The 107,175-nt window shown below is 41.7% G+C and overlaps 1 protein-coding gene across 4 annotated transcripts; it reads right to left on the minus strand.

The window, feature by feature from the left end:
* Positions 1–12,624: 12,624 nt before the first annotated feature.
* On the minus strand, positions 12,625–81,971 carry Ppa2 (inorganic pyrophosphatase 2). Of its 4 annotated transcripts, XM_075981295.1 has the most exons (13): positions 81,777–81,971; positions 80,602–80,676; positions 70,358–70,422; positions 68,423–68,467; positions 64,036–64,089; positions 60,033–60,152; positions 53,379–53,465; positions 45,877–46,003; positions 26,425–26,552; positions 23,581–23,666; positions 18,559–18,628; positions 14,066–14,105; positions 12,625–12,825 (listed from the first exon to the last, which is right to left on the minus strand). In XM_075981295.1, the coding sequence occupies exons 1-13, from the start codon at positions 81,916–81,918 to the stop codon at positions 12,800–12,802; spliced, it is 1,065 nt and encodes a 354-aa protein (XP_075837410.1). In that variant the 5' UTR covers positions 81,919–81,971; the 3' UTR covers positions 12,625–12,799. The 4 variants fall into 4 exon arrangements, with proteins under 4 accessions (XP_075837410.1, XP_075837411.1, XP_075837412.1 ...); XM_075981296.1 differs by lacking the exon at positions 68,423–68,467; XM_075981297.1 differs by lacking the exon at positions 80,602–80,676 and having other exon boundaries at positions 81,777–81,970.
* Positions 81,972–107,175: the final 25,204 nt, after the last annotated feature.

Here is a 107,175-nt window from a genome sequence, read left to right on the forward strand (position 1 = left end):
TGTCCACCATGACTTCACAGCAGGAATGAAAGAGGACTTGGCCTCATTAAGGCAAATTTGGGCAATTTCATAAAGTCAATAGCAGAGCTGATGGAATCCAGGGCAGATGAATACAGACCCTCGACACTATGCTAAGTGAGGCTGAAGACTAGAATTTCCCAGTCCCAGTTCTGAAACCTAGTAGTACAGGTTCTCAGTCAACTCCCCAAAATGCAAGCACACTCCTTTCTTCTCATAATGTCCCAAGCAGGGCTTTTTCTGTGAGACACTGTCCAGCCACAGCTTGAGTCTGCTTACTGTTAAAGCAAATACTGATAAGTAGAGTGGGAATTTGGATTGGTATTTTTTTAAGTAATAAAAAAAAAACCCAAAATTTTCTTATCCACATTTGTATGGACAAGGAAATAATAGAGAATCTATACAAGCAGGAAATAGAGACTCTATACAAGCAGGAAATAATAGAGAATCCATATAAGCAGGAAATAGAATCTATACAAGCAGGAAATAGAGAATCTATACAAGCAGTGTAAGGCAAATTAAAACTCATGTCTCTATGACTGGTAGTTTGTGCTTTTCAACTACCTGAATGATTTAAATCCAAACTTTTCAAAACATGATGTCTGCTAAAGCCATCCCAGTCCCGCACGCTACAAACTTTGTGATTTTTCAGAAGTTATTACTATCTTCTTAGTTAGAATTAAGATCCCAAACAATTGCTCCCTGGCAAGGGGCATCAAGCATCTGTATTTGCTGTCTGAGACATGAAGCTTCCTGCTCTCCAGCTGAGTTGGCATAATTTCAAAAACTCCGAGTCTAATGGCTTCTACAGATCTGATCCATGTCTAGCTAGTTGGATTCATCTCTTTCCCAAGGACAAATTTTGAGTTTTCCAGTCAATTTTTTATGCATAATTTATCATCACCAGACCATCCCTATTGTTTATCTTCCTGGACTTTTCCCCAGAAAAAAAAAAAGATGTGTGTCTTCTCTTCCTATGTAGTCACAGGCCCAGAATAGCTAATGCAAATCCCTAATCGCTCAGTTGGAGAGTTCAGCTTTCAGCCTTCCTTATGGAGGAAACAAGTTGACTAATGTGATCCAACTCTCACGGGTAAGCTCTCCTGGCTTTTGTCTTGGGATGTGAAGCCTTACCACTGTATCCCACTATCTAACATGACTCACATGAATCTGGATTTGGGCCAGTCTATTACGTACACAGCTTAGCTAAAATGTTTTCATTGTAACCCAAGAAGAGAACTACCACTCTTTCCATAAAGCACATCAATGTTAGTGAATTTAGATATATTCATAACAATATATTATCAACAATAATTTATAAAACAACAACAAAAACAAACTAGCTCCCAAAACATAACCAGCTGCTCTTTTACTGAGAGGGATTCAACATGTATCCATCTTTCCCGGCAGAAATTTAAGCAGAAGATATGGGGAGTTTCATGAATAGCATCCAAAGCAACAGAAAACTCTGCTGGGAATCACTGATGAAGCCTATCATACTGGGAACAATGCAGGCCACCAAGGGCATGCAGTACAAGTTGAAGCTAGCATTGTATCTGGCTGCTCAAAACTGTATGTCTCCATGTTTTCACCAAATAGGCCCCAAACATCTTCCAGAGGAATCTATTAGGCACTCTTTTCCTTTTTCTGACATCAGCTAAGACTCGGGAGTACTTTCAGGTCTTTGTGGTCCCAGGCATCTTATAGTTCTCTCAGCTAATCCTTGGTACTTCTGGACCCAGGCATCTCTTGATAGCAATTTAAGCCCTGAGAAACGTAAATCTGGGCAACCAAAAATCTACTTCTTATTCTTAGAACACATATACTTTTTGACACAGATGTTTGTTTTCTTATAAAATGCAAATACATTTTCTTATAAAAGTCAAATGCAAATACACCGCCCTTCAGAAAAACAAGACTAGCTAGCAGAAGGTGTTGGGTGGGGGTGGATGAGGGGACAAGAGGTACCCAGGGTTTCTTATTGTGTTCTTCATCCTTCGGCCTTAAATTTCTATATCAAGTTCTAGTGCATAAAAGCCTTGCCATCCCCTACTTTGTTACTGATCTTTCTAAAGCCACGGCACACCCTGTCCACATGTTCAGAATAGTTCTTGACTCGAAAAAAGACCACTTCTGATGGAATGTCTTCTTGGGGCTTACTTCGTTCTGAGTTGGGCCCCCTCTCTGTGCGAAGTCCTTCCTGTAGCAGCACAAAGGCATTCTTGCTTTTTAGCATGACCACAATCAATTGTTGCTCAGGTATCTGGCTGAGATCCAGGGGCTAATAGTCACAATGATGTCACGCTCAACTGTTTCTATGCCATTTCCTATGCTCAAGACTAAGTGAATGATTCAGAGTTAGTCACTTTGCCATTAAGAGATTAGAGTATTTTTGAACCATAACTACCATAAATTTAACACAGCTGACACCTTTACCCAGCTTGTAAAAATTGAGTATGGGCACAGAAAACACTTGAGCAGCAAACATTTACTAGGAAGGGGACTTGGTGCCAAGCTTCAGTGAAGCATTACAGATGGCAGTATAATTAGTCTATTGAGGACGGAATACGTCTTTAAAGCCCCCCTTCCAATAACTCAAGTCACCTGATCTCAGCAAGGAAGCTCTCTCTCTTTGCCCCGCCCCACTCCTGACACCCATACTTCCCATACCTCTCACAATGCCAGCCTGTTCTCTTCACAGCTGCCACTGTCTCCTGCTTCCACAGGGCAGTCACAACACCCAAGTGTGAGTGCTACAGCCCTGAGGGGAGAGACTTCTCCATGCAAGAGTTATAGCTATGAAGGAAAAGTATGCTGGCCGTCAGGAGCCACAGGGTTTCACAAAGTCACACCGCACAACAGTCCTCACACCAGTTAGTGGGAAAGACACAGGAGGGTGACTGCCTCTGCTCAGGCAAGAAGCAGCAATGACCTGAGCAGGAGACACGTTAGATGGGGTTTCTTGGGGGAAGAGTTTTCAGGAGGTGGAGATTTCCATGGTGAGAATTGGTGGGATTTTTAAATCAAGCCCAGGGACTGGCAGAATTTCAAACTCCAGGACTGGTGGGTTTTGTAAGGTTTTCAAACCTGGATGTGGGCTCAGACCTTTTGCCCCACACCAGGCACCTACAAACCGCTATATGTGTCTTCTTGGTATTTCTTGGGAATACAAGTGATGGGAAATTAAGCTGAAGTTGGATGACTTCTAGGACATTTAAAGATAGAAGGCAAGGCTGAACCTGTTCTTCAGATACACCCATACAGCACTCAAAACATGAGGGTTCTGCAACGTCTTTTTTCTGCACATTGCATTTTCTTTTCTGTATACTTTGTTTTCCTTTGAATCGGCCCTCTTAAGTTTTTGTCTTTTGTTTTCTTGATACCGTGAGATTTCAAACACTAGGCTTTTTACTGTGCAGGGCAAGTGCCACATCTTGAGCCCTGAATTCTAGGTTATTATCCGAGGACAGTGACCAGCTCAGCTAACATTCAGTCTTGGATACATCAGTCTTTCAGAGTGCTGGAATTATAGACATTTGGCACCACATTCTACTGTGTTCAGACTTTTTCCTAAAAAAAGCAGGTGCAGTTCTAAATCACTCATTCCTGTCTATCTTATGCATATCTCATAACTCGAATGAAACCTACAAAATTTCATGATTTAGATGACATAACTCCTTACCAGATACCTTAACTACTCATAATTGTTCTGTGTTTTGGATGTAGCATATTTCCCCTTGATTAGACAATCTTTACCTTAAGAATAGTCAGAGAAAAGAATTCCCTTTAATGTATCTCAGTTTTGACTGGTGAATTCCATGAATTTTTATCATGGTAACTGACCTCTCTCCAAATACAACCTTCGGTAGACCCACATGAATTCCCTTTGGAACAGGAACCTTACAGTGGTGCCCAGAGCCCCTTGCCTTCTCTCTTCCAACCTTGTATAATCTCTTCCCTAGACTGTAGGCTAAACCTAGTGTTTTGTTTTTAAACAACAGACTACAAAGCAAAACTGATAGGAGATCGTGCCCACAATTGGGATCCAAGGGCTGCATTTGCTCCCTTGCTGGGAGACTCTACCTTTCTTGGTTTCTACACTTTTGGAAAGCAAGCTGTTCCACGGTGGAGAGGACAGTGTGACAAGGAAATGAGCAACAAAGAAGAATTCTCTCAATGGCTACCATGTAAGCCTGGGAGCCAAGGCCTTTGCCAGTCAAGCCTTGGTAAAGCCTATAAAATATGGAAATCCATTAAGCTCAGCCTAGATTTGAGAGGAGTATTGCTTAGAGTTCTCACATTTTGTCTTAGTTTGTTACTCATCACTTGACAATATGATGACAAAAATTTAAAGGTAAAGTTAATGCAATTTTTATTAGAAAATTATTCTATTTTTATATGAGTCAGACTATTTGTGTCAATCTTGGAAGCAGTCCCAGTTGCAAACTTCTAGTGTCCCGTGCTAGGAAGGGAAAACAGGCCAATTCAAACAGGGGAATATTTTTCCTTTTATAAAACTTTTTTTTCCTTTTCTTTCTTTCTTTTTTTTATTTGTTTTTTTTGTTTTGTTTTTGTTTTTTTGAGACAGAGTTTCTCTGTAGATTTGGGGCCTGTCCTGGAACTACCTCTGTAGACCAGGCTGCCCTCAAACTCACAAAAATCTGCCTGCCTCTGCCTCCCAAGTGCTGGGATTAAAGGCATGCACCACCAATGCCTGGTGATATAAAACTTTTTAAAAAAACGTGTATGAAGTGTTTTGTCTGCATGTATATCTTTTAACCATATGTACCTAGAGCCCAAGGAGGCCAAAAGAGGGCTTCAAATCAATCTCTCATTCTCTTCAAAAATAGTAAGCACCCTTAACCAATGAGTCATCTCTCCACCTAGTTTTCATTCTTAAACTTGTTACTTTTGTATTTTGGAAACTTCCTTTATTCATACAGCATATCTTGGCCACATCAACTCCCACTTCTTTCTCCCAGTAATGCTTCCCCAACATATTTCCCATCTCCCCCTCTACTTCAAGCCCTGTGTTTGTTGTTTATAATACACTGAAGACCAACTCCAGACACCTGACAGGCTCTTAGTAATAAATTGCAAAAAGCTTTCGTGGGATGGACAAGAGGTCAGAGTGGATGAATCTACCACAGAGTATTTGGCTAACCCAGTTCAGCTCCCACATCCCTGCTTTCTCTGGAGCTCGGTCAGAAATCTTTCTTTCAATGTGCTCTAGGAAGAAAGCACTAAGGAGCGGCAGGGTAATCTGTTGCACTTCTGGTTGTACACCATGGAAAAATCCGCACACAAACAGATGTTAAAATACTGAAATTTAATGTTCCTCCATCTGCTTAAAGTACCAACACACTATTAAAATGGCAACTCAGGGTCAACACCCACTTTCATTGTCCAGTTAGAGGAAAGAGAGACACAGGTTGGCATACATCAATTTCCTTTTGCAGCATAGGCCGTGGGGGCCATGGTAAGCAATCTTCAGATGGGCAGAGGGACCACCAGACTAAGACAAAGAAACTAATGAATCCCCTTCCCATAAGTTGCTGAACCATTCACAATTAGTATCTCCCTTTGAAAATGTTAAGCCACACACAATATCCTTGGCTTTACATCAATCCTTAAACTCATAATCACAATGACAGGAAATAGCACCAAATTGGTTCATATTAAAAACTAAATGTTGGATGAGAGCCTACAAAGAAATTCTCGTTACAGAAAGGACTTTCCAGATGAAGAATATCACTTGATCCTAAGACAATCAGAGTTCTAAGTAGATTTCAGAGGGCCGAAACTATTAACAAGGAAAAGAGAATGATACATGATGTGGGGCCAAGCAGGCCTTGAGCTTATCATCTTCCTGTCTTAGGCTCTGCAGTAGCTGTGAACACAGATCAGTGCCACCATGCCTGGCTAAAAGACTAAGGAGTACCAGTTGGTCTGGAACTTGTTGTGTATACAAGCTTATGGTGGTTCCCTTATCTCTGCCTCTGAAATGCTAGAATTATATGCATGTACTACCACACTCAGATTTATTTTTTAAAAAAATTAAATCTCAATGTATTGCCCATGCTAGCTATCAAGGTATCCTTCTGCCTCAGCTCTCTGAACAGTTTCTGGATAGGAACTATAGGTACATAATACTGCATCTGGCCACCACACAATGCTGTTCACACACAACACAAGGGGGAGGAAGAATCAGATAATAAGCCAAGATTGGGATCAGAATGCGATGCTTCAAGCCAGTTCCGTCACTGGATGCATGACTCTAAGCAACCAACTTTTGTGCATCCAATATTCCTCTGCACACAAGCAAAATCCCTAACTGTTTAAAAAGGTTCTGTATCCCAAATCCTCTTTCAGATGTAGAAAAGCAGCCATAAGAGATGGGCCTAGTGGCACATGCCTATAATAGCAGCATTTAAGTGGAGGTCCGACGATCAAAGAATTCAAGGTTGTACTCAGTCACTTAGTGAATTCAAAACCAGCCCGAGCTACATGATAGCCTGTCTTGAAAAACCAAGCAGAAAAGGCAACTTACAGTCCACAGCTCCTGGGCCTGTGCATGTATGTGCATGAGCACCCGTTCACGTGTGAGTGTGCTTCTCTGTAGTACGGAGAATTTCTAACACCACAAACGTTTATGTTTAAACGCATTCTAGAGATAATACTAATATATTATTATAACTTTCATGGATAGGAGACTATTCTGAAAGGTGGAGGGTTGTAAGGACTGAAAAATGAATCTGCAGTTTGAGAGCCAAGCACTCTGAACTATTCCTGGGTAGAATTTTTAAGTATTTCTGTAAACGGAACAAAGATACCAGAGAAATGACATTTGATAGAGTGGGAAAGTGATTTTTCTGTGAGAAAGTGACTTTTCTGTGAAACAGAGTAGCTTGGAATAAGTAGCTCTAAGTGGAGCAGATGTCCTTTAAAACTATTTTTATGGGAATCTATCAATTGAGCTATTTCTATTAGATCCACATGGATTATGTTCTTTCTTTCTTTTTTTTTTTTTACTGTGAATTGTTCTTAGTGCTGTACCAGTCACTCTCTTTGGTTACTCATAGCCTCCTATGAGCACACTGTTTATGTTATTTCTGATCTGGAAATCTCCTTCAAGGTCAGGAGGTCACATTTTAAACATGGAAGTAATTATTGGCAATTATACCCAAACTCATGAAGAAAGCCATTCTAGAAGAGGAATGTTGGCCTTTGAGCCCGAACCTATTTTTATTTGTCAAGCCTTGTGTGTGTATTTTTGTCCCGTATACAAAAGAGAGCAGTAAGCACGCGATGATCAGGCTTGGACATTAGCTTTGTTCCCAGGGGCGTCCCAGGAATCTTGTGTGTAGACTCTCAGAATGCCTTGACTGCAAGACAAATTCCTCCAGAGTCAAACCCCAGTGGGTGGCACGAACTGACCACCATGCACACAGCATAGGTTCTAGACTGCATTAAGAAGGTCCAAGGGATATGTCAAAGATGGAGGGGCTATCTTGGCATCAGGCAGGTGTTTATCACATTCCCCTGGGCTCCCCAGCAAAGGAGGTCATCTAGAAAGGGCTTTAAACCAGTGAATCAGATTTTCGATGGGACTAAGGAAACTTGGGGGGGGGGGGAAGAAATACAATATTTAGCACTGCATCTTGAGATTAATGAGCTCCTTGAGTCTAGGGATGGAATCCATGCACATTAAAATAAAACAGGCTAACTTGAAGCAACTGGTACAGGGCTGGCAAGATGGCTCAGCATGTAAAAATGCTTGCCACCACGCCTGACAACCAGCATTTGATAACCCATCACACACACACGGGGACACACACACACACAAATAAATACAACTGAAAACCCCGGCCAACTTAGACAGTTAATGCATTTTGAATGCATTATTCTTTTTCAAAATTCTAACATGGGCTTTTGGAATGGAGAGATTCTTCTCGATGCTTTAAATAGGTGCCAAGGTACCAAGGGCCTGTGATTTCCAGCACTCCGCTTACCCGTTAGAAACTTAATATGATAAGTCAAACAGAAAAAGTATCCATCTTTCTCACAGGGCACCATGTCAATGCAATTCAACAAATATTAACTGCTAATGTATAAATCAAATGCTCCGTGACTTTATAATTCAGTAGGAGATGATATGAACAGTTCTTAAACGAGCCACAAGACCTAAATACTATTCACCAATTATAGAGCAGAAGAGAACTGCTCTCCCCCAACAGAGCTGAGGAAAAGGTCTCAGAAGAGGCCACATTTTAGTTGAGTTTAAGGATCAGAACCAGCTCAAGCAGCAACATGGAGACACCACTGTAGGCGGAGTTTTTGCTGCCACAGTCACTCTCAAATAATGACAGAAGCTAATTATGAATTATAAGTGCTTGGCCAATAGCTCAGGCTAGTTACTAGCTAACTCTTATCTTTAAATTAACCCATTTCTATTAATCTCTGTATTGCCATGTGGCTTGTGGCTTTACCTGTCCTCTAGCATGTCTTGCTTTCTGGATGGCTGACTGGTATTGTCTGACTCTGCCCTCCTTCTTCCTATCATTCTCAGTTTGGCTTTCCCACCTAACTTCCTGCCAGATACTGGCCTATGAGCTTTTAATTAACCAATGAGAGTAATAGATATTCGAAGTGTAGAAAATGATTGTTCCACAGCAGATGGTCTCCATGTCTGCAAGCCAGAGCTCTGTTCCATGCCATCACTAGGGATCCTCTTACACGGAGAGGCAGGAGGCAGTTTCTGCACTGCACAGAGCAGTGTGGATCTGACTGCAAGGGGCAGCATGCTCAGTTGACTTGCTGGCTCCCCAGTGCACTTGGTTGGTTTTGTCCTCTTGGAGATGGAGATACATAGATGCCGATGCATGAGGTTGGAATTTGACTCCCAGTTCTACGCTTTGCTCTACAGCTGTGAACTCCTGGGACAGGACGGTGACCCCTAATAGTCATCAAACACAAGGACACAGCTGCACATCTGCCACCCTGTGTCTGAGGCTTTCGCCAATTCAGACTATACAGCATTCTTTGGTGGCCTCTTTCAAAACTGTCCCCATCTATTTTATTTATTTGTTTGTTCATTTGTTTTTCAAGACAGGGTTTCTCTGTGTTGCTTTGGAGCCTGTCCTGGAACTAGCTCTTGTAGACCAGGCTGCCCTTGAGCTCACAGAGATCCACCTGCTTCTGCCCCCGAGTACTGGGATTAAAGGCATGCACAACCACCACCTGGCTATTATATTCACTTTTAATGTAGTGTCTCACTTAAAGTGTTACGACATTATCTTAACTTCAAACTTCAGCAGACAATGGGAAGGAATAACTTAGTCCCATGGCAGGCGTTCCCTCCATTAGTCCCTCGATTGAGGAGTTTCACCAGCCAGCTCAGCACCCCCCCCCACACACATAGAGATTTGTTATTTGAAGGCGAGACTTGGATCTGGGTGTTCAAATCTTAAAAGAAATCACAGAAATCAATAACGACATTAAGATCTAATAAAGAAGCAAAGAAAATAATAGAGAAAATGTAATCCATTATGAAGAGTACTGATGAAATTAATGGTGATTCTGACAGAGAGTAGCACAGACCCCACTGGCTATCACTAATCCATACCTTGGACAGAACACTGCCGGAAGATAGAAATACAAAGGCTAAAAGAACATTTGCAATTGCTATGTAATAACATGATAATGTAAGGCAAAGGGCTAGACATAGGCATGCCCTGACCTAGCTCACTGCCACAAACTCCTTTCTCAGGATAAATCATCAAAAAATAATGAGCATATTGACACCGAAAAGCACATGTGTTCATGGTGAGGGGTAGACCCTTCTGTAGAACAACAGCGCTAATGGCAGCAGGCATGGGGCAGCCGCGAGCAGGAGACAACTGAACACCAGCTGTTAAAGCCCGGACAATCCAGTCGGAGCAAGTTGGTGAATCTTGCCCTTCTGAGTCATCCATTCATGGGAACTGACTTCAGGGTACTACCTAACAGCCCACCCGAGGGTCAATTTGGGTTTTCTAATCCATTTTAGACAGTTTCAATAATAACACACTCGGCTATTTTCCAGTGGTTTTCCTTTCTAAGTACTCAGTACAAAATTTATTCAATTTAATTGCCCCACAGGACTGGGCTGGGGAAAATTAAATAATCTGCTGGACATTCTAAAGTAATTACAAACTCAACCCAATAAAATGTGATTGCCACCATAATAATAGTGACAATCAGGGTTGGTGTGGCCACCCTTTGCAGAGCACAAGTGACCCCCTGCTCGACAATAGTAAGATGATTATTTTTCAACCCTGGTTGTCCTGGAACTCACTCTGTAGCCCAGAATGGTCTTGATAAGTAGGTGACATCTGGGTACTGCCGGCCAGGGGAAGGGGAACCAGGCTCACCTAGATATGCTTCTTTCAACACGGAGCAGACATTCTGCTCTTACAACTTTATTAATCTAGTCCCTCCCTAAAAAATTCAGCTCACTTTTTCAAATTGCAAAGCTAAAAGTTCTTTATTCTCCTTTTCCAAGCTTTATGTTCACAGGTCAAATCGGGGTCTTGTTAGGGTTTCTATCACCGCACTCAACACCAGAACCAAAAGCTATTTACGGAGGATTATTTTAGCTCACAACTCTCAGGCCACATCCATCAGTAAGGAAAGTCAGGGCAGGAACTCAATCAGGGGCCCACGGAAGAACACTGCTCAATGGCTCACTCTCACAGCCTGTTCAGCCTGCTTTCCTTTACTGCCCAAGACCACCTGCCAGGGTTAGCACTGCCCCTGTGGGCTGTCACCTGCTGTCTCACCCCCATCAGCTAGCAAATTAAGAAAATGTACCACAGACTTGCCTGCTGACAATCGGATAGAGGCATTTTCTGAGGTTCCTTTCCCCATAGAATTCTAGCCTGTGTCAAGCTGACAAACAACAAAAAACCCACAAAATTCACCAACCATGACAGTCAGCGTAGTATTAAACATAAATTCTTCCCTTAAACTCTTGGTTGTCTGTCAACAGTGTTTACATATTCCCAAAGACTTCAAGCAAACATTGCTGGGGCTGGGGAGACAATTATGTCAATAAGGTCATTGCTGTGTGTCAGTGTGAGGACTCAAGTTCCATCTCCAGCACCCATGAAAAAAGCATAGCATGGTGGCATGTGATTGTGGTCCCAAAATTGGGGACGCAGACACAGGAAGCGCCTGGGGCTCTTTGGCTCATTGAGTCCTGGGTCCCAGCAACAGATTCTGTCTCCCAGAAAATGGTTAACGATGCCTGTAGAGCAATGGTACTTGAGGTTGTTCTGTGACCTCCACACGTACTCCACACACATGCACAGAAAATATTTACTCACGGTCTAACCAATCAACTCTGTCTCTATCTTCATCTGTAAAAGAAGGATGCTCTTTGCCTTCATTATAAGTGAGATGTATCATGCATAGCAGGCTGGAAAAACCATGTAGAGCTTGAGAGTCAATGGTTCTAATCCTGGCTCTGAAATTTATTTGCTATGTAATGTTGGACAAGTTACAGAATATCTGAGGACTTCAAATACCAAGCAAGCAGTATCACTTTATAGTGTGTGTGCAGCATGTTGCTTTCTAAAATGATTTCGATACACAAAAGGAGCTCAGTAAATGGAAAACAGTATTGTAATGCAAAACAGTGTTTGGACAACCACAAAAACACATCAGGGAATACAATAATCATGAGACCAATAGAAAGGCAAAGGAGAAAAAGCTACAGCCAGCATCGCCTAGAGGGTAACACAATTGTGGGGTGTGAAAATACATGTCTGCAGAGTGTGGGTAGCAAGGCAGGGGAGAGAGAGGATGAATATTTGGAGAAAATGAGAATTTCGTTTTTATTCTCAGGAATACAAGAGCTATTGAAAGCATTTTAAGAAAAACTAAGGAAGTAACTTCTGGGAAATATGGAAAATGAGATTGAAGCAAAGCCAGAGACAGAACAATCACTTGATAAGGAGGCTTATACATGAAGCTGAGCTAGAGCAATGTGGACAAGGCAGGGGCCCATCGAAGAGACTGGGGTGGGGGTAGGGATGCCCAATGAATGAGGACAGTATATGTGTATAAAGGAGTACGGAGGACATTCGTGAATACAGTGGGGCTCATTGTGATTTCAAGGGGGAACTTAATTCCAGCAGTTTGGACAAGAGAGGCATGTAAAGAGATGTCTAAGCAGAGTTCTTCCTCTATGGATCTGAAATCTCCATGGAGATGAGAACTAAAAATCAAAGGGATGGAGCAAAAAGCTGGAAGGGGTAAGGGCCTCTGAAACAATAAATTAGCGGAAAGAGCTTTTGCACATATAACACATTTTTGCAGAAAATGCTAAGAGAGGAGAGCTTGGTTAAAAAAAGCATTCATCAGTGATGGACTTGAAAAGAGACAAGAAGATATGAAAATAATAGTAATAGTATTGGAAAACATTTTATGTGTTAAATTTTTGATTTTGACATTTAACCAATTAGACACAAAATAAAATAAAATCAATAGTCCAACAATGCCTTTAGATTCTGCTACAAAATTTAATCTTTTCTTTCTTGTATGAACAGATATCTAAAAGAGAGAGAAGTTCAAAATGTCAGTGTTTATTTACAAGTTTATTCAAAAGTTTTAGAACAATGATGCTTTGACAGGAAGTCATCAAATGGAAATCAGCTTGTGTCTCAAGAGCACTAAGGGAAAAGGAGCCTTAGGGGTCCTCAGAGGTTGACATCTTGATGCAGAACCTCCAGTGACCCCATCAGTCGAGGAAGTGCCACCTTTCTTCTGTTTACATGGGGAGGTGGAGGTGGAAGGAAAGAGAGGGAGGAAGGAAGAATAAGACATGTTTAATTTAGATCTGGAGGAAGCATTAGGCATCAAGCACTAGAATTTTTAAAGTCTCTATAATCTTAGCATGTCATCCCTCCAATTTAGGCTTAGCCACTGTCTTCAGTTCTCCTATGTTCTCAGTCATATAATACTACACCAAAAATTCTAGAGCCTGCGCATGGTATTTTCTGGGCCCCTTGGGGAGCACTTTAGTCACTAATGAACAGTGTAGAAGTTAGCCCTGTGATGATACGAAAGGTTTAGAAAAGCTTATTTGTTGTAACATTTGATGGTTCACTAAATATCCAAAAGGAGAGGTGGAGAGGTATGGGAACCACACCTGCTCTCCCATAGGACTGAGTCTAGGGACACCCTCCCTTCTAAAAATCGCCATCGCACAGCTGGATGCAGTAAACTGTTCTCATTTTCCCTTCAAATTCATTAAGTTGAATATCCTAATATTTTTTATATTCAAAGGTCAAAAGCCTTGTCATATTTTGAAAGAGACATGGTATATGTATATGCTTACATTCTGAAATTGTTATTGAAGAACACTTTTACTTGCTTCTCAAAATGGCTTCAAATAATAACCAAGGACATGGAACTTAGTTTTAACCCTATGATACATTTTGGTTTTAAGGCTTTCAGTTAAAATAAATGACTTATAAAATGCCTAGAGTTAATAAAAGTATCATCCAGTTTATCAGACTGGCGGGAATCTCTTCTTACTTTACTCACACACACAGTGAGAATCATTAAGTGGAGGCCACACTGAGGCTCACTATGGCAGCAAAGGAGGCCTAAGCAAGGCCGATGGAGGTTGCTAATCACCACATGACCGAACGATCTAGCCTCAGAACAACAAATGTGCTCCTTATTTCCTGAAGTTAGGGCAAATGATATTTTATCAGAGCAATTTAACGACCATCTGAAATCTACTTACTTAATTTACATAACTCTTAAACTAATTTTGTTTATTTATTGGTTTCCACTAGTATAAACAGATTTGTCCATTGCTCTCAAGAACTGTAACAAGGCCAGTTGATGGCTCAGGGTGAGGGTACCTGCTACCAGGCCTGATGACCTGAGTTCTACCCCAGAGTCTATGAAGGAAGGACAAAATTGACGCCTAAAGTGCAAACTCCCACATTCTCTCTTAAAACAACAAATAACTTTTAAAGGAAACATATTGTACCTTCTTTACTGACTTCTTTACTCATTGAAGGTGCTGGGACCTAAAGGAGAAGAACAGTAAAGAGTTAATATATTTAATATTTACATATGCAAAGTGAGCTCAGATATTTTTCATGTGATTATAGAATAAAACTGACATATAACTAAACTCTAACTTCAAAAAAGTAAAGATTCCTTCTGCTTTGTTGGGCTGTTCATTCTTCCTAAGGCACAAGCCCCAGATGTAATGTTAGATAAAAGAAGACATGCTCAGAAATATTTTCCATCAGTGGCCCAGGTGGCCGACTGAGCACCCTTGGCTGAGGGTGTGAAGACATTTTCTTTCGAGCCACACTCAGACGAGCACACAGGAACCACGGCCAACAGTGTGTGCTGCCACCCTCACCCACACTCAACATGTTCACCATCTCCCAAGCAAGGCTCTTGACCCTTCTAGAATTCCATCCGTGTTTTATGATCTTTGGTTAAAGCAGCGGCCAGATCAAAGGTCTTCTTCAGGCAGCAAGCCTTAAAAGTAGCTAGAATTCCCTGGTCTGTTGGATGGGGTCTGGAGGCAGAAGCAGCACTTTGATGTTGGGATGAATATCACTAATGAACGTAAGGGAGAGGATCACCTACTGTAAGGGCAGTCTTGGCAGCTGTGCCATCCCCTCTCCAGCCCTGCTCCACTTCAGCACACAGCTTTGCAGGGGCACCCTGGGAGGGGATGTACCCTCTACCTGGCTTGCCAGGCCTCCTCGCCAGGGCAAGAGTATGCTACAGCATGTGCCTACTCACATGACGGGGCTATTCTGCGGCTCGCAAGGGTTTCAGCCTGTAACCTACGACACTAGTTTGTTGGTAGCAATAAGATACTGAGGATTTGAGAATGGCCTGTAGTGAATATGAAGGGGGTTCGGAGTGCCAGAATCAGGCAGAGAAGTATATCCCTGTATGCACTGCAACGACCACAGCCAACGCCAAGCTTGTGACTTTGAGAGGAGGGGCCGCACTTGATGACATTAGTGGCAGTCAGGCCCGCTGGTTTAAACAGTTCCAGAGTTGTTCTTTATACAAATGTGGAAGTTGGAAGCCTGGAAGTAATGATGTGGGGCCACTGGAGAATCTGTAGAAATGGTGGGCGAGTGAAGGCAGAGGAAAACCACTGGAGAATCTGTAGAAACGGTGGGCGAGTGAAGGCAGAGGAAAACCACTTGCCACAGAAAATCTTTACTATGGACAAAACTCCCTACTCTTGAGCCAGATGCCTGGGAGGCTGGGCTGCCAGGTCCAGGATGTTTAGGGAATGGTAAGTGCTGAGAAAGCAGCTCCAGTCACTTTGTCCCTGTCCATCAGAACTGTAGCTACAGTGGAACGGGGCATGCGTGGCTGGTAAGAAACCACTGATTTTTCAACCTGGTAACTTTAACCACTTTGTACTTCACTTCCAGTCAATCAATAGATATGGCTTCTCAGTGGCAACATTAGCAGTAGACCTGATCTCATTAGGGGCCATGATAAAGCGAGAGAGCAAAACAAGTTCAAGAGAAATGACGTAAGTAAAAGATTAACCATCAGGGTGTGTGAGGCTGTTGCCAGTGTAACACAGTGCACTGTTTATAGGGAACTCTTAAACTAAATAAGAGCACATTCTACAATGCTAAAAAGCACACATATGATGTAGCACTATAAGAAGCAATAATGACGGAGTTAATTACCATCACTGTCAAGTACAATGTACTGATATAACTATACGTGTGACACTTTTGAATGCCTGGTAGAGCAATAGCTTTGCTTAAGCCAACCTCACATTTCTGAGCTCTAAGATGCAATTATGAAACCACGAACATGTTCATGGCCTGTCACAGGCAAAGGGTGGCATGAACGTAGACGTATCCCACTGGTTCTGCTTCTCTGAAGATCCCTAATACTCTCCCCCAGATCATAAATGGTTTGGTTATTTTTCCTTGAAGTATGTGGAACAGGAGGAGCAGGCAGAGGATTATTCTTACTGCTTACCACAGCTTCTTCCCTCACACAAAACACGCTTCACTGGGCTACTCTTGGGGGTAGCAGGTGGAATAGTAACGGCAATGGGCACACATCTGCTCAGATGAAGCACTCAGGACTTGCTGGCAGTATTTACCTACACAGATTACAACCTTCCCCATTTGGGCACTGTTCTATCTTTTTAAGTTTACAATACATTTCACAAAGTTCTTTGGAAAATTCACTGGTCAAATTTCCTGTCTAAAATTAACATCTGCTTTTAACTGGCACTGCCAAATATTTCAGAGAAAGAAAATGAACGGTGCATACACACACACACACACACACACGCACGCACACACAAAACAAAACAATTGAGCAATTTATTAGCCTAAAAACCACCCCCCCCCAAAAAAAGGGCAATCAAGTTCTCTTAAAACATGTATCATGACATTACTTTAAAAAATAATCTCAAGAATGTCATTTCTTTTTTTTTTTTTCATTGTTAGGACCTATTTCTTGCCTGGTTGAATATATTCAGAACACATTTGCCCCTACTTAGAAGAGAACCACCACTACGGGAAGTCAGGTAATGGCAGAGTTGTGTCATGGGTAAGAAACACCTTTCTCACATTAGTGAAGAGAATGATATTTAAGTTTGAGAGTGACAGCAGCGGCCGCACACAAAGCAGCAGATACTCACCTCATCACTGCTGGCACTGACTGCCTGCTACCCTCCTCGCCCACCCAACTGCACACCTATCTGGCCGATTGACAAACACGAGAAGCACACTGATGCCCAAGCACAGCTTACTCCCTGACTTCATCAACTGATATCCAGTTCCCAACTTTCCCTCCATAGGAGTTACTTAGCATTCTTTGAAGTAATCATAACAATTTATATTGCCAAGCTAATCATCGAATATGGGGCTTGAAAACTTTGAGCATTATCAGACTTTTTAAACTGTTGGCAATCTGCTAGCTATGAAACTGCACTGCGTCTTGTTTTTGTTATTATTGGTTTTGTGAGACACGGTCTCACTCCCTAGCCCAGGCTGCCTTGGAACTCAGTATGTGGTTTGAGTTAGTCCCACATTCCCAGCAATCCTCAGGGTCCCTGGCTGGACATGGCATCCTCCTGTCTTGGGCTTGGAAGGCTCTCCCTTCAGCTGTGCAGTTCTCGCCCCTTCGCCTTCCTTCGCCTTTCACAGTCCTGCGTTCACACCCCTCCCCTGTGGGGCTGACCTGGACCACTGCTTAAGCACTGCAATCCGCACCCTCCTGCAGCTGTATCTGCCCCTCCCGCAGCTGTATCCTGCATCCGCACCCTCCTGCAGCTGTATCCGCCCCTCCCGCAGCTGTATCCGCCCCTCCTGCAGCTGTATCGGCCCCTCCCGCAGCTGTATCCGCCCCTCCTGCAGCTGTATCGGCCCCTCCTGCAGCTGTATCCCCTCCTCCTGCAGCTATATCCGCACCCTCCCGCAGCTGTATCCGCCCCTCCTGCAGCTGTATCCGCACCCTCCTGCAGCTGTATCTGCCTCTCCCGCAGCTGTATCCGCCCCTCCCGCAGCTGTATCGGCCCCTCCTGCAGCTGTATCCCCTCCTCCTGCAGCTATATCCGCACCCTCCCGCAGCTGTATCCGCACCTCCCGCAGCTGTATCCGCTCATCCGCTCCTCTCGCTCACTCTTCATCACAGTATGGATTATCTAGTCAAAGTCTACTTCACTTAGACATTTATTATTTATCTTCCCAACTAAAATATAACTTTCAAAAGGACATACGTTTTTGTATCTTTTTTAGTATGCACTCTAGCACTGAAAAATTATGGCAGAGCAGGCAATAACTGAATAACTGATAAATTAGCGGTGGGAAAACCCAACAAATTAAAAGCCGCCATAATTTTAGTTGTTCATAAAGGTCTAAATTTACTAGTTTCTACTTCATAATTAGTTGAAAGCCCCTAATTTATAAGGAGGATTTTAGAGCCTGAGATCTCTGTTAAATACACTTTATATACCTAATTATACAAATTTTAACTTTCGTAATTAAGGATTAATATACAGTTATATTAATACACAATAAATACAGTTGCCTACAGGCAGCATGATCAATAAGGCAGAGAGCTCCTCTTAAAGAAAATCTTGTGAGGTAGGTGATCTACATGGAAATGACAAGGAGGGCTTAGGTACTTCAACCTCTTGAGCCAAAACGTTCCTGCTCTATGAAGATAACATGAGGGACGAACTACTGGGAGAGAACACAGAGAACAAATATAGACAGATGGCAGAAGGCTGGGAACAGGAGGACAATCTGAACACCAAATTTAAGAAATAAACTAGAAGGTTTTAATAGCCCCTGATTTAAATTGCTCAGTTTTAAAAAAAAACACTAACTTCAATACCATTACTTCATTTTATGCTTCCCAAAGGTCTTGACACGTTTCGTTGCTAAATATTTCAGAACCACTGTCAGCGTTCTCATGAGATCCGCATGATTAAAGGATGCTCGGATACTGGCTCCTTACCGATTCAATTAATGATCTTGCTTCCTCTGGCGAGCAACGGAAAGGGCTATCACACACATGCACATTTGTGCTGCAGGAGAGAAGAGAATGTTAGTTAACAAAGCCCAAAATGAAGCAATTGCCAAAAGAAAACCAACCGCAAACTGTCCACACTGGCTGTATGTCAGCCAACGAACGAAGAACAGAACGAATCGGAACACCTACAGTTACAGTACATACAGTATGGAGTAATAGACAACACTGCACTCCCCACAATTAAAACCAGCTAAAATGATATACTATCAAACCATTTCCTGTTGGATACACAAACCTCACAACTATCTAAACCTTTATGAGGAGTCAAATCCAGCACAGAATGAGACTACCTGGAGACATGCTCCTCGGTGGAAGAAGCACTGGAATTGGAAGACAACATGATGACTTTTCTTAGAAGTGGGACAGCCCAGAAAGGCTTGTTCTCCAATCAGTGAGGGCTTGGAAACTCATGTCCTTCTTTGATTGATAGACCCCACAGCATGCTGCCACCGCCCTTCAGATGACAGTAGAGACGGTCATTGCTCTTACAGAGTGAGGCCAATTTCTGATAATGTCACAGAAAAGCGGGTAGCTCGAAATGGGTGTAGGAAGCACCAGCGGAGAAAGAAGCTAAGACCAAGTTACTTTTTTCAGTGAAAGGGAAAAGTGACGAGTGATGGCTGTCCCCAAGAGGAGAATGGGGCAAACACAATCACCTATTTTCTCTCAAGCAGTCCTGACAGATATACCTTATCAAATTTATCTTCACAATTGCTTCGTGAAATATGTTGGGACTCTGTGGTAAGGAGATCTGTCTATCCGTGTGTTTATTTTACACGCTCAACCTGTCAGTAACTGGCAATATTGTTTACAGCAGGTTTCATTCTGGTCACCATCCTAACTTGTTGTGGGACTTACTTTCATTTTGCCATGAACGACGTTTAATTTTTAAAATGTCTATAAGTTTTTTAATGACATTATTTGCTTAGGTATTGACTTATGTGTCTATTTATTTATTCACCTGTATTTGTGTACACTTGCCGCAGCATGTCTGTGAAAAATCAGAGGATGATTTCCAGGAGTTGCTCCTCTCCGTTTTACCATATGGCTCCCAGAGACTGAACTCAGGCCATCAGCTCTGATGGCAAGTGCCTTTACCTGCTCAGCCACTGTGCTGGTCCAAATCTGAGTTTTGTTTCTGAGGTAGTCTCTTACTATGCGCCCCATGTTGGGACACAACTTGCAATCCCCCTTCCTCAGCCTTTTCCACTCCGGGATTATAGGTGTGCGCATCACACACAGTTCTGTGTGAAAAGACTTAGTGATGAGTGGCAGCTGTATTTTAAGACATAACTTCTTTATATTTTCTTCTTCATAACTCATGTTTGAATAGGTGGGAAATTGAAAGTAGTCTGAGGTCAGCTGTTTCTCTAACAATCGTAAAAATATTAATAAGAGGGCTGAAGAGATGGCTTAGTGGCTAAGAACACTAGCTGCTCTTCTAGAGGACCAGGATTTGATTCACAGCACCTACCATGAGGCTTAAAACCACTGAACTCCAGTTTGGGGGATCCAATGCCCTCTGCTGGCCTCCATGGGCAATGCATGCATATGGTACAGAGATAAACATGGAGTCAAAGCATACATACACATAAAAAGAATCAAAATTAAAATAAAACAAAAGGCAGCAGACAAAACAATTAGATCCTGCAAGGTCTTAAGTGCTAGCTGTTCAAAGAAAGCAAGGTGTGGTCTCAGTCCAGTCTACAAAATTGTTTACTATGACAAAGTCAAACGCCTTCCTTGAAACTGCAGGGCAAAAAGAAGTGAGGGCAGGCAGACCAGCTTCCCCAAGTAGGACTGCCAGACAAAATGCAGAATATACAACTACATTTGAACTTCACAGGACTTTAGTTTATTTTCAAAAATAAAAATGAGCATACATCATTTTTAAAATCAGTTCTAAAATTCAAAATGAACTGCATGCATTTTTAATCTGTTGAATCTGATACTCCCATTTGTAAAGTAACCCTCCATCCCTATAACAAAAAACGGAAACATTAGAAAAGAACAACATTTAAGCCAGCATTTAGACATTTTAAAACACTGAATATTTTTATAAATTTCCAGTTAAATATTTTAACAAGTAGCTGCTAGAAGCCTACTGGTTCTGCTGCTTTTTTTAGTATGCATTTTAGTCAATAAAGCAGGCATCTGGCACAGGGGTTCTTAACCGCCCTGATGCAGGTACCCTTTAACACAGGCTGTGCTGACCCTCAACCAGAAAATTATTTTCATTGCTACTTCATAACTGTAATTTTGCTACTTTTAAGAACTGTAATGTAAATGTCTGTTTTCCAATGGTCTTAGGTGACCCCTGTGAAAGGGTCATAACCCACAAGTTGAGAACCACTGATCTAGAGTATAAGAACATTGTGTGTGTATGTGTGTGTGTGTGAATATTTTTCCTCTACCAGGATTTTATGAAGTATGTGGGAATCCTTGAATGTACAACATGTGTTACTGAACGGTTCCTGCTTGTTTAGCTGGGCCTGGTGGTTTAGCGGGGCTGTAATTCCATCTACTGGGGAAATTGAGGAAGAAAGGCAATTTCAAGGTCTGCCCAGGACAATGTGGGCAATGAGAAAAGAAAGGAAAAGGTTATACAGCATTGATGTAGATCTATTTTTAAGTTCAATAGTTTACTGTGTGTCCAGTGCTTGTCCAGATGCTGGGAATAAACACTAAGCCAGTGAGTCCTCACATAACTTGAAATCCCTCAGTCTTTTTAAGTCTCAAACTGGCAATGCCCTGTGGAGAAACTAATAATCACTAAACAGCAAACTAGGGTGCAGGTACCTACTGCAAAAAAAAAAAAATGTGACTAAAATTAGCACTCAAGAATGTGCTTTCTTTCTCTTTTTAATTTTGAGACACTAAATATTTTGTCCTAAATTTCTAAATGTCCTAGTACCACAAAACTAAACAAAGACAATTTATAAATGTCAGATGGTACATGCACAATCTCACTGACCAAGCCACAAAAACATGGCAGTGGACTTTTAAAAAAAATCACCAATATAAAAATGCTGTACATGACAAAAATTATACTTAGAAATTAAAAAGCCATATTAAAAATAGATATAAAACAATTGATTAAATAAAATAGAAATGATCACCTGAAAATAATAGAGACAAAAGAAAATTTATAAAGTCAAGAATGTGGAATTTTAGTGCAAGAAAAATTAGTTTCTTCAAGTCAGTCCTGAGCCCAGCAAAGGCTCACAGTCATGATCAGAGTCAGTGTCCAGGGTACACACTGTCAAGGCTTTCCACTTTAAAGCAACACAACCAAGAATAAAGAGGAGATAACACAAAAGCATGAGGCTCTAGAGTTTGCAAAGAAAATGGCACTGGGGCAAATAAATGTGTGCAGAACTAAATAGAACTGGTACTACTGATTAGTATATTTTAATAAATCACATCACTTAAAAGACAGGCATATATGTCTGTGTGTATGTGTGCATGCCCTTACTCCTGTGCATAGATGCCAGGTGGAGCGGTGCATGCATGCCACAGTGCATGTGCGGAGGTCAGTGGGCAACTCTGTGCAGTTGATTCTCTCCATTTCATGTGGGTCCTGGGGATTGAGATCAGGTCACCAGGCTTCCAAAGGAAGCATTGTTGTCTGCTAAACCATTTCTTTCATTGGTACTACAAAAGAATTTCCAATGAATTTGATGCACCTTCCTTCAGGAAGTTGAAAAATCAACCATAACAACGTCAAGCCATAAATAATTTGGAATAACTGAAAATCTATTTATTTGGTCAAGACCACCTTCTGTGCCGAGTCCTGCGATTATATGCAAAGCGCAGCTTCAGTATACAGCCTAGCAACTGACCCTCTAGCTGCCCACCAGGGAAGACACAGCAGTGGGCAAGAGCCCAGAAGATGTGAAGCCCAGAGGTGATGCTTAAAATGCTTCTGGAATGGAGACATTGACAACAGAAAGAGAGCTGGCAGTGGGAGACAGATCAGGAGGCTGGTGTTGAAGAGCTGAGTTAAGCCCCAGAACTGAAGGGAGCCACGAGAAGGCATCCATATGACAGAGTCACATTTACACTCTTTGAAAGGTACTTCCGTTTAGTACTCGAGAACTAGAGGCGGGAGGATTCAGATTTCAGGATCTTTATTTTATATTTCACACAATGCTAGTAGATATAGGGGAAAATGCACATGGAATCTATGCAGAAAAGGTCTTAACCCTATAGCCAAGGCTTGGTAAATGAGCACATATTTAGATGTTTCAAATTAAAATGGAATGTATGCATGTTGCTACTGTTTGATTCCTCTTAATCATTTAATGGTCCAGGTCATGTTGGACATGAAGATGACCTGAGTTCCATGCCCTGAATCTACAAGAACAATGATGCTGGCGAGCTGTCCTCTGACTGCCACATCTGTGCCGTGTGTGCACACAGACAGATGCATGCAGAAAAATACAGGCAAGACAGGGAACAACCATGGCTTTTACTGTTTATAACAAACGACGTGGTAGGTTTTAAGTAAACAAAGTAACCACATTCTTACATCTTGGAAACTGCTGTTCTTACTCTGTCTTTGCACCCATCACAGAGGACTGCATAAAGCATTTGTTGACATGTCAGAATACCTTATTGAAATAAAAATCATTTGGAAAAAAATAAACCACGTTGGATTCCTAGTTGCATACTGACAGACAACACTCAGCAATGACGTTTAAATACATGCTCCATAAACTAGGCGGTGGTGTCACGCGCCTTTAATCCCAGAACTCTGTGAGTTCAAGGCCAGCTTGTTCTACAGAGTGGGTTCCAGAACAGCCAGAGCTACACAGAGAAACCTTGCCTTGAAAAACCAAAAAATGACATGCTTTTTTGAAACTCTGGGGTTTGAGCACTGTTATGTGGATGCTGAGTAGAAACTGATAACAATTAACATTGTATCTGCAGAAGGGAGGCTCTTACCAGCTGATAGCTCCGTGGTCACATTTCTTCATGAGCATTGCTTTCCAACATTCATGTGAGTTGTTAACAACTTCAATAGCGAAAGCCTAATTCCAACCAAAAACAGACAGAGATAGTTGCATCCTAGCTCCCACCCAAAGCAGTGTTCCACCCACATGGAACCAGTGACTGTTAAGAGTTTGAGCTCTGGAATGGGGGCAAACCTGAGCAGAAAGGCTTCCTTAGTTACCAGCTGTGATGTAGGCACTTAACTCCCCCGAGCCTCGACTTCCTCCTATGAGGAAGAGCATATAATGGGGTTTGGGGAGGATGCAATCTATATAAGGGACAGGCAAACGAAAGTCTGTGGGTCAAATACAGGCTGCTACCTGTCTTTGGCCGGTGGATGCTTTAATGGAATGGCAGCGTTGAGAAGGTATTTGGGAATCATACGCTGTGTCGTGAGGCCCTAAACATTTACTATTTGCCCTGTACAGACACAGTCTGCCCATCTCAGATCTAAACTACAGAGCTAATGGATGAACAAATAAAATGCTGCACAGGAAAGTGCGTAGCCTGGCCCACAACTCGAGGAAGCAAGCACATATTCATTTCATCATTGCCACGAGGGCACACAGTCTAACTGTAAGTTTGGACACGCGCTGTCTGGAAGCAATACATCTTAGAACGGCCCAACTTCTAATTCATAAAACACCTAAAACTGCATAATCAGGAATAAACATGCGGCTAGGTATGCATCTAGAGACACTACCTAACAAAAATCATTAGTCTTCAAAGGAGAAAATGATTTTCACTTCTTTTTTCAGATTAGTTTATGTGTATGTGTGTGTATGTGTAAATGTATGTGCATCACATGTTTTATGTGTATGTGTGTGCACGTGTAAACGTATGTGCATCATATGTTTTATGTGTATGTGTGTGCTTGTGTAAATGTATGTGCATCATGTTTTATGTGTATGTGTGTGCTTGTGTAAATGTATGTGCATCATATGTTTTATGTGTATGTGTGTGCTTGTGTAAACGTATGTGCATCATATGTTTTATGTGTATGTGTGTGCTTGTGTAAATGTATGTGCATCATATGTTTTATGTGTATGTGTGTGCTTGTGTAAATGTATGTGCATCATATGTTTTATGTGTATGTGTGTGCTTGTGTAAATGTATGTGCATCATATGTTTTATGTGTATGTGTGTGCTTGTGTAAATGTATGTGCATCACATGTGTGCATGAGCGCTGGAGGTCAGAGAGGTAATGAGATGCCCTGGAAGGGAGCTACAGGTAGATGTGAACCACCGTGTGGATGCTGGGAGCAAAACCAGACTCCCCTGCAAAAGCAATAACTAAGTTTTTTTTCCCCTTTCTTTAAGGAGATCCTTATTTATTAGCTAATTCTTACTAGCTTATTCTCCTCAATTACAACTAGTTATTATCATACTGAAGAAATAAAGACTCTTGGGCTCGGAGGTAGAAGTGTAATGGAAAATTTAACTTGTGAAATAAAAGTTCTCTCAAGACTACAGAGGGCTGAGCAAAGAGAATGGCTCCATTCTCAACGAGGTGGTATTGGGGACACTACTGTGACAGAGGATAAAAATGGAAATTATTCTGTGAATAATACACGGGAGGATTTTTAGATAAAATTACTCAGGTAATTCTCTTTGTAATAAATTCGAGTGCCTGCTTAATGAAATGGGCAGGGAAACGCTAGAATTAAAAACAAGAGCCACTCTCAGCCGCAGAAAGAGGCACAGCTAAGTGTTCTCGACCTAGGCTCTGCATTTTAAAGGCAATGGCAAAAACCAATGCATAAAATGATTATTTGGAAATGTTACAAGAATGACCCAGTAATCACATAGAAGAAAACGGATGTCCATCAAAAGTCACCAGAACACAGAAGACCTCTGACACTGTAAATTCAAAACTTGCCAGGCTGCCTTTGAGACAATAAAGAACCGTGTGTGTGTGTGTGTGTGTGTGTGTGTGTGTGTAATGTGTGTGTGTGTATGTGTGAGAGAGAGAGAGATATTTTTAGAATTTCAAATGATAAAATATAAAATATATTTTGAAAGAAAAGATAAGAATAATTTATTTCAAAAACATCCAACATTCCATTTCTAAGACAAACCTAAGATACTTTAAATCTTTTAACATAGCCCTTGTGGCATCAAGAATTCCTCTAATGAGCCTTTCAAGAAAACAGCGAGTCTAGCAATGAATTTTTGCAGAGAAATACTTGCTGTCAGCTTTGAGCTTTGTTTCAGTTGTAGAACATACTTTCTGTTTCCTCTCAGAAGCTGGCTAAGAGTGTGCAATTTATTTAGTGGTAACAGCTTTTAAAAAATATTCCACAGTTTAGACTTCAGCTCCTTGGCTGAATGTCTGCATTTGTGTCATATTAGATTAGAGCCACTTTATGGATGCTTTGTGGCACTCTAATGGAAAAATCCTCTATCAGTAGGATAATTCAAGAGTTCTCTTAATTGTTAAGCAACTTCATTAGGTCTGGAAAAATTCAGTCAGGAGGGAATCCTGGGAGGATTTACATGGAGGGAAAGCAGCCTCCCCGAACCAAGAAATGGAACAATTTTTTTCATACACAATTTGCAAGGTTTAAACTAATTGCAGAATCCCCTTACTCTCTAGGATGAGCTATATGTAGGTTGACCTTATTGATTCACTTAAATAATTTGGAAAACTGTTAACACTAATGTCCTTAAATATGGAAGCCAGTACAGAGTGCCTTGTCTTCCTTCTCTATATGAATGTTCACATCAGACTGTCTACGTGAAACATGCCACCAGACACTGAGAGGTACACTTTCAAACCCAGATCCTCATCTTTACCTTGTTTTTGAATTCTCCGTTAAAAGCAAACTTGTTTTCTGGTTTTCCGTCTGGTACCTTATAAAGTCTAAACCAATTAAGAGTGGCTTCCAAGTAACCTGGTTTGAACTTCTTAACATCATCAATATCTGTAAAGGGAGAAACAAAAACGTTTTGTTAAAAACCATGTATACTAAGCAATACCATCAGTCGTGGTCTGAGGACGGCAGGCAGTGTGGGACCAACTCCAGCTCAGATCATTGCCAATTGTGCTGGCCATGCTTGACACGTCTCACATCACATGCGGACTTCCGTTTCCCTATGTAAAACACTGCTCCTTCATCCCACAAACATCTACTGAGTCCCGTCGGACACAGGTTTCTTTCTGCCTGGAAGTTCACAGGGCTCCGCAGCACAGGAAACAGACAGATAGTAAATGATGATAAAGTAAATTGAGGTTATCACACAGAAGAGGATGGTGATATCAGATAAGAGAGTGCAAGAAAACACCACAGAAGAGGGAGTCCCACCAGTAGCCAGATAGGAGAAGTAGAGAGAAGGGCACAGAGGAAACAAGGTATAAAACAGGCTAGGACCGGTGTGTTTGGAGGGAGTGGAGTCTGAGAAGGAAGGGCCACCAAGCAGCCCACACCATGACAGGGACTGGCATCTTCTGACAGGTAATGGAAGGGTTTAAACTAGTAAAATCACAGTATCAGGATTCATGTTTTAGAAGCACTGGTCTAGAAAGGATGAACACAGAGGGCAGCGGTACCTGACAACAGTGCCCTGACACTGGCCGAGAAGGCTGTGTGATTTGATTTGATCTTTTATTCAGTGGTGAGATAACCAAAATGAGCAGATGAAAACAGATGCCTGCAACTGTCATGGCTGACACTGTAGGAAGAAGCAGACAGCAAAGAAACAAATGTGTTCACCGGCAAAAGTCCCATAAAGAAAAGTGCAGCCGAATAAGGAAAACAAAAATGAGTCGGGGGATTTAAACAGGGCGGTACCTAAATAGCACATACACGAAAAAATCTTATCCTAATTCAGCCACGGTTCTCAGGATGTGCTTTTGATGACACTCGCTAGAATATACTCGGAAATAAAGTTACTTACTGAAATTGATAAATCCCTTGTTCAATGAGGTTCCCAGGGAAGCAGCTTTTCTAATATACAATTTAAAAGTATAATAAATCCTTGCCAAAATACTGTAACTAACGGAGACGTTTAGAATCACCCTGCTATGTACAATATCTCACAGCAAAGAACACACAAACTTGGTCAAACTTGAAAGGTTAGAAAGCTCTAACTAAAACCCAGGTGAAGATGTAAACACGGGATTGTCCAGAAACGACCTGGCTCCACATCTTGTGGAAACCCCCATCCTCTCACTGACAAGGAGAGGCCAGGGTCATACAGACAAGCATCATTCCCTTGCTTTTCCCCACTTGCCCCTCCAGGGATGGAGGCTTCATATAAGTGAGATGAATTTAGTGGGGTCGAACCCAGGGAAAGGGCAAGGTTCAGTTTGCTGCCAAACAGTCTTCTGATTTAAAGTCTGAAATGCTACCGAAGGCCACAACCTATCCAAAATATTTTGAAAAAAAAAAAAAGTATCAATGTTACAATTAATCAAAGGCAAAAAGAGAAACTTGCTTGAAAGGGAACGCAGGTTACAGCTGCTTCATTAACAAGAGTCAATATATACTTACTGAGCACTTGTAACTGACTGCAGATCTCAAGACAGGGAATTCGACAGAGTGCACCCTTTAAGGAATGCACACTGTGTTTGGGTTATAGAGTCCTTTGTAATGCCCCAGACTCCAGAATCCAATAAACCCTCCACCTAACACAGCACTGTTTCCTCCTCAAACTCTACTTCTTTTCATATTTTTCTGCTTATCCGGGAGGTTATTTCTAAGGTGAATTTTCCATTGATCGTTTTCTTATATCCTCCTATTCTTAGAAAGCATTCCTTTAAACTGATTAACTCCAGGTTTTTCCAACTTAATGTTACCGTATTCACTTGGGAAAATATTTTAGTATACTAAACTCCAATAACTAGAAATGTACTTTAATTTCCAAAATAGTTTCTTATACTTCAATCTGATTGATGACTCTATCCCTGTACTTTACACAATCTACTGGTCTTTACCTCACTGTATAAAATATTTGTGATGTGGGATTTCCCTCTGTATGCTGTGATTACCATTAAAGAACTGCTTTGAGCCTATAGCAGAGCAGGGCGGGGTGAAGCAGAGTTGGGGGGCACTGGACTGAATGCTGGGAGAAAGAAGAGCAGAGTCAGGAGAAGTCACGTAGCCCCTCAGGAGACAGATGCTGGAACTTTACCTGGTAAGCCACAGCCACAAGGTGATACACAGATTAGTGGAGATGGGTTAAATTAATATGTAAGAGTTAGCCAATAAGAAGCTAGAGCTAATAGGCCAAGCAGTGATTTAATTAATGTAGTTTCTGTGTGGTTATTTTGGGGCTGAACAGCCGGAAACAAACAAGCAGCCCTCCTTACTACACATTTGTTTGGTTATCTTTATTTGATTCACCAACTTCAAAGAAAGACACTAATTACCCAATACCCTTTTCAGCCTAGGAAGCTCTTTGCTCAGAATTCATGGAGGGGACCTTTAAGATACCAGCGATTAAAAATGTCAAACATTTAATAATGCCAAAAAGAAGCAGAAACCTCTAGTAGAAGCTAACCTTGCCAATTCTCAATTAATTACATCCCAAGAGAAAACAGCTGCATTTTTATAAACAACGAAAAACTCAGACAAAATGAGAGGCATGCAATTTTAACATTTTAAAAACCTCAATAGTAAATGTCCAACCAGAAATCTAAGTTAATGAACTATTTTTCTGAAAGTATAAAACACTGCACCTACAATTGATAAACTGATCCACGGTTTACAGAATACACATGAGTTAAACGCAAGGAAACTCATAGCAAAGAGAGCATACCACATTGGCTAAAATGATCGCAGAGCTGCACTATAAAAACCATGAGATGTTTAATCCTTAACCTGTTTTTCTTTCTCGTTGCTTCATTACATTGTCCAGCCAAAGGTGTTAAAAACAAACGCAGGTGTGTTTATACCTTTCCTTCCACTGCAGCAGAACTCGGCACAGCACAGTGCTGTCCCCGTAGTCACCTAGGGACGTGACTCAGTGATGCTGTGCTCGTCTATAAGGTCCCATCCACAGCACTTCTCTGCCACATGCACCTTTGTCATTTTTAAAGAAATGTCGCGATTTCCTAGCATCCATTTACTCTCACTCTTAGGGTTTTATGTGAAACTTTATAATGTAGACAATTACGGCATTTAGTGCAGAGATGGACCACTCCATCAATAAGCGAGGAGAACCTGAAGTACCTATTTAGAAAATCAAGCTAAATATATCTCAGTTTCTCTTCTGGACCAATTACGCCCTTTTAATTGAACTTCAACTTATCACTTTACTGAACTATTCACAAAGGTTCTGCAGTGTGTAAGGCATTCTGAGTGTAGTGTGTGCTGAGTCCAGTGGACCCTTTAGAAGGAGGTATGCACGCCTCCCACCATCGGTGGGGCTTTATCTTTGCCAAGTGTCAGGGATCCTCATTCCCAAGGCATAACTGCAATGGCATCAGTTAGGGATTTAACTAAATATCATGTAAGCAGGTGAATTTATTAATACAAAAGTGTTGGCTGCTGTGAAATTAATTTTGAATGTTCGGAAAGAATCCAATAAAACTGGTTACTAAAAACATCTGTCATCAATTTAGGGCTGGGTAATAAAACAGCTGAGTTAGAGGAAAAATTAAGCATCTCCAGCGCAGGCAGATTTCTGTGCCAGTGAAGTGGGGAAGCATCTTACATAACAGAAGTCGAGCTCACATAAAATGCACTTCAGTGAACTCCTTTTTAAAAACCATTTTTAATTTTCATTTTGATTTTAGGTAAGTGTTCACCCACATGTGCACTACATGCATGCCTAGTGCCTGTGGCGGCAAGCAAAGGGCATTTGGGTCCCCTGGTTGTCATCTGCCATGCGGGTGCTGGGACTTGAACCATGGTCCCCTTGCAGAGCATCCAGTGCTCTTACCCAATGGGTCACATCTTCAGCCCCTTCAGGAGTTTCGTACGAACTGTAGGAACAACTCTCCAGATTTCTTCCATTAGTATTTTCAGGGGGAAGACAGAAAGGAAAAATGCCTTGAGGTCTAAGCGTGACTTCATATTTGAGGATGGGAAGAACAAAGTCCGTGGCTAGAACTCAGTGAACCATGGAACTCGTGAGAAGGGAGGGGCAGCCACATACCTGTCACATGGAAATGGTGCAGGGCAGGGCATACATGTTGGAGGGAAACCTCTTCACATGCCCAGTGGGGAAACAACCACCCTATACAAAGGAGAAAATGAAGCTAGAGCCCCAGGAAGATACTTGAAAGGCGGGGTATGGTGGACACACATTTAATCCCAGCAGTAGTGAGGCAGGCAGAGGCAGGTGGATCTCTGTGAGTTGGAGGACAGCCTGATCTACATGGTGAGTTCTTGGACAGTTCGGAATATTTAGAGAGACTCTGCCTGAGAGAGAGAGAGAGAGAGAGAGAGAGACAGAGACAGAGAGAGAGACAGAGAGAGAGAGACAGAGACAGACAGACAGACTTATAAGAATATCTATACCCATTTAAGATAGAAAGTGAAGAAGATATCAGAAGATGAAAAGATCTCCCATGCTCATAGACAGTTAAGGAGAGAGCAAGCAAGCAGGTAAGAGGAGAGGATCTCTCTAAGAGGGGAAAATAGAATAGTCAAAATATCAAAACTCCATAACATTAAGTAATAATCTAAAATACAGAAAAGCAAGAGTTATCAAAGAGGTTTTTGCTTGTTTGTCTTCTGTTTTATTTTTGAGGTAGCCCCAGCTAACCTGAAATTCACTACATAGACCCGGCTGGCCTTAAACTTAATGTCTGCCTCTGCCTCCTGAGGGTCGGGGTTAAAGGCCCGTGCCAGCATGCCTGGCTCACCCCAGGTTTTTAAACACAGTTTTCATAGGCTGTCATAATTTTTACAGTCTAAAACTATAATTATTTTATAACAGAAATATGTCCAAATTTAAAACTTCAATAAGTAACATCCTTGTAGAATTTTTACACTAAAATTATAAACCAATGATTTCCAAAGGTCCATACAATCTACATAAAGTAAAAAAAAACTGCAGACTGTTTCGAGATGCCAGCTAAAAGGCAGAGGAGACAATAACAACTATAATGACAGACAGAGCCAAAACTATTCCTTCTGAGCCCAAGTTCTTCATTTTATTTTCCTAACTTGATTTATGTTTTTACAAAAACAAAGAAATAAATCTAAAATACCTCAATTAAAATCTACCATTGTATCTTTGCAGACAATAGAGAACAAGAAACGAGCTTTTCTCTGGGGGGGGGGCTGTTATTTATCAGCTTCTGTACTGATAAATAAGTTTTTTCGAAACAAGAAAAAGTCAGTTGCCAAATATGAATTATCATCTCTTCAACATTCTAAAATTTTACCTATGAATGCAGCCATAATCAGAGGAAAATCTATAGACTTCTAGTTTGTTGTCTTTTGAAATAAGAACATGAATTAATGATTTAGAAAGAAATTATAAACATTTTAACTAATATTAACAGTTATTTCATTCAGTCTACAATGCTACTAAGAAATCAATGTAGCTAGGCACTGGTCTAAAAATAGGCTAAAAATAACACATATAAAAAAGATGTGGGCACACATACGCATGCATATAGTTATTAAAATGTTTTTTATAAACAAGGTTTTACTTGTTTTTTTCTTTTCTTTTTTTTAAAATATTTTTTATTATTTATTATTATTATTTATTAAAGATTTCTGTCTCTTCCCCGCCACCGCCTCCCATTTCCCTCCCCCTCCCCCAATTAAGTCCCCCCCCCTCAGCCCGAAAAGCAATCAGGGTTCCCTGTCCTGTGGGAAGTCCAAGGAACCCCCACCTCTATCCAGGTCTAGTAAGTTGAACATCCAAACTGCCTAGGCTCCCACAAAGCCAGTGCGTGCAATAGGATCAGAACCCCATTGCCATTGTTCTTGAGTTCTCAGTAGTCCTCATTGTCCTCTATGTTCAGAGAGTCTGGTTTTATCCCAGGCTTTTCCAGACCCAGGCCAGCTGGTGTTGGTGAGTTCCCAGTAGAACATCCCCATTGTCTCAGTGTGTGGGTGCACCCCTCGTGGTCCTGAGTCCCTTGCTCGTGCTCTCTCTCCTTCTGCTCCTGATTTGGACCTTGAGATTTCAGTCCTGTGCTCCAATGTGGGTCTCTGTCTCTGTCTCCTTTCATCGCTTGCTGAAGGTTAATATTCAGGAGGATGCCTATATGTTTTTCTTTGGGTTCTCCTTATTTAGTTTCTCTAGGATCACTAATTATAGGCTCAATGTCCTTGGTTTATGGCTAGAAACCAAATATGAGTGAGTACATCCCATGTTCCTCTTTTTGGGTCTGGCTTACCTCACTCAGGATAGTGTTTTCACCTTTCATGATAGCCACAAATAGCATAAAATATCTTGGGGTAACTATGACCAAGGATGTGAAAGATCTATTTGACAAGAACTTTAAGTCTTTGAAGAAAGAAATTGAAGAGGACACCAGAAAATGGAAAGATCTTCCTTGCTCCTGGATTGGGAGGATCAACATAGTAAAAATGGCAATTCTACCAAAAGCAATCTATAGATTCAATGCAATCCCCATCAAAATCCCATCAAAATTCTTCAAAGGTTTTACTTGTTGACACTGAAGAACAGACACAGAATGAATTTTTAAGCTAAAACAACAGTGCTGGGGACTGAACCGAGGACCTCCTGTACACATGCTAGACAGGTACTCCGCCACCAAGGGAGATCCAACTAACTATAAATTAATTTCTTACTTCGTCATTAACTGTGTGTGTGCATACATGCCATGGTGGCAGATACATGGGAGGCAGATGACAGCTCATGAGTCATTGTTCTCCTTCCACGTGGGCCACGAGGATTGAATTCAGGTCACCAAGCTTGCTGGGGAAGCACCTTCACCCTGAGCCATCTCACTGGCCCCAATTTAGTTCTTATAACTTTTTCTTTGCATGCATCTGAACTAAACAAGCATCTAAAACACACACTTAGAACAAAGGAAAGCAGATGAATACGTTCACTCAGGTCTAGTACTTGAACTAAACCGCCAGCAATTACGAACCTCCTCACTGAGAACTGAGAAGATTCTGCAAGCATGTCTGAACGCATTGCCGCAGTGAGTTCAGAAGACGACAAACAATGTGTGAGAAGAGAAAGCCAAACCAACAAGCAAACAGTAGCGTGACTCCATGCCTGTAACAAGACTCAGGCTCTACTGTACATACTGGAAGATTTCTGAGTCTGCATCAAGTAAAAGCAGCAGACAGAAATCAATCCTAGAATGACCCACATAATCTGACACCGTAGTAAATACATCCACAGTGGATCCTGTGGTCCCCAGAACTCCCATCCACCCCATATGCTTTAGTTACATATTGTTTTAAAATATTAGGTAGTTATTAGGAATATGTTCAAGGACCTTTCAGGAAATATGATAATACTGTATGAACGCAAAGAAATCTTAGCTGAGGAAAAGGAACTGTAAATCAATAAAAATAAAGAAGAACCAGGTTGAGAGAGGATCTGAAACAAAAACCCAGCTCTTGACAAACTTAGAAATGTGGAAATAAGTGTCAGGGGCCCGCTGGACACAGCAGTAGAAATGGCCTGGTCTGAGAAATAGCAGAGACAAAAGTTGATGTAATGAAAATGGCTTTTGTCGTCTGGGAAATGGCAGAAGGTGATGTGAAACACAAGTGTCACAAGGCTCAGGAGGAAGGTAAGAGAATGGGCAAAAAACGTGAAAATTGCTCAAAGCCAACAAGACCCGGAGTCCAGTACAGCCTAAGCAAGGGAACCACAGACAAAAGGACACTGTAGCAGAGCATAGGAAAAAACGTGCTGGACTCCAAAAGCAAGAAGAAAGTCTTTAAATCAGTCTGAGAAAAACAATACAAATAGAATACAAATGGCTATTGACATGTTAGAAACATCAGAGAGAGAAAGAGACAAAGAGCTGGGGAAGGGGGAAGGAAGGCACATGTTTATGGAACTTAAAAATTAATATTATATCCACTGAAACTACACTTGCAAAATAAACAAAAATGTAAATTTAGGTAAATTAAGATGAAGAAAATTTACCACCAACAGCGCTGGGTACCGAGAAACAGAAGGGAAATGAGATCAGGTGGGGATTGGACCTGGGAACCTTCCAGAAGGGAGTGAGTGGGTAAGGAAATGGAACCTACGTGAATACAAAATAATCCTTACATATGTACATATTTCTCCTAATTTATTATCAGTATCATCATAATTATTATTGGTTTATCAAGACAGAGTTTCTCTGTGTAGCTCTGGGCGTGTGCCACCTACCATCCAGCAGGTCTCCCAATTTTTAAAGGATATTTTATTATATTTAGAGCCATATAACAAAAGTACACTTGCTCTTTCATACGCTGGTGAAAAGGCATCAGTACAACTGGCCAGAAAGCTGGAAAGACAGTTGGACAGACAGCTGGACAGACAGCTCAACAACAACTTACAATACTTGTCCTACATTTACAACTGACCCAACAGTCCTATTTAGCTGCGAATTTCCTCATAGGAAATGAAAACATAGTTTCCATCAAGGCTTCAATGTCCATATCAGTCCCCAGAAGGGACTCACTGGCTATACACAGGGAAAGGGGAGTTTGTGGGTATTAGGACAAACATATATCATTGTCAGAACCCCTTCAACTCCATATTTAATAAATATATGCGGTGCTATGGATGCAGCTCAGTTAGTTGAATTCATTTACTCGCCCAGCATGCACTAGCAAGCTTCAGTTTCATAAACAGGGTATGGTAGTGAACTCCCATAATCCTGGCATTTGGGAGAGAGAGGCCAGGGGATCACTAGTTCAAGGTCATACTCAGCTACACAGCAAGTATGAGGCCACCTGGGGATATACAGGACCCTGTCTCAAGTAATCAAAGTAAGCAAATGACAGTCCTACCCTTCAAGGAGTTCCCGATTTCGAAAGGTGGGAAGACACAGAACCAAATTTTACAAAAGTAAAATCAAACGTTCCACTAAATTGAACAAAATGGTGTTTGTGGGGGAAAGACCATGCTTGACTTACAGCGTTAAAGTCACATGGAGGGAGATGACCTTTATTTAGACTGACGCCTACAAGATAAGATGTTTCCAGGTAGACAAAGAACATTTCAGTCACGGGGATACATCTTCTAAGTCACGGGCTATAGAAGAGCCTGGTGTGCATAGATGGGAGACGCCAGGTGTCGTGGGGACTTCGCAGAGTAAAGGTCAGGAAAGAGTGGAAAGTTATCAAGTGACTTTTACCAAGGTAGAGAATTCAGATATCTTTGTAAAGAGAGAGTGGGAAGGCTTTCTACCTTCCTTCAAAGTTAAGATTTCTCTAAAATCAGTCTGATAAACAATGCAGAAGACAAATTCTGGTTTCAGGATGCTGAGCCAAGAAAAATGTTAACACTGCTTCAACAGAAGAGCAAGACAGGGCCGTTCAAGGCAATGCAAAGCCAAGAATAGATTCCATACACTTCTGAGATCAAAATGAGAAAATCAGTAATAGATTGTATGTCGGTGACTAAAGTTTACAAAGGTCACAGATATAAAAATAAACTATATATACACGACACTAAAGAAAGAACTATAAGCCAGGTGGTGGTGTATGCATTTAATCCCAGCACTCGGGAGGCAGAGGTAGGCGGATCTCTGTGAGTCCAAGGCCAGCCTGGTCTACAAGAGCTAGTTCCAGGACAGACTCCAAAGCTAGAGAGAAACCTGGTCTTGAAAAACAAAGAAAAAGAACTATAATCAGTTATAATGTCAAAAATCCAAGTATAAAATGAATGTTTTTCTGTTGAAAATTATCTATTTTGAAGATATTTTCAGATTTCACTCAAAATGTCAAAATGTCCATTTTTGTTTCTTCAAACATATCTTCCCCTTTTATGTCAATTCAAAAATTTAAAAAATTTAGTGCTTATGCTATACCGGACAGCACACACACAGAGGCAGCGACAGAATAACACCCAATCTTACTGCTCATCCTCACCAACTAAGAACCACCTGCGCTTCCAGGGGCTCCAAGTGGAAACCATGCTGCTTTTATCTGGATTATTCATGCCAAACCTTAACACGCAGAGACGAACGTATATATCCCGCTGAGGAATTTTCATAGTTAGACAAGACCTAGCGCTGTAAGTGTAATGCCATCTCTTTGCTTCTGTTACGTAAAAGAAAGGATTTTAAAAAGAGAGAGAAAGATATCAGGAAATTGAGCTAGACATGTGTACAACCAGTCCCTCTAAACAAAATCCACGGGAGGCGAGAACATATGTTTTTAATGCTGCTCATGAATATTCACTAGGAATACCAGCCAATCCCTAATACTCACGGCATCTTCTGCACCACAAGTAGAGGCTCCTACTCAAGGAACGATTCCTTAGCTGTCCCTGCTTACCCAGGACCTTCGAAGACGCTCCTGCTGCCAGGCCTTTCTACACACTGACATCGAATGCACACGGCTATGTGCGATGCCATCACCGGGCTTTCTGCTGTGTTCTCCATTCTCCACCCTGCCCCACAAATTCGCCTCTCGCCAAGTCAAAACCTATACTAAAAAAATACACTTACTCCATGGAAATAGAAATTAACACCATCCCAAGTCTCTCCATAAATCTAAATATACTAGAAAACAATCTCAAAAAGTTAATAGATTTTTTCCAGAAATATAAATATTCATTACTAGTTAATAAGAAACTTTGCATGACCCCGCAAATGAAAACCAGACCAGGGCCTTGCGCAAAGACATTTAAGCGCTTTTCTAATATAACTTTATTGGAAGCATATTGCGAAGTGGCTACAAGGACGGGCAGGCATGGTGCCGAGACTGCCCCTGAACCCGCCATTCGTACACGTAAGCATCTCCCTGAGACGGATTAAAAAGTGTGCTGATCAAAAAAAAAAAAAAAGTGTGCTGTGTTCCCAAGAAATCGCTCAGGATCCCATAGTGGAAGCTATAATTCTGCAATGTATACGGTGTGAAAACCCCACAGCAAACACCATCGGTGCAGATAATTGATATACTGCTGATAATCACAACAAACTTCCCTTCAGCAGTGACCCTGATGATGCTGTTTGCCTTGAAGGAAGGCAGGTGATAGGTACTGCTGGGAAGGAACTTAGAATTGGGTAAGAGGTCAACCCACAGCTGTGGAAGAAAGGCACTAGGGCTTGGGGGAGGGCCGGCACACAGGACATTTTAGAATGCAGACCTCCCCATGTTACCGCATCACCGATCATAGGAATATGACTAAAGCCCTAAGAGCTACAGGGGTCAGGGTTCAAAAAAGAAGCAACAGAGTAATCCCAGTAATTAATTCCTAATGATGTGCACCACACCCTCTCCCCACTCAAGCCTTTACACTGTTAATGAAAGCACAAGGACAGACATCAAAAGCGCAGGGTCTAATTCTCATCAGTTCATTACCGCCCCGGGGAAAATGGTCACCCTTCCTCCACAGGTTATAAACACACTTGTCCAACTCCATGTTAGAAATGCAAGGAGACACAGCAGTGAAGTTTCTGGGGTTTGGAGGGAGACTGGATTTGAATGGCTTAAGTTTTATTTTGTTTAAGCTACTAATTCTCCCATCCCCTGGCACGTCAGTTTCCTCAGGGTTGGGAGGACATGCCACACACACACACACACACACACACACACACACACACACACACGCACGCACACCTTGATTGAAGCTGTAAAAGTGTTAAAGAAGTGCTTGGCATTGTTCCTAGACACATGGTGCTTCAGCTCTGCACAGACTAGGCCTCCAGAAACACAACAGGGATGTGATGTCCCTTCCTGAGCCAGGGAGCACACACCTGTCTTTCCACATTGTGGGGAGGAGACAGAGCACTGCCTCTGGTTATAACAGTTAGCAGAGACGTTCTGCCTCAGGACTGCTATACTAAGTCCCCCCCCCTTCTACTTTGTCTTTCAATGACAATAGTAAATTATGTTCTAGGAAGACAAAATTCAAACAGATAGTAATTTCATTGTTTTTTTAAATAGTAGGGGCACTAGAGATGTTTACATAGAAAGTGAAATTATAGCCAAACGAATGAACTTTCCACATTTTCTCTCTTGTCCTGAAAGACAATAAAAGGGCCCAGGAAGTTTATGTTTTCCGAAATATATTCCCAAATTCTACACATTGGAAACACTTCAAAACTGTTAGCTTTAGGACAATCTTGATGCTGGCTTTTGAAAATGTGCCAACTTCCTATTGTAAAAATACGTTCCTCATCACTCAGCTCATGTAAATTGCCCATTCAAAATGGACTAAAAATCAACATAATTGTTCTGATTTTAAGTTTTGGTTTTTAAGCTTACATTTTTCAAAAGTATAAAATCACCTCACAGGCAAAAGTTCTTAAAAGATGAAAGACAACAGTATTCATTTGGTTAAAGACAAAACCAGCAGCAAGGTGCGGGCTGCCCAGTACAGAGACCTCCATTACCCAGGCCACTAAGACCCTCACATGAACAATCAAACCAAGAGAAGAATGACGAGGCCTGCACTTCAGGCTTCTTAAGATGCTCTGAACTTGGTTATTTCTGAACCCAGCACTATTATCTCTAATGGCCCAATCATCTCCAGTACAATTAGGTGCCCAGGGAGCCTTATTAACTCTTTCAGGCCATTAGGGTACCATTATAAAGCATTAAGGACTAGAATCTAATTACAGTTGATTAAATGGTCTCAGTGCTCCCCAAGTACTAATGAGCCAAAAAAAAAAAAAAAAAAAAAAGACTAATTTTCTATCAGGAAGCACAGGGTATTTTATTTCAAACTTTATTTAGCCTTCAAAAATTTCACATTGTCCCATACATCTACAGAATGTGAAACTTGACAGTAAGGTCAATTTTTTAAATGTTTTGAGACAGGTTCTCTCTCACTCTGTAGTCCATGTTGACCAGAACTCACAGTGATGCTCTTGTTTCAGCCTCTCAAGTGTTGGGGTTTATAGATGTAAGCAACTATACCTGGTTATTAATGTTAACATTACATTAATCCAGCCAGGAACAATAGATTTTGCTAAGGGAAACATCTTCTCTCGTGCAATGGCTCCTTCTAGTTCAGTCACATCAAAGCTAAAATCTATAAACACGATGTGGCCCTCTATAGCCTACCAAAGTCTGCACATGTTTTTCATTGGACAAAATAAAAGAAGCAATTTCATTATAATTCCAAAATTTCCTTAGAAAGCCCACAAACATATCTATATTAATATAGTAAGAGATATATAGATAAATACATTGTGGTCAGGTTGTAGCTTTAAATTACTCTGGGTTGTATGGGACAATATGCCTCTTTGACTAAGTGAACCCAACTTACAATGCAGCACTTGGCTCCACTGTGAGAGCAAGAGCTAAGGCAAATGATTCTTCATCATCCTCCTACAGGGAATCCACCAGTGCCTGTCCATTACACAGCACAAGGCACAGAAAGGTCAACTTACACCAGTAAAAAGTGCCACTACTGGTCAGCTGGTGGGAGTGTCAGCCACTGTGCAAATTATAATAGAAGTCCTCTAAGAACTACAAATAGAACTAGCAAATCCCCAAGATACCCTCCCCCCCACACACCAAAAAAAGAGAAACCTGGCCATGAACTTATCAAACACTAGAACAAAGGATGCAGAAACCTCACCTTGGTCATACAGAAGCTACACATAACAACAAATGCTGACCCATCATTAGACAAATGGGTGAGAAGAGCATAGGACGGTGCAAAACTCTACCTGTCTAAGGATCCCATGCTCTGTGATGATACCCTGGCTGGATGTAGCTCATTGAAACTGCAGCGAGCCGCGTCCTCAGGCAGCTCTGTCTGGAATAGCGTCCCTTTAAGTTACCATCTAGCCTGACCACCTGCAATGACTGCACCTGCCTTCCTTGATAGGTAGAGAAAATGAAGGATATTTTAAAAGCTTCCAGAGAAGTCCCCTTCCCTAATTAAAAAAAACTCTCCTCTTATTAAAAATCTTATTGAACTATGAAAAGTTCCAAGAATTCACAAAAGACCAAAGATAGTCAGGCAACCCTGAACAAAAAGAATCCTACAGAAAGTATCACCAAACCTGGTTTCAACCTGTATCTCAGAGCTACAGTAACTAAACACAGATCCACAGATTAAGGAAGTAGAACTGAGTACCCAGACTAAGTCCCCAATCAGATGTCAAAATCATACATACATTAGAGAAAAGAGAGCACCTTAACACCTGGTGCTGGCAAATGAGGCTTCAAATACTGAAGGATGGAACCAGATCCTCATCTCTCACTCAGCTACAAATGGATCAAAGGCAAGTGTGGTGTCTGAATGAGAAATGGCTCCATAATCTCGGGCATGTGAACACTTGGGCATGTGAACACTCGGTCTCCAATTGGTGGCACTATCTGAGAGGTTTAGGAGGTATGGCCTTGCTGGAGGAAGTGTGTCATTAGGGTAGGCTATGAGATTAAAAGCCTCTTGCTATTTCCAGTTCTCTCTTTCATGCTTGCATTTGAAGAGGAAGCTGTCAGCTTCCTCCTCCTGCTGCCACACCTCCCCATCTCCCCATCATGATGGACTCTTATCCCCCCTGGAACCAAAAGGAACCCTTCTGTAAGCTGCCTTGGTTGTGCCATGTTAGCAAAACAAAAGTAATTAATGCAATAAGACAAGAAACTCTGAAACCACTAGAGGAAAAAATAAGAAGCAGACTTTAACTTCCAGGCAAAGGTAGGGTGCTCTGAACAGGGCCCCAGTAGCACAGGAGATAATACCAGCCACCAACAAACAAGATGATCTCATTTGCTGTCCAGAGACAGCAAAGGGGCTATCAACAGACTGAAGCGACGGCCCACGGGAGGAGAGCAACCTTTCATAGTAATAAACAGAACAGATTAGAGTCTAGAATATGCAAATAACTAAAAAACCCAACTATCCAATTAAAAAATGGACTGTTAATCTGAACAGAAAGTTATCAAAAGAAATACACTGCCTAGTAAACAACTTTAAAAAGTGTCTCAACATCTTTAGCCAGGGGAGAAATGCAAATTAAAAGTTATTTCAAGAGTCGATCTCAACTGAGTCAAAGGGCATCATCAGGAACACAAATGGTAACAGATGCTGGTGTGGCCCCAGCAAAGGAGCAGCTCCTAGAGGCTATAAGCTAGTGTACCAGTGTGGAAATCAGCCTAGGGGTTCTCAAAAAATTAGCAACAGAACTGTAATATGACCCTTATCCCCCTGGAACCAAGAGGAACCCTTCTGTAAGCTGCCTTGGTATATATAATACTCCTGGGTACATACCTAATGGACTGCATATCCTCCTGATCAGACATTTGCAGATGCCCATTGTTAGATAAGGAAAATGTGGTACATATAACAACGGAATATTACTCAGCTGTAAAGAAGAGTGAGGTCACAAAATCTGCAAGTAAACGGGTAGAACTGGAAAACACTAACTTAGTGACGTCATCCAGACCAGTCCAGAAACTCTGCATGCTCTCTCTCAAGTGCAGATCCTGGCTTTGTTTTGTGTGCAGAAGCCAGGAAACTAGAAAGGGGCTATTGAGTGTGTTGGGGGGATAACTCAAGGATGAGTAGTAGGCAATGGATAAATTGAAAGCACTGATGTAGAATACTAAGGGCAGAAAGGCTTAAGAAAAGGGGGACCAAAGAGGATAGGAAAAATGGGGTAAGTATTAGCTTAGAGAAGGAGTGTGGAAATCCAGTATCTCTCCACTCAAAAACTATAACTGGAGGGAGGTTCAAACACATGAGGTATGAAAGAAGAGGGGAAGGATACTAGGAGTTAAATATTAAGTGGGGCTGGTGGCTATGTGATGGGGGAGGAGAGGGGTAATAAGTGAGATCACCAAAACTAAGTCTGTGAAAAAGTTTTAAGGGAACCCACAAGTTAGTAAGTTAATTTTTAAAAAAAGTTTGAATAAGATGCCCTACATGGGTGAACAATGCCATTCCAGAAGACACGGGTAATAAAAAGAAAATCTCAGTGCAAGGCATACCATCTCCACCCCCATGAGTTATGGATGAGGGTGGCCCCCGAGGTCTTCAAGACAATATGGGTTACTGCCAGGGACCTTGGTTAGCCACCATAACTATACGGTAAGCCTGATTGCTGAAGATACCACAAACTTTGGCTGCAGGGCAGCAACAAATATCAAATCATCAGTGAAACTCCCTCCCTGCTGGCTAGCTTTCCTAGTGTCAGAATGTGCTATGCTGGCTGCTGGGGGGAAAGCATCACTGACCTCATATAGCCCTAGACCCTATATGCTCAATACTGACATGCTAAGGAAGGTGTGGCCACCACTGCAACAGTGGCACAAGTGACACGGGGCAACCAGCTGCTTTCTGATTGGATGTGAAACCTGTTCCACAGGAGGAAGTTTCATGCCTGAGAATTTTGTAAACCTGGTCTGCAGCCCATGACTTGGGAGGGCACAGGCCCCAAAGAAGCTGCTACTGTTCTTTTGCTAAATGGCCACGTTGTCAAACTGCCTTCTAAATATTTGTGTCTACACACAGAGGCATGGGCTGCTCTCAACCGTGGTCAGAAAAGAGTCTCTACAGCAGGCAGCAGTCCAGGCAGAGACTCACAATTGGTTATGAGTAAGTGACTGTGAATGCCCAGCCCTAAATGGACCATCTCTGTCAGTAACCACCTGTTTCTGCTCTCCCGGGTCTCAGGAAACATCAAGGAAGGAGAAGCAGGAAGAATATAAAAGCTGGAAAAGGTGGAACTGTGCTGTGGAACAGTCTTCTGAACATGACACACGTGAACTTACACAGCTGTCGTTACTGTCACAAGACCTGCAAGGTTAATCAAGGCAGCCAAGCACTTGAGGCTCCACCTCTTGCTGAGGAGCTTTGGGCAGTGAAGGGCTGCTGGGGGAGGGGAATCATTCCTGCTTCCTTGAGGCTTCAGTGATCGCCCCATACCTACTCACACAAGCATAGCACCAATTAGACTTCATGGCCTAGTATATGAAAAAACAAAAAGAGGACATGAATTTGGGAAGGGGCCCATGCTAGGGGAAATCTAGGGAGAGCTGGAGGGGATAGAACAGGTAGAAAGGGGATTTCATCATGTATGCATGAAAGAAATTCAGAATAAAAAGGAAAAAGAAAAACAAAATGCCAAAAGTATTGATGACAATATTATAAATTGCCAAAAAAATCCCACTTCCTTTGTGATATAAATTGAGAAATTTCAACTCCATATGGTAATTTATATCTCAACAAGGCACTACAGGTTTTAGAGACATGCTAAAAAGAAAAGCATTTCAGACATTTCAGACGTGGGTAAGACTCCGAGAATCTATGTCATACACAATTTCCTATAGAATATTTTAGAAAATACATGGTAGCTAACAATGAAAGTAAAAAATAAATAACAAAAAACAAAATGGAAGACTACAGCCTAGGAGGACACTAGAGAGATGTCTACGATGCTGTCATCAGGCTCAGAGAAGAGCCCATGCAGAACTGATCACTTAATAAATCTTATCAATTAACTGATCATTTAGTGTTACACAGTAACATTATAAATTCTACTTAGTTTTAAATTTTAAGATTTAATCAAGAAAAAAAGCAAGAACAAATAATATTTAAAGAATATAAAGACTATTTTTTTTTCTGTTATCACAAAGCTTCCAGAAACATGCTAGGCACGCAGCACACATCTACAGACAAATGGTAAGGCTGTCAGGAGCTAGGATGTAAGTGTGGGTGAGAAAGATAAAGAAATTTCTGAGTTCTACAGAGGGCAGTCTGGAGTCATTGCTTGAAATCAGCGAAGTGACAAATCTTCTATGAGCATGACAGTAGCTGCCTGCATCAGAGCAGTTGGGAGTACTAGTGGGGGATCCTCAGGACCAGGACTTGGTGATGCTCTCTCACTGAAGGAAGACTGCAGAGATGGCTACTGGACCCTTAACATATTTGTCCCTCCTGCCACTCCCAGCTACTGTGTATAATTCTGCCTTAACTGCACTTATCATACCCTTGTTACCCTTGTGGTCTCAAGAGGGACTAGAGTATACAGACTGTGGAAGGTTACCTAAAGGGCATCCCATCTATATGAACGTCACCATACAGATGGCTTCCTGCTGCTCTGACGCCACCTATGCTCTTGTAAACAACCCTTACCCACACTCTGAAAGAAGCTCACTGGCTTCCTGAATAAACTCACTGGCTCCCCAAGGTGAACTTTGGTGGATGATATGAGATAACCCTTCTGTATGCTGTGAATATATGTTGTTCTCAATGGCTGATAATGAAAGCTGAATTGATCTGTAGTCAGGCAGATATGGGAAACTCAAACAGAGATACAGAGAAGAGAAGGGTATAGTTGAGAGATGCCAACCAGCCGCCAGAGGGACAAGATGTATTAGAGCACAGGTAAAGCCACGAGACACGTGGCAAAACATAGATTAATAAAAATGGATTAATTTAGAAGGAAAAGCTAGTTATTAGTAAGCCTGAGCTATTTGGTCAAGCATTTTGTAATTAATTTTAAGCCTCTAAGCGATTATTTAGAAGTGGCTGTGGTATGGGGTGGGACAAAGAAACCTCCATTTACAGGTGGGATATTCTTAGGTTTGTTGTTGCCCTGGAAGAAGAGAGCAGATGTCTCTTCACATCTCCCCAGGAAAAGACTTCCTCCAACGTGAACACAAGCTTGTGATGTTACCCAGAATTATTAGGACAACTGAGGTAGAAACATAAAATATTAAAAAAAGAAATAGAGAAGACTCAGGAAATTTTGAAGTCCCTTCCCTGTCTTTCTAAGTGCCAACTCAAGTCAATAAAGAAAGTATACAAATTAAGAACTAGCTGTATAAACACGCTGCTTACAGAACAAAAGCAGCTACTCAAAGAACTAAGAAACATGGGTAAAAAGAACTAAGGAGGAGGAAGTGGGAAGACGAGACAGAAGGAAAGGAAGGAGAGGGGAGGGGACAGCAGTAGGCAGGAGTACACAGAACAACTCTCTTTGTACCCATATAAAATATCATTTGTCTGTCTCATATTCTTTTTCCTTCTTCTCCTAGCGATATGACACAGTTCACACAAAAATATAGTAAACTGACCTCTGTGGTCTATAGAAAAAGAATTTTAAAATGTTGCTTAACACCTAAATAAACAAATTTTGTTTTACATTGTTTACCTTTTCGGCTCTAAGAATTCCAATGACACGCTGAGTTACTTCTGTTTTCTGGAAAGATCCAGACTTACCATGAAATTTTTCGGCTTCAGGATCATTCACATTGATAGTAATGATTTTCCAATCTGTGGCGCCCTGATCGATAAGTGCCAAAGTTCCAAGGATCTTCACCTGAATCACATCTCCACGGGATAAAACCTTCACAGAGAAAAGATGCGGTCATTTGCAAGGCTTAGGAGGATTTAACCATAAAACCACACTCATATGACGGAAATGTAACAGTGTTAGTAACTATACACCATGTGAAAATGGTCAGAAAGCCTGTCTTGCATTCTCTTTCCTAGGAAGGAGAATCTCTATCTACTAGGAATGAGAAGATTTCTACTTCCACCCATAGAAGGATTGTTGGTTAAATAACCAAAACAAACAAAAAAGCCTTATATTAAACAACAGACAGTGTAGGACCATGACTCAAGAGGGAAGTTACCCAAGCAGGAGGGTTGGGCTTTCTGCCCAGTGAGCAGAGGTGACAGAAGGGGAGGCCAGCAGGACTTCCACATATGTTCATGGCAGGAGCACATGTGTATGAGCGCGCGCGAACACACTTACACACAGACATACACACACACACACTAAACAAAAAACAAATAAAACACAGTTTAAAAAGAAGAAGAAAAACCACCGCTGCCACCAGGGAGGTTGAGGCAGCTACAGAGACCGCATCATTGACTGGAGACAAGAGTTTACTCCGGATGTACACACAGGGTAGAAGAAGCTGAAAGTGTCCTCGAGGAAAGGTTACTTCAGAGCAGCCCCATCCAATGTTACATTCTTATGACTAAGGACTGTCAAAAGGATTGTCTTAGCAGGACAGCGAGTGACAATGAAACAGTTATTAATGCTAGACAGAGACAAAACAGCTTCTGTAAGATGCTTAAGAGGAAGTTTAGGATAACTTCCAACCCAAATCAGCAAGAGCCTGAGGCCCGTGAGAAACTGTCTCCAAAAGCAGCAGATGGCGCCTGAGGAGGAATGATGCCAGAGGCTGATCTCTGGCACCACGTATGTAATGCCCTCTCCTTGTACACACACAGGTACATACACATATATACATATCAGAAGTTGACACCAATGTTCCACTGCTTGGGAAAGTGATTTCAGTGCCTTGGGTTGCCAGCGCCTCAAACCTTTCTACATTCTTTTATTGTCACAGGCTTAGCAGGCTAACGAAATCCCCTGTAAGCTTATACTCTAAAAGCGTTTCAGAAAACAAATTGCCTCTTGGTCCAAAATGCAGCTTTACATTTAGAAAATAAGCTATGCAAAACAAAGTCATTTATGTGCCCCCAAAGTGTTTGGAGAAAATGATGTTAAACCATAAAATCAAGTAAATTCATTCAAAACAAATGCAAAATGGCAAATCTTAATCTAAGTGGACGTGAAGTGACTATCACATGGCAGACTGGTATGTGACTGTGTGCATGGCACAGGAGCTTTGTTCTTGAGAGAAGACACAATCACATTAGGGTCTCCTGTGGCTTCTCTATTATCTATTAAAGCCAGCTACTTGTAGCACTGTGAGGGAAAGGATGAAAGTGGGTGGGGTGGGGATGGTGGAGGGGATAATCTCTGTATGCAAAGATTCACTACCTTGTCTGGGACACTTAGTGCAGGTGAGAACAGAAAAACAAGATAAGACAGCGGATCTCATCTCACATCTCAACCATTTTGACAGCATGGCCCAACCTGCCATTTTACAGGAAAGGGATGGGAGGGACGCGGATGCACGGGGATGGGGTGGATGTGGATGCACGGGGATGGGATGGATGCAGGTGTGCGTCAGTCTTCACAAACACCAGCCCTGGAGGCAGAACCCCGTGGAAGCCAGAAACAGCCTCCAGAGTCACATGTCAAGACTTGATCCTACTCTGACAATCTCCAGTCATGGGATGCAACAGTGAGACAACGGGACAGGTCTTGTAGTTTTCGACCTATAATTTTCCCCAATCGTCAACAAGAAGTTTTGGGTTCCTAAACGAGTTATAATTTATTCCCGCCTTCTCATTCATAGAGATAAAAACGTTAGGGAGGATTGAAAAAAACACTGGTAAGAAAACAAATAAAAGCTTGTCCCTTAAGTCTAACCAAAAGACAAGGACTTAAGTGGTAGGTGAAGTTACTTCGTACAATACCCTAATTCTACAATGAGCGTGTATCTACCATTCTTGCTATTCTTAAGGAAAAGGGAAACACCACAAGCTCAGATTTTGCCTCCTTTTTTTATAAGAAGCAGCCCATCTTCAGTCAAAACACTTGAGTTTCTTCCACTCTAACGTCAGATTCCCAACCAAGCCCACCAAGCCCGTGGAAAGCTTTGGGATGCCCAGGAGGCTCTTGGTCCTAGGACTAGAGTTTAACTGGAGGCCTCGATGATCTGACCTTGCCTTGTTTGGTCAGCACTGATGCTCTTTTCAGAAGCCTGTAGGGCTAAAAGCATCCCAGTCTGCGAAGGAGATACAGAGCAATCTTATGCTCCCTTCTACAGTTCACCTGCTGACTGGATGTTGCCTCTTACCGCCCCACCCCCCCACCCCCCACGAGTTTTCCCTAGCTGCAAATTTCCAAGTATTTCAGGTATTTATCCTCAGGTCTAGACTATTGTTTCTTAAGTTCTCAATCCCCAAGTCTGAAAGGAAGATGTATAGATACTTATGAGAGAGGGTAGTGATAGTTACAACTCTGAGTGTGCTTGCTTTCAAACCTGAAGCACTTCACAGAGAGACTGCAGCTGGTGGGTAAGGCTAACACAGGCCAGGTCCTTTAGTGCCCACTGGTGGTGGTCCTCCATTCTAAAGAGGAGGTGGACAGAGAAGATCTGAAGAACAGAAACAGGCAGAATGATCTAGGACACTGTCAGGAGAAGCGATTACAGCATCTAGAGTACAAAGCCTTGAAGAAAAGACTTCAGGAAGACACAGTTCACAAGACCAAAGGAATTGTAAGGGCTTCAATAAAGATCTTGAGTTTGAAGTTACTGTGCAGTTGTGTTGGGTAACTCACGAACACGCTGACTGAGTGGGTCTCAAGCAAGGCACTTCTAACCTCTAGAAGACACTGGCTGTCAGGAGACATTTTTGGTTTACTAGCATCTCCATGGAAGAGGGCAGGCATGTTCCTGAGGCATATCGTGCTAACAAAGATTTAGCCATCTCAAACATCAGCCGTGCTGCAGAAGTTCTCGAGGACTTCCATTCCAAGCTACTTTGTTTTCTTACTCATAAACGTATTTCCCAACAAAGCAACAACCAGTGAGTCTATTCTTTAGACTTTGAGGCTAGCAGAAAGCAAGTTCGGCAGACTATCAAGTTTCATCAGATGTAGCAGCTTTTGATCTCAGAAAAACATAGGCAGGGAGCCTTATTTCAAACCACTGCTTGGCAGTAATACCTTCAAAACACAGAGGAAATTTCAAACTCCAAACTGTAAAGGATGCTTAGGAACAAATGGTAAAGTCCTGATGAAGCTGCTACCCTCCAGGTTAAAGCAATTCAACAAATTTCTGCTGACTGACGTGTCGTCTTCTCATAAACACCAAGCGAATAATACACAATCCCTTAAGAAACTCACAAATGTTCAACACTGTCTGTGGCCCTCAGCCTAGGAGCAACTTACATTGTTTCTTTGCTTCAGCCATGAGCTATGTGTGTTCAAAGACTTCCCATCACTGCTTCTCTTACAACCGACTTAAGGTCACTAATCACACACACCTTTCTTGAAAGGTGACTGTATTTACTTCTCATTTAGAAGGCTCTGCCACAGCTCATGCTGGCTACAGGAATCAGCTGCTTTAGCTGTCAGAGGACTTCTGCTTTCCCAGCAGGACTGCCACTCCGCCCTTCCTAGGAAATGACTGAATGCAGGAGATGTGACCACTTCCGAGGGAGCAACACAACTCGGTGTGTAAACTAGGTTGAGTTTCTCAAGCCCGAGCTTGAGAATTTTTTGTCCCCAGGTTTCAGGGACTACCAGACAGAGGCCTTCCTAGCTGTTGTGGGGACATTTCAAAGGGCAGGTCATAAATGTTGGGTTGAATTTGTCATCCACAATCATGAGAGATGATGTTAGGCAAGTTACTTCACACTGTGCTTTAGGTTTTAGTCTCTCAATCATAAAGTGAATGATTTATTAGTTCTTCATACTGTTGAAGAACAGATCTATGAGCTCCAGACCAAGAGGTCTTCTATACAGACTATTTGCCTCTCTGGGATCTACATGGACTTGTTAACCTATACCTACCAAGTGCTCAGTTCTCAGGCGACTGGAATAAGCGTATGTAAAAGGGGCCTATAAACGCAGCTCTGCTGACTCAATTCTGAGGGAGGCAAACTTCAACCACGCCCAGGTAACAACAGAAAATAATGGGAAGTATGGTGTTTAAAGCATATTAACTTGTGAATTGGGCTTTCTACTGTCGTGGAGTAAGTTATTGCAACTTAAAGGCTTAAATGTAGAAGTTTCCATGAACCAAGAAGAGTCCATGTCAAGCATAGGTGGATTTTCTGCCTAGCGTTTAAACAGCAGTCAGGCCTACGATATTGCAAATTTTAGAACAAACTAGCAAAATATAACAATAATTAGTTAATATGCTCTTCAGCAATTACACATTAAAAATAATTCTGCAAATTGGAACCCTCTGTATTATGGAGTTTTCTTAGTTCTCCTTGGCTTACAATGAGTGTGGCAGTGTCACGACGTTTATCAGCCACAAATGTCGCTGACAGGTCTTCCAGCCACTGCCTCACTAATTACATGGTCAGTGACACGTGACATGGGTCAAAAGAAGATGCCTTTGTTCAAGCTTCTTACTCATACCAGGTTTACACTGACTGAATATTTTGCACTAAATATGAACTGACTACTCTCTAAGATACACTTCAAGAATAAGAGAGTTGTTTTAAACACAATCTTCCCAGCAATGGGAAGTCACTTAACCTAGCCATCTTCACTTGTTATGAAATGAGATATGGGCAGGAAACCAAAGAGCCTAGCATGGACTCTAAGCACAGCAGGGATTCATTCAGATATTTTATTCCTTTTTTTTTCTTGCAGCCTATTTAATTTTACAGACATCATTTAATACCTCTTAGAGGAAATTTAAAAAAAAATAAGTTCAGAAAATTATAGCTTAAATTTAAAAAATGTTATAATTTGTTTATATTTCTGTTGAAGACATGTATAACAACATCATACACATGAATTCTAACAAATCTGAGTAAAAAAATCAGAATTGTGAGTAAGAGTAAGGATTCATTGCCTCCCAAAAAGAGGAAGGATGAGGGGCAAAAGGACAAGAGGGGAAGAGAGAAATGACACTGTGGGGAGGGGAGAATGCTGAGGACAGAAAGGGAAAGAAAGTAAATATTCAGGAAGGGAAAATACAACAAGTGACAGGAAATATTAAGAGGGGTGAAGAGGGGGAATCAGAATGATGACGAACATAAAAACGAGAAGAGAAAACCATAGATATAAAAATAAATAGAGATAACTATTACCTGAAGATGCTATGTAAGTTTCTAAGGTCTGATTTCAACTACGTCAGAGGAACACAGGACTGGCCAGGAGAGGAGGCGGGAGTCAGGTCCCAAAGGGAGCGTGGCTACAGAGTTGGCAGGGATGACAACTCAGCGAGGAGACTGGTTAGTGGGAGGGATACGTCAAGCGAGACATTAACGGTGAACTAGATGAAGCTACTGGCAGCAAGAAGGGAAAATAAATTAGTTTTGAAAGCTGTTTTGGACACAAAATCAATATTGCATCATTAACAGGTGACGAGAAGCTAGCAGTCGAGATGACCCCTCTGTTCCCGGTGGCGGAGTATGGACCTGTGCACTCTCTGTTGCTCTCCTCTCCCATAACCCCCTCCCACCCCGCCCAGAAAATACTGAGAGCTGAGAATTAGCAAAAAGGAAAAAGTGAATATAGCTTTGGACACAAACTTGAGAGGCCCAAGAGATCTCTGAGTACAGATATAGGAGCTGAATGCAAGGGCGTGAGCTGATGTTGTCAATTATAAGAAGAAAACCTGAGACCCCTGGGACCGCTCACTGGGCAGGAGAGCACATGAGCACAGGAACTGACAAGGGCTCATCCTCCTGCTCCCCGGGACTAAGCAGCAGGCAGGAGGAAAAGCACTAACAAATGAAACCATGGGGAGGGAGCCAGACTGCTGGGCGGGAAAGCCGACTAGTGTGATATAATTCATTGACTGTGCCTCAAATGAGGAAGAGGAAATGACAGGCACCGAAGGAAACGCAAAGGCCTCTGCTGCAGCCTCGGAAACCCCATGATGGCAGGTTGACTGCAATGATGGTGGAGGGGAAGAAGCAACCTCAGGATGGAGTGACGAGGATGGGAGCAGGGGATGGAGATGGGTACTGTGTGCAGAGGGTCGGACAGGGTGCCTGCGGTAAGACGTCAACAATAACAGAATGACTAAAGAGTAAGGCGAAGAAAATGTCCCTCACAGGTAGGAAGTGTGGCCTCTAGAGCAGTTGTGGGGGGTGGCACAGACCCCTTACACAGTTCTGGGGCAATGAAGAGGGAGCTCGCCCCTGCTGAGGTCTACAAGAGATTTACCTCAGAGACTGGAAGCTTTTCTGGGAAAATAAATAGCTCTAGATAGGAACAGCAGGGAACAACAAGCTAGTAAGGAGTGTAGTAAAAACAGGAACAGAACAGACGGGAGAGTTACTGAGCAGTACCAGCCCGCAGGCTGGAGAACTTTATCTCCCTCCACAGGACTTGGCAGCCCGGAAGCAGATATGAGAAGAAAAAGGAGGAGGGTTTTCTGTCTCATGATTTCAAGTGTGTGCACACCTGTATACACACGTGTGAGGGCAGGCATCCGTGTGTCTGGTCAGAGGATAATCTCTTCTTATTTGGGACAGGGTCTTCCAGCTGCCTGAACTTCACCGAACAGGCCCAGCTAGCTAGCCAGCAAGGTCCAGGCATCTGCTTGTCTTTGTCTACCCAGAACTGGCATTACAGGTGTGTGTCACTGTGCTAGGCCTCCCTTCCCCAGGTTCTGGGGATCCAAACTCAGATTATCACACTCTCTAGGCCATGTATTTTACCACCGAAGCCACTCCTCCAGCCCCGGCAGGTGGTTCCCATCAGTACTCAAGTTTTTGTCTAGATGATGGCAAGGAACCTAAAGACTGGGCTTGGCAAACCTCCAATAGAGGGTCAGGTGGCAAATATTTTAGGCCTTGCGGTCCCTGTTACAAGTCCTCAGCTCTGCTGCTGTGAGGTAAAAGCAGCCTTCCACAAGGCACACACGAGTGCAGCTGTACTGTGTATGAAAATCAGAACCAGGCGGTGGCTGAACTCCACCTGCCATGGTTCCTCAAGCCCAGATTTAGGATAAAGTAAAGATCTCTGAAAAGTCTGAATATCAGAGGGATGGATACGATCTGACTCTGAAGAGTCAAAGAACTGGAGGCCAAAATGAGACTCATGTCAGACGTGAATGAACCAGAATACGGTGAGGATTAGCGCAGTCTACGGAACAAACCTTGGAGCCTATTTCACAAACATCCACAGGGTCGTTATCTCCAGTACAGTTTGTGTTCTTATCCTTCTGATATGGATCTTCCCAGGTCTAAAGAAACAAAGCAAAAACAAAATCAAAAACTGAGGCAGAAATGTAGGTTAACACTCTCTGCGGTACATGCTAATCTTTCCCTGTGATCATGAAGTTTTTTAGCTAGCCACGATTCAAAGGAAAAATTACCCAAAGTCACGCAGGCTCTGGGCTAACACAGCAGCACACTGTATGCCCACAAGCACCGTAATAATTAAGAGAGATTTGCAGCGCTTCCTCCTTCTGTCTAATTTGTCTGTTCTCACATCTGAAAGTGGGCGGTATTTCCAGAATATTCATCCTCCAAGCTTAGTCAGCGGCTGAATTCACATTCACAAATCTCAGAGTTTCACTGTTTCTCTCACTACCAACTGTCTCATCTGTGGCTCTAGTCACTCGCTGCTCCTTCTGACACGGTGGCAGCCTCTAGGCCTAGCTTTTCCTGTCTGAAATGAACTTCCTATTGGTTAAATGTCTCCACGGCTAGAAAGAGCTCTCCCCCAAGAAACAAAGGACAAGGTATGATTTACTCCAATGAAGAAAACCCCATTTTTTGTCTCATTTCCTGCCCTTAAAAAACTTCTCTACCTTTGTCACTAAATTTCAGGATCCTGACAAAAATCACACAAATAATTCAACCCTTCCTTCTACTGGGAAGATGATAACCCACTGACTACAAAATATATGTTACAGTTTTGGCAATGAATAATGTAATTGGAATTTGCCATCAATTTAAAAATCTCTCCAAGGCATTGCCTCCCTCTAGGAGCTTCTTAACTGCTTGACTCTGAATCAAATTACAGAAACTGACTACAATGATTTGTCTTAAATTGACATTAGAAGGGATGAGAAACTGCCAACTCAAGATTCAGCCACCGCTATTATCCTGGCATTTACATTATCCGAGTTTACTTTCTCTATTTTGTGTAGGTAACTAAAAATGCATACTTATTTACAGGCAACCCCAGAAAAACTTAAGACTTCTAGTCTTAATTATAATACATCTATTGATCCATCCTTATTTTAAAATAAGCAAAAAACAACAACAAAAAATCTGGTCCAGCAAGTTTGCCCAATACTAAAACTACTAAAATACAAGAATAAAAACCATTACAATTGTTAACCTTATTATACACTGGCCATAGGTGACAGATACTTTCTAACACACACACACATGCTCACACACACATGTGCACACACGCACATGCACACTCACACAGAGCTTGTAAGGAGTACATCATTATTCACCTGATAGTACAAATCAACTGAAAAGGTCTACAGTGTCAAAGCTCACCCAGTTTCTGGGTAGCAGAGCCAGGGTTAGACTCCATAATGTGAGCCAGAACTTAAGATGCTCGCATTTCAGCGGCCACAGCAAATTCTGTCTCCTAGTTCCCCTCTGCTGTTCCTTACTCTCAGAATGGCTGTGCATTTCTGCACATTGCACATTTGTGCAATCCTGCAGCATCTCCTTTCTCCCCGGGTCCCCCCATCAATGCTGCTCCTCTCCTATACTGACTACCAGACACTGGCATCCACTCACAAGGCTGGATACTGAATATCCACTGTGGGCCAGGAGCAATATGAATAAGGCAGGCTCCCAACCAAGAGAGAGCTGCTAATAAATGGAGGAACATTTGTCTCAATGTGTGGGGGAACCAACATGGGATCAAACTAAAACCCACGATCCTGACCATAAAGTTGGAAATACCCATGAGTTTTCTCTTCCCTAAGGCACGAGTCCCACTTCCATGCATTTGAACCAGAAGTCACACTGGCCAAAAGAAGACAGCTACATACCAGTCCTGCCTCAGCCACAACAACTTTGACTGAGCATCCAGACCTCAGTTCCTTCAACTGTATAAGGAACGCCACAAATAAGATAATGCTTGGATACATCCCAGCCCTAGTCCCGATGTCTAGTGTTTATTCACATTCTCCATGCATACTACCAGTGACTAGGAAGCTCGTACTCATGGGATAACTTAGCCCATACTAAGCAACATTAATTTTAAGAAACTCTTTCCTTATATTGCCATCTTGTTTGTAGGCTGAGCCTGTATCAGCCGAGCCATCTCTACAGCCCTTGTCCCTTATACTGAGGCAAAAGCGTCTTCTCATAACCTGCACGCGATATGGCTCTGGAGAATATTTTCCTATTTTTTTAGACTTATTTGTTAATGTGTATGAATGTTCTCATGCACACATATGTGCACCATATTTGTGCCTGGTGGCTGTGGCAGCCAGAAGAGGGCACTGGATCCCTTAGAACTAGAGTTATGGATGACTGGGAACCATTGTGTGGACACTGGGAAGTGAACCTGGATCCTCTGCAAGAGCAATAGTGCTCCTAATCACTGGGCCATCTCGCCAGCCCTTTGGTGAATCTTTCTGACTGAATTCACCCTCACTTCCAATGTTATCTAGAAATTTAGTTTCTAATGCTGAGGAATTAAAAATATAATGAAATATTCTTAAGCTGTTCAATACTGTGACTTTTCAGGCCATTTCTTCTTCTGTATGATGTTCTATATCAGAAAAAAAAAACAACACGGACTGGTTCCTTCCCTATTTCTGCCTTTAGCATTTCACCTCTTCAAGCTTCGGTTGTATTCCAAGGTTTTTACCTTGGATTAAGTAATGTCACTTTTAACTAGAAAATACAGTGTAATTTCAACAGGCGAGGAAACCTTCAACTATGTAAAAATTTGAGAATGCCCTCTAGTGGAAATTTAGGTGAATGACAGGGCAGAGAAAAGAAAAAGCTCAGACGGGTGAAAAAGGATCAAGAAGAGAACATTCAAACTCAACTAAGAAAAAAGGCAAACGGGACAAATGGGCTAAATACACAAACAGGTAATTTGAGGAGAAAAAAATAAATACAGATGATTTATACATTTAAGAAAAATTAATGATGTGAGAACCACAAATTAAAAGTACATTCCAAGCCGGGCGATGGTGGCACATGCCTTTAATCCCAGCACTCGGGAGGCAGAGGCAGGCAGATCTCTGTGAGTTGGAGACCAGCCTGGTCTACAAGAGCTAGTTCCAGGACAGGCTCCAAAGCCACAGAGAAACCCTGTCTCGAAAAACCATAAAAAAAAGTACATTCCAACACAATTTCTCTAAGAATTTTCAGATCTGATAACTCAGAATACTAGACAGGCTACAGGCCACCTGGAGCCCTATATGATGCTTGTAAGAGTGTAAATTGTAATAACTTCTAATATGACTAATTGAAGAATATTTAATAAAACAGGATGGGTATAAACTCACAATCTGACGCATAAATGTCCCTCTAGTACAATGGTTCTCAACCTTCCTAATGCTGCGACCCTTTAATGCAATTCCTCATGCTGTGGGGATCCCCAATCATAAAATTAGTTCTGTTGCTACTTCATAACTTAATATTGCTATTGTTATGAATCATAATGTTAACATCTATGTTTTGTGATGGCCTTAGGTGACCCCTGTGAGAACCACTGCCCGATCCAGTAGATAATCTAAAGATACTAAGTCTTAGTATGGAACCAAGAAAAGAATAACCAAGACCTACAAACAACCTAGCAAGAAATGATTATAAACCTACAAATATGAATTCAGAATAAATATTGATATGGCCTAAAACAAATCTTAGCTTTGTACAAGAATTGGAGATCATTACTTTACAATCTATATCAATCAATATGCTTGTAATCGCCACACTCTGGTCCTTGGGTCTCCTAGAAAATCCCTGAAAATGAGAAAAAACAGCTGTCCCCATGGGCGGGTGTTGACAAGTTCTTCCTGATCATCTAAGGTTCTTAGTTCCACATCCCAACCTGCATCAAAACAGATCAAACTGCCTGACAGTCTGCCGCCTTTGTCCTCAGCAGCTACATCAGTGGCAAGAGCCGCTCTGATGAGCTAACAGTACTGAGAACTAACTACAGAGCCTCCCCTAGACCACCTCCTTACAGCAGCCTTTCCAGGTAGGAGCCAAGACCATACAGATGAACAAACAGGCCTCTTCGGCTCTAAACCTAACAACCAACACCATCTAATGCTTGTGGCCAATGACTCAAATTTGTAATGAAGTTTAAAATTATAAACATGCCAATATTGTGTTCAGACTGAAGGCTGAATTGTAAAGTGAGACTAATTCCTTAATATTATTTAGGCAAGTGTTCTAAATATGCTCTCAGAGAAAGGGATTGCTGAAATGACCCCGTTAAACGTGGGCAAACTTAAATGTAAGTGGAAAGATGATCTTCATTCAAATCAGTCAAAGTCACAGGAAAGCCCTGTGTGTGAGAACACAGACGCTAAAGGTCTGAGATGATGATGTCATACTGATGACTCATCAACAAGTCACAGGCTCATCAATATCATTTCTACTTAGCATTCTGCTGCTTAATTGTCCTATCAAGCAGTTGGCTTGGTAACTAACTGTTCTCAACAAATTTCCTGCTTGACCAAGATAAAACATTGGTGACCAAATAAACTTCATGTCCATATGTGCTGGATTGGCTGAGAGGAAGGAGCCTCAGTTGAGGAAATGCTTCCATGAGATGCAGCTGTCAGGCATTTTCTCAATCACTGATGAATGGACGTTGATGGACCCAGCCCACGGTGAGTTGTGCCATCCCTGGGCTGGCAGCCCCGGGTTCTATAAAAAAGCAGGCTGAACCTGCAGCCACAGTATGGTGTCGTCAGGTCCTGGGTTGCTGCCAAGGGCCAAGACCCTACTGCAGTTGCAGTCCGGGTTGGTGTCCGTGGCTCCTGTTACCACTGAAGACGGCGAGGATGGGGCTGCAGAGTTGGCTCTGCTCCTCACTGGCTGTTTCCCTTCACCAGCTGCGCCACACTCAGGAAAGCGGACCCTACACCTCACCTGGGCAAAACAGTAGAGCTGTCCCTGTGAGCAGGGATGTGGATGAGCCAGCCCTGAACGCAGGAGAGCGGAGAGCGGGAGAACAAGCCGCTGTCTGTCACATGGTAGCATGGGCAAGGGAGAGATACTGCCCTCACACACACCCAGAGCGGCACAAAAATGCACCTGTTCTTACATAGAAAACCACAGAGGTTCTTTCATTTTCCGTCATCATCTCACACCCCTTCCCTTCTCATTAGCAGATCTCTGGTTCATTTGCTAATTTTAGTGGGGGTGGGTGGGGGTGTACGGTTGAGACAGGGCCTTACTATATATAACCTGGGCCGGCTCAAACTGGCAATAATCCTCTTGCCTCAGCCTCCGAAATGCTGAGATTTCAGGTATGGGGTACCATGCCCAACTTTGCTTTATTATTATTTTTAATAAAATAAATAGAATCAACAGACACACAAAGGATCCTGGTCAAGGTCACACTGCTAGTGTGACAGCCAGGCTCTCAAGGCCACCCACTCAGTCACCCATCACTCTGCTGGGCCACCTCACGCCTACTTCTCCTCTTTTCACACCTGTGAGTCCTAGCACGACACCCCTAAGAAGTGGCTGAAGAAATGAAGAGTAGTTTACTTCCAACTGCTCAACTCAGCCCGCGTCTGTTTCTGCCTCTGATTGGTAGCTTCTCTGGCCTCCTTTCACACATCATCCTCCCCACAATCCCTTAAACACGACAAAACTGTTTCTAACCTTTCCTGTTAAGCCCAACAGAATCATCTGAGTAGGAATCTAAAAGTTAAGACAACTGCCGGGACGGTGTGAACATACACTCTGGTTTCTAACTGTCATTTCAAGAGGGCCAGCTTTAACTAAGAGTGACCCCAGTGGGCGGTCTAGTGATGTCAAAGGGAAACTGGCTCCCAAAAGAACAACTTTCCTTTCTTCTCATGGGAGGGTTTATCTAACTGAACATCTGTGTTTCTCAGCTGTCCTTTTCCTACACAGTCCTTCATGTAAATTTTCATATAATTAAAAATTAATACATAAAATTACAACTATTAAATTTCCACACAGCTGATGACTAAATGGGGTTTATGATCATAAAGAAAAAAAAATGCTTCTCTAGGACTCCAAAACCCAGACTTTGGGTCAGACATACTGAGTTTTACTCACTAAACAACCAGGGAGAGCATGAGGGAACTGAGAGGTAAAGACAAAGAGGCAAGAATGGCGGCGTGGTTCTGCGTCAGGAATGAGGTCTTGGCATCACACAGGCCTTGACCTCCTTGTTTTTCCCTTCACAATCCCAGACTTCTAACATTGAATTTCGTAAGCAATGTAATTCAACTTACCTGTTAGATTTATTAAAAATAAAACACATCCTGTCATATAGAAACATATATAAAAGCATATGAAAGGGTTGGTGAGATAAAGATTTGCTGAGGGTTTTTCCGACAATGGCTCAGCCCACAAGAGAGATGTGCTCGAAGGTCAACTGTCAACCTTCTACATCCCCTGCTCTAAGAACCTGAGTAAAGACTACATACATGGTTTGAAGTAAAGTTTACTGAAACAATCGAATGCCACATTAAAGGATTTAAATTCACAAATCTCGAAACTGGTATGTTCTAGGAACTACTTTAAATCCGGGGAGTTCACAGGCTTTACCACGTGATGTCTTTAGAAGACATAAACGCCGAGCATTGTAACAGGAATGTTACCTGAGGGAAGGCCCCGTAATTCCAGATATAGCCCTTGTGAGGGAAGATATTTGGTATAAAGCGTAGCTTTCCGCTCTTTACATCTTGCTTAATGGGATTCATTGGCTCCTCGGTGGAAATCTAGGCAGATCACAAGGGAAGGCAGGGAGGGGGGCGAAATGATTAGCCCAGTGTACAATGAACAGATTTTACATCTACCATAGCACAACCAAACATTCACATCCCAACTTAATGATCAAAGGCTTTAACGTGAATAAAGTCAATTCTTATTACCAATTACCAAGTATCATGTCTGGGAAGAAGATACCTGATTACATATTTAGGCTCAAATTATTTGCACACTGCATTGTTTCTAACAAAAACAGTAAGATGGATGGAAAGACAGGAGGGTAAAAGTTACTATTTTTGCTGGCATTGCTGCTAATCTTGGGGCTTTTACTGTCAATAGTCTTATGACATTGTAGTTAACTCAAAGGTGTTTACCTAGATGGTGAACATCTAGAAAGATGGCCTCCAGGTTAAGGGAGCTTGCTCTCCAATTCTATGAACCAGAGTTAAGATACCAAGCCATGCAATAAGCCAGTTCTGTAAAAACACTGAGAACCCAGCTCTGTGTACAGTTTAGACAGGAAGACCACTGGGGTTTGCTGACTCCCAGTGTAAAGGAGACACCACCTCAGGGCACACGTGGGAAATGATAGAGCAGTACACCCAACACCCTCTCTGTCCTCTGTAGCTCCTGCACTCTGACACCCAAGGACACGGACACACGGACACACACACAGACACACACACACACACAGGAATGCACGTGTGCACACACCCTCACAGGCACGCATGCAAACAAGATGGAAAGCTTTTCAGATAGACATGACATGAGTCAAGGAATGTGGTCTTGCCACTTTGATTCAGCATAATGTTGGAGGTCCTTGCAAGAATAGTTAGGCAAGGGGGACAAAAAAAGGGCATCCAAAGAGGAAAAGAAGGACAAAAGTCGTCAGTGCTTAATGGCAATATAAATAATACAAATATGTATGTAGAAAGCACTGAAGGTTTTACACACACACACACACACACACACACAGAGAGAGAGAGAGAGAGAGAGAGAGAGAGAGAGAGAGAGAGAGATTACTAAATGAATATAGTAAATTTGCAGGATATAAAACTAATACAGAAACCCCACAGCATTTCTGTATACCACCAATGAACTGTTCACAGCAGAAATAGAGACTATCCTATTTACAATAAAACAATATAACTCAGAGCACTTGGAAATAAACTTAATGGAGGAAGAAAAAGATTTGTTTCTACTGAAAACTGTAAGTTGATGATGGAAAAAAATCAAAGGAGACACAAATAAAGGGAAAGACATCAGCACTGGCTTGAAGAAGCATGATTCTGGGTCACTGCCATGCACAGTGAAGGCCCAAAGTCATTTAAAAAGAACAGAAATAGGAACAGCAAACCTTGAGGTTTCCATGGAAACACACACACAAATCATAAACAGCTATGGCAAATATGAACAAAAAGAAAAAGCAGCACACTATTGATTCCCAACCACACTACAAAGCCACAGTAACACAGTCAGATGGAATTTGCAAAAGCCAAGCTCAGACATACAGACAGGAGGGACCGAGTCCAAGCGATTTTCAGCAGAGGGCCCGGCCACACACAATAGGAAAAGAGCACTCTCCTTAAGAAACTGCCCTGGGCAAACAGAACAAGCATATGTGTGGGGAAACCACAGGAAAATGGACTCCTGAGATATGAGGCAGAAGCCGCAAAACTGCTACCAAAAAACAGGAGAAAAGGACAAACTGGACAACTGTTGGGATCTGACCACAAAACCACAGGCAATATAAGCAAAAGGAGACAAATGGGATTATATCAAATTAAATGGTTTCTGCAGAGTAAGGGAAACAACAGAATAAACACACGATATACATTGTGGGAGAAAACGTTTTTCAAATCGTGTATCTGACAAGGGTTTAAAAGTCAAAATATATAAGAAACTAAATATAATAGCTAAACAGAAAAAAACTACAATTAATTGGGCAGTAGATGTATTTACCAAGAAGATATACAAATGATCAATGAGAATAAGAAAAAGAAACACAGTCAGCATAAGTATCAGAAATATTCCAGTCAAAACAATAATGAGGAGGTCAGTAAGACGGGTCAGACAGCGAAGGCATGTGATGCTGAAGCCTAAGTTTGGGTACCAGGTACATCACACCATGCAGGGGAAGAACCAACTCCCAAAGGTTGTCTAACCATTTACACACACACAAATGCTTAATAACAACAACAAAATACCACAGTGGGGGTTCACCTCACTCTAGTAAGAGAGACTATTGCCAGAAAGACTACAGATACCACGTGCTAGTAGAGAAACGGAGAAGGAAAGCCTTGTAACTGTTGACAGAGGAAAGTTTTGTACGCGGTTGAGGGAGTCTAGTCTTGCACACGGCTGAGGGAATAGAAATTAGGACAGCCATCTTGGAAAACAGCATCAAAGTTCTCTGGGAAACTGGAAACAGAACTGACCAAGCAAGCGTTCCAAATGCACAGCCAAAGGAGAGGACGTCAGTAGGCTAAATCGGCACCTCGCTGTTCACAACAGCAAGGGATGGACACAGGCCTCACAAACTGATGAGTGGACAAAGAAAACAGGCTGCGCAGTTGATCTCTGAGAGCTGGAGAGCCAAACAGTGGCCACCAAAGGCGCGAGAGAGCAGGAGGCGAGAAAGGATGGAGAAGCTTGGCCTGTGGGTAGAGGAGCGAGAGGCTCTGGTGCCATCTGCAGTGTGGGGACAACTGCCAACAACACTGTGTGTTTCAAAAGGTAAAAGGGACCTGGACAGTGGCCACTGTGGAAATGATGCATTTTTACATACAGATGAGTTTAACATGATTCAAACATATATCTATCTACTTAAGCATAACATGGCATCATGATTATGTTTTTATGTTATAGTTAATAATTAAATCGAATTAAAATAAAATTTAAAAACAGAACAAAATAATAATGAAAATCAACGAGTATACAAGTTTTAAACAAGTTTGTTGTGTTTCATTTTGAGACCTGCTGTGCAAGGTGGTGAACACACTTACTAGTGTATTTTATACATTTCAGAACCGCAAAGGAAGTAAAAATTTCATATGGCCTCACCAGAGACTTTAGATTATATGTTCACTTAACTTAATTTTTATGTTATATTCATAAATCACTTTTGTACTCTGCAAATATATATTGCTCATTTACAGTAATTTTTTTTTAAAAACCAAGCTCAGATCTTTGTCAAGTGACTCCATTTTAGAACAATTTTCTGTCAAACATATATTCACATTAGTATTGAAAAAGGACAAAAACCAATCTGATATAAAATAAACAAACTAAACAGTGAAGTAAAGAAACCAAGCACCCACTTGAGAATTTACTCCAAACTGTAAAGGACCCATCTGATGGGAGAAGACAGCGAACATGGACATGAAGAGGGATTCTCGGCAGCTTTGTCTTCCAGGGAAATGATTAAAATAAAGTTTTTAAAAAGACTTAACAAGGGCAGAAGTAGGTGCTCTCAGATAAGATCCATAAACTCGGGAGAAGGCACTGTTCCCAGGCAACATAAAACTCTAAAGGACTAAGTCCCCAGAAACTGAAATTGCCACCAGCGCCAAAGTGTTTCGTTTGTGTCTGTGAACTAAAAACAGAGCGGAGTCTGAGTGAGACTTGAAAGTGTTCCCAATCGTGTCAAGGAAGGGCAAAGAAAATTATATGAATGCGTGCCTAAAAAACGGGGAAACACTCTTTAAAGTGAATCTGCAGTTCAAACCATTTTCTTCTTAAAATTAAGGTCTGTCTGGGTTCACAAGAATATTTTAAATTATCTCCTACAAAGAGAAGTCTTTCAACCCTCCTCCAAATACACCAAGCTGGAAAAGATGCTTTCATATAATTAAGTTAGCATTTCAATTTTGAGCTAATAGAATATATCTGTACCTCCATTTTGGCATTTGTCCACCGAGGTATTTCCACAACCATATTAAACAAATTCTGTTGAAAAAAAAAGAAACAGAATATTAACATATTTCTTCACCTTTTATTTTATTTTCACTTGGCACCGGGCACTGCATGCTTGTATGTTAAATGAAATCAGCACAGCCTCTGATGAGAGACTAGCACATGCTTCCATCCCACAGAAAAACTGCTTAGTGCCTGCCTTCTACATCCACCCATCCGCCCATGCTAGAAACCCCTTCTTACAGTTAGAGAGACCACCTAACCCTCAGAGCTGCCACACATCTGGCCACCGCTGCACAGCACGGAAGGGCACTGAACATCTGGAAGCACTTTTCAGAGCAGTGACGACGCTGGGAGTCAGGAGACAAGCTCTCTCTCATTTATCTGATTTGAGGCCGAGACTTACCATGTAACTCTGGCTAGCCTAGAACTTGATATCCAGGCTGGCCTTAAATAGACAGGGATCTACCTGCCTCTGTCACCGAAGTATGAGGATTAATGACATACACCACCACACCCGGCAGAAAATGAGTTTTGATAGTTATTGTCCAGCTAAAATAGTACAACCCACCTCTTCCGGTCTACTCATGGCAATGTGGTTAAAATATTGTTATGTGATTTACAGGAATGCATACAGAAAGTTAAGTAGTCAAAATGTTGAAAATGATTAAAAGAATATTTGTATACATGCTATGATCATAACATAAAAATCAAAGATATCTCTATAGGCAGTTAGAAAGTATACAAGGAGTTAGACATGCCTTTCTAAAACGAGGCTAGTGATTTCAGATTCCTTAACTTTACAAAGGAACATGGCTTCTTTTTTCACTGCTTAACTAGGTCAGTGGTAGGTAATACAATTCCCACAGCCTTCCTCACAAAGAGAAAGTCTTACTGTTTAAAGGTGGCTTACAAAAAAGGTAAGGATACTATGTTTACATCAATAATGAATCATGGCTCCTGGGGAAACAATGGTTTAAAACACCACTAGTCAAAGCAGGGCCCAGGTCCCAGACCAGCCGTCATTTAGACACACATGTAGTTAACTGACAATACTCTGTAGATCTACTGAATCTAATAATAAAAAAAAATGGGCATTGTAAATGTGTCCATTCACAAGATACTCCCACATCCCACACAGAAGGCTTGGGGACAACCACAGATGAGCGAACAGGAAGACTGGAAACAGCAGAGAATCGGGGAGCTTGCTGTGTGATGCTGTCTCCTAGTAATGTTAGAAGCTACACACATATAAAGTCTCATCAATATAACCACCCAAATGTGAGCTGAACAAGAGCTACACCAATGGATATAGCAAAGAGGTGGGGGGGGGGCAGGTACCACAAGGCCTCAACCCTACACAAAGAACTACAGGCAAACGAGAAAAGCTGGGGACAGGACAGGTGTCCCTTCCCAGGGAAGAGCACACCAACTGGTTGTCCAATGTCAAATGGTCAGCCCTGAACACAAACACACATGTAATATTTAGATGGACGGATCAGGTAATATTTAGAATTATGCATAGATATACATATACACAGATGTATTCAATAGCAATTAATGAAAGAAGAGGCAAAACTTTGAAGTGGGAGTGTGGAATAAATCTAAGGGAGGGTTTGGAGGAAGAAAAAGGGAGGAAGAAATGTTAACTATACTCTCAAAAATTAACAAAGGGGTAAAAATAATTAGAGCTTGAATTATACATGTTCTCATTCATTTTGAGTGTGTTTTTTAAAAGTATCCAGCTACAATGGATACAAACAAAAAGATAGTCTTGTACTACAGAATATTAGGAAAGTAAAAGTTTAATATACCTCCCCACACACATATATAAATCACTGGCTGAGCTTTAACAAACAAACCCACAAAAACAAAACCATGAAAGACTCCTTAGGGCCCCACTGCCCACCTTTTCAATTCGACTGGTCTGGGGTGAAGCCAGGGAATTGCTAACTTTTAAAAGTTCTCTGAGGAATTTGAATATAAAGTCCTAGCAGGATAATATTAGAGCATTGCTTGCCCACATTCTGGGACTTTCTTAGAGAAACACCAGTGCTACTAACTCAAAGAATGCCACTTAGCAGCCACAGCTTTTTGTTAGAATTTTCTAGAGAAGGCAAGAGTTTTTGAAAGGTAAGCGTGAGGTAAACAAAGCTGAGCAGGACACCTCAAACCTGCAGAACGACCTCACACCTGCAGGACGACCTCACACCTGCAGGAGGACCTCAAACCTGCAGGACGACCTCACACCTGCAGGACGACCTCACACCTGCAGGACGACCTCACACCTGCAGGACGACCTCACACCTGCAGGACGACCTCACACCTGCAGGACGACCTCACACCTGCAGGACGACCTCACACCTGCAGGACGACCTCACACCTGCAGGACGACCTCACACCTGCAGGAGGACCTCAAACCTGCAGGACGACCTCACACCTGCAGGACGACCTCACACCTGCAGGACGACCTCACACCTGCAGGACGACCTCACACCTGCAGGAGGACCTCAAACCTGCAGGACGACCTCACACCTGCAGGATGACCTCACACCTGCAGGACGACCTCACACCTGCAGGACGACCTCACACCGCTCTGCTCTGTCTCCTCCCCTATGCTCCTTCATGAGAGACCCGTGTACCTGTTTAAACATGTCTGAAAAGGCGTGAAAGAGCAAAGCCTAAGTCTATAGCTGATGTTTACACGATTCATTCATCTTTGCAAGCCTGGCTATAAGAGAACAAACACAGATGGACAAATACAAGGTGATGACAGAGGGACCAGGCTAGTTAACAGCTGCACAGCGACACCGCCAAAGCCTCTTGCACAGATCTGAACCGGGCCCAGAGAGCAGAAGATGAGGAACCGGCCTGAAACCTTAGCTTGCAAGCCTCGCTCTCAGTCACCATTTGCACTTGATGACCAGGGGCTCACGCTCCCTCGCCCTTCTTCTCTCCCGCTGCAGTGTGCTCTGGCTGGAGCTGGTCGAAGCCAGTACCAGTCTTATCTTCCTGAGATTAGCGTTAGTAATAAGGCAACAACTGCCTACCAGCATTTATCAGAAAATCAAAGATATATATTTCAAATGACAAAAGTGGCAGGAAAATCTAACCCGTCTTTTTGTCCTTTTCTTTTTTATTTTTCCCCGTGGGGGGGATAAGATAATAGGTAAATATAAATCAGTCCCCAACATATAATCTTTGTTACAAGCATTAAATTTTGAGATGACACTCAGAACTTGGAATATATCTCTCTCCATTAGAAAGGGGGTTTCAGACTAAAATACCACGTCTCTGGAAACTACAAAGCCGTGCATGCGCGCATGCTGCCTCCAGTGGAGAGCAGGGGTTCTTCATCACACTGGAAGTGTGCTTGCTAAGACACAGACTGACCAAACCCCCATCCAGCAGAGACTCTGATCAGTAGAGACAGAGAAGGATCCAGAATCTAAATTCCCAAGGAGGAGCACTACAAGGGGTTCCAGTGTGGACAGTTCATCTGAAGGCCGTTTTAGCAAACAAGCTGGATGGCAGGCCATCGCTATAGGAATTTACCAGCGACGCAGGAAAGTGGACTCAAAGGCTGGGGACAATAATCTCAGCTACTGGAATAAGACCACAGAGGCCAAGGGTAGCAGGGAAACCGTCACCTGGAGCAAGAGATGAGCAAAGAGCCAATCAAATGCTTTGGTCCTAAGTGGTAAAATAGAGCTACTGGAACTTGTTCTTCTGCTTCCAAACAACTGCTGTGCCTTGATTCTAAAAGATGGCTCAGTGGGAAAGGGCACACTTACATACATGTTAGAAAAGGTAAAGCGCCTCTGAAGCTACAGTCTGTTTTGATCTAAAAAGCAAACAAACTAGGGCAGGAAAGATGGCTCAGTGGGAAAGGGCACACTTACATACATGTTAGAAAAGGATAAAAAAGTAAATATTATGTTACGAATAGTTTAACACAATCAAAAGGGTTAAACGATGCTATTGCCCCAGATACCTTAAAGAGATGCTAGGAGAAAAACAGCAGGATCTACAAGGAAGTCTTGCAGGGGGAGAATTAGAAGCAGTTTAGAAACACAAACTATCACCAAGGTCACTGACAGACAGTTTGAAAGTGACTCAAGAGACTGGAAAAATAGCTCTGTAGTTAAAAGTCTTGCTGCTGTCCCAGAGGACCCAAGTGGGGTTCTGAGCACCCAAGCCAGATGGCTCACAGCCACCGGAAGTGCCATCTGAACAGGATCTGGCATCCTCTCTGGTTCCTACGCGTACCCACCTGCATGCGTGTGCACATACAGACACAAACACACACACACGCATACAATAAAATTTTAAAAATGATTCTGGCAATGAAAACTTCAAAAGATACCTTATATTCATCATTTCGTGCTTTCTTTCTGGGAATGCCATTTTCCTGTAAGAGCAAAGATGGTAATTATGATTGGAACATCTCATAAAAGAATGCAGGGTGCAGAGCCCAGCAACAAAAACCTGCGTACTGCCTACAAGTCCTACTTTCTGCTGTCCAGAAATCGGACTGAGCAGACAACCTGCCAGTAACCCTGTCCCTCAGCACGCCCAGCCTCGAACGAACAGAGGACCAAAATGTTTTAACAATAACTTATCTGAAAATCCAGAGCTCTTTCAAGGCGCTTCCCAAGTCTGCCTGATGCAAGCACAGACCCTGCCGAGTGTGTAGGGAGAGCCTGACGTGTTCCAGTGACTGCGCCTCCAACAGTCATTTCATTATCGGAATGAAACTCCCGGGAGCTTGGCTAACAAGCTGTGAAAGTGCTTGGCTGTACCTTCTGCCTGGGAATTCTATCAAGGTGTGATTACTAGGCCCCCACTAAGACTGCGTGGTGGGAAAAAAGACTATGCCGGTAACAAACGTTCACTGTGTGTATGCAACACACACCAAGATGACTGCTAAGGAAGAAACAAAATAAAGAGACAATGATGATTCCAAGTCACGCTGTCCTGAAACACTGTTCTTGTTCCGAAAACTCTACATCCCAAGATACAAGGTGCAAAAATCCTAACCATGATTGGCTCCAAAGTAGGGAAACCTGTGTGTCTCCTTCTTTGCCCCTCTGGAACTCACTGGCCTTTTGCCTTATACTGTGTCCTGCCTCATCCTCAAATCCCATAGGCAGAACATCACAGCCACAGATTGTGGTATTGTTATGAGAGATACACATTTGCTACGGCGAACCCCAGATGAGACACTACATATCCAGCCATTCCTCTTCCTACATTCTCCTTTCCGGTATTCAACACTATCTGACTGACTCATGCTGTGGCTGTCTGTGTCCTCCCACTGATGGGACCGACATCTGGCTTCTTCACCATTGCACACCCAGGGCCACAAACAGCATGTGGCAGAGAATAAGCATGCAAGGCTTGTATTTATCAAATGGATGAACAAACGCAAGCACACTTTTGGTGTTGGAAAGGCGAGAGGAATTTGATAGTTCACAACTCCTTGAACTTCTGATGCAACAGACTGAACACTAGATCTAAACTTAAGCCCATCTCACAACAGTTGACATTTGAGACCAAGGGACCTCGGCAAGAAGGAAGTTAGTAACAGTAGGCGCCATCAGAATTACAACAACACGTGGCAAACAGTGAGCAATTGCCTAGAGGCACCCAAACTTCAGGCCCCTCATCTCCCCCTTCAGCAGTGGTTCTCACAGCCCCACTTCACCAACATCCTTCCAACTGTCAAGTGGTTTTCCAGAGAAAAGCTCATGAAACACGAGGTTTTTCCAGATTTACAGTTCTGTCTCATGGAGTGGTAACGGGTAGGACCTCTGTGGTCAGGAAGGCCAGATCCAGACTTGGCTCTGGCACCTGCCAGCAGGGCACTGCTATGTAAACCAATGCAATGCCTGCTGCCTCACGGCCCTTGGACGGCTTCTGGCAACTTAGTATGGGATAAAGAAAATAAAATGCTCACATAGCGGCTAGCACACAGAAGTCACCCGCAAACATTAACTGTTTTATGATTCAAAATAAGCAGGTTAATTTCCCACATCATTACTCTTGAATCTTCGTTTCCACCAAAGTCTAAACTTCATAGACCGCAAATAGCCCCCTTTCCCTAGCTTCTCACAAAGTTTAATTCACAAAAGAAGCTTGCAGCCCTGTTCCAGCTCCTTGGTTTCTCCTCCTGCCAGCCCAGCACATCTCCACTTTCAGGACATTTCTCCACGGGAATTTTCAGGCCAAAAGCGGAGCATCATTTTCATCCTGTCATGTACAAGAAGTTTTCCAACCCCCAAACAAGTAAAAATGATACCTTAGGAGAATCCACCTTCAGAGGAATGTCATGGAAAGCGGAAATGTAGTGACCAGCTACACTCTCTGCAAAGGGAAAAGCAACAGAATTACAGCCGTGCACACCTGCTCGGTATAGCAGTAACGTCCTGATCTACTGGAACCTGTATGCTTTTAGCAATGCTAACTTTACACCTTAAAATTTTAAGTCAATTTTGAAAACTTGGTCTAGCCTGAAGAGAAAAAAATAAATGCCAATTACCCACACTCAGTTGCTGAAATCATTTAATTCAATATTGTGCTTGGCTTCAAATATCTGGTGTAGAAAATATCTAAGGTAGACTAAAACTCCAAGTAGGAGACATCTGACTGTGGAAAAGAGACTCATTAGTAAGTAAATTAGCCTAAACTGCTAATCATTTCCTTAGGAGAAAACTAACAGTTTAATCCACACTTCCCACCTACAACCCATAGGAAGAAAGGTCCAGCTCAAATAACGAATAAAATGATCACAAAACAGCTGACTGAACAACACACAGCTAAGTTAGAGTTGAGCTCAATAAAAGCAGCGGTGTACAACTTAGCAATGATGCTATCATGTTAAACTGCAACTCCCTCCTTTGCCCTCCAAGCCAGGAGCACTCAGCACCAGGCTAAATTCCGAGGGAAAGGGTTTTTGTCGGCTCTTGGTTTTGTCTGTTTTGTTATACTTTCTAGCATCTAGCTGGCATTCAGTAGTTATCAAATAAAAAACTCGTTACCGTTCCACTTCTCCCCTTTCCAAGCGCCCCAGGCACCAAGGTACCTCTCGCAAGAGTGGGACGGGAAAGAGAACACTCATCAGTGTTTGCTGGGGGTTGTGTTGTTTTTGCTTTTCTGACGCTGGTGTTTTCCGTGCAGCATATATGTATACCATGTGCGTTCTTGGTGCCTGCAGAGCCCAGCAGAGGGCGTCAGATCCCCTGAACTGGAGTTATGGATACGTGTGAGCTACCAAATGAGCGCTGAGAAGTAAACCTGGGTCCTCTGCAAGAGCAACAAGTGTTTCTAACCAATGAGCCATCTCCCCACCACCCCATTAATGTTAAAATAGTCAAATTCTCATGTTTCTGATTTCTGCTTTTCCTGTTTACTAGGTCTCCTTACATTAATCCATTTGGTAGTTATTCACGGAACACATGTGCTTTTCCAAACACCATTCTATGTGCCAGGAATACACACTCTAATTTCCTGGTCTTGTGCACATTATATTTTAGCGGGAGACAGACGTGATGAATATGTATAAGCTATAGCAGGAAGGGCAAGCACTAGAAGGCACATCAGGGCAAGGAAAGAGAGGATGCTGGTGACTTTGGACGGCCAGTAGGTGTCTCTCACACAAGCAGTGCTCCAGCAACAGCCTGGAGGAAGCAAGGAAGAGGAGAACATCACAGATGAGATGATGAGAAACACCAAGGAAGCCAGCCAGGCAGGGATGCAACAATCGAAGGCAAAAGGCAGTGAAGTGAGGGGCAATAGCTGTGGTCACTAATTTTCGCATCTGTTTAGAAAGAACCGTGCATCCTAGCTTTGTTTTTCAATTCCTTTTGAGTAAAATAGCAAGAACACTTTTACTTGAACTGAGATTTTTAGAAGGGACAATATATCGTTGGTACATAAAGCAGGCCAAAGGGAAGGAATCAGGAGGCTTCTGCAACCGACCAGCTGCAGTGGAGGTGACATGGGTGACGTGGCAAGGATGGAGGTGATCAGGAAAAAAAGTTATTCTAGGTGCATTTCAAAAGTTGAGCCGAATATGTCCCAAGTGGATATGATATGATTGCCCCAGACGTGGGACAAAGGAAAGAGAAGGAACAAGTAGGTTATAGGGGAAGGAGAGTGGAGAGGTTAGCTAAAGACACATCACTGCAGTTACACCAGGCACCACAGAACACTAGTGATCACAGCTAAGAAAATGGAGCACATACTTCCCGACATCTAGACAAGAGACTTCCAGTGTTCTTGCTACAAACAAATAATAAATATTTGAGGCAATTAATATGCTAATTTCATTTACTTTATCAAAACAGATAAACATGCTAAGCATAGGCAAGTGACCAAGATTTCATGTGTGGCGAATGTAATATGCTCTATAGTAAAGGAGAAATATAGGGTGTGAAGGTGGCTGTGGAAATCCTGTCTTCAAAACTTGAGACGGTGCAAGCCTAGGACTTACAGACGACCCCTACACTGAGGCACATAGTAGGTCCACCCAGAGCCATAGCATAGTCTGTTAACACTGGTTGCCAATGGCTGGGTGCCAAAATGCAGCGCTGGGCAGTTATGACAGAGATGGGTAGTTTACGTGGCCTAAAATAGCTCCCTCTGGTCCTTTACCAACTCCTGGGGAGAGAGACAGTGTGGAGACATGGGCTAAGCATTGACTCCTGAGGCTTTCAAAGGTTAGTTCAGAAATAAGAACTAGGGTCATACAAAGGACAATATAAAGAAAGTTATCAAAATACTTGTTACCAGTTTTGAGAGTCACTTTCTCATTCTATCTATCTATCTATCTATCTATCTATCTATCTATCTATCTATCTATCTATCTATCTATCTATCTATCTCCATCTATCTCAGTGTGCCCACAAAGCCCAAAGCTCTACAAAACAGCTTAGCATCCTCCTAACTCCTCTGACATACTCACTTAAGCTACCTCATCACAGACACACGTCTCTGGGAAAAACAACGCTGTGCACTCTAGAGCTCTGGAGGCTTCTCTGTTGTCTACCAACTGCTCTTTCTGGCTATGACTTTAATATGGTGTTTATGAGGAAGCCGACAAGATCTATGGCCGCAGCTACCACATTTGGTCTTGGTGCCGGGCAGGCTGCAGCCCTAGACAAAACAAATGAATCCCATTGGGCTTGTCAATGTGCCAGGCCTTCCAGCCTCACAAGTTCCCCTCCGACGGCTCTAGAACTATTATTCATCTTATCATTCTGGAAGTTTCTACGGTTTTGCTGTCTCTGTTGCTGAAAATGTACTTGCAATTGAGAAAACCAAATAGACTGTGGGACCCTTACGTAATACTGATAACATTATGATATTATATAACACAATTTTCTATAACATGTGATAGAATTATGTAATATATTATGCATGCCTTATAATTATATATCATAACATTATGCTATATTATAACATTTATACACCAAATAGCTATATTCATACCAAACACCAACATACACAATATCACTGACCCATTTACAGAGATTCTCACTGGAAGCTTAATAACAAATAAAACAGAAATGAGTTTTGCATTACTTTTAATAAGATTAAAAAACTTGAAAGATGAGTTTCAATGAAAATATACCCTCTTCATATAAATCGCACGATTTCTATTTTACAGCTTTGCACTCAGAAAAACTGAACTGTTTTAAGTTTCTAAAGACTTAACGTCAAATAAATATAACTTTTAAATGTTTACCTAGAAGCTATTATTTAAATGTATTGATTCAAGTTTACAGAAACTTATTTGTAGGAAGTTTTCCCAAGCTCAAACATGTAACCACCCACTACTCACACAATGTAATAAGAAACGTACAGTAATTTCCGTCCTTACTTATGAAAAAAAAAAGAAAGAAAATGAGAAAGAAATCACATTAACAAATATCTGTATGACTCAATCCTAGAATAAATAAAAGTAACTTGAATTACATCCAACGCTGTTTCCTAAAGTGAATCGCCTTCTACCACATGCCAACAAGAGTCCAAATTACGGGAAGTATGGGTTTTCCCCTGTTCTTTAAGAAAACCTTAAAATCTAAAATAAGTAACTTCAAGTTACCACCACCAACAAAAACCACCCGCAGTATCAAAGGGAGCAGACAGGCGGGGCTACACTTGTAAATCCTGTGTAAGCAAGCTGACTCAGTACTGCAAGACTGCAAGGCTACACCCACGACAATCTGAAAGCTCCAAGTTTCCAAATATTCAGTCTTATCAGTCTGTTACTCCATGGAATGTAACAGAAAGAATGTCTTCCTCATCACTCTGCAGGACAATGTGACATCAGGTGTGGTGCCACCCACTCACAATACTGTTTCCTTCAGTATCACTTCGATTAGTCAGGGTCTTTGAGTCTCCCCATAAATTTTTGGATTTGTTTTTTGTAAGTCGGGTGGAGAATAACACTGGAATACTGCCTGGAATGACACTGACTCTGTAGTTTGCTTTTGGTAGGGTGGTTATTTTAACGGTTTCTTTTTCTGCTAATCCTTGAGCACAGGCTGTCTTTCCATCTTCTTGTGGCTTAATTCCTTTTTCAGTGTCCTAAAATATCCATTACAGAGGCCTTTTGTCTCCTTGGTTAGGTTAATTTCCAGGTGTGTGTGTGTGTGTGTGTGTGTGTGTGTCTACTGCAAATAGAATTGTTTCTCTAATTGTTTTCCCTTTTTGGTATGTTTGTCATTGGTAAATAAGAAGGCTACTTATTTTTGTGTGTTAATTTTGTATCTAGCCACTTTGCTAAAATTATTTATTAGCTCTTAAAAATTTTCAAATTAAGAGCAGCATGGCACTGACCCCAAAACAGACAAGCGGATTAAGGGAATAGAATCAAGGACTCAGATAAAAGCACACACAACTACATTTACCTGAGTCTTGAAAAGATGCCAACAGTACACATTGGGCAAATATGAGATCTTCAACTAATGATGCTAGGAAAACTGGACTTAACACACAAAAAGATGGAATTAGATCCGTATCTCTCATCATGCACAAAACGGGTCTGGGACCTCGGCATTCAGACCTGAAACTGCTGCAGGAAGAAGTCGGGGGTGAACTTCAACTCACAGGCACGGGGGTGGGGTGGGGGACTTGCTGAAGACAATTTCGACAGCACAAAAATTAAGACCACTATTTCCATCCATTTGGGCTTCCCACAGGTCAGGGAACCCTGATTGCTCTTCGAGCAGATGAGGGAGGGTGACTTGATCGGGGGAGGGGGAGGGAAATGGGAGGCGGATGAGGGGGGGAGGCAGAAATCATAAATAAATAAATAAATAAATAAATAAATAAAAAACAAAAAACAAAAAAAAATTAAGACCACTAGGAAATGGAATCAAACGAGCTGTCTATCACCAGATGAATGGATAAAAAAAACCATGGTGCATATACACAATGGAATATTACTTAGTTGTGAAGTGTCTAAAATATTCAAAATGAAATTTGCATATAAATGAATGAGACTGGAAAAGCTTTACAGTTAGTGAGGTCAGGGCCAATACCACAAACTCTGCATTTTCCCTCTCAAGTGGGGATTCTGGCTTCTAACCTCTGTTCAATGTGGAGCACAGGTGCAAGCCAGCAAACAAGGCCTTTGGGGGAGGCATGTTCCGGTAGGATAACAGATTACAGGTAAATACATGAAACCAATGAGGTGGAATACTGGGGGGTCAAGAGGATGAAGGAGGGAGGGGCTCCAGAGGGAAGGGCTAACTTAAACGGTGAAAAAAGCCATAGGAAAACCTACTATTTCTCAGCTTATTTAAAAAAATATAACTGGAGGGATGGTCAACTACATGGGCTATGAAAGAGGACGAAGACAGGGAAGTAACAGGGGTTAAGTGACGTTCAGAAACGAAGTCACAAACGTTCACTCAGTCACCAAGCAAGGCCACAAGGCAGGGAGGAGCTGGCTGTCCGAGATGTGCTTGCCCACTATCACTCAGTTTCGTGTCTACTTCTACAAAGTTCAGCACCAATTCTTAAAAAGCATTTCATCAATCAATTGTCCTCATTAATTATGATGGGGGCAAAGAAAACCCACCAAAGTTCAAAACTGTCCTATGTCTATGTGTCAAATGCGGGCAGTGTTTCCACTGTAACAACGCTGAGGGACGACTTGCAGACCATAACTAACTCCCTTGAACTGCGCATCTGCACCCAGTACTGCCTAAGTCCAGGCTAGGACCATCCTGTCTTGATATTACAATGGATTACTTCAGTATCAAATGTAACAGGAGCTAGCATTCCCATCTTATGTAACCCATCCCTTCAAACTCTCCGTCAACTATTGTGATAATCTGGATAAAAAGCTACATGTTCCTCATGTCCCTGTCCTCAGCTCACCCTCAAGTAGATTCCCATCATTTCATCCAGCCCTTGCAGGAAGCAGAAAACAGTCCTGGGCCATGGGTGCCATCTGGTGGTAGGTTAGAGAACTGTTAAACTCAACTTTTCCAATAAGAGTCGCGCCTGTTCGAACCCTCCCCCAGATAGCACCAGCTTTTATTTGGATTCTTGTCATTTATTTCAGTAAAACCTTTTGTTTTTCTACCCTATTAACTGAATAAAAATAAATTTTACTCATGGCATCCAAGTTCCAAAATAATCTTAAGTACATTTGATGCAAAAAAAAAAAAAATACATTCTAGCCACAGAGATAACCTGCCACAGACCTTTACTTGAACTGCTATTACTAATGCATTCAGAGCCTCGAAGGAATGGTAGTGCCTGAAGGACACTGAGGATCACGACAGGGTCAGCTGATTCCTCTCAAGGCAGAAGTGTCCCAGAAGAAACACTGCCACCATGTGCCCAGCAGCACACAACACGAGGACCAAGATTGAGAACCAGGCCTCCTCGCTTCAAATCCAGCGCTCAGGCCTGCTGTGCTGTAGGCATCAGGGACCTGAACAGCTCTACTCTGTCTTCACAATCTTCACAATTATTGTGAGAGCAGGACATGCGACTACATCCCTGTACCGTGCCCACTCCACTGCTCAGCATAGCTTTTGTTGTCTATTACTCTGCTGAGACTGGAGTGTGCCCAGGTTTAGGGGCTATCTCAATGTAACAGCAGCTAGACTAGAGTGTGCCCAGGTCTAGGGGCTATCTCACTGTAACAGCGGCTGGACTAGAGTGTGCCCAGGTCTAGAGATATCTCACTGTATCTCACTGTAACAGTGGCTGGACTAGAGTGTGCCCAGGTCTAGAGATATCTCACTGTATCTCACTGTAACGGTAGCTGAGACTAGAGTGTGCCCAGGTCTAGAGATATCTCACTGTATCTCACTGTAATAGCGGCTGGACTGGAGTGTGCCCAGGTCTAGAGATATCTCACTGTATCTCACTGTAACGGTAGCTGAGACTAGAGTGTGCCCAGGTCTAGAGATATCTCACTGTATCTCACTGTAATAGCGGCTGGACTGGAGTGTGCCCAGGTCTAGAGATATCTCACTGTATCTCACTGTAACGGTAGCTGAGACTAGAGTGTGCCCAGGTCTAGAGATATCTCACTGTATCTCACTGTAATAGCGGCTGGACTGGAGTGTGCCCAGGTCTAGAGATATCTCACTGTATCTCACTGTAACGGTAGCTGAGACTAGAGTGTACCCAAGTCTAGGCTATATCTCACTTTATCTCATTGTAACAGTATTTTTTCAGTTGTGCTGCTCTCTGAGAAACCTCATTTTACAAGCAGAATTTGACTCCATTTTTGATCACAAATGCAGAGGCAGGAGGACTCTGAACCTTGGCGGACATATAAACAAGAATGAATGAATGAATGAACAAATGCATGCTATTGGAGAAGGATATGTAAGCAACACTCCACGGACAGTACTACCAGCATAGACAAACAAATAAGCAATGATAGAAAGAAATAGATCATCCACAAAACATCCACAGAGTGATATTCTATCAAATTATCCAAGTAAATTGGGACCAAACGAGCACATGGCATATTAAAATCTTATCAAGCACTGGCGACACAGCTCAGTGCCTAAAGTCACTTGCTGCCAAACTCAATGACCTGCATTTGATCTCCAGGACACACGTGTTGGAGGGTGAGAAACAACTCTCCCATGTAGCTGGCACCTGTGTGCATGCATACACACACACTCACACACACACACACACACACACACACACTCACACACACACACACACACACACACACTCTCACTCAATATTCACAAATAAAATAAAATCCTATCAGGAAAGCCAGGCCCAAGAACTTATCAAACAAAACAAATGAATAAAAATTTATAGCATCCTCACCTGGACGCCTTACAGAAAAGCAGGTTCCCAGAAACTGTGGGGAGCCCCACACTGGGAACCACCTATTACTGGGCAAATTAGGGTTTCCTCTTTGGGGTTCCTTATCTTATTAATAAAAGAATTTAGAAACAGACTTGAAAGGAAGGGTGACACCAATTTTATTAGGAATAGAAAAATCTTCACAGATCGTGGCGGCTACTTGGAAGAAGACTGCGAAGAAGAAGAAAGAACGCCATAGTTTGTAAGCAGTCACGTGGTGGAAGGGGCAGGCAAAGCTTCAGAGACTGAGAAAGCCCAGAACCAGGAAAGTCATGTTTAAGCTTTGGAAAAAGGAAAGTTGTTTTCTAAATAACTCAGAAAAGAAGGCAAGCTCAGCTGTGCTACAAGTTAGAAGCTCTGCAAGCGTCTACGCTTAGGGTGGGGTTTCTCGGGAGGATACATAAATTATCCTTATTACTTATTAAAGGGATAATTATTCCTCCCATCTCCTTAGCGTAGCTTTGGGTGTACCAGGTATATCCCTAAGGGCCACTCTTGGCAAGGTGATTGACAGGCCCAGATGGATTAACTGTTGAGGGAGACAATGCTACGTCATGTTCTAATCTTGGGAGCGTGTCAGATTGTCTTGTCTCCACCCAAGGCCACAGGTAGATTCTTTTGGCCAGGACGAAACTGCTTCCCCTTACTGAGTCTCAACAGAGCCACCCTCAATGGTTTCCAACACTACTACGTCACCCCCCGCCTCGACAATCTCTAAAATGATTTAGAAGGTGGGCAGAGACTAGAAAATAGAAATAGCCCACCTTCACCATGAAATTCGTCATGAAAATCTAGAGACTCAGAAGGGCTAAGTGTGTGCACTGGACTTTCAATCACACCTTCATACACACCTCCTAGGAGAAGAAACAAAGACCCAGAGCTCCCTACGGCACTCCTGGCACCTGGGCTGGACAGAAGCAAGGGCATTTACACTAAACTGCCTGTTCTATTTCTATCTCCTATCCTCGGCAAGGATGCCCAACACTGAAGGGTTATGACAACGGCCAACCTGCTGGGTCAAAGGACCAGTAGGCAGAGAGCTCCAAAATTCTCCTGGCCTACTCCTCTGACTGGACCCGGATCTCTCGCCAGTTTCCACAGTCCCCACACGTCACAAGGCCAACTTGACTAAACGCTGAAGCTCAGCTCAACTGGAACCCTGCAGCTCGAGGCCTGATTCACACCTCTGGCTTAATCCGATTTCCCAGCACCTTAAACAAACACCTACAGGGATGCTCGAGACGTCTGCACCAGCCTGTTTTCAGGAAGGCATTTGGGACTCCTGGAAGAGCTACAACCTCTTCGGCACTTTGGCCGTCATTCTGAAACCTACACATACAGATGTATGTACTGCAGGGCATGTACGATGTGATCTCCGAGTCGACAGTAACTAAGATCAGAATAAAAGAGCCTGTTTGAGCTGGGGAGCTACCAACGCTGGCTGTGCGAGCATTAAGGATCTGAGTTCGCCCCCCAGAACCCATGTAAGAAAGCCAGGCATGGTAGACCATGTTTGTCATCACAGAGCTGGGAAGGCAGGGGCAGATCTCTGTGGCTCACCGTCCATCCAGCCTCACCTATCTCCAGACCACTGAGACTGTCTCCAAAACGATAGCAGACCGCGCCCAAGTAACAATTTAAGAGCACTGGTCTCCACATAGGTGTGCACGCACCTGTGCACAAAGAACCTGTTTGCCTGGGCCAGCAATCAGGGAAAACTGAGACGACTTGGCAAAGCGGGGCCCCACAAAATCCGTGTTGCTTCTAAATTTACTATATTTCAATCAATTCTGACGCTGTGGAAAGATGAATGTGTGTGTTGCTGACAGCACACATTCACTACATGTTACTGTACTGAAAACCTAGGACATTTTCACCATATTATACACAAAGGCTTTTCTGCTTAGGACGGTATTTGCCATTATATAACAGCTTCTTCATGGAGAACTGTTACATTGTAACTTTAGGGACACAATCCATTCAGCAAAGAGTCTACTTACTAAGGGTTTCTCCTTGGGTTTTTGGTTTGTTGTTATTCTTGTTTTTTGAGACAGGTATCTTACCCAGGCTCCCGATGTGTGCACAGGCCCTCTTTTAAAAAGACCTAATCAGTCTTGCCTAAGCAAAATAGGATGGAAAAACTGTAGCACAGAAACTAATTTTGAGAAAACTATTTAGTACCAGGTGCATTACAACTACAGGAAGTTTGCCAGTTGAAGAGGCCCATGTGTTCGAGCCGGGAGACAGAGGCAGACCCTGTCTCAAAACAAAAAACAAAAGACAAGAGTTTAAGTTAGCTTTGCTCCTTTATCATCAAACTTAAGTTCCAGATAGGTAACTATAAACATCATAGTATAGTTATTAATGATTATAAGTTACACTGTAAGTCCTGTGACTACTTTGCGCACAGAGCAATTTCCGCAGCCCTATTTTACAAAGCAAAAAACAAAAACCCTAATGCTTAGCAAGTTAAAAAAATTAGCCCAGGACGGGGTGTCGGAGCACAAACTATGAACTTCCAAGATTCTAGCTTCACCCCTTCCGGGTGGAACCTCCCAACAGCTGTGCACAAGACTTTAGGTCGCTACAGCTCTCCTCAGGGCTCTGAAGTCAATGGGGCATGAAGGTAACTCGACCTATGTGGCTACTTCATGTCACTGATATAAAAAAGAAAAATCTACACAGTGAAAATAAAAAGGGCGTAGCCAGGAGCTTTTCTGACTTTGGTGGCCCCCTCAGGGTAGCACCAGACACCTTCCTCTCAATGTTTGCTCAATGTGAAAGGCAAGAGGTCGTGCCACCATCTTGCTAGAACGCCAGTCAGTCTCCTGTTTGTGGATGGCATTCGGGGTGCAAACTTTTAGGTATAAACTCAGTTTGTTATTGTTTTATTTTTTTTAAGTTACCCTACAAAATAACAGGGTCCACTACGGCATTTGCCCACAAGCCTATCGCAGTGGCTGGCTCACACTCCCCTCCCGCTTCCTCCCTCCAAATACGCAGGCGCTCGCAGTCCCATCGCGACGCAAACTCGAGTTTAGGCTTGAAGCCCCGGTCCCCAAAGTTCTGCGTCCGCCCGGAGGGGGATGGGCTTCGCTGCTCCCGAGAGGGCGGCGCGGGAGGACAGCGGGCCACGCCGCGGAGGTCAGCGGGTGGAGCGCGGCGCCGCGGGCCTCGGGCCGCCTGCGGTCGCAGCAGAGGGCGGTTGGCCCCGCGCCGCCCTGCGTGTCCGCGCTGCGTGCCGACACCTGTCCCCCCCGTCACCCCGGGCTGGGCGCGGGCTGCGGACCCCGCCGGGCAGAGCACGGCGGCGCGGCTGCTGCTCGGGCCGGCGCGGAACTCGGCGAGACACTTACTGAAGAACAGGCGGTAGTCCTCCGAGTGGGGAAGACCGCGCTCCTCCGTGAGGTACAGGGACATGACGCGACGCGGAGGGCGGGCGGCGGCCCCCACGCGCCACCCTCGGACGACGCTCAGCAGCGGTAGCAGCGCGCGCATGGCGGACGGATTGCGCCGGGCGGTGGCGGCGGCTCGGTACTGGGGTCGGCGCGACCGCACGGCGGCGCCCCCTGCCGCCCGGAACCGGCACTGCCTCCCTCCCGGTTAGCCTCAAATCCCACCCTCTTCTGGTTCCCAGGGACTGCCCTCCACTTCACCTTCCTCCTAGTGCCCTCAGACCCTTGCCCCAGGAATTCATCATAGGCACACATTCATACTCTGTCAATATCTACGATCACACTTTCATTACATTAATGTAGTATTGGTTGCATGGCTCTGGAAGCTGCTAAAGACTGTTCAGAGACGAGAGGACACACACACATGAATATAACACATGATCGAGGCTACTAGTGAAGACCTTTGACACAGACTTAGCCCAAATCTGTAATTCCCTCAAATGACACTTCCTCCTTAAGGCCCTTTAATATTTAACCCAAGTAGAGGTAATTCCAATGTCCCAGCAATCATATATGTCAAAAGTCTTTATATCTAGTCTAGTGGCCACAACTAGTTACAATAGCAGCCTTTATGCCCAGGTCTTTGGTCCAGCTACCAGTGGGCGCTATGATAGAGCAGAAGGAGCAAGTGACAGGGCCACAGATGGGATTATCCTGTTCTGTGGATCAGTGTTTTGGGGTAATCTTCATAGGAAAGATCTTTGACAACTCTACCAGCATCTTCTTAACTATGAACAGGGTTCTCGTCCTCACCTCCTGGGTACTTGGGTTCTTTTTGCACTTAAACTGTGACAGAATTAAAACAGGTTTTACTCAGGTCCCAGAAAGAACCTCTTAATTGAATATTTGATCAAAACAAATTCCTATTGAATTTGTAAGTTGTCTAATGGTCTACGTTATTAAAACTAACATCAGACTCTCCAAGTATGTGATTTAGGGACATATTCATTACTTCATGGCATTAAAGGAAATGACTTGTTTCTGAAACACATAAATTTCTATCTTTTGTGTTCTATATTTTGTTGAAATACATGTGTATCAAAATACATACCATATGATACGTGGTATGAAAACAGGTTGGATTACTGGATAACTTTACAAAACAAATTTCTGCAGCTGTTTATTGTATAACACTTACCTATTTCAAATGTAGACATTTGGAACCTTCGTTGGAAATCCCTTCCATGTGAAATTCATTGAATTTCCTCCATGGATATCTGTCATTATTGTGTAGCAAGTATGAGTCTTAATCCTTAATTCTAGGACCTTACAATATGGAGGATAAAGCCAAATGTTCAAAAGCTCTTGAATATCCCCAGAATTTACAATATAAATACAATGTAAATATAAACTTGAAGAGCTTGGATGGTTGGTTGTGGTCTTTTGAGAACTCCCCTCTTCTAAGGTGCGTCTAGTAGAGCACCAAGATTAGTTACTGTGCTGATATTTATTTATTTATTTATTTATTTATTTATTTAAGATTTCTGTCTCTTCCCTGCCACTGCCTCCCATTTCCTTCCCCCACCCCCAAACAAGTCCCCCTCCCTCGTCAGCCCAAAGAGCAATCAGGGTTCCCTGCCCTGTGGGAAGTCCAAGGACCACCCACCTCCATCCAGGTCTCGTAAGGTGAGCATCCAAACTGCCTAGGCTCCCCCAAAGCCAGTAGGATCAAAAACCCATTGCCATTGTTCTTGAGTTCTCAGTAGTCCTCATTGTCCACTATGTTCAGCGAGACTGGACTGTGCTGATTTTTTATCTGAGGACAGTGAGACATCCAAGCCAATCCAACATGGATCCCAGGAGACAAACATGGAAAGTTCAGGACTCTGAATAAGACACTTCACAATAAACAAAATCACCGGCTGTTACCATCAAAGTCGAATTTTAAGGTTTTTAGATTTTCAGTTATTTACTTTTCCTAGAGTAGATGTGAGCCGGCTGCTGTTGGTTTTCCAACTAAAAGCAAGTGAAGGAGGTTCAAGTAAGAGGTCATGTGTGCTTTAGGCTGTGGAGCTCAGTGGGCTGGGTACACAGCACCCCACACAAGGCCTAGATGAGTCTATCATAAACCCCAGCTGCCAGATAGGGAGCTGCAGAATTCTGTGATTACCTTACTGGGTTTACGTCTTGTTAAGGTCCCATAATTCCTAACTATGACCTTATTTCTCTCTTTTGGACTTTGTGCCATTGTATATTGGAAATGTGTAACTATTTTTTACATGGTCTGCTAAGAGATTAGCTGAACTTCAGTTGAGACACTGTGCTTAGGCTTTTGATCACTACTGGAACTTTGGGTACTGTATGAAATGTAATAAATACATTTTTACACTATAAAATGAACTGGAATAGAGGTGGCTTATCATGATTTGAAAGTGAAGTATGGCTGACATGTTGACAGAACTGGCTTGAGATTGTTAGTCTGCACTGTAGTGATATTTCATTTGTGTTTTAACAAATAAAACTTGCCTGAAGATCATAGTGCAGGACTAAACCACTAGAGGACAGGGAGTGGTGGCACAGACCTTTACTCCCAGAACTGAGGAGACAGAGGCAGAAGGCAAAGGGATCTCTGTTAGTTCAAAGCCACCCTGGGCTACATGAGACTGAATTTGTCTAATAGAGAAACAGAGCTCACACACAGGTGATCCCAACAGTTGGAATTCCATGCCTTTAACTCCAGTGTTAGGGAGATGGTTATAGGAGTAAGATGGCTGGGCAGAGAGGGGAATATAAGGCGGGGGGAGACAGCAGCTCAGTGTAGTCTGAGGAACAGGGAAGCATGAAGTAGTCTGAGGATGCAGTCTGAGGACTCAGTCTAAGGAGGCAGTCTGAGGACAGGATCCCCCTTTGGTCTGAGCATTGGTAGAGATAATCACTCTCTAGTGGCTGGCTACTTTTCTTCTCTGATCTTCAGCTTTAACCCCTATATCTGACTCTGGGGTTTTATTACTAATACGAATTAGAATTTGTACTACACTGCACTGTCAACTAGATTTTGGGCTACCTAATCATGGCTGTGAGGTTGTTCAACTCTAATCATGGCTGTGAGGTTATTTCCAGAGAGGTATAGCTAGAGAGGGAAAAACCTTGGCTGAATGTGGATGGCATGGGGTCCTGGGATGAATAAAAATGACAAGAAGAAAGCGAGCCGAGCATCATCATCTCTCTGTGCTTGCTGACACAATATGAGCAGATGCCTAGCACTCCTGACACCCTGCCTTCCCCACCATGATCTACTGCACCCTAATCTATGAGTCAAAAAAAAAAAAAACCCTGCCCTTCTTAAGTGGCTTTTGTCACATATTTTTTTTCTACAGGACCCAAGAAATGTGTCTAATTGTTGTGGAATAATCTTCTTTTTTTTAATTTTTTTTTATTGATAAAAGGATGGAATAATCTTCTTGTGCAGTGTGAAGAGAAGGCTGAATGGCCAGAGGTAGGCAGGAAGAGGTTAGGCGGGACTTCTGGGCAGAGAAAGAAAATGACGAAATGAATTCAAGCACAAGAGAATGCCAAAGGACACAGAGAGGAGACAGGAGGTGCAAGATAAAAGAGAGATAAAAAGTCATAAAAAAAAAACAAAGGTAATACAAATGGGTTAATTTAGGTTAAAAGAGCTAGCCGGACAAGTCTAAGCAATAGGTCAAGCTTTCATAATTAATAATGTCTCCATGTTGTTATTTGTGACTTGGCAGTCCAAAGAAAGATGTTTCTACACCTAATATACAGTCAAAATCTCTGCATGTTCTGCTCAATATTCCTGTGAACACAAACCTGCTCTTTTTGAAGGCACATTTTAAAGAAAGTCATACAACTACATAAGCATAGTAAAAGACATACCTCGAAATTATAGAATCATGTTCTCTTCCTACCCTTTCTTTTCCTTCTGCTGATTCCATCAGGGCCTCACTATGTAGCCTAGCTGGCCTCCTGGTATTATCAATGGCAAATACAGTAATTTACATTTAGAATGTCTCATTCTTTTTCCATTGTTAGTTGCTATGCCTTGCATTATCATTTAGTAAGTATCATTCTTGCAGCTTCCTAACTAATAGCTCCTGTCACTGTCAGATGGCTGCTGCTGACCACAAACATTTGCTTACAACAGTGTGTGTGTGTGTGTGTGTGTGTGTGTGTGTGTGTGTGTATAAAGAACAATTACCCCCTTGAATGTTAAATGCAGCTATGTAGCTACAAGGTGATTCCATTTATTGAGAGTTTTTTTTTTTAACATGCCATTCTTTTTCTAGTGGTGATATCATTTTGTTTACTTTTATTTTTAAGCAATTACTTTTTATTTTCATTTCATAGATCTTTATTCATCTCTTTAATCATCCACACCTCGTCTAACTTGATGAATAAAGTTTAAGTTCGCAAAACCCCCTTTGAACACCTGCTTTAAAATAACAAAATATTTAAAAAACATATAGAGCTATTATATAGTATCTCATTGTAGCCCCAATTTTACAGCATTTAAATATCAAAAGGGTGTTTCTGAATGAGGTGTACTTCATTGGTAATTTTGTGTGTAGTTCCTGTGTCTCGTAAGTCTTTCAGGTTCATGAAAATTCTTGAAAAGATGGCTGATGTAGGATAATTCTTCTGTACACTGTGAATATTTATTATTCTCATTGGTTAATAAAGAACTGACTGGCTGGTAGCCAGGCAGGAAGTATAGGCAGGACAACCAAACTGATGCTGAGTCAGAGGAGACTCCTGAAGATGCATAATAAGCAGGATCTGTAGAAAATGAGGCAAAGCATAGATGAGAAATAAGGGTTAGATAGTAATAAGCCTGAGCTATCAGCTGAGCATTTACAATTAATATTAATTTACTGAATAGTCATTTGGGAGCACTACAGGGATAGTCAAACCTCGCCTACGAATGGCATTCCAACGTGGGGCCAGAATTTCCACATAAAACCTGACAACATTTTAAAAAGGATTCAAACAGACAAAAGCAGAGGCAAGCGCAGTTTCACAGTAACTGCCTTTTCTCTTTAGGATCTATTTGCTAAGAGGCAAGCAGAGGTGTGGCTCCTTAAGAATTGGCTTCCTGACTCAGTGCCAGTGGCAAAAAAAACCATTCTGCTCTTTTAAGAGGACCTGCTACCAAACACATAAATGGGCTTTTGGGGCAGCAGGTGATGCACTGCTCAGTGGCAGCATGGATCCAAAAATTCCCTGCGTTGGGGCAGTAAACATGGTTCTCAAGCCTGTACCTCTGCCATAAAGCTAGGCTTTCAGGGAACCAAGTTGGGTGGAGGCAGCCACCAAAGGAGAGGCTTTGGTCAGACCTACTCTACATCACAGTTTAAAGACTCATGTGGTCAAAAAAAAAATTACTGATACACAATAAAGAGAAATTCAGACACAAACTCTTACTGGATTGTAGTGTGTTTTAAAATATACATAAACTTAAGAGAGAAAAGAAAAGGTATAGAGAGTGTGGGAGACCACAGCAATGGATCGGTTACACCACAATTGAAGACCAGAGAGTTCAGACTTAATCTGCTCCTTCCAGGTTATATGAAAAGTTTGACCCTGGGTGTGGTTACTGCCAGGATGTTTTGACATAGGGTGTGGTTACTTGATGCTTTGGGTATTAAGATAGGTAACTGCTTTGTCTATTCTTTGTATCTTAGTAAAGAAGCCTTTGTCCTTCCCCCCTCCTCTTTGGATTGGGGTAGATAAAGCCCATGAGAAATGAACACGGGGTAGAATCACAGGATTTGCTAGATGCCCTCCCAACTCTATTCTGTGTCTCTGGCTTTTCTTTTGTATTTTTGGTTTTTCTCTCTGCCATTTCTTAATCTTCACACTGCCCTCCAAGCACAGAAGGTGGGACCCAGCTGATCTTGTCACCTGGATGCAGGGTATGGCAAATGGCACCCAATATGGGACAGGACAGATGGCACTTCGGACATGGGACTTGGATGTGGAAGTAACCTGATGAACGCCACACATGAATAAAGACACCACAGGTGTAGAAGTGAAAAGTGAGCACTTGGAAAGTAGTAAATGGGGGGAAATGATGAGTTTTTATTGGGAGTAAATTGAAAATAAAATTTTTAGATACGGGACAAGAAAATCATATTCCACTGTCTGTAAATTTACTTGGGTATATTTTGGAAGCCTGAAGAACCGGGGTACCGCATCAACAAGCACAGAGATTCTTAGAGTTTGTAAACAGTTTAAACTTTCCGCTCCCTCCCCACACTGGTGGCACAGCTGCCACTGTTTTCGAACTGCTCCAGGATTGGGGAAGTGAGAGTGCCATCTCACCCACACCCTCAGCCTGACCTGCAGGGGCTGTGTAGAGCCACTGCCACTACTGAGCAAGCAAGAGAGCGGGTGAGGGAGTGAAAGAAGTGTGGGACGCAAGGCCCTGGGATGGTTGCAGGCAGACAACAGTGACTGTATCCTCAGGAAGCTGCCTGCCTAGCTAGCAGTCTGTAAAATTCAAATACTGTCAGCTAATGGGAGCCTCGAAACTTGGGTTAGAAAAGATGGCTTACAAACTTTGATTTTCAGAAATTATTGGGAGATATTCAACGGCTACAACCCTATTTGAAATTCCCTATGGGAGACCTTGAGCCCCTCAGTGAGATTTTTAGGGGGAGTAGTGATCCCAGTTTCTCTAGACATCTTGCAGATGCTGCTCTATAGGTGCTGGCTCAGGTGGAATATGCAGTACAAAATCAGCAGATACATTATATTAATTATGATCAACCTTGGCGAGCATATATTTTGCCTCTAAGACTTACTCCTATGGCAGTATTATGGTAAAAAATAGTCCTCTTTTCATGGCTACATCTTCCTGTTTTGCCAGTCAATATATTAAACCCTTATTTTGAAGCAGTAGCTTGTATAGTACAGAAAATCCAGAAGGAATCTAGGCGGTGTTTTGGTAGACAACTTAATGTGATTAATGTTCCTTACACTAAGCAAAAGTTGATTGAGTATTCCAAAGTAATGATTCTTGGGCAATTCTGTTTGCTTAAATTTTAGGTTAAATTGATAATCATTTTTCAGCTGATCAATTGTTGCAATTTGCACAAGTACAGTCCTTTATTCTTCCTAAAATTGTAATAAAAAATTTCTTAAAGGATGCTATGTTAATTTTTACAGATGGTTCTTCTAATGGAAGAGCAGCGTATGTTGTTGATGGTAAAGGATATGTAGTGCAAACAGATCAGCCTCAGCGCCAATAGTTGAGCTGTGAACTGTTGCTGTGGTAGTCCAGCTTTTTGCAAATAATGGATTTAATTTATATACTGACAGTCGTTACATTTTTAGGGCTCTTCAGGTCTTAGAAACTTCCCCCTGCATTGGAATTAGTAATAGTCAAGTTAGAAAATTGCTCCAGGAAATTCCAAATGCCATTCATCAAAGAAAATTGCCATGCTTTCTGGATCATATTAGGACACATTCAAATCTTCCTGGTCCTTTGGCTGAAGGTAGTGATTTAACTGATAGATTTACTCAATTGATTGCTTTATCTCAGGTTGAGCTTGCTCAGTAATCACATGCTTTACATCATCAAAATAGTAAAAGTTTAAGAAGACAATTGAATTCAACAAGAGAAACTGATCATCAGATCAGATCATGCACACAGAATTTGCCTGTAAATCTGGGAGTAAATCACTGAGGCCTGTTTCCTAATCATTTATGGCAAATGTATGTTACTCACATTGCAGAATTTGGTAAATTAAGATATGTGCATGTGGCAATCAATACATACTCAGGTTTCTTAATGGCCATTGCACAAACTGGAAAAGCTACTAAGCATTGATAACTCATTGTTTAAACTGTTTTTCACATATGGGAATTAGTAAAATTATAAAAATGGATAATGGATCCAGACATATTAGTAAAGAATTTCAGCAATTGTGTTCCCAGTAGAATATTGAACATAAAACAGGCATTTCTTATAATCCTCAAGGACAAGATATTGTGGTTCAGATGAAAAGGAAAATTCCAGTGGGTTTGAGGTGTCTAACTTTCTAACTACTTGAGAGACAAAAGAATAAACAATGTGTTAATGATATTCCATTTATAATGCTGACAAAAATCATAGGAATCACTTATACTGCAATAGACTTGGCAGTATACAATACTGCCTCCTTTTGTAAATGCTACATTTTCATGAAATCTAATGAAAATAAATATGAATTCTTTTTCAAATCTAAGTTGAATGTCCAGACCCCTAAAATTGAAAACACCAGCAACTGGAATGGGGCATAGACTCCTCCTCCACATCCAAAGTACGTTGGTAAGCATGGTCAAGAACTCAGTAGAGAATAACCAAGAAGTAAAAGCAAACCTATTGATATTTTGATTTCTTTCTTAAAAAAAGTCATGATGCAATATCAAATGCTATTTGCTTTGGTTATCTTTTATAAATATCTTCCCTTTTGCTAAATAGGATTTTGATCTAACTCTTCTGTGACAATTGGGCCAGGAAGCAGACTGATTCAGCAAAGAGAAACAGGTTGAAGGATGAGAGATTAGTTTAATTCTTTCTGTCTGGGGAAAGAAAAGGAATTGTTAGCATGTTGAAATTCTTGCTACAGTGATTTCAGCAGGACGAAAACAAGTCTATATCCCGAGGCTCTTAAAATCCGAGGAGAACAGATAGATTACACTTTTACACACGCCTCAGTGATTTGCACAATGTACTTGGTATTAAGCACTCAGCCTTTCTGACTCCTCACTAACTTGGACATAATAACATTTATCCATCACACAAGAGTCACATATGAGCTAAGTACATACTATTAGATGGCATGAGGAAAACAGAAAGTTTTCCTTGATTAAGTATTATGACTGCTTTTCGACTAAATAAGCTTGAGAAATTTCAGACCCTATGATACATTATAAATTCCTTATAATATTATAAATTCAGAAACCATAGGGATACTCTAATCCAATTCAAGGGTTGAGCCAGTAGATTGATAATAGTAGGTCCTGAACAAAATTTAATGAGACGACCCATCTTCTCTGCTCACTTTGGGAATTTTTCTTTTTTATGCCTTGAGCAATGGAATTAACTTTGTTTTTTAAGTGAATTAACTAGGAACTATTTTTTCCTTATACATATTCTCATTACATGGGTTTCAAATTGGATTAAAAATAACCCTAGATTGTAAAGGCGGTTCTTGGAAATAAATTGTTATGTAATCCTGGTAATATCCATTACCAGAAAATATGAACAGGATTAATTTATAACAGACCTCATGCTTACCCCAAAATGATCTCAGCCTCCATCCCTGAAATGGTTTAAGATGGCTTAAGAATTTCAATTGTTGATTTTTAGTGACGAGAAGGCTTAAAAATCATGTAGCTGATTAAAATTTTTTTCTTCAAGACTTCATTTTCTTTCTTCCCATTTGTATTCAAACCTTCATTCATTTGACTAATATTTATTAAAAAAATACTATTGGTCAGAAGTACAACAGCAACTGCATATAAAACAATGGAAAGATGAGAGAGGAAGAAGGAAGAGGAAGAGGAGGAGGAAGAGGAAGAAGAAGAAGAAGAAGAAGAAGAAGAAGAAGAAGAAGAAGAAGAAGAAGAAGAAGAAGAAGAAGAACAAGAACAACAACAAGAACAAGAAGAAGAAGGAGGAGGAGGAGGAGGAGGAGGAGGAGAAGGAGAACGAGAACGAGAAGGAGAACGAGAAGGAGAAGGAGAACGAGAAGGAGAACGAGGAGAAGAAGGAGAAGAAGGAAGAAGAAGAGGAGGAGGAGGAGGAAGAAGAGGAAGAAATTTCTGTCCAATGGTGATCAAAGGTGATTCAGGCACTCAACAAATAACCACTTTGGCCTATAGAGAGAATTAAAACTAAAGTAAATGCCGCTGTGGAAAGCACAGGACTTGTGACAGAACGGCTGACAGACCCAGTTTAGGCTAAGGATGAAGAGAGACTTCTGTATGGACATGACCCCCTCCCAGGTGACAGCCAATGGAAAGGCAGCCATGAGTCAGAGAAGATACAAAGGTTAAGAAGCAATATTTATCTGTGTATTATTTCCTGATTCAGAAAAGATTGTGACAGTAAATATGTATTGTTTCAGCTTGGATTTTCCAGGGAGAAAAAGATACTGAGACAGGATTGCTTCCAAGGGAGCATCCTTGTGAACAACATCTGAGGAAAGCAGAATGAAGAATGCAGATTTAATGGGCAGGGCTGCAAAAAAAAAATGTATAATAGCAACACAGACCCCAAACCAGCTTTGATTGACTGTCTGTAAGCATTAGGGGTAACATTGACTGTTAGAAGAATCTCCTGGTGGACCAGAATGGTGGGACCTTTATAAGCCCTCTCTTTCATATCAGTTGAGGATGTAAACACTTTGGAAGATGTTTCCAGACATTCTGATGGTTGAAGGTGTTCTAAGAAAACAAATCCTTCCTTGAAGTGGGTCTGAGAGGCACATCATCATACCCACCACAATACTCAATTTTATAGAAGGCTTTTACAAGTAAGCAGGAAATAAACCAATAATACAATAGAAGACAAAAGTAGAGAATTTGCACATTAGAAAAATCACAGATTATCAACAAATAAATACTAAATTTGTTCAAACATTGTTGGCAATAAAGATGAAAGTTGGGAGAAATGTCTTTTGTGGTTTAGTTTCATCGTTTGTGTATTGCCTTGGCAACAGCATTTCTGTTCATTGTACGATAGTTGATGACAGTCTCTCTGGATATGACATACTTCTTTGGGGAAGGGGTATCCCCAAAGATGGTTCACTAGAATATATTGTAACCAGGGGAAATTCCCACAATGTATGTGGGCGGAATATAATACTATTAATTGATAAGTACATGTGACTAAGTAAATTGGAAAGCAACCAAAATTCTTTAACCTTTTACAAGTGTTGATCAGAAATGCATTTCAAATTATTATAAATATATATATATATGTACATATATATACACACACATATATGTGTATGTATACACACAGAGACCTTTAAGGTGACCCTTAAGGCTTGATGAGAAATGGTTTGGGACTATCAATGGTCTCTAGTGATCATCTTAGAAGAGTTGGAATCAGCTAGAACATTGGTACAATGAACACATATAAAAGTTCTGACCTACTTCTAACGTACATGCTTACAAACTACGACTACCATTTATACCATAAGGTATGTGAAACATTTATTGTATATCATCTTAGGCTTTCATTTTCTCCTTAAAACTTCTGCATGAGACTTTACTCCAACTGTAAATTGTATTAATTTTCTATAACTCGTCATTGCGCAGACCTTTCCAGGCTAAATTTAAAGAGGAAGGAGGAGACTGAACTGATTTTTTTGTTGTAAGCTTTAGAAATCAATCGCTGGTCCTTGGCTGCAATTATTATACTTTTCTAATCACTGCTGTTGACTAATTCCTGTAAAATTTTAGCTTTCCCCATGCTTTAAATGATGCTTGATGCTCCCTCCTCCCCAGACACTGGATAACGGAGAAGACGATAACTCAGTTTTATTTTCATATGAACATCACACAAGCATGTGTGCCTTTGTGGAAATAGTGACACGGTTATCTCAGTCATCCTCATTCTGCTCAGAACATTTTATCTAGTCTTTTCCTGGAAATGTCTCCCAGGCTGGGTTGTCAGTTACCTCAAGAGTTTCTGAAGCAGGAAGCAGTTTCTGGTTGAGAGCACCTGTTTCATGTTCAGAGGACTGAGTTCAATTCCCAGCATCCATGTCAGGCAGCTCACAACTGCTTGCAGCTCCAGTTCCAGGGAACTCAGTGACCACTCTTGGCTTCCATAGGCACTGCACTCATATGCACAAACCTATTTATAGACACACACTGAAAAATAGAAATAAAATCTTTAAAAAAAAGAATTTTTATAAATGCTTACAGGCAGCATACAGGAGCAGAACATTAGGCCTGTTTTGTGATCCAGGCAACATAGTATCTGACCTGTCAATATTAGCTCCTAGTAAGCATCACATAAACATATATTAAATAAGCAAAAGAGTGGTTGAGTTAATGTCTTCAGGTTTCAATTTCTTTCTTTGTAATAAACTAATAACACATGAAAAATAAAGGAGTTGAGAGGCTTTAAATTTCTTTGGAAAACTTGAAATTGTAAGCATTTATGATTTTTTTAAAGATTTTCTCTTTTAATAATATTTGTATTTATTATTTGGAAATTTTATATACTATATACAAACATGTGTAGTTTTTATGTTATATAAAATATATGCAACTTTTATTTGTATCTTATAATACATACATACACACATACATACATACATATATATATATATATATATATATATATATATATATATATATACTTATATGTGTGTGTAGATTTTGGAGCATAGCCCTGGCTATCCTGGAAATCACTCTGCAAACCAGCATGGCCTTGAACTCATTGAGATCTGCCTACTATTGCTAAGATTAAAAGTGTGCACCAGTATTACCCAACTTACACAATATATTTTCAACATATTCATCCCAGTATGTTTCCTAACTCCTCCCAGATCCACTCCCATCTCCATGACCCCCCTCCCCAAATTAGTGTCCTTAAAAAAAATAACCCATCCAAAAAAATGAGACATCAACTCCAGCTAGTAGTAAATGAAATTTAAAGAATAAATTATATCTGGGCGGTGGTAGCACATGTCTTTAATCCCAGCACTTGAGAGACAGAGGCACACAGATCTCTGTGAGTTCCAGGCCAGCCTGGTCTACAAGAGATAGTTCCAGGACAGGTTCCAAAGCTACAAAGAAACCCTATTCCCCCCAAAATCCAAAAAATAAACAAACAAATAATAAAAAAAAGTGTGCCACTAACCCAGCCAGCAATAGGGCCTTACTATCAAGTTCTTGTGGGCAACCAAGAACAAAGACCATAGCCTGTATTTGTTTTGGGGGTATCTGGGGCAGCCCTGACCAACAACTCAGAAAGTATCCCACACCTAGCACTAAGATTTTTATATGCCAACCTATGTAGCGCCTATTAAAGCAGTGCGCATGCTTGGCTTGTTAGGGTACCGTTTTTGTGAGCGCTCGCCCTTAGCCACATGGAAATAGTGCAGTGGAAAGCAATGAGAACAAGGTGCCTGGAAGGTCCCTACCTACTTCCGTGCTACTCTGTGCAGCTTCAGCCATCACCCTTGAGGTCTGAAAGCAGGAGAACGTGATGAAGGGTGGCGGTGGTGGCGTTACAGTGGACCTTATTGGAAAGGGGCTCCACACCTCTAAAGGTGAGCACAGTGTTGTAGTGGCGGAGTAGATGGCCAGCTTAAGAGCATGCTAGCAAGCACAGCAACTAGTCTGTGATAAATGTGCAATGTGCTATAACATTTATTATAATTACTAAACACATTATCTGAACATCACATAACCATATGACTAATTCATAAACTCACAACGGCAGGGCATAATCTACTGACACTCATTTTGAACCCATGTATTATGCAACATACCAACAGACCTTTCTTGGCTGCACATGATTTGAACAAGCCAGTAAAATATTAGGACTTTTGGTTTTCTGAGAACTTCTAATCAAAATCTCCTTTGTAATCTTCAGCCCTTTCATCATGTAATGAGAGTTATGCTTAAGTTAATAACACCAATACCTCCATGTCCCCATCTCAGAGAGTAAATTATATATCTGAAACAAAATAGGTCAATCACGTAAGACACATCTCACATATATAAACTTTAAAAATAAATGTTCCTTTTTCTTTTTTAAAAATTATGGGGAAGAGCCAGTGAGACGGCTCAGTGTGTGGCATCACTTTCTGCCAGATGTGATACCCTGAAACCAATATGGCCGAAGGAAAAAATGAAGTCTGGCAAATTGCCCTCTGACTCTTCATGAAAAGTGCACATGAGAAATATGGAGAAAAGAATTTTAATTTATAAGCCCCTATGTGCCAAACCATCAAAGAAGAGAGCAATTAAAAAGCCCTTACGCTATCAGACTGTACACACGCCCCATTCATCTCTTAGGACAGCAGTGGAGTTACAGATCATAGACAGCCTTTATATCACATCATCTCCGGAGAAGAAATGTGTCACTCTGGCTGCCCTTTCAAGGTAAACAAAGAAACCAGAATTCTCACTGGGTCATGTCACTGGTGACCCAAGAGCCAGTTTCTCACTGCGAGATGGGTAGGGCTTTCTTCTGAAAGTGGAGTTGCCATAGGTACAGCTCTGTTTATAGAACCTCTAGCAAGGCTTTAAGTAGCTAAGACTGTGTGCTATCAGTTTCTGTATTTAGAGTTATACCAGCCCTATAGGACTAGACAGTAGGCTAATCTCATTTCCCCCCTGAGCATCTCAAAAGAGCAACAGAGGTAACGAAGACTTGAGTCCAGGGTTACATGAAGCCATGTTCCACCCATCACAGAAGGAAGAGATCTGAGAAAGTCTTAAGGGCATCGGAGTGCTTGGTTTCAGTTATTAAAATCCCAGGAGCTGGTCAGATGTGGCGGTGCTCACCTCTAATCTCAGCACTTGGGAGGCAGAGGCAGGTGAATCTTATGAGTTCTAGGACCGCCAAGGCTACACAGGGAAACCCTGTCTTAAATAAATAAAAGTGAATTAAATCTTAAAAAAAATCCCAGGATCAGCCCTTACCTTGCCTTCCTACCACAAGATCTTGGCCTTGCTCTGGGATTTCTACCCATCCTCTACACACCCACTTTACCCCTTAACCTTACCTGTCTTCCTGCTGCCTGCAATAGAGCCTTCTCATTTCCCAAGAAGCAAATCACTTCCTTTGATTCAAGGCACCCTGAAGATACAGACGAGTTGGCTCCAGCTGTTGTCCCCTGCCACACTGAGTACCAGGAACTGCCCCACACATGACTGTTCAATATTGAATTCTAATGCACCTGACGGCAGTCACCCTTCATTCCAGGGTGATCTGCTGAGTTTGGGGACTTTGTTGTCATTTATTTAGCTTCCTAAAAGCACTGGGCTCATTCCTCATTTCCCTTCCTTCTCTCTTTTCTTCTTAAATGACCTTAGCTTTGGAGAGAAGTTCTTAAGATCCTAACTCTTCCACACTTTAACAATCATTTTTCAAACTAAAGACTAATGGCCAAGCATTTTCTCCCCAGAGACCTAAGGAATACACACACACACACACACACACACACACACACACACACACACCCCTAAGGAATGCACATATACATGCACACACACATACCTAAATACATATACATATATGCATTATTTTTCTGTTAAGTGAGAAGAAAATGAATAATTAATACTCTCTCTGAAGCCCAAGTCTTTTCTGGGACAAACTGAGCAAGGATAGAGCAACTCCAAGAAGTTTCTGCCTCTGTCAGATTTAGGTTCTGAGTTCTATTAAGGGTGGATATCAAGTAACACGGGAAAATGTTCGCAAGCAATGGGAAATGACTTAAAGACTAATTTGTGTTCAGACTGTCTCATGAATTCTTCCCAGCCTACTGTCAAGATTCAGTTTAATTAAATGTTCCTTCGATCAATCTATTGAAAAAGGAAAGGCATGCATTGTAAAAAAAAAATCAATACTTCCTTCCCATATATTTTTATTCCTTGTCCAAATTTAGAAGATATCTGTTATATCTCTCCTTCTACACTGGATGTCTACCAAGACGTTTGGTACTAGTGAGTTTAAGAGCATCTTACCATCTGACTCTGGGCATTAACATATACTGTATTTGTTTGCTGCTTTTGCTTTTGAAGAGCAAGATAAGGTCTCTATAGCAAGCTGTTTTGTAGAGGAAAATCCCTTAGAAACTCACAATACTGTTTTTCTCCTTCCTTTACTTGTTTCAATTACAGCTAATAGCCTCAATCAGCACTTTCAAACCCCTGTCTAGAGTTACTCTTGATAGCGCTGCTTCCTGGTGATTTCAAAAACCATACAGAGTTACAGGAACATAAGCTCAGGGCAAAAAGTCAGGGTATTAACCAGACACTGTAGCTTCACAAATGAAAGCAGAGCAACTCTGAAAGACAGAGAAATTAGTATCACATTACCAAGCCCTCCATAACTCACACAAGGTGTTTTACACTTAATCGTTTTTATGCCAATCTCTCTCTACTCAGCAGAGAAGGTAGAATAATGCTTTTTAACTTACTGATAGTTTACTAAACTGGTGGTGTAGCACGATTAATAAAAACTCAGAGACAGATATTGGGGTTCAACCTGAAGACAGAAAACCAAAGCAGCCAACATCCCACAACAACCCACATGGTAGGTTTTCTTCTGTGACCCATAATTTCACTAGTCCCAGGTAGTTGGCTAGAGTTTCAGTACCAGGCATCATTGTCATCTCATTGAATAGATCTCAAATCCAATTAGAGAAGAGTTGGTAACTGTCAAGGTATGTTTGCCACAATTGCTTACTTAGGATTATCGTGCCATCCTGGTCACTGTTGTGGTTCTTAGGCATCATAGCTAGGCAGACAGTTGGTTGCTTCCTTCCTGCGGAAGCTTATGTGGCATCTTCTGACACCACGAAAGCTGGGTCTCAATGAAGAGGCATTCAGGTTTCTTCCAGCTCTTCTCATGCTTGGCGTTGGGGTTTTTCTTGGACGATCATTGCCTCTTTGAGGGAGCATCGTCAGCATAGATGAGAAAATTTCATTTAAACCATTTATGCATATTTATTCTCAGACTTACATGCATTTTAATTTTTTAAAAACATAGACAGTTAAAAGCATGATTCCTTATAACTTTTCCAGACATCCTAGTGTTATCTTACCCTCTAATGTTTTCTAAAATTATTCCTTATTCTTAAAAATGTATAGTATTTTGGTTAGGGTATTATTGCTGTGAAGAGACACCATGACCATGGAAACTCTTATGAAGGAAAGCATTTAATTGAGGGTGGCTTCCTTATGATTTCAAAAGTTTAGTCCATTATCGTCATGGCGGGAAGCACAACACATGCAGGCAAATGTGGTGCTGGAGCTGAGAATCCTACATCTTGCAGTCAACAGGAAGTCAACTGGGCATAGGAAACCTTAAATCCTGCTCCCACAGTGGCACACTTCCTCCAATAAGGCCGTACCCACTCCAACAAAGCCACACCTTCTCACAGTGCCACTCCCTGTGATTATGGTGGGCAATTATTCAAACTGCCACACATATATTAAAAGTCAGATGATGTGGGAGTGTCATATATCAATCTGTTGATTTCATTGGCTCTAAGCAATAAAGAAACTGCCTCGGCCCATTTCATTGGTTAGAAGATAGGTGGGAGGAGTAGACAGAACAGAATGCCGGGAGGAAGAGGAAGTGAGGTCAGACTCGACAGCTCTCCTCTCCAGAGCAGACGCCTTCAGAGAGACGCCATGCTACCTGCTCCAGGGAAGACGCACACCATGCCCCAGCTCCGACCCAGGATGGACTTAGGCTAGAATCTTCCCGGTAAGCGCACCTAGGGGCGCTACACAGATGATTAGAAATGGGCCAGAGCAGTGTTTAAAAGAATACAGTATCTGTGTAATTATTTGGGGCATAAGCTAGCCGAGCCAGGCAGGCGGCTGGGGTGTTTGGGGACGCAACCCTGCCGCCGCTCCATATTACTACAGTCAGACAATAATTGAAGTGCGTGAAGAATCATATTATAAAACGGTGACCATAAAGCGCTAAATTTTATTAGTTTAAATAAATACACACTATTAATGTATAGACATTTGTCTGTTCAATATGTAAAGCTATACCAGAAAAACTGGTCCCCATACAAAGTGAGACCTATCCATGGCTAATTGGTTTTCAACAAAGTTACAGAGGGGTCCAGTGGGATGAACTATGGTTTTTTTTTTTTTTAAATAGCACCCATAGCCAACAGATACACATAGAAAAATTAAACCAAATTAGAGACTTCTTTCAAAAAGTAGAAACTAAGCATCAACCCAAACTTGTGAGACATGGTTGAAGGATACCACAAACATGAATCATTAAATGGAGTGATTCTCAAGTGTGTATCCAGTAAAACACGCCAGTGCATTAGCGTGAAAGTGAACAGGCAAGACAGAGACTGGAGACTATAAGCACATTGAGTGGGTTTGCCGAAGAATTGAATTTTAATAGAGAAATTTGCAAGTTATGAATCAAGAGTGACTACTACCTCTGGAAATATTATTTAAGTACAATGTTATTAAAACTTTAGTAAATATCAAATTAAGATGAGCAAAACAATGTAACAATAGGATAAATATTGAATGCATAAAGCAAATCTCTATTGTTCATATTAAAGAATATTAGTATCTACAGTAAGTATTATGATATTTTTCTCTGGTATATTTTATCAGCTATTAAAAATACTTAGTAACATTGTAAAATTGCAATTATTTATTTATTATTAATTTATTAACTTACTTATTTATTTACTTCGAAACAGAGACTAACTATGTAATCCAGTCTGGCCTTGACTTACAGAATGCATATTTCTCCTGTTTTTGCCTCCCAAGTACTGGGATTAAAGATATGAGCCACCATGCCCACCCTACTGAAATTGCTTTTATCTTTTAAAATATATTTATTTATCCATGCTTACTCCTAGTTTAAATGCATGAGTTTAGAAAGTTCAGTACATGGATGTAAGACAGTAAAATAAATCAAGATACTTTCAATTGTTTTAATTACAGAGATACAAAGAAAGACACTTCATATTAAAAGGCATCCTATTAACTGCAACCATGGAAGCCTAACTCATCATACACTCAAGGCTGAATACCTAGCTTCTGGTACAGAGCAATAGGAAGTTAATAAACACTTCTCAAATGGTTGTTGCAAGGTCAGCTGTGGTAAGGAAAAGGAACAACACAGTGTGAGGTCTACAAAAGATGACAGGATTTACAAAAGTATTGTTTTGAATGGCAACACAGACCCATGACATAAAGGAAGCAAACTGAGAATGTTCATTATATATATATGAATGGTCATTATGTGTATAAATACATAACTAAGGCACAAAGTGGCTAGACTATATATGACCAGCCACAAGTTAGTTCTAATACTAGTTGGTAATCTCTAATTTAGAGATAGGGAGCTGGAGAGATGGCTCAGTGGTTAAGAGCACTGGCTATTCTCCCAGAGGGCCCTGCTTCAAGAACTTACATGGCAGCTCACAATCGTCTGTAACTCAAAGATCTTACACTGGCACACATGTGAGCAAAACACCAATGCACATAAAATAAAAACAAATAAGTTATTAAAATATTAAGAGATGATTATTTTTCCATGGGAAAACTAGATGTAAGGTTCCTGACACCAAATCCAACACTCGATAAGCTAAATAGAACGTGAATTTTTTTAATTGGAAAACAAGAGTCACCAGGATTGCTTGAAAATATATTATCGTTGAGAACACCAACAGGCTACATTTTTCCACACAGTTGTAAATTTGTTTTCTATTTTAGGAACCAGGAATAATAATGAACGAAAGTGTATTTTAAGCTGAAGATTATTTTCTTTACGCGATGATAACCCGAGCACTGCGTGTAGTTTTGACTTTGGAAAGTATGTAACTTTCTGAGATAGTTTTATGGTTCAAGAAATAAAAACTGTCATAAGAAATACAGTATTTTTGCATTTTGGACAAAAACACCTTGATAAATGTGTATTCACCGAAATATCAGTTACTAAGTTTAATTTTTCCCAAAAGCTTATTTCTTGAATCCAGACCTTGAACACGGGAAGTCATTAATGTTTATTAGTAGGGCTGAACTTTGCCTCCTTGCGAGCTGGCAAGCTCTGTTGACAGGGATGGGAGCGATAACCACGATCCAACAGTTAAGCATGCCAGATTTGTGTGTGTGCTTACTTGGGTCAATAAAAAAAAACTCATTTCCGTCATTTAGCATAGCTCCAGAATTAGCTAATGTTCCTAAAGTTGCTGGAACTTCAGGTTGTGATAATTTTATATCTTTGGCCTTTTCTCTCTTGACTTATTTAAGTGAATTTCTCTTTACCGTGGTTGTTTATTTCGTTTCATTTTTTTAGAGTTCCTCAACAGGTACTTTTAAAGAAAGATTTATACTTAAATAAGCAAATGTTTCATTAAGTCCAAATAGAGTTAATAAGGATACGTTTCAGTGCAGAGGCTGCGGAGGAGGCAGCTCTGCCTGGCAGACCCAGCCTTACCCATCTCTCGCATTTCCTCCTCCCACATTCTCAGGCTCTTTTATTGATTCCATTATTCTGATGATTTCATGCATTATTATTATTATTATTATTGTATCTGTTTTTCAGACAGGGTCGATCTATGTCGCCCTGGCTGTCCTGGAACTCACTATGTAGAACAGGTTAACCTTGAACTCAAAGAGGTCCAACTGCCTCTGCCTCCCAAGTGCTGGGATTATGTCTGTGTCCCACCATGCCCCGCTTATTTCATTAGTTTCAGTTGTGTGTGTGCATGCAGTGAGTATAGGTACCAGCGAATTATCCTTGCTGCTGCCTTCAGAGGACGTATTGGCTGGTGTGTCAGTAGCTACCAGGAGCATGAGTAGTGGACGAGAGAGAGAGAGAGAGAGAGAGAGAGAGGGCAGTAGTCGATGAAAATGTCTAGTGTAAAGGGCTTTATTACCTTCTTGATTTTCATGTACACATGCATGCATGCATGTGTGTATGTGTGCGTGTATCTCTGTGTATTTGTGTCTGAATGTGTGTGTGTGTGTGTGTGTGTGTGCGTCTGTGTATGTGCATGGAGAGTGCCACACGTGTGGATATGGTGAGAAGGCCAGAGGTCAGCATAGGTTGCCTTTGATACTCTTTAGCCTATTTTCAGAGCGTAAGAGTGACTCACAGACTGCGGAACTTTCCGATCGGCAAGGCTGCCCCAGGTATCTTCCTATCTCTGACCTCTCTATTCTTTCTTCCTCCCCAGTGAAAACCTCACTCACTCCAAAAGGCATGGCTAAAAACCCATCTACTCCAAGAAAGCTTTCTTGTACCCCAAGACAATTTAGTACTCCCATCTCTAAACATGTGCACTGTCTTTCCTCCCCTGAAAGGGACAGGCCATCACCAATCCCTTCAGTTCCTTACAACCTGATATTTTGCAGTAAATGGCTAGTCCATTCTGCTAACTACCCAGACCACTACTTGGCACTTTTTACCTCCCCAGATACTGCTGCTCCTATATCCCCCAAGGGCTTTGCATGAAATTCAAAGCCAAAGTCAAGGTCTGCATGATATCCCACCCCACCTCAAGACTTCTAATATCATTCTGTGTTGACAGAAGTTTCTGACACACCCAGACCCACAACTGTTCAGTTCCAAAGAAACACCCAGAGGCTTACATTAATTATAAACTGGTTGGCCTATTAGCTCAGGCTTATTATTAACTCTTACATCTTACATTAATCCATAATTCTTGTCTGTGTTAGCCATGTAGCTTCTGCATCTGGGAGACCCACGGACTTATCACATGTGGTTGTTCTCCTCATTATTGCTATATTTGGTCTAATTATTGTACTATGTACTATGTTACTTGTTTATACTCCTCCATGAAAAGTCTCAAACTTTAGTTTCAAAGTATTTTTATTCTCATTTATATAACTTATAAATTATATAAATTTAGGTATCTTGTCATAGAATGAAAATCTATCAAAAAGTGACATATAATCTCTACTATTAAATATAGAAAAAACACTAGCTTTATATTTAAGAACTGTGATCACACAGAATTGTATTTAAATTTTGACCTCATTCACATCTTATTTCAATGTATCATAATCTATTTTGTTTATTTATTCATTTGGCTTCTCAAGTTCCTTGAAGGCATGTCCACTAATATTTATTATTAGGTTTCCACACTTTTGAGTTAATTTTTAAAATGCGAAATAGAAGATTTTGGGGCTCCAACTGCTTTTAGGTTATCTCTTAAACCCACCGGTAAACTGAAGTTTTCATTTTATACAGAAATATGGACACTGTTAGTGATTACAGGAAGTTGTAAACTCTGATTGGTTCTCTCCTCTTGTACATGTTAAGCATTATCAGTCATCATCTTTGTGCCTATAAACTAACATGTGCTATTTGAGTAGCAAGGCTACCCAATCATCACATACTCCAGTCATTTAGCTTCCCTAGCTTATTAGTTGGCTTTCTATTGCTGCAAAACACCACCACCAAACACAACTTGGACAGGGAAGGGATTCTATGTCCATGCCCATGTTACTGTCCTTATTTCAAGGCAAGTCAAGGCAAGAACTTAAGGCAGCAGAAATCTGGCGGCAGAAATGGAAGCAGAGGCAATGCTGTTTTCTGGTTTTCTTTCCATGACTTGGTCATCCTGGTTTCTTATACAACCTAAGCTCTTCTGCCAAGGGTGCTACTCACTTTGAGCTGGGCCTTCCCACATCAATCATTAGTCAAGAAAATTGCCCCACAGGCTTCCCCAAAAGGTTAATGTGATGAGGGTGACTTCTCAACCAAGGGTCCCTCTTCTCAGATGACTTGAGTTTGTGTCAAGTTGACCAAAAAAATACCTCCCTAAAAAAACCAAAAGTGTGACACCTGATAATGGCGACTCTTCCAAATGCTGCATTCATTGCCTGTCCCTTCAGTAGAAGTTTCTCTGGTTGTTTGGGAATTGCTAATACTCATCTTTACTAATTATGCAAAGTGAACTTTTAAATAGTTTGGGGTTGCTCTGTTATCAGTCAATATAACCTGATAAGTCTTAAAGAAACACTTTGATAGGAATTTTTCACTCACATTAATGAACTATGTTTGAATACGCAAAGTGATATAGTTTCTGGTAATCAAAATATTACATACTTTCTGCAAAATTTGGATGACACAGAATGTTGAAAGTAAAACACAGCACTCTTTCACTTTCATACCTATAAGAGATAATCAAATCTTACAGTTTTCAATGCATACTCAAGCCTCTAGAATACATACTTTAGAGAAGCGCAAAGTGTTTCTTCATCATTATCCTGGTCAGTATGTACAAAAGTACGTCACTGTGTAACTAATCACACAATAGACTCCACACATAAAAAGCTCTATGCCTTTAACTAGCTCTCAGCCGATGGACAATGAAGTGGTTTCCAAATTTGTTTTTACTAGAAAAAATAAACTTGCAATAAATCTTTCTTTTTTATCTCTTGCTGTCTTTTGTAACTATTACTTCAGGAAAGTTCTTATAAATGGAATTTCTGACTCTTTTAAGTGTTCCAGCATTTTATTTCAAATGTGTCATCATTTTAAACAGATATTTCAAAATTATTTTAATAAGGTGGTACCTACCTGAATAGACATCTCTTAAGTGGTCTGTTTTATTACTACAATAATCGCTTATTTTAATTGTTTCCAGGGAAGCCATTTCATGTTTGGATGTCACATGTTCCTCATTGGTAGCCAGCTCTAGTATCTTTCCACATGTTGCTTGGTAACCTGAACATTCCCTGTGAAGTTGCTCTTTATAATATCTGTCCATTTTAATTCCAAAATAATTCTTGGAATAATTTCTAGAACAGCATCAATGAATTTGCTGATCACAGGAATATCACTAAGTACAACTTTATTGTTTCTATTTCTGCCTTCTATATATTTTCATGTAGTCTATTTTAATTTTTAGACCGTTGTCCTTTTCTTGAAAGTTTGTGGGGTTTTTGTCAGGTATAAATAGAATTTTACCAACTATGGTGCAAATTATTACCCTATATTTCCCCTGTATCTTATTCTTTTATTTTCACTTTATTGTACATTTATTTTCAATTAAATATGTAATATGTCATTTTGTATGTCAGAGTAGAGAAATACTTAAAAGCTACTAAAACTAATCCCGGACAATACTACTAAATTAAAAAAACAAGGTACAAATTTTAGAGCAGAATTAGTAAGTGTTTTCTGTTTTCTAGTACGCATGAAAGTAAAACTATTTTGCTCCTACCAACACTGAGCTCTTTGTATTCTGCTAAGAACGCTGACTCGGGTCAGCTAAAGGTCTCCACATTGACTGATTCTGGGAATGTTAACAGTGAAAAAGCCTTGTGAAAGGCAAGTTTTAGCGAGGCTTTTGAAGAAAGAAGTGTCCTTTTTTTCTGCCAAGAATCTTTCTCATGCCCCCTTTCTGATCCTAATAGCAAAAACACTTGAGAAATTTGTTAACCGTCTCAACACAAGGGGGCGCCAAGAACAGATGAAAATTGAGCTGACCCCTCAGGGATGGCTGAACCAAGAAAGAGGATTTTGCTTTGGTTTTGGGTTTGGGGTTTTTTGTTTGTTTTTGTTTTCTTTTTGAGAGGGGGAAACTTGAATGAGACACATTCTGATCTAGCTACAGTTGTAACAATTATTTGGATGAATAAATCTTTGAATTTGTTTTAGCAACACTAAAACACATGAGCCTGCACAATGGCCTTAGAGAACGTGAGGATGGCATACTTCTTTCTATTGGATTCTTTCTCGTATATTTGAATCATTTCACTTGCCTGTGTCTTCCTTTGATGTTAGAAGCAGTGTTACGTGCCAGCCTGTCTCCACCCAGTTCAATGCCCCCTGGAAACCAGACACCAGAGCAATTTGCTGAATGTGTCAAAAGAAATACGATCATTGATTCTTATGTTATTTGAGTTAACTTTTATTTATTGCCCAACATTCTTTTGTAAAACATATTCTCTTTTTATAATAAAAACATAGGAAAATAGCACATAGAGCCACACAATGAAGAAATGTTTACAGCACACAGCCAGTTGAAAACTCCAATTATAATTGCTTCTTTTTTTAAAAAAAAAAAATCCCATCATGAATGGCATGGACCTAGTAGCAGGCCAGGGTTTTATAGGAGTACTATTTTGAGTGGCTTCCAAACTGCAGCCAAAACATATTACAACTCATTTTATATTTGGTAACCTATTTTATACACTCAAAGTATTCATGACATTTATTAATTTTACCTCATATGAAATAGCAGACATTTTTCAAGTTTTCACTGCCACAAACGAAGCTTCTGTATGTTTGTGCCTAATCGCTTTCTTACAATAGTAGGATATACTAGTCCATTTTCTCTTCCTATATTAAGAGATATGAAATTGGGCATTTCATAAAGAAGGCAACGTAGGTCAGTTTTTCAGTGTGGAACCTCAGCATCAGATGACCTGTGTTTAGCCTCAGGAGGGGGGCTCCTTGGCTGCATCATGATGTTGAAGATGGCATCGTAGTAGGAGTGGATGTATAATAGAGATACCACAACCAGGCATCCACAGAGGGGAAGAGGGGACTCTTCCTCTAGAGAACTGCCTTACTCTGGGAGCGCCACACTAATCCCTCCTAAGCATAGCCACCCAAAGA

Source organism: Microtus pennsylvanicus, chromosome 7, assembly GCF_037038515.1.
Source record: "Microtus pennsylvanicus isolate mMicPen1 chromosome 7, mMicPen1.hap1, whole genome shotgun sequence".
Lineage (NCBI taxonomy): Eukaryota > Metazoa > Chordata > Mammalia > Rodentia > Cricetidae > Microtus > Microtus pennsylvanicus.

Bases quoted from the DNA above. Each gene is read 5' to 3' on its own strand.
- Ppa2 (XM_075981295.1), bottom strand. From the start codon at position 81,918: ATGCGCGCGCTGCTACCGCTGCTGAGCGTCGTCCGAGGGTGGCGCGTG. The intron at 68,468-70,357 runs GTATCATTTTTA...TTGCTCTTACAG, and splicing joins TGAAGGTGGATTCTCCTAAG to GAAAATGGCATTCCCAGAAA. The intron at 53,466-60,032 runs GTAACATTCCTG...TTGTTTCTTTAG, and splicing joins ATTACGGGGCCTTCCCTCAG to ACCTGGGAAGATCCATATCA.